General features: G+C 41.0%; 8 protein-coding genes and 2 long non-coding RNA genes across 16 annotated transcripts in view; 1 reads left to right on the top strand and 9 right to left on the bottom strand.

The window, feature by feature from the left end:
* The window catches only part of LOC119917986, a 24,791-nt gene extending 13,808 nt beyond the window's left edge, over positions 1–10,983 (bottom strand). Inside the window, exons 1-3 of the mRNA XM_038738469.1 lie at positions 10,844–10,983; positions 9,155–9,664; positions 627–944 (exon numbers count right to left, since the gene is read on the bottom strand). Of these exons, the coding sequence (XP_038594397.1) occupies positions 627–944; positions 9,155–9,648 (812 nt within the window). The 5' untranslated portion in view covers positions 9,649–9,664; positions 10,844–10,983. The remainder of the gene's footprint in view (positions 1–626; positions 945–9,154; positions 9,665–10,843) is intronic.
* LOC119895168 lies at positions 3,324–8,676 on the bottom strand. The gene is made up of 3 exons (XR_005443040.1): positions 8,288–8,676; positions 3,686–3,863; positions 3,324–3,371 (listed from the first exon to the last, which is right to left on the bottom strand). It is a non-coding gene; the product is annotated as an uncharacterized LOC119895168 (long non-coding RNA).
* A 10,110-nt stretch (positions 10,984–21,093) lies between the features above and the next one.
* On the bottom strand, positions 21,094–32,820 carry LOC119917978. The gene is made up of 7 exons (XM_038738457.1): positions 32,698–32,820; positions 31,690–31,747; positions 30,981–31,499; positions 29,467–29,976; positions 26,161–26,241; positions 23,841–24,242; positions 21,094–22,974 (listed from the first exon to the last, which is right to left on the bottom strand). The coding sequence occupies exons 3-7, from the start codon at positions 31,487–31,489 to the stop codon at positions 22,554–22,556; spliced, it is 1,923 nt and encodes a 640-aa protein (XP_038594385.1). The 5' UTR covers positions 31,490–31,499; positions 31,690–31,747; positions 32,698–32,820; the 3' UTR covers positions 21,094–22,553.
* A 16,664-nt stretch (positions 32,821–49,484) lies between these two features.
* On the bottom strand, positions 49,485–51,450 carry LOC119895142. Its single transcript, XM_038708032.1, has 2 exons — positions 51,057–51,450; positions 49,485–49,973 (listed from the first exon to the last, which is right to left on the bottom strand). The coding sequence occupies exons 1-2, from the start codon at positions 51,440–51,442 to the stop codon at positions 49,541–49,543; spliced, it is 819 nt and encodes a 272-aa protein (XP_038563960.1). The 5' UTR covers positions 51,443–51,450; the 3' UTR covers positions 49,485–49,540.
* Positions 51,451–55,665: 4,215 nt separating this feature from the next.
* LOC119895162 lies at positions 55,666–56,138 on the bottom strand. Its single transcript, XR_005443039.1, has 2 exons — positions 55,999–56,138; positions 55,666–55,905 (listed from the first exon to the last, which is right to left on the bottom strand). It is a non-coding gene; the product is annotated as an uncharacterized LOC119895162 (long non-coding RNA).
* Positions 56,139–60,686: 4,548 nt separating this feature from the next.
* On the bottom strand, positions 60,687–64,446 carry LOC119895133 (gastrula zinc finger protein XlCGF57.1-like). The gene is made up of 2 exons (XM_038708020.1): positions 64,117–64,446; positions 60,687–62,219 (listed from the first exon to the last, which is right to left on the bottom strand). Exons 1-2 carry the CDS (start codon positions 64,310–64,312, stop codon positions 60,736–60,738), a joined length of 1,680 nt encoding a protein of 559 aa, XP_038563948.1. The 5' UTR covers positions 64,313–64,446; the 3' UTR covers positions 60,687–60,735.
* Positions 64,447–66,769: 2,323 nt separating this feature from the next.
* LOC119895118 (ras-related protein Rab-40C) lies at positions 66,770–92,062 on the bottom strand. 3 transcript variants are annotated; one of them, XM_038707990.1, is made up of 8 exons: positions 91,760–92,061; positions 90,915–91,045; positions 90,645–90,798; positions 81,512–81,572; positions 79,259–79,319; positions 78,262–78,339; positions 73,201–73,423; positions 66,770–71,978 (listed from the first exon to the last, which is right to left on the bottom strand). In XM_038707990.1, exons 3-8 carry the CDS (start codon positions 90,796–90,798, stop codon positions 71,704–71,706), a joined length of 852 nt encoding a protein of 283 aa, XP_038563918.1. In that variant the 5' UTR covers positions 90,915–91,045; positions 91,760–92,061; the 3' UTR covers positions 66,770–71,703. The 3 variants fall into 3 exon arrangements, with proteins under 3 accessions (XP_038563918.1, XP_038563936.1, XP_038563927.1); XM_038708008.1 differs by lacking the exon at positions 90,915–91,045 and having other exon boundaries at positions 91,811–92,062; XM_038707999.1 differs by lacking the exon at positions 90,915–91,045.
* A 3,830-nt stretch (positions 92,063–95,892) lies between these two features.
* Positions 95,893–116,911, bottom strand: pigq (phosphatidylinositol glycan anchor biosynthesis, class Q). The gene is made up of 14 exons (XM_038707978.1): positions 116,793–116,911; positions 113,684–113,876; positions 113,235–113,421; positions 112,762–112,967; positions 112,090–112,286; positions 111,411–111,542; positions 109,765–109,885; positions 108,095–108,221; positions 107,802–107,955; positions 102,311–102,422; positions 102,143–102,223; positions 99,897–100,011; positions 99,552–99,613; positions 95,893–98,005 (listed from the first exon to the last, which is right to left on the bottom strand). Exons 2-14 carry the CDS (start codon positions 113,834–113,836, stop codon positions 97,853–97,855), a joined length of 1,800 nt encoding a protein of 599 aa, XP_038563906.1. The 5' UTR covers positions 113,837–113,876; positions 116,793–116,911; the 3' UTR covers positions 95,893–97,852.
* Positions 116,912–118,709: 1,798 nt separating this feature from the next.
* Positions 118,710–124,507, top strand: eef2kmt (eukaryotic elongation factor 2 lysine methyltransferase). Of its 4 annotated transcripts, none has more exons than XM_038707938.1 (8): positions 118,710–118,869; positions 119,535–119,597; positions 119,673–119,753; positions 120,383–120,484; positions 121,213–121,346; positions 121,568–121,812; positions 123,441–123,590; positions 124,368–124,507. In XM_038707938.1, the coding sequence occupies exons 1-8, from the start codon at positions 118,750–118,752 to the stop codon at positions 124,466–124,468; spliced, it is 996 nt and encodes a 331-aa protein (XP_038563866.1). In that variant the 5' UTR covers positions 118,710–118,749; the 3' UTR covers positions 124,469–124,507. The 4 variants fall into 4 exon arrangements, with proteins under 4 accessions (XP_038563866.1, XP_038563884.1, XP_038563876.1 ...); XM_038707956.1 differs by lacking the exon at positions 124,368–124,507 and adding an exon at positions 123,670–124,093; XM_038707948.1 differs by lacking the exon at positions 118,710–118,869 and adding an exon at positions 119,043–119,072.
* Positions 124,508–124,530: 23 nt separating this feature from the next.
* On the bottom strand, positions 124,531–132,315 carry alg1 (ALG1 chitobiosyldiphosphodolichol beta-mannosyltransferase). 2 transcript variants are annotated; one of them, XM_038707923.1, is made up of 13 exons: positions 132,002–132,315; positions 131,596–131,673; positions 131,399–131,502; positions 130,373–130,521; positions 130,029–130,118; positions 129,805–129,918; positions 129,461–129,576; positions 128,184–128,222; positions 128,045–128,104; positions 127,842–127,964; positions 126,322–126,424; positions 126,124–126,199; positions 124,531–125,029 (listed from the first exon to the last, which is right to left on the bottom strand). In XM_038707923.1, exons 1-13 carry the CDS (start codon positions 132,291–132,293, stop codon positions 124,898–124,900), a joined length of 1,476 nt encoding a protein of 491 aa, XP_038563851.1. In that variant the 5' UTR covers positions 132,294–132,315; the 3' UTR covers positions 124,531–124,897. The 2 variants fall into 2 exon arrangements, 1 of the variants encoding a protein (XP_038563851.1); XR_005443027.1 differs by lacking the exon at positions 124,531–125,029 and having other exon boundaries at positions 126,322–126,438; positions 127,854–127,964; positions 132,002–132,313.
* Between the last annotated feature and the right edge of the window lie 11,008 nt (positions 132,316–143,323).

The following is a 143,323-nucleotide window of genomic DNA, read 5'->3' as shown; positions in this document are numbered from 1 at the left end:
GCAAAAGTGGATTTCATTTCAATCAACCATTAACAACACGGGCGACTGAAATAAAATAACATTTATTTGCCCCATTTTCACATTATGTTGGTGTTGAAATGACAAGTAGGTACAAAAAGTTTTGAATCCGTGCAGTAGATGCTTCAACCGCTTCCACAACAAGTGGTTCTTTTTGCCAGCGACAGGCCCAGACTGTCTGACAACATCATGGAAAAGATCCCAACGAGGGATTTCTGGTGACCCCCTTTGTTTTCAACAGGAAGCTGAAGTCTCGGCCAAGGCAGTACTCACTGAAGTCTCATTAGAGGAGAGTTGTTGTAGGAAATGCCAGGGGAAATGAGGGAGGGGAGTTTCCTGTGTAAATAGAGGAGCTGATAGCAAGACTTTATTTTTCTCAAGTAGGCTACTGCACCAACTCTTCAGGCCTGCTGTTTCCTGATCACATCATGGTAACAATGTAAAACATTTCTGGTCTGAGCATGTGAGGCACATTAGCAGTGCGCAAAACACATTCTGCCTAAAGTAACAAACAGGGTGTTGGATCTACTTGTATGGTTTTAATGTACTCGATTCTTTTGGGATTCCAGACACAATCCTCCTCCAAACCGCTCGCCACCATTCCACACCCGGGTGGCACCCAGGCGGTGTTATAGCCGTGGTCATGCCAGGTCTTCTGAAGTGGATGGCCTTGATAATCGATCTTTTTCACTCTCCCCACGCTGACCTTAACCACAATGACGACCTTGTCAGACTCAGGGTGATTATGGGGATAGCAGCTGGCTTTCTCCACGTCTCTGCTGAGGTAGACGCCGCGGCCGAGCATCCCGTCTTTAGACTGCCGAAAACCATCAGACTCGATGGCTTCAGCATTCTTCCTGGTGGTGCCGTGGTACATGATATATTTTTTACCTCTGAACTCCTGGTTCATGCTGGTGTCAGAATCACTGCAGGAAAAAGGTTTATTAGTGTCAAGACTTCAGAAGGACTCCATGTGAAGAAACTAAACATCATTGAAAATAAAAACAATCCAAGTATGAGACCAGAAAATTAAGAAAATATACAACAGGACGCTCCAGTATTTAAGGTCCATTTAAATGTTTAGTCTAGTTTAGCACAAAGACTGGACCAATGTTCACATATCTGGTGAAATGTCTAATCAATTATTTGGATGGCTTGCCATTAAATGTATGGTATTTTACTCATAGCTTAGTTTCTGCTAAAATTGGCTGCAGCTTCTTAATTAAACACAGTTCCAAAGTGTGATCGTTCAGACAAACATCCTAAATCAGGAAGCTCACAATTATCAGCCTCCACATTTTCCACGGACGGGTTTACAGCACACTTCCTATAAGACAAACTAAATTTGTCTCCTCATACTGATTATACTTTATGTAAAAATGCAGACGTTCACGTACCTCTTTCCAGTTCCCTCCAAGGCTACTGGCTTTCACTATTCACCTCACTCTTTTTACAAGGACTTTTAGGAAGAAGTGCATCTGTCTTTCACTTTCTTTCTTTTCTCTGTGACTCCTCCCCTCCCGCAGAGCCTGAAGCAGCTTTCTGACACAATTTAATTTCCAAATTCATACAGTCAGTTTCAAAGCATATATGGATCGCATTCATTTGCAGAAGCTATAGAAACATCTAAATCCAGACTAGATAGCTATGAGTTCATTAACCAAATAATCTTTAACGTGACTGCTTTTATGCTCAATCTGTCATCGATGTAAAGACGCCATGGATTCAACCTCAGCTCAGAATAAAATCTTCAGGCTAACACTGTGACTATGTGGACATTAAGCCACCTGTCAGGTTGTCAACATTTACCGTAGGCTACTTTAGGCTACTGCAGAAGCTAATCACTGTTAAATCAGTGGTTTTCACCCCTTTACTGACACAGAATAGACCGCATTTGATAAGATTTTGTCCCAGGATCACCCATCAGATAACATTCCTGCTTTTAGATGTTTTATTACAGAAAGTGTATTACACATGACCAAAGTAGTCAAATGTTTTGTCATTGTGTTACATGGAATTATAATTGAGGGGATCACCTGGAAAACCCTCAAGGACCCCTGGAGGTCCAGTTCAAACTAATCTGTTTGAACAGGAAGCTGTCACTGATCAACGAACAATAATTTTTCATGTTGATGGAACATTCCTATAATAATTTCCATGTTGGAGAGGATGTGAATATTTCTGAGTGAGGATGATTGTGGTGCAGCTGAAACGACTAAAAGGAGCTTGTAGTTTTTGAATTTTAGTTGCATTTTCAACAGTACTATTTCATTAAAATTAAATTAAATAAAAATTAGAACTACACAACCCCCACATAGACTGCCCCAGAGAAAAAGAGAAAGACGAGGTTTTGAGGGCCCCAGGCTGTGACTGTAAGGAGGGCGCAGTGATATCGAAGGCACTGCAACAGACAGTTGTGCCCCAAGCTGCGCTGGCAGCTCCACCGATTGATGGCATTGGTTTTTCTGTGATACGTTTCAAGTGCATAGTTTGTGCTAACTCGTACGTAGTGGCATAATTTGTGAATTCAAGACGTACATTCATTGATTTCATTTATAGCATTTTCCCTCCCTTTCCACACAGTTCTCACAGGTTGGTCTGATATGCTGTAGAAATAAACCCATTTTTTAAATCACGACCTCGTGTTGACTACTGTAGGGAGCTACACAGGGTCCTCCTCACCACATGGACCGCGGCCGAGGGCCACTGTCTTGACGGCAAAAGCAAAAGCAAGTTCAGCACCAAGGACCGAGAGGAGATCCCCAGGTGATCTACAGTGCACCAGTGCTGGAGGTGTGGCAATAAACAGCACACCTGCTATTGTGCAACCTACAAGGGCGTTACATGTGTTGAAAAGTTGTGGGGACAAAGGGGCTCAGAAGACATGATGATACGCAAAATTTTAATCATTAAACATTTCATTTCCTGCATTCTGGGGAAAGTTTCTGCCCTAATTTATGGTGGAAATGTTTTTATTTATTTAACATAACGCAGTGCAGCTCTCTGATATAGTTTCCCTTCATGGCATCGCCCTGGCCTCCAGCACCACTGTGAGGAGTCCTGAAGTTATCTTTGATCAGGACAAGTCGTTTAAGTCTCACATTAAGCAAATGTCAAGGACCGCCGTTTTTCACCTACGTAATATTGTGAAAATCAGGAACGTTCTGTCTAAAAATGATGCAGAAAAACTAGTCCATGCATTTCTTACTTATAGGCTGGATTACTGTAACCAGGCTGCTCAAAAAGTTCCATTAAGACTCTTCAGCTGATCCAGAATGCTGCAGCACGTCTTCTGACAGGAACCAGGAAAAGAGATCACATTTCTCCTGTTTTAGCTTCTCTGCATTGGCTTCCTGTAAAATCCAGAATATAATTTAAAATCTTTGAATTTTTAGATTATGAAATGTTTTTGTCTCTTAGACAGCTGTGGAATGAAGCAATTTCATTCAAACTCTTTTTTCCTTTTTTGCAAATGCAATACAAAACTTTAATAAACAAGACAAATAAACCTCCAAAGCTTATTGTCATTTCAAGGATGACTGCTTGTTCAACCACACATACAGAGTTTGTCTGGCTGCTCAGGTCAAACAATCTCTTTTATCTTTACTACAATGTTCATCCTTTAAATAAAACATCACACCAGACAGGAGTCATGAATTATTAATACATTTAATGGAGGAGTGTTGGTCAGTAGTTTCCTGTTGGTCAGTGCTGTGTGTAGTTGTTGTTATGTCAGTAGAGTCTGAGTGCAGTGCAGTCTGTCTCCCGGCGTCTCGCTGGCCACAGCAGCTTGTCTCTGGACCGTCTGCTGGGCTTCCCTGGACCAGGTGTCGGCCTCTGCTCACCTGCAGACAGTTTTGTTTAGTTGTGACTGATTTCCAAACAAAATACAAATTCATACGATCAAACGGAAGCAACCAATATGCCTCACAGTATAACAGGTATGACTGAGATGCACAGTAACATGGAGGATTATCATTCATTATATTATAAGACACAAAACCAAACAGCTCCTACAAGATGTAATTCTACGAGTAGGTCATATATAATCCTCTAACAGTATATGCTAATTGTGATATTGCACTTATTCTAGAAAATATTTTGCTTAAGTGTTTATGGATCAAATGATCAGATGAGAGTGTGTTTACTTTATCACAAACTCTATCAACAGATATTCATTCATTATTCTGATACTCTGTTTAAATGAAAAGGTGCAGTTCCTCACTGTGACCACAGGAGGGCAGTAAACTATCATTATTGTGTTTTTTAATTTTCTTCCCACTTCCAAAAAGGAAATAAAAGTGGCTGAAACACTCACAACACAACACTCATTCTGTGCTGCTTTCAGATCTGTTTCTCCTGCAGATCAACTTTTCTCATGTAATATCATCCCAACACATATGTAGGCAGGATTTAGTCTTCCCTCCTCTTTTGTCATGTTCAAATGGAAACAGAAAACAAAAAGAAACTGTGTCAAGAAGTTGTTAAAGTTCACATTTTATAATCAGTAGCTTGTTTTAATCCGTGGTGGGGACATGTCCTCAGCATCCCCAGCACATATGGCGACCTGGAGTAGTAGTTGTCCGACTCCTGACAACATACTTTGATTATCCTTTAACAGAGACTCCAGTCTGAAGCGTCACTTCACTGATGAACCGCAGAGCTGCAAAGTTACATTAGGCTTCATGATCAAAGAAGGTTTTCATATAATTTCCACACTTGTGTTCATTTTTCTCTTTTTCTCTTTTCTCAGCTGTGAGTCTGCTGCGGGCGAAACACACATGAGACCGCCGATGTCAGTAACCTCCAATAAGGGGGTGTGTCAACCAGTAAAAGACTTCTGTGAAGGCTGCTCTCATGTATCCTTGCTCGTGGCTCCTGGCACGTCAGAGATCCCTCCTCGCTCCTCAGAGCACAAATCATGATGAAGCAGCCTAATAAAATATTGAATACAACTTTTCCAAAATCTCAAGCTGTCTCCAGGCCTGCTATTTCCTGATCAAATCATGGTAACAAGGCTTGGTAAAATCATACAGCTCCCGGTATTCAGCAGCTTCCACCAGTTGTCCTTCACTATTGTGATCCAATTGGAAAAAAACACAAAGGATTTCGGGCACTTCAGCATTCAGAGCGCTCCTGCAAAAATGCGAGGTGCTCCAAGCATCTACAGCGTGAAGCGTGTAGGGCACAAAACCACCTCCTGTCTAAATTAAAGAACAGGCTTTTTTGTGTTGTTTTACAGTTTTAATGTACTTGACTCGATCTGGATCCCAGACACCGGCCGAGCATCCCGTCTGCAGACTGCCGAAAACCTTTAGACTTGATGGTTTTAGCAGCCTTCCTGGTGGTGCCGTGGTACATTATATGTTTGACCTCTGTACCCCTGGTTCACGTTGGTGTCAGTATCACTGTAGGACAAGTAGACTTCAGAAGGACCCCATGTGAAGAAACTAGCCATGTGCAAATAAAACAATTCAGGAATGAGACCAGAAAAATAAGAAATTATACAACAAAACGCTCCAGTATTTAAGGTCCATTTAAAGTTCTTGATGTTTATCCTAGCTTAGCACCAGATTTGGGTTTTAGAGAACTGCGAGAGGAGAGTTTGGGCGATCTTAAGGCTAATTTATACTTCTGCGTCAAATCGACGGCATAGGTGACGGCGTAGGCTACGGGGCTACGCAGAGGCTACGCCGTTGCCTGACGTGCACCTTCTTCAAAATGTAACAACACGTCGAGTCGACGCGGACCGTAAGCTCTGTGATTGGTCGGCTGGGTAGCCTCGCAATGCCTCCAAGCCGACCGGAAGTACCCCGTGCTTTGAAGTAACATTTACTAGCGGAACTAGTCGCAACCCGAGCGAAATGACTCATTTCAGAATGTGATCCACTTGGTCGATAAAATTTGAAAAGGCTACACCAGCCGCACGTTTACAATTTTACCCCCATTTACGTTAGCAGAGCACTAAACCAGAAGTTAGCCTGCTCGGCCGGCAAACGTCAACACAGTGGACGCCATAGCGCTACTGCCGACTAGCGTTTGGGGGTGTAATTGCAGAATGACGGACACACCAACGCACAAGTATAAATGCATGGCTACGCAGACCCTACGCAGGTGTATAAATCGGCCTTTATATATGTGTTGGTGATTGGATTTGCAGGTGTGTGTGTAATGAGACGCAGGTGGTTAATCAGTGAGGGGAAAGAAGGAAGGAGTGGTCCTTTTCCTGAACCTCAGTTTACATAACACCATTAAAAAAGAAGCTGTGCGCGTTTACGCCCGAGGTACAGCAGCGTAACGTCTGATCATGAAAGTAATTCATTAAAGCACAAACACATATTGCCTATGGAAATCTGTTTACCCATGGTCCATCAGGGGAGCTACCGTCTTGTTAAGAGGAGCCGAGCTCCCCCGTAGTGTCCACCCTGCCCACAGTCTCAACCATCGGATTCCAGCAACAGGAAATAACGTTACTCTTTTAATCATGGATTTGTTTTTCTCGTGCTGAGATTGTAACAGGTACAATATTACCATTTATTGTTTAGTAATGTGTTACAGCAAAAAGCAATACATCACGGTAATTCCATTACTTTTGTAACACGTTACTCCAGAAATGGAGCGGCCACACGTGAGAGAAGACAACAAACGCCGGGAGCTGCTGTGCCATTCATCATAAACTTTGGCTTTAAAACTTCATTTTATGAGTTTTATGAGTCTGTGGTGGCCAGTGCTATCCTGTTTGCTGTTGCATGCTGGGGCAGCAGGCTGAGGGTAGCGGACGCTAACAGATTCAACAAACTGATCCGCAAGGCCAGTGACGTTGTGGAGGTGGAGCTGGAGTCTCTGTCGGTGGTGTCAGAGAGGAGGATTATGTCCAGACTACATGTCATCTTGGACATTGTCTCCCACACACTCCATGACGTGCTGCTCAAACACAGGAGGACTTTCAGTACAAAACTTATTCCCCCATAATTAGTTAGTTATTCAACTGGACATTATTATCTGTTTTTGTGCAATGGTATCTGTCAATAATTAATGTGCAATACTATGCTGCAGTTCTGCTTTATTCAACCTGCTGTTCTCCATTGCAATTCTTTCATAATGTAAATATTGTACATAACCATACCCCTTTATATTTTTCTTTACATTTTATTTTTATACCCTTGTATTTATGTATTTCTTTATCAACCTTCTTTCTATTATTACTGTTGCAACATTAACACAAGAATTTCCCCTCGGGGATCAATAAAGTATTTCTGATTCATACAAGGCCCAAGAAAAGAAGCGCAGAACGCAAAATAGGTTAGGAACCTGAGCATGTTCCATGGCCATCTAACGTTGGCTTGCTTCTTGCTTTAGCTACGACTCAGACTGTCGTTTGTTATGAAAAGATGAATGAGCGTTTGTTTACTTGCCAAACTTGTGGTTAACGTAATCACTTACGTCCCGCTGGCTGCCATCACGTTAATTATTACCGTTGGCTGCAAACAGGTTACAGGTTCATTGTTGATTTATTTAGTTATAATGTTACACTGGGTTTGAGAGTCTGGTGTGTGTGTTTTAAACTGTCATTAGTTGTAGAGGCATTGTACATTAGGCTACATGGTTGTGCTCTGTGAAAAACAGGTTACAGGTTTATTGTTGATCATGTAACACCACAGTTTTATTAACTTAACATTTCACTGGGTTTGAGAGTCAGCGGGTTGTGTTGACTTACAGTAGGCTAGTTGATAAGCTGTCATTAATTGCATTGCACATTACATGGTTGCGCTCTGTAAGTGAAAAACAGGTTACAGTTACAGAATCCCTTACAGCGAAGCAGTTTTATAAGCAGCCTGGATTGAACGCAGCAGGTGAAACATTCATCATAACCACGAGTGACTTGAGACTTAACTTGGACTCTTGCTCAGAGACTTGTGAGCATCTCTACGGTACTCCCAACACTGCTTAGCACTAAGATTGGACAAATGGTGAAATGACTAAACAATTATTTGGATGGATTGCCATTACGTGTATAGTAATGTTTTACTAACAGCTTAGTTTCTGAAAAAAATCGCAGCTTGACTGCAGTTTCTTAATGAGATTAAACACAGTTCCAAAGTGTGATCGTTCAGACAAACATCATAAATCAGGAAGCTCAAAGTTGAGTCGGCCTCAACATTTTCCACAGACGGGTTTACAGCACACTTCCTATCAGACAAACTACATTCGTCTCCTCATACTGATAATATTTTATGGGAAAATGCATACTGTGTGTGTGTTCACGTACCTCTTTCCAGCTCCTTCCAAGACAGCAGGCTGTCACTGTTCACCTCGCACCTCGGACTTTTGGGAAGAAATTCCAAAACAGTACATCTATCTTTCACTTTCTCTCTTTACCAGGATACCGGTTTGGCAACTGGGAATTCCCGTCTGCATCTCATCCTTAATTAGTGTTACCCAAAGTTTAGTAAGTGCATCGAATACCACCAAAAATATCTTCCACATGTTGAACAACCTGCTTATGTAATACGATGGATTTTGGATGTGCGGAGCCGGGGCAGAGGCCTGCAGTATCTCATGGATTTGGAGGGTTATGGCCCTGAGATTCCTCTGTCCGTCATCTTAGACCCAGAGGGAGTCAGAGTTTCATCTTACCCATCTGGATAAGCCTGGTGGCCAGCAGGCTGCCATGTGGTGGTTTACTGTCATGATTGGCTGCGCCGCCCTCAGACTGAAGTGTTTTGCCCTGTTTTCCCCTTCCTTGAAACACGCACATAGACACACACCAGTGGATGGACACTAACCAAATGTTTGCCCAAGGTCACCACAACATGAGGACAAGAAGAGATCAGCTGCACTGTGTAAAAACATTTTTTCAGAGGTTCCGATAAAATGTTATCTCTGTTACCTTGACATGTTAAAGTTGCAGTGAAGACTGTTCAAAGTGAGTCCTGTGAATCCAGAGTTAAGGGAGATAGAAAGGCGGATACATCCCATACTAAAAATATACTCATCAAACTTTCAACAAACCACTCAGCAGCTCAGGTTGAATGTGACCCATTATTTATTTTATTACAATGACACAGTAACAAAATGTCATTTACTTTTTATCCAAATATATAAAAATACATTTGAACATACAAAATAAATAGTTCAGCCCATGTATCCATAGGGACCACATCCATAGTAGGGTTGGACTGGGCGTGGGTTGATGGTATCAATGATCTGGATTTGACAGGGATCCCAGACGCAATCCTCCTCCAAACCGCTCTTCACCATGCCACACCCGGGTGGCACCCAGGCGGTGTCATAGCCATAGGCATGCCAGGTCTTCTGACGTGGATGGCCCTTAAAATTGATGGCGATCACTTGCCCCACGTTGACCAGAACCCTGATGACGACCTTGTCACACTCGGGGTGACCAATGGGATAGCGACGAGCTTTCTCTACGTCTCTGCTGAGGTAGACGCCGCGGCCGAGCATCCCGTCTTCAGACTGCTGAAAACCTGTAGCCAGGATGGACTGAGCGTTCTGCCTGGTGGTGCCGTGGTACATGATGTACTTATTACCACTAACTGGCTCAGAGAGGCCCAGTCGATTTACCCCATAGGGCAGACTAAAGTCATCTTCAGCCCACTGGTACTGCATGCTGGTGTCAGTCTCACTGTAGGAAAGAGGATTGTCAGTGTAAAGATTTCAGAGGGATTCCCTGTGAAGAAACTAAACAGCGTTGCACACAAGACAAAACACGCTAATGGCTCTGCGAGGCTTTACTTAGTGGGCATTCATAACGAAAACAGGATGTGTGTGGGGGCATGTTGCATCAAGTACTGGTGAGACATGAAATACTATCCAGAAAGTCCAGTTTAAGTTATAAATCAAGGCTCATCAGATGCAAAAATACTGCACAGAGGTTCAGATATTTTGTTGTGATAAAGTAAACACTAAAAATACTTGCTAATCTCCCCCAAATGGAGATTTTAGATGGTTGTACTTTACCACACATCCTCTGTTGCAGACTGAAAACTCATCTGTTCAGACTGCATCTTGCCCTGTCTCGATTTATTATAGTTTTGTTATTGTTTATATTATTAATGTGTTTCTATATGTAGCATTTAAAGCAGATCAGCTTATTGATTTGAGTTGATGCAGGATTATTGCCCAATTTCCGGGTTGCAGACGCATACTGTAGTTGAATGCTTATTATAAATCACTTTGGATAAAAGTGTCAGCTTAATAAATGCAATGACTGTAATGCAGTGATAACATATTGAGGTTAGCTTTAAACAAAAATGCAGGTGTTTCTTTCAATTGTTCAGAAAGTTACAATCAGGTGAAAGGGAGACTTTTATATATAAAACCCAACACCACTACTTTACCATCTGCACAGCACACTATATTCTTTGTCTTTAGACCCTGGATCCAGATAAGGAAAAACTCCCCCACATACTCCTTTAACCGCCTGTAGCTCTCAAAGACCTCGCAGAGGGTTTTTACTGAAACACTATCTAAACTTTGCTGTGCGTATTTTTGTAAAATGTTCTGTTAAATGGATCACTTCACATTTTTGCAACCCCGACCCCATCAAAATGATGTTTTTTATCATCCATGACAGTGTGTGGCACAATTTCTTTAGATTCTGAGAAAATCGCTGTGGTTTGAAAGTGTCCCACCATGACACATCTGCTTTTATCAGTCAGGGTCAGCATTTTCCACTGAAGGTTTAAGAGCACATTTTCCATCAAACTAACTAACTTCATCTCCTCGTACATGCAGTATTGACAATAATTATTGTAAAAATGGATACTTTTAAACGAAAAAAATCAAGTGTGTGTTCACCTACCTCTCCTCCTCTCTCTCGTCCTCCAAGAATGCAGGCTGTGAGTTCACTCTGCTTTTTATAAGGGAGGAAGTTTAAAAAATGTGCGGTCAAGCTTTAGTTTCGTTTCCCCGTTGGCACTGTTTTATGACTTTTTTCAAAAAGGATGTTTGTATTTGCTGTTTCTTGTCCTGCCAGCCAGCGTAGGGATCAGTGATGTCTTTGTCAGATGTAAGTGTGGAAGTTATGGGGCTTTACTCCCCTCTCTTACTATGCCACAGATATTTTTACCACAAGAAAGAAGAACAGATTTATTCAGAGTCTCATGTACAGTGGCAGATCGCTCCACACAGATCTCATGTTTTTCTCCATCGTTTCTTCAGAGGAAGCTTGAGGGACATTTAAGTCACAATGTCCATGTACATCATGATTTATTGGTTAAGTCTGTTTGCATTGCACTCAGCTGCATTTTGTCTTAAGAGATACCCCAAGTTTTCCACGACAACCGAGTGTAAAACATTCTTTGGTTGAAGTTTTGGCCGTCCCTGCAGGTGAGGTCATTCAGACAGCCAAAAACACTTTTGTCTCCTAATGCTTGATGCTTACGTTTGAATCCAGTTTACTTAAAAGTTAAAAGTGTCTCATACAAAATTCCTCCTTATTTTCAAATTGTGTGTGGACTCTTTGCCAGGACTGCACATTTTTCTGAGTGTAATGTCAGGGCTGTGACTCATCCCCAAACAAACACGCTCTGAGCTATGAGCATGAAACGAACAACTGATCTTTGGCGGTTTTCACTTTCGCGCCAAGATGTTCTGCTCTATAATCAGAGTGTGACTTTCTAAACAAAAATCAAGGGTCATGCTCTGATTTTGTTTCTTCAAGTTCCAGTGTGTAATATTTAGGAGGACCTATTGACAGAAATGGAATATAAATAATATATATATATTAATATAAATATGTTTTCAGTGATGTATAAAGACCTCACATGATGATGTTTTTATTACCTTAGAATGAGACATTTCTATCCGCATACACTGCGGGTCCTACATGGAAGAGCTGCCATGTTTCTACAGGAGCCCAAAGAGAGAAACCACCGTAGCTTCTCCTGAGTTCTTTACACATCTACTTTGTCATACCGAATAGCAATTCAAAATGTACATCAATTATTTAAAAAAAGAAAGGATAACATTTTCAGCAACTCAGAAAATGAAGTGACAACAACAACGACGTTGAAAATAAATTGTAACCCCAGAAAACACTGATTATTCACTCATTGCACAAAGGGTCTGAGGAAGTAGACAAGAAAACTGTTTGCAGGTCGACACAGCAAAGCTCCAGGCTGTGACTGTGAGGAGATCCAGGAGGGAGCAGTGATCTGAGAGCCCCGCCAAAACAAAATCCTGTCATCCTGCAAAAAAAAGGAGCTGGTCACCCAGCAAATGGAAAAGCAAATTCTGCCATCTGCTGGTTCCCTGGCGGATCATATCAGGCATATTGGAGAACACAAACCTCGTGCAAACCTGTTTTTACCATCTAAGAATGGATTACCGCAACAGCCTTTTTACTGGCTTTGCCCAAAAGACCCAATAAATATATCTGCCAGGCTTTTAACCAGAGCAAAGAAACGCAATCACATCAATCCTGTTTTAGCTTCATGAAACTGGCTCACAGTATGTTTTAAAATAGACTTTAAAATTTATTGATTATATATTGATTACTTTTAAGCCTTTTAGTCCCGTTGGCACATACCTTGAGATGCTGGGGCGGAGGTCTGTTGTCGGTTCCAGAGGCCCGACTTAAAGCTCACAGTGGTTTGCTGAATTTTAATCTACTGGCAGAATGTGTTTATATTATTCATTCGTAGTTTTAGCATTTGGATTTATTTATATTCTTCTTGGGAATTCATTAATTGGATAACCCAGAATATGATCATGGACGGAATTATCAGCCTCACGTGTAGCTGAATGGAAATGACCATAAATGATGTAAAAAGTAAAAATAACAGATTATGAAAACAAACTAAAGGAAAATTGAACTGTCCAATCAATAGCCAGCAGTGGCCTTATTACGCGTCTAGGAGCTCATTTCAAGACAAAACACAAAATAAAAAAAGAAGTAAGGATTTAATCTGGTTTGTGTTAATTATTTACAGCACAACATAGAAATAACCCAAACAGTTCATTTGATTAAAAACTGACATTTTTGATCAACAGAGAAAACATTTTTGTTTCTGTGACCTTTAAAAGGACGAGCACAAATTCACACCATGATGACCTAATTTTAGAAAACATCTGTGTACAATAAAACAAAAACAGTAATTTAATGCTGCGATCTATACCTTCATTTAATGCTGGTTAGAATATTATAACATAAATGATGACAGAGAATCACTGCAGAGAGTGAAAGCTGTGGTCTTCCTCACACAGGGACACAGAGAGGTCAGTCTATATACTGACTTTTTGTATTAATTTGAAGGGCCAGAATAACTTTTACAAGAGTTTTAAACATTTTACACCACAGCAGACAGCAAACACCAATATACTGCAGCAGCTACAGTGGTTCTTAAAATGTTTCTGTCACTCCCCCCGTTAGAAGCCGAAAAACGTTCAAGCCCCCCGACTCCAGTAAAAGTGGATTTAATTTTTATAAATCATTAACAATAAAGTAAAACATTCAATTTAGCAAAACAGCCTTGTTTTTGTTTATGCCACAACATGAATCACATTCATGCAGCTTAGTCAAGAACAGGAACTAAACTGAAGAAGATGAAGAGGCAGAGGCAGAGCGTGGAAGAGAGAGCGACGTGACCCAACGACAAGTTCATCATAGTCTCTAATAATGCAGCGCAGCGAGGATACAGACGTTTCAGAGCGGAGACGAGCGTCTCTCTGTCTCTGTTAGTATGAAGGACACTTTCAGTATTTTTAAACCTGGGCCCTATTTTCACAAGTGACAACATCCTTGTATTATCCTTTAACAGAGACTCCAGTCTGAACTCATAAACCACAGAGCTGCAGAGTAACATTAGGCTTCATGATCAGAAAGCAGGTGAAACACAGCTAAGGCCGCCAATGTTAGTAACTGATATCCAATACGGAGGTGTGTCCGCCAGTAAAAGACTTCCGTGAAGGCTCTCCTCACTCGTGGACAAATCATGATTAAATTATAAATATATAACTTTTCCAAAATCTCAATTAGGCCAGCTGTTTCCTGATCAAGTCATAGTAACAATGTAAAATCGTACACTATTGTCATCTGACTGGGAAAAAACACAAATGATGTCGGGCACCTAAAATGCCCAAAACACTTACAGCTAAATTAAACAACAGGCGTCTGGTTGTTGTTTTATGGTTTTAATGTACTTGATTCTTTTGGGATCCCAGACACAATCCTTGTCACCGCTCTTCCCCAATCCACACCTGGGTGGCACCCAGGCGGTGTCATAGCCTTCGTCATGCCAGGTCTTCTGAAGCGGATGGCCATGATAATCGATCCTTTTCACTTTCCCCACATGAACCTCAACCATGACGACGACCTTGTCAGACTCAGGGTGACCAATGGGATAGCGGCTAGCTTTCTTCAGGTCTCGGCTGAGATAGACGCCGCGGCCGAGCATCCCGTCTCCAGACTGTTGAAAACCTTTGGACTTGATAACTTCAGCGCCCGTTCTGGTGGTCCCATGGTACATGATATATTTTTGACCTCTGTACCCCTGGTTCATACTGGTGTCAGTAGCACTGCAGGAAAAAGCAGTATTAGTGTAAAGACGTCAGAAGGACTCCATGTGAAGAGACTAAACATCACTGCAAATAAAATAATCCAGGAATGAGACTACACAATTAAGAAACTATACAACAAGATGCTTCAGTATTTAAGGTCCATTTAAAGTTCTGGATGTTTAGCCGAGTTTAGCACAAAGACTGGACAAATGTATGTTTACTCATCTGGTGAAACGTCTATAGGGTAATCCTCTGACTTTCAGCACCACCATCAGGTCAGAAATGTAGTTTGTTCAATACTTTTGTTTCTGACTAATATTTTCAAAACTAATGACCATCCCATCAGCTTCTGCTGTACTTTATCTTTAATGCTAACCAGTGAATGTTAGCATGCTAACATGCTAATAAATACAACGAGAGCTTATACCTGCTAAACATCAGTATATTAACATTGTTCATTGTGTGATGTTAGAATTTCCCCAAAGCACAGCTGTGTCTAAGTACAGCCTCACAGCCTCACAGAGCTGCTTGCTGTGGGCTCTTCCTAATCTAAGGTAAAATATCCAAGTGAGGTGAAGTGGAAACTTTTAACTATCCAGTCAAGTCAAGTAAATGTACTTTATGCCGCCCATAATCACAAATCATTTGCCTCAGGGGCAGGGACGTGCACAGGGGGGTTGCTCTGGTTGCCCGGGCAACTGCCCGTTTGCCTTTCCTGACTCAAGTCGCCCTTCCGAGAAAAAAAATAAAATAAAAAAATAATCGCGATCGCAAAGCCTCATTCACTTCCATTCGGGCACCGAAAGTGAAAGTCAGTAGGGGAAGAGCAAACTCTGTTTAAGTGGCTGCACTGCTGCAGCGCTGCCTGCACGTCAGTCGATTCTGTTCCCTACCGGAATTCCTGTTTCCTTCCTTTATGCAATCATACTACAACAAATCATGCGTAGTTTTGCCCAGTTACCATACGTGATACGTACCAACAGAAGTGAATACGAGCTAGAAGCGCAACTGAATGTACGGGAAGCCAAAAGGTTAAAAAAGGATTGTATTTTTTTTCCGAAATCTAAGCGTTTTTTTATTTAATATTTTATTAGAAGCGAGTTTTCCCCATCTGTCAATTCAATCTAGATTATTTATTTTCAAATAAAAAAAAAAAGGAAAAAAATAAAAAATAATAATGTTTAAAAAAAACGATAAACAATAATATAAGGAACTCTTTTTTCATGACTCGAGTCATGTTTTTCTGTTTTGTTATTAATAGTAGTTTAGGTTATTGAGTGCTGTATTTAAGTGTTTTTACTTTTTGTATATTTTTTAATAAAAAAATGTTTTTTTCTCAGTCCTTCATATAGCCCATGTTTTTTTGTTTGTTTTTTTTTTGGGGGGGGGGGGGGGGTGCCTTTTTTCAGGTCAGAGCAACTGCCCTTCAAAATTCCTGTGCACGTCCCTGAGTCAGGGGGCTTTACAGACACTCTCTATCCTTAGAACCTCGATTCAGAAAAGAAAAATCTTCCAAAAAACTCCTTTAACTGGAAAATTAAATGAAACCGTCCATGTTTTTATTATAAAACTATCCCATGTCAGTAAATAAATTGTGTTTTTCTGCTGTGCATATATTTACAGAAGGTTCTGTTAAATGGATTGCTTCACAGTTTTCCAACAGTCACAGTTTGCTCTTTGTCCTTTTCTGACTCCCCAGACCTGCCTCTACCTCTCCAGCACCAGATGCCCTCGGGCTTTCCCTTCTTTCTCTATCACCTGACTACAACACCTGTTCTCAGTCCTAATCAGCCCCGTAGTTACCTGTGCCTACTCCAGTCACTTCTCTTTCCCATGGTTGGGTCACCCTGTTTGTTACGTTCCTGGTTGGTCACTGGCTTGCTGGCTTTCTATTATCTTGACTTATAACCACCTGTCTACCTGTTGCCTGTTTGTTGCCAGCGAGCCTTTATCTACATGTCTGGCAGAGGCTCATTAGTGCCATCAGACTCCACAACACAAAACCACCCACAATCTCCCACCTTTGCTGATAACTCCATTTTGATTTGGACATAATGTGTGTATTTTATGTTTTTCATCCTGATTCTACTTATTTTAACTGCACTACATTCCCCAGTGCTGCCGTGCCAATTTGAATTTCCCCATATGGGAACATCTTATCTTTTCTTATGTAACTGAAGATTATCTACCTGTTCTGTTTGCATTTGGGTCCAACCCAGTTGCCTCAGCAAACCCAACTCTTGGCAATTACCTCATCAAAATTGCTGCAGCTTCTCAGTGAGATTAAACACGGGTCCAAAGTGTGATTGTTGAAACACCATGAATCAGGAAGCTCACAGTTGAGTCGGCTTCAGCATTTTCCACAGACAGTTTAAGAGCACACTTCCTATCAGACAAACTGAATTAATCTCCTCATATTGATAATATTTTATGTAAAAATGCAGACTGTGTGTTCACGTACCTCTTTCCAGTTCTCTCCAAGACTGCTGGCTGTCAATGTTCACTTTGGACTTTTGGTAAGAAATTCCACAACAGTGCATCTATCTTTCACTTTCTGTCTTTCTTTACAAGGATACTGGTTTGGCAACTGGGAATTCCTGTCACTGCACTAAATTTAAACCTGCATCCTGTTTCCTCTAAATGTTGCCGGTGTGACTTTGAGTCGTGCTGACTTTGCACTCGCCTCCTCCATATGTTTTTGATTCTTACTAGATTTGTCTCTCTGTAGACAGTTTGCATCTTGTGGTACTTTTGCAACTCTTTGTGCCAGTGTGTGTCTTTTTGTGTTGGTCACATACACATTCATACACAGAACAATGTCTGGTGAAATTTGTTCTCTGCATTCCAAATAATAGGTAATAAACTATTAGAACAACAACACCACAACTTCAAAGGCTTTGTTAAAATCATTTTAGACTCCACAGAGAGCAAGATATAAAAGCAAATTGTAATTTATACAGAAAACGTGGACGACATTAAAATGGACACCAAAACAAGCTGAACGCTGCAACGCCATGCAGTCCAACATTTTTTTCTGGAGGGACAATCCAGGCATAATATTCTGGTTTTTGACAAGATACAGGAGTAACAAGGAGAGACCTGGGCCGAAATGGAGGAGACAGTAAAGAAAGTGCTGGCGGAAAAGTTACAACTGCAGCGGGAGGTTTGAAGCAGAGAGCCCACCCCACGGGCAAACCTGGAGGAGAACGAGGCCAACAGTGGTGAAAAGAGCCTGAAAGGATCCAAAATATTCAAAACAAGGATTTCACTGATGTTGTCAGAATAAAAAGGAAGAAACTGATGCTGGATCTGACAGCAGCGAAAGAAAGGGCGTATTTTGCCTGTCAATGTCATGAAAAACAGATCATCTGTCCCCAGTCCAGAACATCAAAACATGTCATCTCCAACTTGAATTGGTAACTTCATTGTGACACTAATCACAAATGAAACAATTACTGGAGCAAGTCAGTTACTGCAAAGGATTTTTCATCACAATAAATAATAAATCTGGAGCTGGACACCTTCCAATACACCGAACATCACTCACAGGAAAAGGAAAAATGATGCTGATCCTGAAAACAACTTCTTCCTCAACAGCAACTGTTGAACAGTTTAATAGCTCAATCAAGACTGAAAACCATTAATTAATTAAAACAGCAGAAGCTTGTATGCCAATTTACAAAAACAAGTCATGTCATGTTCGTCTGTGAGGACTTTGAGCATCAATTTGTTTAATCCGAATAAGCACAAAATGACTTTATCAATACAGTGTACAGTCTCGGCCTTTATCGAGTTGGATTACTTCCTGTTGTGCAAAATGAATCAATAAAATATGATCATGGTGTTGTCAGAGGAAAAAACCCCTAGACTGGGTCAGAGGATTCATGGGCCTCCACTCTCACACTCAATTCTCTTGGATGTAACTTAATTATAATACTTAACTTAAGTCTTAGATGAACAGTAGTCTTTCACTTGTAATGGTATCTTTCAATGAGACAATGACTCCAGTGAATTCAAATCAACTCAAGTTTAGTGATAATTTTAAACAAGTGAAAATAAAAATACACGTGTATCTGAGCTGGTCCCAGGGAGCAAACTCATCTAGCTCTGCATTACAGTGATTGATATGTCCTGTTTCGCTCCTCCTCTTGTGGGTCTTAGGGTCAGACCCACCTCCACCTTCATCTCCACACATGTGCAATATTAATAAAATAATAGTGTATACAACTCTACACCACTTCTAAAGAAATATGAACACCTCCTAAAGAAATACACTGAAATGCGGCATCAGAAATAAATATCATCATAATATTAGCAGAACTGTTTGTGCATGAAACCGTCACACAGTTGGTCAACATTAACACATCACATGCTGACCTTCAGAGTTGCAGCCTCCTCACAAGGGCCCCTGTGTGTTCTTCTTCCCTTATCTGTTCGTCCTTACCCGGGCCTTCTATGTTTATAAATCTTAGTTCACTCCTATGGAGTTTGACTCCAGGTGTTATCAACTTTATGTGAAAATTCAATAAGGCCTCATTGTCTCTCGTTTTGGATGTCTAATTAATTTTGAATCATGGTCGTCGGCCTAACTTCCCCTCCGGCCTTGCTGGCTGTGTGTGTGTGTGTTTGTGTGTGTGTGTTGAAGTCTGTGTCTGCCTACAAAATATGAAGGTGGCATCATGAGAGTGTAATAGGGCTGAGTGAGTGAACTGTACCTCAAAGGTCAGTGTATCTTTCAAAAAAGACTTTAAACATTATTCTCATAAACATGCTAATCATATCCTAATCAGGCTAGGCATATATCTTTAAAATAAAAATATTCAACAGTGTCATTTGAGTTATTACGCTAAATGATGTAACTCATATCAAAGCCGAAGCTCAGGAATGATCAGCCTCACATCTGACTAAATGGAAATGGTGATAAATTATGAACAAAGTGTTTCTTGATGACAGACTCTGCCGCTCTCTGACTTTAATTGTCTCCATAGTAAAAAGTTATTGGGGGAAAATAACAGATTCTTCACTAGATGGTGAATCAGAAAACAAATCAAATATAATCTACTATCTGTCTTAACTCTGCTATTAAACTCCAGTGAGGCCGTGATGTTTTAGGTCAGTCCGATCAGCTGCAGCATCCAATCAATAACCAGTGGGGGCCTTAAGAATTTAGGGGCCTGTTTCAAGAGCTAATGTGGGGCCCTATCCCCCCCCCCAAAAAAAATTGTGAGAATTTAAGTAGGTTTGCCTTAATATTGGTATTTATTTAGACTTCAACTTAAATGCATTATTTTCACTTTCAGAATCATTGACAGATCAACATATAATAACCCAAACAATTCCCTTAAAAAAATTAAACAATCATTAATTAAATAATAATTAAAAACATTTTTGCTTAACAAAGTAATCTTTTTGTAGTTGCATTTTTACTTCTGTGATCTTCCAAGGGGCATTGGGGAGTTTTCAGCAGCCACTAGCGGTGCGGTTCTAAAATTGCAACCAGGCGTGTTCTCGTACGCGTGCTCGCTTGAACTTGTGATAATCCGAAACACAACCGCTTTCATACGGAAATCCGGCAATAAACACGGAAACACCGGCATGCAGGCTGTGGCTTTTCTCCACACATGTTCAGGCTCTGTTACTTTCCCCACTCAGAGGCAGATCAACACCGGCTCCGTACTTTTCATTCAGCGCAGCGAGCCGCATATTGGCTCAGTACTGCCAGAAAAATAGTGACAGCGGCTATAGAGAGACAGGGAGACAGCTTCACACAACATGCTGGAAACTCAGGTAAACTCCTACTGCAACGTTACAGTAATATTTTTATCAGCTTGAGCAGGGACGTGCACAGGGGGGTTGCTCTGGTTGCCCGGGCAACTGCCCGTTTGCCTTTCCTGACTCAAGTTGCCCTTCCGAGAAAAAAAAATAAAATAACAAAAATAATCGCGATCGCAAAGCCTCATTCACTTCCATTCGGGCACCGAAAGTGAAAGTCAGTAGGGGAAGAGCAAACTCTGTTTAAGTGGCTGCACTGCTGCAGCGCTGCCTGCACGTCAGTCGATTCTGTTCCCTACCGGAATTCCTGTTTCCTTCCTTTATGCAATCATACTACAACAAATCATGCGTAGTTTTGCCCAGTTACCATACGTGATACGTACCAACAGAAGTGAATACGAGCTAGAAGCGCAACTGAATGTACGGGAAGCCAAAAGGTTAAAAAGGATTGTATTTTTTTCCGAAATCTAAGCGTTTTTTTATTTAATATTTTATTAGAAGCGAGTTTTCCCCATCTGTCAATTCAATCTAGATTATTTATTTTCAAATAAAAAAAAAAAGGAAAAAAAATAAAAAATAATAATGTTTAAAAAAAACGATAAACAATAATATAAGGAACTCTTTTTCATGACTCGAGTCATGTTTTCTGTTTTGTTATTAATAGTAGTTTAGGTTATTGAGTGCTGTATTTAAGTGTTTTTACTTTTTGTATATTTTTTAATAAAAAATGTTTTTTTCTCAGTCCTTCATATAGCCCATGTTTTTTTGTTTGTTTTTTTTTTGGGGGGGGGGGGGGTGCCTTTTTTCAGGTCAGAGCAACTGCCCTTCAAAATTCCTGTGCACGTCCCTGAGCTTGAGGTTGAACTGGATACATAACTTTACAATTACAGCATTTAGCCGACGTGCTACTTCGGCGTTAGCTCGCCTGTCTGCTTTTCAGTAACTAACTTTACTATCTGTATATCTTTCACCGGAGGCTCAGCAATGGGAGCACGGCCAAATGTACTGGATGATAACGAAACGGTTAGTGAGCTAGAATGATTATTATAATGAGATCGTTGTCACAGTTTATAACAGTTAGACCGCAGTAAGTAACTTCACTGTGTCGGTGGATGGGTCTTCCTCTGTTTTGTTGCAGTGGCAGTGTATTATGTAGGTCATATCAGTTACAGCGACTGAGACGGTGGAGAAGCAGTGTATGTATTCACTTTTTAACAAAATAAAAAACAAAGCAGTCTCCCCCGACTTTTTACCTAATAGCATATTCATAACAGAACATCGACTAACACCAGTCTCTCCTGCCGAGTGGATGCATCACTGCAGTGTCTTTCTACAAGTTTCACGTTGCTGTGCTGCTTTAGAAGATACTTCAATACATTAGATTGTCCGCGGTTGAAAGCTTTTTGCTGGTTGCACAAAGTTTACAGCTGATGACAATGTTCTTTGTTAAACTGTGACACAATAATGGCACTATAGGCCTACTTCCAGCTGTAGAAAGAACGCCTCTCTCTCTCGTTCCCCATTCTTCCTTTATCTTTTTAAAGGTGACTTGAACAACATAAGGTCCGGCTTCTTGACTTGAACTGCAGCTGACCTGCCTCGCAGTTGCATTCACGTCAAGGATGGTGCATTCTGGTGACGCAGCGTTACTTGGATTACTAACAACACCGTCGCTGTAACACGTTACTGCCCAACACTGTCTGTCACACCGCCAATGTCCATAACTGATATCCAATACGGAGACATCAGCAGGTAAAATACTTCAGTAAAGGCTGGCTCTCATGTATCCCCGCTTGTGGCTCCTGGCTCCTCAGAGATTCCTCCTCACTCCTCAGAGCACAAATAATGATGAAGTAATAAAATAATGAAAATTTCTGAAGTACCACACTAATTTTCCTCCAGGCCTGCTGTTTTCTTATCAAGTCATGGAAACAACTGATGGTTAAATCATACAGCTCCAGGTATCCAGCAAAAGCCACCACTAGTTTGTCCTCATCTATTGTGATCTGATTGGACAATGGGAAGAACACCAATGATGTAGAAGTAATAGAAAATCATAAAAAGGGTATTTGTATTGTTTGATGTGCAACAGAACGTAGAGAGATTCCAATAAAAGTGTCCCTTCAGTGGCAATAAAAGTATATCTTATCTTTCTTATCTATCAAAATGCAATGCAGCTTTTAGGCTCAGTGGCAATAGTTTTTTTCAATTTAGTGCTCACACTTTCATACCAACTGCTCTCATCTATATTCATCTTTGTGTAGTTGTATGGTTTTAATGTACTTGATGCGACTGGGATCCCAGACACAATCCTCCTCCAAACCACTCTTCACCATTCCACAGTCAGGTGGCACCCAGGCGCTGTCATAGCCGTTGCAGTACCAGGTATACTGAAGTGGATGGCCTTGATAATCGATCTTTTTCACTCTCCCCACGTTGACCTCAACCATAATGACGACCTTGTCATACTCAGGGTGATTATGGGGATAGCGGCTAGCTTTCTCCTGGTCTCGGCTGAAGTAGACGCCGCGGCAGAGCATCCCGCCTGCAGACTGACGAAAACCTTCGTACTTGATGGCTTTAGCAGCCTCCCTGGTGGTCCCATGGTACATGATGTATTTTTGACCTCTGTACCCCTGGTTCAAGTTGATGCCAATATCACTGTAAGAAAAAGGAGCAATATATAAATAACTGAGCAACATACTACAATGTTTAAGGTCCATGTAAAGTTCTGGATGTTTAGCCTAGCTTAGCACAAAGACCGGGAGAGGCAGAGGAAACCTGTCTGCGTAGCTCCGTCAAAAGTGAAAAAAAAGTCACATAGCGAGGTTCAACTTTTTTACCGGGCCACCAACACAAAATGCTTTTCCTCTAGTGTCACCATAAGTTTGTCCTTGATGATCCCCTGAAAATTGTTCTAGTGCCACGATCGGCTCCAAATGTTCACTGATCTGGTGAAATGGAAATGCTTTACGACCACTCAAAGTGCTTTTTACACTACATCTGCATTCACCATTCACACACATTCATCCACTGAGCCTAAGTGCTCAAACAGAAACTAACACTCAGACACATTCATACACTGGCTGAACAGCCACCAGGGGCAATTCGGGGTTCCGTATCTTGCCCAAGGACACTTCGACATGCAGCCCGGAGGAGCCGGGGATTTGACCGCCAATCTTTCGATCAACAGGCAACCCGGTTTACCTCCTGAGCCACAGCGCCGTCAAAAGTCTCAACAACTACTTATATGGATTTCCATTACAATTGATACACATATTTTTGCCTCCCTAGGGATGAATTTCAATAACTTTGTTGATCCTCTGACTTTCAGCACCATTATCAGGTCAAAAATGTAACTTGGCCAACACTTTGGTTTCTGACTAAATACCCTCAAAATGAATGACATTCACATCAGCATGTACTTTATCTTCAGTGCTAACTAGTGAATGTTAGTATGCTAACATGCTAAACAAGGATAGTACAGGGTGGGACCCTAATGGTTAACAGTAGGGCTTATACAGTACCTGCTATGTAATGTTTTAATGTACTTGATGCGATCGGGATCCCAGACACAATCTTCCTCTGAACCGTTCGCCACCATTCCACACCCGGGTGGCACCCAGGCGGTGTCGTAGCCATAGTCACGCCAGGTATACTGAAGTGGATGGCCTTCGTAATCAATCCTTTTCACTTTCCCCACTTTGACCTCAACCATAATGACGACCCTGTCAGACTCAGGGTGACCAATGGGATAGCGGCTAGCGTTCTCCTGGTCTCGGCTGAGGTAGACGCCGCGGCCGAGCATCCCGTCTGCAGACCGATTAAAACCTTTGGACTTGATGGCTTTAGCGGCCTCCCTGGTGGTCCCATGGTACATTATATATTTTTGACCTCTGTACTGCCGGCTCATGTTGGTGTCAGTATCACTGTAGGAAAGAGGATTGTAAGTGTAAAGATTTCAGAAGGACTCCGTGTGAAGAAACTAAACATCACTGCAAATAAAACAAATCACAAAGGAGACCAGAAAATTAAGAAACTATGCAACAACAGTACAGTATTTAACGTCCATTCAAAGTTCTGGATGTTTAGCCTATTAGCACAAAGACTGGACAATAGCCAGTATTCAATCACGGGAAATGTAAAGGGCTGCAGTGGCTCACTTCAAAGAAGCTCCGTCACAGAGCCGTAGCGCAAGCATGACTTTGACAGGCGGAAGGAAAAGTAGTTCCTATCAACCGAGTAGCAGCTGAATGAAAGCTGTTTGCACAGGCTTTTCAAGGACCTGCCCTTCTCTGTTTCTGATTGGCTAGTAGTCCTTAACTAGGAACTGCCCATGTGCAACTCCCAACAAAGATCATTTAGAGACAAGATGTATCACTCCATAGCTAAAACGAAGCCTTCAACACAGGGTGAAAAGAGGAGCTGCAGCAATGTGCAGTATGACAAAAAATATGGTGTTTTTTGAAAATAAACCACATAAACCTGTTCTGGTACAACCCCTAAATCAGATTTTGAACCTGAAAATGAGCATAATACCACCTCTTTAAGTGTTAACTAGTGAATGATAGCATGCTAACATGCTAAATTACTGAAGTATAGGGTGGGTCCCTAATGGTTAACATTAAGGCTTATATCTGCTAAACATCAGTATATTAACATTGTTCATTGTGAGCATGTTAGCATACCAATGTTAGCATTTACCCCAAAGCACAGGGGTGTCTAAGTACAGCCTCATAGAGCTGCTTGCTGTAGGCTCTTCTTAATCTAAGATAAAATTTATTTATACCGCCCATAATCACAAATCATTTGCCTCAGGGGGCTTTACAGACACTCTCTATTCTTAGAACCTCGATTCAGAGAAGAAAACACTCCTAAAAAACTCCTTTAACGGGTAAATTAAATGAAACCGACCATGTTTTTACTATAAAACTATTAAAATAAATAAAAAATAAAACAAAAAAATTGTGTTTTTCTGCTGTGCATATATTTACAGAAGGTTGTGTTAAATGGATTGCTTCACAGTTTTCCAACAGTTACAGTTACAGTTTGCTCTCTGTCACTTTCTGACTCCCCAGATCTGCCATCCTCTAGCTCTCTAACAGATGCCCTCTGACTTTCGTCATGGTCCTGGTTGGTCACTGGCTTGTTGGCTTTCTATGATCTAGACTTATATCCACCTGTCTACCTGTTGCCTGTTTGTTGCCAGCCAGCCAAATTACCTGCCTGCCTGTATCTGCGTGTATGGCAGAGGCTCATTAGTGTCATCTGCCATCAGACTCCAAAATCTCCTATTTCTGCCGATAAGACTCTATTTTGATGTGTACATGATATGTATTTTTATATATTTGATCCTGATTCTACTTGTTGTGTTGATTATGGATTCTAACTAATTGAATTTTATTATTTTTCTAACTTAGCTCTACATTCTCCCACTGCTGTCAATTTAAATAAAGGAACATCTTATTTTACGGAAGCTCAAATGATTGAACTGTACATTATCTCCCTATTCTGTCTGGGTTTGGGTCCAGCCCCTTTACCCTATTAAATTGTTTACTGCTCATAATTTATTTAAACATGTGCGGATAAATTTTTATAATAGCTTAGCTTCTGATAAAATAACAGTTTGGCTGCAGCTTCTTTCTGGGATCAAACACAGTTTCAAAGGGTGAAAAAAAACTATTACATTTAATCAGCTTTTATCTGTCAGGAAGCTCCTAGTGGAAACAGACTCAACATATTCCCCTGACGGTTTAAGCGCACACTTTTTATCAGACTAACTAAATTCATCTCTCTTTATACTGATAATATTTTATGTAAAAACACAGACTGTGTGTGTTCACCTACCTCTTTCCAGGTCCCACCAAGACTGCAGGCTGGGAGTTCACTTTCGTCTGTCTTTTACTTGACGGGGTGACGGGGAAAACCCTTCACTCCTCCCATATCTATTTTCATTATGCACCTGTTATCTTTTTCAGCACAAGCATGTTTCCTGTAAATGTGGCCACTTGGTAACTTTACAGTGTCCACCCCCATTTTAAATTTTTTAAAATTGTTTTGTATCTTTTTGGTTGTTTTTGTGTTACTGTAGAGAGTTTGCATCGTGCATCTCTTTGAGCCAGTGTGTGTCTCTTTGTGTTTGTCACAGCATGTCTAGTGAAATGAGTTCTCTTCATTTAACCCTTCATTTAAAAGCATTATTGGGCAGCGACTGTGCAGCCCAGATCCAGTTCCAATCCAGTGCCTTGGTCAAGGGCACTAACAGGAGAATTAAGCAAACATACTGTAGATGTTTGGACGGTAAACTTTAGCATGCTGTCTTGTTTTGCTTTCTCTTTTTAGCAAAAAGGGACTTTCTTAAACTCCCTTATTTGCCCAGAGGCTCACTTGGCAGATAAGCTGTATGACAGTGGAAAAAATTAATCAGGCATCAAGAGGAAACAGTTGTTGCGACTGATGTAATTATGGGAGTTATGGGACTTTCCTCTCCTCCCTCCTCATGTACATTGGTCAGCAAGGGTCTAAGAGTGTTGCAGACTACTCAATAGATTTCAAGGCCCCATTTTAGAAAGCAGGATAAATGTAAACTCTGAGGTTGTTAAGCCTGAGATGAGGGAAACTCTGGGTTATCTGTTTCACAGACTGAGATCAGATAAACCCCAGATGAGTAAGTCCAGCAACTTATGCTGTGATTCTAACCTGCATGGGAGGAGTTTTACTAATCCTCCCTTCCTGCAGAGCCTGAAGCACCTTTCTGCCACACAGTTTAATTTCCTCATTCGTACAGTTGATTTCAGAGCACATTCATTTGAAGACATTTTTGGAAACAGATATTAGTTCGTTACCCAAACATGATCTTTGACATGACTGCTTTTATGATCAATCTTCCATAAATGTAAGGACAGAGACATCAATTTCTACATGTCATGGACTCTTCCTCAGCTCAGAATAAAATATAAAGGTGCAAACTAATATGTACCACCATCATTTGTGTAAGTTACTGATGGATCGTTCCTATCATAGTTGTCATGTTGGAGATGATGTGAGTGAGGATGATGGTGCTGCAGCTGAAACGACTAAATTAAGCCTAGTTTAAAAGTGAGTTTTTAGTTACGATTTCATTTAATGCAAAATGAATAATATTTTTTAATGTTAGATAGACACCTAAAAATCTACAACCAGTTTGAACCCAGACACATTTTCAATGGCAAATCCCCTAAATATGCTATTGGGTTGGACTGTAACTTTGCATGTGTGACAACTGTCTTTTCTGTTTGATTCACATTTTCATCTTCAGTTACTGCCTCCAGAATTTTGTCCTTGTCAGGTTACAGCTGAATAAACATAGGCCTATTTAAAAAATCCCATGTAACATAGGCTAATGGTAGGCCTATATGATTCCAGTCCTTTATGGAAATGCAAGTCTGGTAAATGATGAATAATAAAAAGACAACACTCCTTCCTTCACTCCTCTACCTTACAACTTTACTTCAAGGATGATTGAACAGATTAGTAAAGTAAAACTAAAAACATGAAATGGTTAATCACACAGTTGAGCTTCCTTCAAGTGCTGTTTAAACTTTGGTGTCTGTGTCTCTTACAGTTAATCACAGCTTACTGAGTGCTAGTCAATAATGTGTGCTTTGATGTGGGAGAACTGAGAATAGATACTGGTTTCATTTTCCACCTGCAGCTGTCTGCAAAGTCCATGGCTGGACTGGTAATCTGCCATACCGTTTGCTACGTTTGCCATCAGCTGCAGTACCCTGCGTAGTGCAGGCACAGGCACCTGAAGGAGCAAAAGAGCTATGGTGGCCTAAATAATAAAGCTACTGATTACTGTATTATATTATATTATATTTTTATATTGTGAAGACATTCCCACCATAAATTGGTGCAGGAAATGTCTACAGAATGCAGGAAATTAAATTTAATGCTAAAAATCTTCTGTGGGAGGACCCCCGCCCCGCAGAATATTCAAGTAACACCTTTTTGGATGGCTTCACAATAAGCAGATTAAATATAAACAGATAAATTGTTATGATTGGATAGGAAATCCACCAAAGGCTCAGTCTTTGCAAGTAATGACGGGTCACGGCTCACCCCTTTGTGCCAAAACTCTTAGTCAGTTCAAAGGGAACATGTCTCAAAGCAAGATTGAGGAGAATTCAGGGGCCTGTATCCCGAAGCAGGTTTTGAGCTTATTGCAGTTACATATTCACACAGTCGCAGCTGTAAGAATAAATGGGTTTAATTTTGTTACATGAGGCTGAATATTATGAGCATATAGTTTGGTAGGCCTATTGAAATTAAGTTTGATATGAATGTGTTTATTTTAGGTTAGTAGCGATCTTACATTATAGGTCATTATTGGTACCATTATTTGAGCACATTTTATGGCGTGAATGGATTTTAGGAAAATGTCTGGAACACTTTTAAGTGTGTTAATTAACTTAATTAAAAGAGAATTTTTTAAAAGTGAGTTGGAACAACTACTTATTCATGCTGGAGGCTTTCAATGTGGAAACGCAGACACACAGCCGAGCTGAAGAATAACGCTAAATAAGGCGTGTGGGAAAACTGTTACCTTATTCTTTCAGCGTGTCTACGTTTCCATATTAAAAGCCTCCGGCACTGAATAAGTGGTTATTCCAACTCAAACCACACATTCCTATTATAGGCTCTGCCTGTTAGCTTAGATATCTTCTTCCTGCATGTGTTATCTTCTTCCTGCATGTGTCAGCTATAATATAAGCTGCTGCTAATATTACAGTTCACGCATTCTTTGTAAAATATGCCACTCTGCTGCCAGTAAAGTTGTGATTGGTCATCTGCTGCCTTTTATGTTAACGCAATCATGACTGGGTTGACTTACTGAGTTGATAACCAACTTCGTGTGACAGCTCATCCCGATCATGATTGTTAGGTTTAGTGAAGCCAGATCACAAAGAGAGATCCTGGATATGTTGAACTTGCTTCGTGGCGCCGGCAGCAGGTCTTTCAAAATCAACAGTACGTAATATTGTGAAAAGTTTAATTTGATGACATCTCTGTGCGTAAAGGGCAATATCAGTATGTCTTTTTATCAAAACATATAAAAAAAAAAACATTTGAACATACAAAATAAAATGGATAAAAGCGCTTGGAGCTCACATGTAGCCCTGTGCACTGTATCCATAGGAAGCTCGGACTGGACGTGGTTTGATGGTATTAATAATCTCGATTTGCTCTGGATCCCAGACACAGTTCTCCTCCAAACCGCTGTTCACCATTCCACACTCGGGTGGCACCCAGGCGGTGTCGAACACTGGGCCATATCTGGAGTCATGCCAAGTCTTCTGACGTGGATGGTTTTGATAATTAATAGTGATCACTTTTCCCACATTGACCACAACCTTAATGACGACCTTGTCATACTCAGGGTGACCAATGGGATAGCGGCGAGCTTTCTGCAGGTCTCTGCTGAGGTAGACGCCGCGGCCGAGCATCCCGTTTGCAGACTGCTTAAATCCTGTGGCCTGGATGGCCTGAGCGTTCTGCCTGGTGGTGCCGTGGTACATGATGTACTTTTTATCACTAACTGGCTCAGGGAGGTCCAGTCGATTTACCCCATAGGGCAAATCAAAGTCATCTTGAGGCCAGTGGTACTGCATGCTGGACGCACTGTAGGAGAGAGAAGTTTATTACTGTAGTTTCCATGTGAAGAAACTAAACATTACTGCAAATAAAACAATTCAGAGGAAAAATTGATACAACTACATGTAAAAATATCTAAGGTCCATTTTCCGTTCTGGATGTGTTCAGCCTAGCTTAGCACGCACTGTGTCCAACGCTTGCTTAGCGTTGTTTGTGAAACCAGCATAAGCCTGCCACCAGCCGAGTTTTTTCCTGTTTAATTTTGTGTGTCCTTCCTAGTGTGTGCTGTCAGCTTTGTTTCCTGTCTTTGTGTTCTCTAGTTGATTCTTCACACTTGCCCACTTGTATTCAATTATCCTGCCATTCTTTTGTTTTATAGTCTGCATGGTTCTGTTTGTCCTTGTCAGTTTGTTACCAGTTACCTGTAGTTTTGTTTTTTTGATCAAATAAACACTGTACATTTTATCTGCTCCATTCGAATGTCTGCATCTTGGGTCCAAATCCTAGTTTTCCTATGTCTGCCAGTATTGTCAGACATAACACTATCTGCATGCTACCGCTTTCACCGTCTCTGAAACTGTGATTGGTTTAAAGAAATACAAACAAGCCAGATCCCCCATTCAACCAGAATGATAATGGTTTCAGGTTCAAAAGGGTGATTGTTTACATCTGGAAAAAAAATAGGATCAATCTGCTTTTATCAGTCAGGAAGCTCACAGTTGAGTCAGACACCTAAACTTTCCATCAGACTAAGGCCTGTTCAGACTGCAGGCCTTAATGCTCATTTTAAATTGTTTCCGCATTTATCAGATCTGTATCGGATTTGGACCACATATGGACGTGGCCCAATTTCGAACTGGAAAAGATCAGATTCCACGTGACTTCACCTGTTCACACTGTCATAAAGATCTGAGTCACATATGGGCAAAAGAATCGGATTTGGGTCACATTGGCCTGCAGTCTGAACGTAGCCTAACTAACTCCATCTCCTCATTGATAGTATTGATGATATTATCTGTAAAAATACACACATAGCATGTGCGTAGCCCCATGCATCATATACATAGGAGGCTTGGACTAGTTGTGGTCCGATGATCCTTATGATCTTGATTCGATGGGGATCCCAGACACAATCCTCCTCCAAACCGCTCTCCACCATTCCACACTTGGGTGGCACCCAGGCGGTGTCGTACGCCGGGCCGTATGTAGAGTCATGCCAGGTCTTCTGACGTGGATGGTCTTGATAATTAATAGTGATCACTTTCCCCACGTTGACCACGACCTTAATGACGACCTTGTCAAACTCAGGGTGATTAAGGGGAAAGCGGCGAGCTTTCTGCAGGTCTCTGCTGAGGTAGACGCCGCGGCCGAGCAACCCGCCTGAAGACTGTCGAAAACCTGTGGCCTGGATAAGGTAAGCATTCTGCCTCGTGGTTCCATGGTACATGATGTACTTTTTATCATTTACTGGCTCAGGGAGGCCCACTTGACGTACCCCAGACACCAACTTAAAGTCATCTTCAACCCACTGGTACTGCATGCTGGTTGCACTGTACGAGAGAGAAGTTTGTTAGTGGAAGGTTTCCTTGCAAATAAACTAAACATCACTGCAAATAAAACAACACCAGAACTAGAAATTAATAAATGATACAACTACATAAACAACATTAAGTCTTTTATAGTCGAACATTAAGTTCTGGATATGTTTAGCTAAGCCTAGAATGCAGTCTGTCAGCCTACCTTTATCGAAAGTGAGTGTGAGTCTCCAGTCACGCTTGTGGCTCTGCCGTTGCTTTACCTAGTAAAAATGATCAGAAACAGGCTGTGTTTATAGGGGCATGTTTGAATACTATATCCAAGAGTTTGAAGGCTCGTCAGATGCAAAAATATTGCACAGAGGTTTTTTACAACATATAACACATCAACTATTCCACCAGCATATCATTCCATCCATTCTCATCCCAGGGCGTCAAATACCGGCACTTTCAGAAAGCCTGTCGGTATTTGATTCACCCTTCAGCGTCTGCATGAGACGCCCTGGGCTTTCAATGAACTCCAGTGTAACCCATCCGCCTTCTAAAACCAAAAGTCAAAGTTGTGTTGTAAGTTACAAAACAATACATACATGACTTATGTCACATAATGAACTTATTTCAACCCAAACCAAATATCACCATCTAGCCTACAAGTCCGCCATAGGGGGTTGTTGTTTTATGTGTGTAAACTCAGCCGCCATCCACAGAAAGTGGTTCATCAGCCAGTAAACCGCGGACATATTTTGACAATGTTGCTTTTTGCAGATGATATACAAATCTATTTGCCTGTAAAATCCAATGAAAGCCTCAATACAGTCCTTGTTTCACTGCCTGAGAGATCTTAAGATATGGCTGGATCAGAACTTTCTCTGTCTTCATGAAATTGGACTCACCCTGCAGCATCCACTGTACCTGTAAATTATATATATCATTGTTTAAATACACAATGGGTTTTGTTTGTTCTTTTAACATTAAGATATCATCACTGTCAAACACAAATTAATGTGTATACCGTCATATCTACCTACCGCATGGATATAAAGCAACATGTTAATCAGGTTTTTTTTCAGCACCCATTGCATTCTGGACCATTACACTGTTGTCTACTGTCTCAGAGTCAGATTCCTTGTATGTGTACACATACCTGGCCAATTAAGCTGATTATGATACATATACAGAGAGACATATGCATATAAAGTGTTAGTTCACTCACCTCTCCAGGTTCTTCCAAGACTGCAGGCTGCGAGTCACGCTTGATCAGGACCTTCAGGCTTTGGGAGGATATTCACTTCCTGCACCGTACTTTCGTTTAAAGTCAGAGGATGTATTTGTTTAGGTGTGGGAGGGATTTTGGGTTTCTGCCATCCAGCAGGACAGTGATCAATGAGTTCAGGCTCTTATGCAGATGTGAGCATTGCACTTGTAGGACTTTCCTTCCTTATTAGAGCACAAATTCATGTTTTTACTGTTGGGTGCCCGCAAGAAAGATGTTAAAATGATAATTTAGCACTCATCTGACGCAGCTAGCAGCAGTGGCAGATGAGCTGCATAACAGTGAAGACTATTAAAACACCGAAGAAGAAGAAACAGGTTTGGCAACTTGGAACTCTTCAGAGCTTCATTCCAACCATTTGTACTCAGGTTTCAATGGTGCCTGTGCAACTCTTTTCATTTTAATAAAGCAGCTTGTTATTTCCTGTAAATGTCGTCATTGTGACTCTACGGCTCATGCTAACTCGCCAAATTGATTGTAGAGATTTGAAAAACGAGAACATACAATTGTTTTTTATTTCATTATAGTAGTTTTTATTTCTCTCTAGAAATTGTGCATTTCTTTGTGTTCATTCTCACATACACAATCGTGCACATTTAGTGCAGGGTCTTTCAAAGTCTGAAACTGTGGACCTTCCCTGAGACAAAGCTTGGAAAAAGTCACCCCTCCATCCCGCTTTGGTTCACTTGCTTAGTTTCACTCAGTTTTTTAAGGGATCATGATTATGTTATTTGGTTCTGTAAAGACTCAACAATTGAGTTTGACATAACTTCAGAACACATAAAAATATCTGTCCTGACACATTTATTAGTTTCTGACTCTGGGAAAGTGGGAAAAACAGAAAACAGAAATTCCCCAAAACTACTGTATCTCTGTACTCTCTTTAACCAAGTCACACACTTAGGAGATTCTATGCGATCTCTTTCTGATAACTAATGTAATCATTATCACTGACCCTTCCTGAAACTGTGTGGAGCCCCCCTGGGGAAGATTTGAACTTCTCCAGGTACTGAAGGCAGAGACTGTCATGTTCTGGCACGTCTATCAGAGTCCCGGTGCATGCTGCCCCTGTCGCCCCAGTCTATATGGGGCTGGAACTAATCAGAGGTAATGGGAAGCCAGTGGGTGATTGGGTGAAGTTGGCCAGGTGAGAGGAAGGTGTAATAGGCGGGTAGTAGACTGAATGAATGAATACTGAGATGCATTGAGGTACAGGTGCATTTAAAAAAATCAGAATATAGTGAAACAGTTCATTTTTAAAAAAGAAACTTTCATATATTCTAGATTTATTACGCATAAAGTGAAATACATTTTTTTGTTTGTTTTAATCTTGATGATTACGACTTACAGCTCATGGAAATCAGAAATCCATATCTCAAAATATTAGAATATTAAACTAAAGAATGTAATACAGGAATGTTGAAATTAGAGGAGCCCTTAATCTCCTTTAGTCTGGTTCAGCACACACAAGCACAATCACAGGACAAGACACTCATTGACCCCCCCCCTCCACAAGGAGGGTAATCCACAGAAGGTTGTTGCTGAAAGGGCTGGCTGTTCACAGAGTGCTGAATCAAAGCATGTTCATGGAAAGTCGACTGGAAGGTTAAAGTGTGGTAGGAAAAGGTGCACAAACAGGGATGACCGCTGCCTTGAGGGGATTGTCAAGCAAAGCTGATTCAAGAGTTCGGGGGAGCTTCACAAGGAGAGGACTAAGGCTGGAGCCACCAGGAACCGAGTTGCAAGAGTCACATTCCTAGGGTACTCCTCAAGTCTCTTATTTATCGTTTCCTCGCTTGAACCGGAAGTTGTTCGGCTCCGCCATCTTGCAGACCGTCCCAAAGCTCTTATTCGTGCTCTGAGGATTGAAGAGCGATCTCTGAGGAGCCATGAGTGAAGATACACCAGTGCATCCTTCATGGAAGTCTTTTACTGACCAACATGCCCCTTAATGGGTTGCTGTTATATTGATTGGACGCTGCAGCTGATCGGACTGATCTGATGCATCACAGCAGATAACATTAACTTAACTTAAGTTTATCACTCTAAAGTCTTACATGTGAGTTGTTTTATGATTCACTGTCTAGTTAAAATCCGAGTTCATTGTAGGTCTGAACAACAAAAGCCCCACACACAACTTTCTTAATTTGTTAGAGAGATTTTTCTTTCTTTTATTTCTCCCATCAACTTTTATTATGGAGACAAAGTCAAGGAGAGTCTGTCTGCAAGAAACACGTTTTACATCATTTATTGTTGTTTCTATTCATCACATGTGAGGCTGGTCATTGCTGTGTTTAATCCAATAGATGACAATAAAAAAACACGTAGCATAAGGAGTGGGACAAGTCACTAAACTGCACTAAAGTCTCTAATGAAGCAAGCAAAGGATAATAAAGCCTGCAAATCCAGCAGATTATCACCTTCTGTATCTGATAAAAGCAGCCGGCAGCTCCGCGAGTAGCTGCTGCGCTAAAAATAATAATTGTTGGATTGAAAGGATTGAACGCAGTGATCAATCAGTGACGAGTGATGTGACTTGCAAATAAAATGTATGCAGTAGTGTTTAAGGATATCAGAAGAGGAAATAAACTGAAAGCCTAAAACTGAGCTACAGACTTTTTATATGAGTTAGATCATTTCAATTAGCATAATGAATCAAAGACACCATGATCATATTCTGGGTTATTCAACAACAAATTCACAATCAGAATCGATAAATATAAATGCAGATAATATCAGCATTGTGCCATTGCTCATACAGTAACTCCAACACTAGAGGCTCTATCTCTAAAATCAAACAGTGACCTCTTATTCTATGTTCAAATTCAAATTCAAATTCCTCTGAATCTGTATTGTGATTTGGAAAAGCAGCGTGTTGATTATATTACTAAGTCAGCTGACATATCTTTTGGCTTCATCTGTGTGGAGCTATTTTCAGTGTTCATTTAACAGTATTCCAAAGGAGGTGTGGTGAAAGTGTGTGAAATGCAGCCAATGGGCCCATGATGCTTGCACCTCAGTCCATGCAATTTATGTGTGCCAGAACTGAATACACGTCTGATTAGTCAGATACAGATGTACGTCGTACAAAAATGTGAGTGTGTTTAAACACCACATCTGTTTTATTAAGAAGCAGGGCTTGATTGGTAATCTGGCATACCGGGAAAATGCCAGGTGGGGCCGGGGTAACGTAAATTATGTATTTATATAACTAAACTAAACTAACTTATATAACTAAAAATGGGCCACCAATCGATCCATAAAGCATGGACAACAGTCCATTGGGTAATTTTCTATACTGACAATGGCCTGGCCCAATCACATCTCTTAATAGCCCCTTTATTTTTCAAATTCTCTAGGCTTGATTGTTTTCATTTTTAATTTGATTTGATTTTGAAATTTAAATCAATATTCACAATTAAGTGTTCTAATTTTTCTTGTTTGATAATCCAGTGTGACAACTTACCTGCCGATGGGTCAAATTGTGCACACTCTATTCAACAGTCTACACCTCCATAATGACATGAGATACGAAGATGTAATGAATACAAAATATGTGCCCAAGACTTCCTTCTTTCATTTGGTATGACATTTGTACCATTGTGATGTACGGTGACCAGTATATATTAGACCGTGTAGAAAGTGTGACAACATACCCTGCTCTCCCCTAATTATTCATATGCAGGTGTTCGTTAAACAGATAACAGCTACAGAGAGAATCGTGCTGCTCTGCACTGATAACTGAGACTTTATTAGTACCAACACAGCGCGCATGTGTGCAGACACTCAGTCTCAGCTGTTAGAGCCGACTGACAGCTGATCCAGCTGTAATCAGCTGCCGCCCTCATCAAAACCGGATGTCGCTTCACGTGACGCTTCGGAGGAAAGTACGTCTCATATCTCTAATGTCCAGTGGGAAGTCCACGCTATTCCTACAAAACAGGAAATGCTGAGGCCGGCCCCTCCCCAAACACTTGTCCTGCATGGTGGAACTGAACAAAGCAACAAACAATTTTAAGTATTAACACAGAAAAACAATTAAACCAACTGAAATTAACTTATGACTGTGTGTTTAGTGTGAGAAAACAGGCCACACGCCTCATTTCTTTATGAGGCTATAGCCTGTTGACAAATAGGCAGTAAAAAAGGGATTTATTGATTGAGTGATTTCATTGAAAAACTACATACAAACCCTTTAGCTCTAATACTAAATGTAATTATTTGAATGGCAAATGGCTGCATTTATATAGCTCTTTTTTCTTTAACGCTTTATAGATTTTGCAAGGTCAAGAAGATATCAGCTGCACCTCCTGAGCTGCATTCCACCGCTGTGTTAAAATCCACATGTTGTGGTTTTTCGGCAGTTCCAAGGGAAAGTTATCTCTGTTACCATGACATGTTAAACTGTTACTTAGACACAATAAATAGTTTGGATGATTTCTTTGGTAGAAAATGGTTGCAGTGAAGACTGTTCAAAAGTGAGTCCTGTGAATCCAGAGTTAAGGTGGTGGCGAGTGGCTTTTGAGTTTCAGAGGCAGATAGAAAAATAGAAAAATACACTCATCTTACTTTCAACACATCAGAAAGCAGCTCAGGTTTAACATGACCCATTTATTTTCCAAGTTACAATGACACAGTAACAAAATGTCATTTACTTTTTATCCAAATTAAAAAAATTGAACATTTTTGAAACATGATTTGAACATTCAAAATAAATTGTTAACAGCTCGTAGAGCTCACATGTAGCCTCGGGCACCCCATCCAAAGGAGGATTGGACTGGGCGTGGTTTGATGGTATTAATGATCTGGATTCTTTGGGGATCCCAGACACAATCCTCCTCCAAACCGCTCCTCACCATCCCACACCCGGGTGGCACCCAGGCGGTGTCATAGCCGTGGTCATGCCAGGTCTTCTGAAGTGGGTGGCCTTGACGATTGATGGCGATCACCTTCCCCACGTTGACCGCTACCTTAATAACCACCCTGTCAGACTCAGGGTGATCAATGGGATAGCGGCTAGCTTTCTCCAGGTCTCTGCTGAGGTAGACGCCGCGGCCGAGCATCCCACATGAAGACTGCTGAAAGCCTGTAGCCAGGATGGACTGAGCTTTCTGCCTGGTGGTGCCGTGGTACATGATGTACTTTCTACCACTAACTGGCTCAGAGAGGCCCAGTCGACCGACCCCATAGGGCAGATCAAAGTCGTCTTCAGCCCACTGGTACTGCATGCTGGTGTCAGTATTGCTGTAGGAAAGAGGATTGTTAGTGTAAAGACTTTAGAAGGATTCCATGTGAAGAAACACAACATCATCGCAAGTAAAACAATGCAGGAATTAAACTGCAAGCAGCGTTGGACGGGCCCTCGCTCTGCGACGCATGACGGAGCTTACGGCGGCCGCTGTGCAGTTGACGGAGGTCGTCAACGAAGATCTGAATTATCACATGCTTTGGCACCTCACAAAAGAATTAAACGTGATGATGGTGATTGTCACACAGAGTTTACTTCCTGTTACCAGTAGGTGGCACTCTGACATTGTGTCAATATTGGCATATAGATGTGTTCAGGGTGTGACTCTTATCAAATATGTGAAATTTGGTACAGATGTGAGCATGTACAGTGAAATTAGAACAACTTCCTTTTTCATGGCGAAGCATTGATTCTCGACGCCACGCCAATTACACAACCTTCAACAAAAACTCACAGATAGCACAACTTTTCATCGTCAATGCCTTTAGAAGGCACAGCAAAAATTTGAAGTCGATCCAATTAAATCCCTAGGAGGGGTTCGTTAAAGCACCCAAACTCTAAATTGCCAAAATTACATTTAACCCAAAATAATCGACTTCCTATTGGGTTCAGGGCATCACCCCAAGAGGCTTTTTTGTACTTCTAGACATGATATATCTGTCACAAAAGTTTCGTACAGTTTGGGGAAACGTGGCCCGGGGGCTGCTCTGTAGGGGGCGCTAGCGAGCCATTTTGCCACTCCCATGCACGAAAACCATATGACACGTAAATTTTTGCCACCCTTGAATTTTGTGCAAAATTTTGTAAGTTTTCAAGCATGTTTAGGCCACCAAAAGCAAAACCGACATTAAAATACTATCCAGAAGCTCCCGTTTGAGTAATAACTCCAACAGTTCAAAGGCTCATCAGATGCAAAAATACTACACAGAGGTTTAGAGGTTTTGTTTCGGTTTATAACGTGTCTCGATCTGTTATTGTTTCTAAATGTTGCAATTAAAGCAGATCAGCTTATTTATTTAAATTAATGCACTATTATTGCCCAATTTTTGGGTTGTAGCCACATAGTTGAATGCTTATTGTACATCACTTTGGATAAAAGGGTCAGCTAAATAAATGTAATGCAATGTTGGCATACTGAGGTTAGCATTTACACCACAACAAGTGCAGCCTCACAGAGCTGCTAGCCTGGCTGTAGACTCTTCTTATTCTAAGATTTAAACAAAAATACAGGTGAAAGACTTTAAATTGTATAGTCAAGAACATTGCATTGATATAACCCAATAGCACATATAACACATTTGTCTCAAGGAGCTTTACAATCTGCACAATATACAACATCATTTATTTCAAGAAAAACTCACTCACATACTACTTTTCCTGGCAAGTAAAAAATGTAGCTCTCAAAGACCTTGCAGATGGTTTCTACTGAAACACTGTCTCAATCCTGCTGTGCGTTTATTTATAAAATCTTCTGTTAAATGGATTACTTGCATTAAAATGTTGTTTTTCATCATTCATGACAGTGTATGGCACAATTTGTTTGGGTTCTGAGAAAAACGCTGTGGTTTGAAAGAGCGCCACCACGACACATCTGCTTTTATCAGTCAGGACGACATGCCAGCAAATTCCACTGAAGGTTTAAGAGCACGTTTCCCATCGGACTAACTAACTTCATCTCCTCGTACATGCAGTATTGATAATAATTATTGTAAAAATGGATATTTTTAGAGGATAAAAATCAAGTGTGTGTTCACCTACCTCTCCTCCTCTCTCTCTTCCTCCAAGAATGCAGGCTGTGAGTTCACTCTGCTTTTTATAAGGGAGGAAGTTTCATAAATGCGCGGTCAAGCTTTAGTTTCGTTTCCCTGTTGGTACTGTTTTATGACTTTAATTCAAAATCAGACAGGATGTTTTTATTTGGGTGGAGTCAACACACCAATGGTATTTTCTGTCCTGCCAGCCAGCACAGGGATCAGTCACATTATAGTCAGATGTACAGTAAGTGTGGGAGTTATAAGACTTTTACGTACTTATTAGGTCACAGATGTTTTTACCACAAGAAGAACAGATTTATACAGTGGCAAACGCTCCACACGGATCTCGTGTTTTTTTCTATTGTCTCTTCACAGGAGGCTTGAGTTTAATTTCAGTTAAATTTTTCTTGTACGTCAAGATTTATTGATTCTGTTTCTGTTGGAACTGGGTATCACTGGATAATCCGTAATTTGTTTGTAATTCAATTTGTTTCAAAACAAAAAACAAAATAACGAAAAAAAATTTAAAATGGTGCGTTTGTGGTTTTTGGCAATTGTTTTTATTTTTATTCCTTTTTGAAAGAGGGTCTTTGAACTTCAATCAATTCGTTTTTCATCATTAACGGAAGTCACGTGGTGATTAGCAAGGTGATTAGTGTTTACTAAAACTAAACTAAAATAACAGTCTTTAGTAAAACCAAACTAAAACTGGGTGTAGAAAAAACAGTTAACTGAAATTAAAAACACATATATAAAATAATAACATTTGTAAGACCTGTAATTTAAGATTAAGATAAGTGAACTAATGGTTATCTGTAGCCTAGGATAGCAGTTAGCCTTTGTATTGAAGTTATTATTTATTTAATTTATATTTTCATTTCATAAGATATTCAGACTTGCTATGTGGGAGCTCAACCAGCAGATGCCACTCTACACCCTTTTGCGCACCCCGAGGGAAACCAGTTCTGACTTGTGTTTATATCAAAGAGAAGGCCAGCACTGCTACCAAAGGAAGCTAAGTTTATTTATTTATTTCAAAAAGAGACCACTGGTCGCTGCCACACTGGTTGGTGTGGTCGCTGCCACTAGGGGCGCTAAAGACCGTGGTCGCTGCCACACTGGTTGGTGTGGTCGCTGCCACTAGGGGTGCTAAAGACGGCGGTCGCTGCCACACTGGTCAGTGTGGTCGCTGCCACTAGGGGCGCTAAAGACCGTGGTCGCTGCCACACTGGTCGGTGTGATGTCGCTGCCACTAGGGGCGCTAAAGACGGTGGTCGCTGCCACACTGGTCGGTGTGACGTCGCTGCCACTAGGGGCGCTAAAGACGGCGGTCGCTGCCACACTGGTCAGTGTGGTCGCTGCCACTAGGGGCGCTAAAGACGGTGGTCGCTGCCACACTGGTCGGTGTGATGTCGCTGCCACTAGGGGCGCTAAAGACGGTGGTCGCTGCCACACTGGTCGGTGTGACGTCGCTGCCACTAGGGGCGCTAAAGACGGTGGTCGCTGCCACACTGGTCGGTGTGACGTCGCTGCCACTAGGAGCGCTAAAGACGGTGGTCGCTGCCACACTGGTCGGTGTGATGTCGCTGCCACTAGGGGCGCTAAAGACGGTGGTCGCTGCCACACTGGTCGGTGTGATGTCGCTGCCACTAGGGGCGCTAAAGACGGCGGTCGCTGCCACACTGGTCGGTGTGACGTCGCTGCCACTAGGGGCGCTAAAGACGGTGGTCGCTGCCACACTGGTCGGTGTGATGTCGCTGCCACTAGGGGCGCTAAAGACGGTGGTCGCTGCCACACTGGTCGGTGTGATGTCGCTGCCACACTGGTCGGTGTGACGTCGCTGCCACTAGGGGCGCTAAAGACGGTGGTCGCTGCCACACTGGTCGGTGTGACGTCGCTGCCACTAGGGGCGCTAAAGACGGCGCTGCCACACTGGTCGCGCTGCCACACTGGTCGGTGTGACGTCGCTGCCACTAGGGGCGCTAAAGACGGTGGTCGCTGCCACACTGGTCGGTGTGATGTCGCTGCCACTAGGGGCGCTAAAGACGGCGGTCGCTGCCACACTGGTCGGTGTGACATCGCTGCCACTAGGGGCGCTAAAGACGGCGGTCGCTGCCACACTGGTCGTGTGATGTCGCTGCCACTAGGGGCGCTAAAGACGGTGGTCGCTGCCACACTGGTCGGTGTGATGTCGCTGCCACTGGTCGGTGTGACGTCGCTGCCACTAGGGGCGCTAAAGACGGTGGTCGCTGCCACACTGGTCGGTGTGACGTCGCTGCCACTAGGGGCGCTAAAGACGGCGGTCGCTGCCACACTGGTCGGTGTGACGTCGCTGCCACTAGGGGCGCTAAAGACGGTGGTCGCTGCCACACTGGTCGGTGTGACGTCGCTGCCACTAGGGGCGCTAAAGACGGCGGTCGCTGCCACACTGGTCGGTGTGGTCGCTGCCACTAGGGGCGCTAAAGACGGTGGTCGCTGCCACACTGGTCGGTGTGATGTCGCTGCCACTAGGGGCGCTAAAGACGGTGGTCGCTGCCACACTGGTCGGTGTGACGTCGCTGCCACTAGGGGCGCTAAAGACGGCGGTCGCTGCCACACTGGTCGGTGTGATGTCGCTGCCACTAGGGGCGCTAAAGACGGCGGTCGCTGCCACACTGGTCGGTGTGACATCGCTGCCACTAGGGGCGCTAAAGACGGCGGTCGCTGCCACACTGGTCGGTGTGACGTCGCTGCCACTAGGGGCGCTAAAGACGGTGGTCGCTGCCACACTGGTCGGTGTGATGTCGCTGCCACACTGGTCGGTGTGACGTCGCTGCCACTAGGGGCGCTAAAGACGGCGGTCGCTGCCACACTGGTCGGTGTGACGTCGCTGCCACTAGGGGCGCTAAAGACGGCGGTCGCTGCCACACTGGTCGGTGTGACGTCGCTGCCACTAGGGGCGCTAAAGACGGCGGTCGCTGCCACACTGGTCGGTGTGACATCGCTGCCACTAGGGGCGCTAAAGACGGCGGTCGCTGCCACACTGGTCGGTGTGATGTCGCTGCCACTAGGGGCGCTAAAGACGGCGGTCGCTGCCACACTGGTCGGTGTGACATCGCTGCCACTAGGGGCGCTAAAGACGGTGGTCGCTGCCACACTGGTCGGTGATGTCGCTGCCACACTGGTCGGTGTGACGTCGCTGCCACTAGGGGCGCTAAAGACGGCGGTCGCTGCCACACTGGTCGGTGTGATGTCGCTGCCACACTGGTCGGTGTGATGTCGCTGCCACTAGGGGCGCTAAAGACGGCGGTCGCTGCCACACTGGTCGGTGTGACATCGCTGCCACTAGGGGCGCTAAAGACGGCGGTCGCTGCCACACTGGTCGGTGTGATGTCGCTGCCACTAGGGGCGCTAAAGACGGTGGTCGCTGCCACACTGGTCGGAGTGATGTCGCTGCCACACTGGTCGGTGTGACATCGCTGCCACTAGGGGCGCTAAAGACGGTGGTCGCTGCCACACTGGTCGGTGTGATGTCGCTGCCACACTGGTCGGTGTGACGTCGCTGCCACTAGGGGCGCTAAAGACGGTGGTCGCTGCCACACTGGTCGGAGTGATGTCGCTGCCACACTGGTCGGTGTGACATCGCTGCCACTAGGGGCGCTAAAGACGGTGGTCGCTGCCACACTGGTCGGTGTGATGTCGCTGCCACACTGGTCGGTGTGACATCGCTGCCACTAGGGGCGCTAAAGACGGTGGTCGCTGCCACACTGGTCGGTGTGATGTCGCTGCCACACTGGTCGGTGTGACGTCGCTGCCACTAGGGGCGCTAAAGACGGTGGTCGCTTCTTATTGTTGCACTATATATTGCAGTTTGTGTGGTTATACCTACAGTAATACCCTACATCTCTCTATCTTTAGTCCTTGCCTATAACAAGGCCTGTGTTATCACCTGTAAATGAAAGTGTGTACATCTTTCAATTCAATTCAATTCAAATTAGCTTTATTGGCATGAATGTAATAACAACATTGCCAAAGCATCATATATACAACATAAGAACAATCAGCCCCATACATTTCATTTCATTCTTTCTATATCACAATACTTTGTAAAATATACTCTATTATATCTTATTGATGCACTGTAGGCGTACAGTATATTGCAGTTTGTGTGGTTGTAGCCAATCTACACTAGGCTACATCTATCTAGATCACAATACTTTGATAAATATAGCCTACAATATTATCGATTATGCCTATATTCTTATTGTTGCACTGTATATTGCAGTTTGTGTGGTTAACCTACAGTACTAAATCTCTCTATCTTTGGTTCTTGCCTACAAGAAGAAGGCTAGTGTTGTCACCTGTGAAGGAAAGTGTGGTGAGTCATGATGACCACTTGTTGGTTGAGTCCAAGCTAGACTGATTTTAACAATAAGAATATATTTCATCAAAAATTAGTTGGCTATATTTAACAAAGTATTATGATCTAGATATATTTGTTACTGTAGATAGGCTATAACCTATCTTCAGTGTGGCAGCGACCACCGTCTTTAGCGCCCCTAGTGTCAGCGACATTTTATATCTCAAGGAAAACAAACTCTCCTACTGTGTGTGTGCTAGGTGTCTGTTACTTAGTGGGGTGCATGGGTGTCTAAACTTATATGGGTGCACGAGGGTGTACGTGTGTGTGTGGTGTGTGTGTGTGTGTGTGTGTGTGTGTGTGTGTGTGTGTGTGCAGAAGTGTGAATATGTTAATATCTATGAGTGCGTATGTTTGGGAGTCTCCTATCCTCCGGTGCCCTCCAAGGGTGATAACACTTAAATACTGTCCCTGCAAAGATCAGGTTTAATCCTTTGCCACTCATTCTTTAAACAGTATTACCGTGTTATACTGTTTTACGTCTTCTCGACCTTCACTGGTCTTCACTGTGTTCAAATTCAAATTCAAATTAGCTTTATTGGCATGAATGTGTAACAACAATATTGCCAAAGCATCATACAAACTACATAAGAAAAATCAACCCCATACATTTCATTAAACAAGTCATTAAAGCGTAAAGTACTCAAAGCATATGTGTGTTTGTGTTATATAATATATAAATATATATATATATATATATTAAAAATTAAATAAAATAAATAATTAAAATGGTAAGCGTGTGTGTATGTGTTAAAAAACTAAATAAAATAAATAAATAAAACAATAAGCGTGTGTGTTTATGTTAAAAAAAAATTTATATATTAAAAATAATATAAATAAATAAAACAGTAAGCATGTGTGTGAGTGTGTGTTTAAAAAAATAAAAATATATTAAAAAAATTAAATAACATAAATAAATGAGGTGTGTGTGTGTGTGTGTGTGTGTGTGTGTGTATTAATAGACAAAAAAATCAATAAATAATTAACTGATTAAAAATAATAATACTAATAAATTTTAAAAAAAGAAATCAGTATCAAATGTAAAAACAAAACAATTACTAAAATATCAAATGATCAAAATAATAATAATTTGAAAATCTGTACAATTATTTATCAGTCTGAGGTTCCACTGGTTGTCCTCACATGTTCTCTGTCTAGTAGAGGCACCTGCATGCTGGATTTATGCTGTGTCCTGCTCAGAGGCACAGGATCATTTCTACGGGTAGAATGTGTTTATATTATTCATTCATTCTGATTGTTGAATTCATTATTGAATAACCCAGAATATGATCATGGTGTATTTTGAACATACATGATGTAACTGAATGACTGAATGGAAATGATTATAAATTATGTAAAAAGTGTTTTTTACTGTTAGACCGACTCTCCTGCTCTATCTGACTTTAATTGTCTCCATGATAAAAGGTAATGGGGAAAATAACAGATTATAAAAACAAATATCTTTCTAATAAAAGAAGAAAATTGTTTGTGGTTTTGTTGTTCGGACCTACAATGAAAACAGATTCTTAAATAGACAGTGAATCAGAAAACAAATCAAATATAAAACTTAGCTGTGATACACTTCTGTCCTTGGTCATCCAGTAATGTTGTGATGTGTCAGATCAGCCCCCTTCCCCGTAAAAGACATAACATAAAAGAGAAAAAAGTGAGGATTTAAGTTGCTTTGCATTAATAATGGTATACTTCAACTTAATGCATTATTTTCACTTTCAGAATCATTGACAGATCAACACAGAAATAACCCAAACAATTCCCTTGATTAAAAACTGACATTTTTGCTCAACAATTCGTTATAGCATTTTTATTTCTGTGACCTTTTAAAAGGATCAAAAAATAACTGTGTTCACAAATTCAAGACATGACTTTAATCACAAATCACAGAATTTTAGAAAACATTTGTTGACAGTAAAGCAAAAAAATTTAACTGCGATCTTAACCTTTTATTTGCTGTTTTTTCTTACATAAATAATGCCAGAGAACAACAGCCTCCTCTACAGAGGGACGCAGAGACGAGGACAGTCTATGTAAAGACGTCATACTAAATAGTGTGTAATATTAATGATTTTTGTATTCATTTGAATGGCCAGGTTGACTTATCTAATAGTTATTACCAACAATTTGCACCATTTCACACAACAGCAGACAGCCAAAGCAGCCACAGCAGCTAGACCAGCGGTTCTCAAGCCTTTTCTCTCGTGCCCCCCCTTTAGAAGTCGAAGTGTTTGTGTTGAAATGACTAGTAGGTACAAAAAGTTGGCTTTAGCTGTCGTCTTCCTGTAACAACTCGCCTCTCACAAGATTTCAGAGTGAGAACTGTCCTTGAGTGAGACTTCAGTTTCCTGTTAAAAACAAAGGGTGTCCCCGCGGTTCCCTCGTCGGGATCCTTCCCATGATGTTGTCAGACACCTGGTAACAGTCTGAGCCTGTCGTTGGCAAAAAGAATATGTTGCAGCCACTGCAGCTAGTTTAGCTGCCGGCTGAAGCATCTCCTGCACGGATTCAAAATCTTTAGTACCTACTAGTCATTTCAACACCAATATGCGTTAAAATAAGGCCCAGGTTATAAATACAGAAATGATCCTCTAACAGAGACTTTAGTCTGTCAGTGTAGGTCATACACTACATATCTGCAGAGTAATGTTAGGCTTTATGATGAAAGGCTTTTATATCATGTCAACACTTCTGTCCCAATATTCTCTTTCTCTCTCCGTCTCCGCTGAATGTCTGCTGCAGGTGAAACATAGTTAAGGCTGCAATAACTGATCTCCAATAAGGAAGCATCAGCTAGTAAAAGATTTCCGTGAAGGCTGCTCTCATGTATCCTCCCTCATGGCTCCTGGCTCATCAGAGATTCCTCCTCTCTCCTCAGAGACAAGTACCACACTAATTTGCCTCCAGGCCTGCTGTTTCCTGTTCAAATCATGGTAACAACTGTTGGTTGAATCATAACGCTCCGGGTATCCAGCAGCAGCCACCACCACTAGTTTGTCCCCCACTGTTATCATCTGATTGCACAATAGGAAAAACCCCAATGATATAGAAATAAAAGAATCATAAAATCAATAAATTTTCCAAAACAAATTTCCCTTCAGTGGCAATAAAAGTACATCTTATCTTTCTTATCTATCAAAATGCAATGCAGCAGCTTTTAGGCATAGTGGCAATGATTTTTTCAATTTGGTGCTCACACTCACACTTTTATACCATCTGTTTTCCCCCAAAAGGCAGGAACCTGACATTTGACTGCTCTCATCTATCTTCATCTTTGTGTAGTTTTATGGATTTAATGTACTTGATTCGGTCGGGATCCCAGACACAATCCTCCTCCAATCCGCTCATCACCATCCCACACCCGGGTGGCACCCAGGCGGTGTCGTAGCCATGGTCATGCCAGGTATTCTGAAGTGGATTTGCCATAATGATCGATCTTTATCACTCTCCCCACATTGACCTCAACCATAATGACGACCTTGTCAGACGCAGGGTGACCAATGGGATAGTGGCTAGCCTTCTGCAGGTCTCTGCTGAGGTAGACGCCGCAGCCGAGCATCCCGCCTGCAGACTGCTGAAAACCTTCGTGCTTGATGGCTTTAGCGGCCTTCCTGGAGGTGCCGTGGTACATTTTATATATTTGACCTCTGCACCCCTGGTGCGGTTGACGATGGATGGATGGATGGATTATTAGTTCTGGATGTTTAGCCTAGCTTAGCACAAAGATTGGAAGACGCAGAGAGAACCTGTCAGCCTGTATGTAGCTCTATCAAAAGTGAAACAAAACATCACATCGCAAAGTTTAACAAGATTCAGCTCTTTTTTTTCAGCCACCATAAGATTGACTTTGATGAGCCCCTGAAATTTGTTTTAGTTATACTATCGGCTCCAACCGTTGACTTATCTGGTAAAAAGTATGGACTGGTATTTGTGTCAGTAGAATCTGAATTTGAATTGCTCAACTTGAGCAACCTTTTAATCAGCATTGTATTGGCATTATATCACTTATACATACAATTTCTTCTTGTATATGTTTATACAAACTTAAGAAGGGTGCCTTTTGTCATGTCATGGCGTTTGGCTTGAATACCCCTGCTGGCTGTTGTGAACAATGTAAGCTTGATCTGCAATCAGTTGAAGGACCTTGAAGTGTCTTTGACCTTGAAACTGTATCTTGTGGACTAAAATTGAAATGGAAGGAGCAAATTTGAATTGAGAGAACTGAAGTGAAAGTACATAAAGTACTACATTTTTAGTGAGGTCCAAATACAGTTTCAGTTGCAACTGAATTCAGTTTCATAATATTATATTCAGTTTTAAGTTTCTTGGAATTCACTGTCAAACTGATAAATTAAATTTCAAATTATGCTATTCAGATTTGTTTTTTCAATACAAGTATTTCAAGTTGAGCAATTCAAATTCAGAATGATTCAAATTCAGATTCTACTGACACAAATATCAGCCCATAGACCATTCCATCAACTATTTGGATTTCCATTACGTTACATTTGATACACACATTTAAATTTCCTTTGGGATAAATTGTAAACACTTTGGTGATCCTCTGACATTGGGCACCACCATCAGGTCAAAAATGTAATTTGGCTAATGCTTTAGGCTAATGACACTCCCATCAGCTTGAGCTGTACTTTATCTTTAGTGCTAACTAGGGCTGCAGCTAACAATGATTTTAGCATTTTAAGCTTCTATAGATTATTTCAACGATTTACTGATGCGTCATTTAAGAAGTACTTTTGCTTGGCAGCAGGCCCAGGCGGAGAACAACAAACCCACGTGTGCACATTTTCAGCTGAGGTCTGCAGCTTACTTTGGCTTCGACTCAACAATCAGTCATGATTTCAGTTAAATGCTAAAGTTGCTGTTACTGTTACCTTGTCTGTGGTCCGCTGGCAGAACACCGGCTGCTTTCTGATAAGGCGCCGTCGTGCTGTTGCCGAGGCGACAAACATTTTGTTTTACGGTGGACGGACGGCAACATTACAGAGTTGTTGTTTTCTTTAGCTTGAAATAATCCCATAATTTGGACACTTTCTTTTTTGTCCCTCGCTGTTTTCTCTCTCTTCCCCCACTTTGCAAACAGGTGCATCATAATCACGTCGTGTTCACTGTGCTGTATAGTTAAATGGATAGTTAAACGGTTAAACGGAGTCTTCTGAAGTGGATGGCTATGATAATCGATCTTTATCACTCTCTTAAACGGAGCATCGATGCAAAGAATTTGTGTCGAAGCATTTTATGAATCGATTTTATCGATTTAAACGATGAATCGTTTCAGCCCTAATGCTATCTAGTGAATGTTTACACATTAGCACATTAACGTGCTAAACAATAATAGAATAGGGTGGGTCCCTAATGGTTAAAATTAGGGCTTATACAGTACCTGCTATGTATTGTTTTAATGTACTTGATGCGATCGGGATCCCAGACACAATCCCCTCCTGAACCGCTCATCACCATTCCACACCCGGGTGGCACCCAGGCGGTGTCGTAGCCATGGTCATGCCAGGTCCTCTGAAGTGGATGGCCATGATAATCGATCTTTATCACTCTCCCCACGTGGACCTCAACCATAATGACGACCTTGTCAAACTCTGGGTGACCGAGGGGATAGCGGCTAGCGTTCTCCGGGTCTGTGCTGAAGTAGACGCCACGGCCGAGCATCCCGCCTGCAGACTGACGAAAACCTTTGTGCTTGATGGCTTTAGCAGCCTTCCTGGTGGTCCCATGGTACATTATATATTTTTGACCTCTGTACTGCCAGCTCAGGTTGGTGTCAGTATCACTGTAGGAAAGAGGATTAGTACTGTTATTATTAGTTCTGGATGTTTAGCCTAGCTTAGCACAAAGACTGGAAGAAGCAGAGAGAACCCGTTAGCTTATATGTAGCTCCATCAAAAGTGAAACAAAACCTCATTGTTAAGTTTAGCTAGGTTCAGCTTTTTTTGACTTTAATGATCCCCTGAAATTTGTTCTAGTCCCACTATCTGCTCAAAATGTTCACTTATCTGGTGAAACGTGTGGGCTGATATTTGTATCAGTAGAATCTGAATTGTTTAACTTGAATAATTGCATTACGAAACTGAATTTGAACAGCATAAGTTTAAATTGTATTGTACTGGCATTCTTTCAATTACAGATAAATCTTTTTCTTGTATATGTTTATACAAACTTGAGAAGAGTGCCTATTGTCATGCTTCACCATGCTGAAAATTGATGGCGTTCAGCTTGAATACCCCTGCTGGTTGTTGTAAAGAATGCAGGCTTGATCTGCACGCAATTGCTCTTCTTGAAGACCTTGAAGTGTCTTTGACCTCAAAACTGTATCTTGTAGATTTAAATTGAAATGAAAGAAGCAAATTTGAATTGAGAGAACTAAAAGTGAAAGTACATAAAGTACTACATTTTTAGTGAGGCCCGAATACAGTTTCAGTTGCAACCGAATTCAGTTTCATAATATTATATTCAGTTTCAAGTTTCTTGGAATTCACTTTCAAACTGATAAATTCAATTTAAAATTATGCTATTCAGATTTAGTTTTTCAATACAATTATTCAAGTTGAGCAATTATTCAGATTCTACTGACACAAATATTATGGCTTGCCGTTACATTACATTTCACACATAAATTTAAATTTCCTTTGGGATGAATTGTAAACACTTTGGTGATCCTCTGACATTCAGCACCACCATCAGGTCAAAAATGTAATTTGGCTAATACTTTAGGCTGATGACACTCCTTTCAGCTTTAGCCGTACTTTATCTTTAGTGCTATCTAGTGAATGTTAGCACATTAGCACATTAACATGCTAAACAATAATAGAACAGGGTGGGTCCCTAATGGTTAACAGGAGGGCTTATACAGTACCTGCTATGTAATGTTTTAATGTACTTGATGCGATCGGGATCCCAGACACAATCCCCTCCTGAACCGCTCATCACCATTCCACACCCGGGTGGCACCCAGGCGGTGTCGTAGCCATGGTCATGCCAGGTCTTCTGAAGTGGATGGCCATGATAATCGATCTTTATCACTCTCCCCACGTGGACCTCAACCATAATGACGACCTTGTCAAACTCTGGGTGACCGAGGGGATAGCGGCTAGCGTTCTCCGGGTCTGTGCTGAAGTAGACGCCGCGGCCGAGCATCCCGCCTGCAGACTGACGAAAACCTTCGTGCTTGATGGCTTTAGCAGCCTCCCTGGTGGTCCCATGGTACATTATATATTTTTGACCTCTGTACTGCCAGCTCATGTTGGTGTCAGTATCACTGTAGGAAAGAGGATTGTTAGTGTAAAGAGTTCAGAAGGACTCTGTTTGAGAGTGAACTCATAAATGGCAACCTATCTGATGAAGATCACTGTGGAATGTTCATTCATCGTAGACATTGTCCACAAATACTGTACAGTGTGTAGCCTAAGAAATCCTTGTCTTATAGATGACTTAGACCACTGAACTGGTCAACTTAGCCATCATCGAAAAATAACCCCCCTGAGAGATTTGACAGGAGCCGCCACTGACCCATTCACATCTGCCTGTCTACCTGTTATCTGTTTGTTGCCAGCCAGCCGGTGTATCTGCCTGCCTGCCTGCCTGCCCGAGAAAATCAGGTCAGCCAAGTCAGTGAACTCTTTTAAGTCCCTTCTTAAAACATACTTTTATAGAAGAGCCTTTTCTGATTTTAGCTGATTTTATTTTATTTTATATATAATTTGTCTTTACTTTAAACATGCATTTTAGTCTCTTAAGTGTTTGCTTGCTTGTATTTGTTTTTATGTGTTTTAATGTGTTTGCACTTGTAAAGATATTATTATTATTATTATTATTATCATTATCTCCCTGTTCTGTCTGCGTTTGGGTCCAACTCCATTGACTTGGCAAGTCTACCTCTTGAAAGTTACCTTATTAAATTGTTTATTGCCCATAATTAATTTTTTTAAAATGTAAGCTAATATTTAACTAATAGCTTAGTTTCTGATAAAAATCAGTTTTGCTGCCGCTTCTTAATGGGATTAAAAACAGTTCCAAAGTGTGATTGTTTAGGCAAACACCATAATTCTGCTTTTATCAGTCAGGAAGATCACAGCTGGATTAGACTCAATACATTTCACAGTATAAGAGCACACTTTGTATCAGACTCACTAAATTCATCTCCTCATATTGATAATATTTTATGTATAAATGCAGACTGTGTATCTTCACCTACCTTTCTCCAGGTTCCTCCAAGACTGCAGGATGTGAGTTCACTCTGCTTTTAAGAAATTTGTGAGGAAGTTTCATAAAGCTCCATCCATCTTTCACTTTCTTTTTTTACTGATAACAATTTGCCAACTGGGAACACCTTTCACTCCTCCTATGTTTGTTCAGGTTTTCATTGTGCTCCTGCTTTTTCACCACATCAAACAACTTGTATGTGAATTATTTTAAACCTACATGTTTCCTGTAAATGTGGCCACTGTGACTCTATGGGTCGTGCTAACTTTGCAATCGCCACCTCCGTTGTAAAGATTTTAAATTATTAGGACACAAATGACAAATGTTTTGTTTTTATCTAGTTGTTTTCGTCTGTCTGTAGACATTTTGCATCTTGTGGTCATTTTGCATACCTTGTGCCAATGCGTCTCTTTGTGTTTGTCACATACACAAGTATACACAGTACAACGTCTAGTGAAATTTGTTCTCTGCATTTAACCCATCCTAAGCATTAGGAGCAGTGGGCAGCGACTGTGCAGCCCAGCTCCAGCTCTAAAGTGCCTCGGTCAAGGCCACTGACAGGAAGATAAACCGGAGGAAATCTATGCAAACACAGGGAGAACACGCCAACTCCACACAGAAAGGCCCTGCACCAGCCGAGATACCAGGAGATACATTTAAGGGGGATTTTTCGGGAGTTGGAAAAGACCTGGGAGAGGGAACTATTTGGGAATATATCTGGAACAATGCAAAAGAAATGATGACAAATTGTTACGCTCACAGACACAAAACAGAACTCACGAGCACAACTCGTAAAAAAATCAGGGGAAACTTGTTTATTCTATAAAGTTTATTCCAGCAACAAGCAAGGGTAATAAAACTGATGGAGGAAGAAAAAGGTATAAAATTAGAATGGTTGAATGGTTGATACAGTTTCCACTCTGTGAGCTTAACTGCTGACACATAAACGTCTTTTGTCTGTTTCTGCTCAGATTCTCTGCTGCATATTTACCAAAAAGGTAAAACAGGAAACGTCATGAGTGATCAGTGATGCAGTTTCTCTATTTTTTGCATCGCAGCTTCCTTCAAGTGCTGTTTAAACTTTATTTAGTGTCTGTGTCGTCTCGCTTTTTAACAGTTAATCACATCTTACTGAGTGCTAGTCATGAGAAACGAATGTGTGCTTCGATGTGGGAGAACTGAGAACTGAGATAGTGATATAATTTTTCACCTTGAGCTGTCTACATAACCAAGTCTTTGTGTTGGGACACTTTGTATTGGCTGAGCAGATCCCACCCGTTACATGACTGTGTTGTTTTCCTCTCGGTTTTTACTGCAAGGACGTGACATTCCTGAAGGACAGAGACAATCAAAAGCCTTCATTTTACTCTCTTCTGTGAGCACAGCTACAACATGTTGCCGAAAGATACAGTCTTGGTATAAAAACACCATAGATCATGACTTTTTGTTATTACTGCTTACTTTTTACTGTTAAATGTTTAATAGTGTTACTGTTAAAACCACTAGACCTATAGGGACTCTAGTGATTGTTGTCTGTGACATGCTATTACACATTTATTACATCAATAAATTAATTCATATTATATTTTTGTCTCCCAAACTTCCTCCTTGGTCTTTGGAGGTCACCCACCGTGTTGTGCTAAAGAGCTGCAAGTGCTGATTTTCTTTGCACACCTGTCAAATTATTTTTTTATTATTATAGTTTTCTGATACCTTTAACCTGCTGCTTGAAACTGAAAAATATGCCTTTCAAACGTTTTACTTATCTTTCACGGCAGCCTAGGCAGCTCCAGCAGAAGCTTGATGGCAACAAGACAAGTAACAAACATAGGAACTTGAATCATCTGGGAGGAAATGAATGAAACCGGTAAATTAACTGAAAGAGGACAGAGGGAATGAGGTGCAGGTGAGGAGGTGGACCGGCAAAAATAAATCAAAAGGTATTTCAAGATATCAAATACCCAAATTTTTGTTTTTCAAAAACTACTTTTCCAAGGTGCCAGGACATGACTTCATTTACCGTCTATCCATCGGCCTGTTTGATCTGTCCCTTCACCAGAACGCTGACTCAGCTGATTGTTGAGTCATGCGATAAATCTGACATGTGAAACCAGTTACCAGATCAAATATTGATCTCATATCCCTGTTATCAGCCAGATGAAGGTTAGTTATATTAACCAACATTTTAATATTTAACAGTTTGCTCAACTCTGAACTGCTTTATTATTTTCATCCAACAAACCATTCAGCATATGGCTACTGACAAACACCAGAATTTAACAGGACCTTTTAAGAATGGTAGCAATTTATGCAAAAAAAAAAAAAAAAAAAAATTGGACGGGCAGCGATGGAAACCTGCACGTTTCTCACCTTGGCCTTTTTCTTCTGGTCTGGATCAACTTTTCTGTTCTGATCTCAACAGGTCTGGGCAAGTTCCTGAGTAGGCAGCGTTTTTTTAATGATCAACACGTAGACTTCTCACAAAGTATTTTACAGTATTTTTAAACTATAAAATAAATGCGTTCCTACCCTCACCTGTGGTCATGAAGGCTGGGTAAAGACTAGAACTAGATCGCTGGTACAAGCCGCCAAAATGGGGTTTTCTCAGGTGGGTGGCTGGTGGCTCAGTCATCCGTGAGGAACTTGGCGTTGAAACGAGCCAGTTGAGGTGGTTCAGGCATCTGGTAAAGATGCTGCCAAGGTGAGGTGTTCCAGGCACGTCCATGAAGCCTCGAAGACGACCCCGGACTAGGTAGATATATTATATCCATCTCCACACTGGGGAACGTCTCAGGATCCCCTTGTCAGAGCTGGTTAATATGGCTCAGGAAAGGGAGGTTTAAGTGCCCCCGGCTGGAGCTGCTGCTGCCCACAATGTAAGTATAAGTAAAGTAAAAACAATGTAAGTATTTTGACATTTTCATCGACCCTATCAAATACAAAATCCTATTTTTTTTTCCAAATCTGTATTTTAAGTACATGGAACATAAATATGGTCAATCCCTGGGAAGTGTGGGGCAGTTTGGTGAAGGGAAAGTCCGAAGGTGCCTGGTGGATGAATAGAGAATGGTAATGAACAGGACTGTGATGATATCTAAAATAAAATTGCTTTGACACAAGAAGTCCCCCCCGGGGATCAATAAAGTATTTCTGATTGGTGTCTCAAAGCTTTGCAAAATTTGGGCGGACGAACGCAAGACCTCTGGCGTCATTATCTGAGATCACATAAGATCTAACTGCCATAAATGAGAAGATGACAAACAGCCAGTTTATATTTTATTTTTTTTACATCAGGCACGGAGACAGGAATACAGAAATTAGTAAAGGCAAAAAGGCTTAGAGCTAGATGTTAAGGCTTAACCGACGGTACACGGCTTAACAATCCAGCAAGGAACGGATGTCTGGTTTCTCCTTAAGTAGTGGTGGGGGTGGCTGATCAGGACCAGGTGTGTGATTACCAGCAGGTGCGGCTAGTTCCAACCCAGGAAGTCAGGACTCAAAAACTGAGGCGAGGGGGGAAAAATAGACCAAATGAAAACACACCAGAGCATGTCTCACTCACCCAAAGAGAAAAAAACTAATGAAAACACACTCACTCAGTCTCAAACTCAGGTGTCAGATGCAAGAGTCATGACAACAAATGTCATTTTTAAGTGAATTTCTTTCAGTAAACAGAAAGAACAAAACACACAGAAGGTCTTTAACATAGTAACATGAAGATAGCTACATTTTTAATACTAGAACATATATACTTAAAAAGTTACTAAGCTGCACATTCTGGAGCTCTGCCGGTGCGGCTGTGAATTTCCTACGCGGTTCCGACGCCTCATGAAGGTGCTATATGTCACTTCCTGTGTCCCCTATGTGGCGCTACATAGCACTTGCCACTATGAATATAAATCGGTATTGGTGTGTAGATGTCTGCGGGGTGGGAGAGTTAACAAGCACGTAAAGTTTGTTTCAGATGTGAGCATGTACACTGAACAATAATGTACCCAAACAATAAAATAAATCCTTTTATATTTCCCTGCCTTGTTGTTTATGTGTAGATACAGAGGAAGAATGTGAGAACAGCACACATTTCATCGTTACTGTGTGTTAGAGCATGGGAGAACAGTGGATACTTTTAATACAGCCCACACCCCTAATACTGTGTAACTATAACAAGTAGAGAACAGAAGAAAAAGATGTTCTTTCTTTACAACTGTCTGCATAGCTTATTCATATTGTGTAATGAATGAAAATAAATAGGCCTACTAGGCTCCTCTCTACTTTGACATTTAAGATTAGCTGTTTGATCCACCTTCATACACATGTGACATTACTGTACAACTTGAGAAAGGTGAGTTGTTTTCTGCTCCAGCCTGCCTAAAAGAAAAGCGTTTTTGGGATTAAATGGACTTTATTAGCTGCTGAAGTGCAGGAAGAACTCAGAATAGACCCATTTCTCACCTTATTATTCTAAATCATGCAACGAAGAAGAAGAAATGCATAATAAATCCTGGGACAAATCTGTCCACAAATACTGTACAGCATGTAGTCTGATGATCAAGACTTGTGTTATAGCTGACTTGGGCAGTGAAATGTTTAATTTTTTAATTCATGTGGTCATAGTTGTCCACAACTCAAATCAGAATATAAGAAGAAATGTTTTATACCACCTCAAGAAGGCTTCCTATCAGAAAGGTAGGAAGGTATTTCAAATGTACAACTGCAGTACTAAGTAAAGTAATTTCCCTGACATTTTTGTGTTACTTTACTTTTAATAGACGCATGTAAAGGTTTTATACTTCCTGTGAGTATAATCCAATCAATCTTATTTTCATACTGTATATCCGTGTGTAATTTGATAAATTGTGTTGTATGTCGTGCTCGCATCTCAGAGAAGACTCTGACTGCAACATGCGTCTTTGTAAAGAGAGAAACGGACAGAAAAAGTCTCTAACTCTGCCTGTCAGCTCGCTCTGCTCCGTTAAAACTGAATTTACCATACAGAATTGAATACGAGTGCACTCCAGATTTAGCTGCAGCCAGCTGACCGTGTGCTTCTCCCTATACCGCAGTTCTGTGTCCATGCATGCAGCAAACTGAAAGCACTGTCTGTCGGAGCGTCTACGTGAAAAGAGAAGGAAGACATGGCTGGTAGTATTGTCTTCAGAGTTGTTAAACACCTCAGCGCACTGAAGGAAGCCATCTGACTGTGTGAGGGGCAAGATCGTTGATGTCTGCAGGCAGAGTAGGAGCTCTCCTGTCTGACTGGTCCACCAATAGCAGAGAAGATGACCCCTTGAGTTATCAAGCACGTAAAGTTTGGTTCAGATGTGAGCATGTACACTGAAGTTACAACAACTTCCTGTGTCATGGCGAAGACTTGATCTCTGACGCCACGCCACGGACACGCCCACTGACGAAAACTCGCAAATAGCACAACTTTTCATCTTCAATGCCTTTAGAAGGCACAGCACAAATTTGAAGTCGGTCGGACTAAATCCCTAGGAGGAGTTCGTTAAAGTACGAAGTGTGTAAATCATCCAAAAATGGCCGTAAAATTCAAAATGGCCGACTTCCTGTTGACTTTAGGGTATGGGTTCTTGAGGCTTTTTTGTGCGTCTTGACATGAGTGAAAATCTAAGCGTATGCAGTGGATAACAAATTAGAAATGCTGCCCCACTTCTACAGTACTGATTAAAAAATGGCACTTTGTTTTACAGATAATGTGATCTGTGAGCTCTAAACTGTCTCCAGATCAGTTTTTGGGAACGAACAGTGTTTTACAAATGTCGGTGGGATGACTGATGAAAATGCAGTGGGTTACCATAAGAGACTGTGGTCAGACTGATCTGGAGATATTCTGCATTTTTCTATTTGTCGAAAAATACCTTGAAACAAAAAACTCAAAACCAGTGAACGTTTCTCCTAACAGGTCGTGTGTGTGTATCACACCCTGGTGTCTGTTTTTTGCTCAGTTGTTGTCCAGAAACTATTAAAACCCATCAGTGAGCCTCACTGCTGCACTGGGTCACGTGTTCCTTCATCACCATGAACACAAACACTGTAGTTTATTCTGACTCAGCCCCACACACGCCGTCCTGCTGCCCCTAACACTCTACATGTGGATTCATCCGCCGCTGAAAATAGTCCCCAACTATTTCCTCCTGTTTGTTTGATAGAAACTACTGCGAGCAGAATTACTGAGCCTTTTAAAACGGGAAACTATTTATCTTTGAGGTGTTTTTATAGATTTACGTCTTCAGGAAGGAGAGACGGACTAACATGCTTTTGGTTTTGGTCTTTTAATGGCATTTGGTGGCAGTCAAAACAATGCAGACCATTGCAGGCTGTGTACAAATTTTCAGTTAGTGTGAAGCACAGCCATGTCTGTAACAGCTTTAGATTCCCGCAAAAGGGATGGTGATAAATAAAACCCTGGGATTTACCAAGAGAGCAGCAAAATATGGCACCTTCGAAATCCTGTCTGCTTGGAGGAGATGCTGCTGCAACCTGCTACATCCAAACCCCTGAAGACAAGCAGACTCATTTAAAGCCGAACTGATCAATACGTTTATTTTTTAATAATGGATCAACAGAGAATTTTCACCAAACTCTGCAGTTCCTCTGAGCCATAAGGAGAGTTTCTGAGTCTTTAGGTCGTTGTTTTTTGTTGTACAGCACAGTTACTGTTTTGGTTCGCTATTATCACCGTTGTGACCGACCTGCCCGGCAGCAAACTACAGCCAGACACAGTTAGAGACTAGCTGGGGAGCATAGTGGAGCAGTTACTGCTTATTATTAGGGCTTGACCTGAAAATTCGACCGTTGGGTACAGATTCGATTTTCAATTTTGATATTCGATTATTGAGGTTTTTTTCCTCCGCCGACCGCACTGAACGTAACGCTCCAGTTCATATCAAAGGGAAAACAAAATAAAGCCCTCATCTGTGTGGGAGCACTTTAAACTGAGTGATGACAGCAGCAGTGCGGCAGTTATGGCGTTTATTCATTTCATTACAGATCAAAACAGTCAAATTTCCTACATTTTAAAATTAATCAGTAAACTGTAGGCTGGAAACAAACAATACAATTTAATACTTATATTAGGCCGATTGTAATAAGAGAATTTTGTCGCCATAATAAAATTTAAAAGTGAATTTTGCATTATAACGTGTTACCGCTACCACAACTACTGCTCATCCCGGCTAAACTATTCGATTATTCACTTGTAATAATAACATTCGGGCCAGCCCTACTTATAATTACATATTACTCCATACAGTATACTCCATCACGTCCTTGACTTTCTCTTCAGGCTGGTTATTTAACAGTTAGAGTTAGTAAGGGCCTTTGCTCATTGGGCTTCTCTATTTTGGAATAAACTCCCTCTGCAAATCTAGAAAGAAAGCTCTGTTAAGATTTTTAATCTAATTTTACAACCATGTTTTTATCTGTGCTGCGGTGCAGTTGTATTACTACAAAAACTTGTATTAAACTTCTCAGCTGTGTGTGTATATATTCTGTAAGTGAGGACAGTCGTGTGTCTGACAGTAGTTAAATGTAACTCAAGTACTTTAGTACAATTTGGAGATACTTGCATTTTACTTGAGTATTTTGATTATATGCTACTTTATACTTCTACTCCACTACAGCTCGGATGGAAATGTACTTTTCACTGCACTACATTTATTCGACAGCTTTAGTTACGTTAAATAAACTAATAAACGTTGTTTCCTTACAGTTTCCCAGCTCTAACATTAAAGTGTATAATTTGATGTTAATAATTATGAAATGCAGGGCTGTATTTATACACTGTGGTAAAATATCTGAATACTTCCTCCGCCGCTGATTTCTGATGATTCATATTTTTACCTGTGAGAGACTCTGCAGGCGAAGTGCAGTTTAAATAAACTAAAGATGAAGTGAGACAATGAATATTGGACTTAACGCTCATCGGAAGGACACGAACTTATGTCTGCTGATGTGTTAACAGGCAGCTAATTACTAATTACTCACTTAACAATGTGACAATATATTGGGGTAATTGTTTGCTCTGCTGCCCCCAAGTGGCCAAAAATCAATGATTACAGCTTTAAACCTGCATTATTTTTATTCTTCAACTTGGCAGCAGTGAACTGCAGAGTCAGGCGAGTGACGCCTCTCATATTAGACACAGAAATCCCATCTGTTAATACAAAAGAAATTATTACGGCGTATGTTTGCAGCCAATGATGCATTAAACGTCAGGATGAATTTGAAGCTCCGACAAGTGGAAAAAGGTGATATAAGCACATTAAACTTGAAAAACGTTTTATTTACACTCCGCTACATTTACACAACAGTCACTTCTCAGTCGTGTGGCTCTTCATATGAAGTCTCACGTACGTCTTTCGGTGGAAGCCTTTCCCGCAGACCTCACAGCGGTGTGGTTTCTCTCCCGTGTGCGTGCTGCTGTGCTGTTTCAGGGTGGAGTGGTCGCTGAAACACCTGCCGCAGATGTTGCACAGATAGGGTTTCTCCCCCGTGTGGGTCCTGATGTGCCGCATCATGTTGTGGCGGCAGTTGAAGGATTTCCCGCACTCGCTGCAGAGGAACGGCTTCTCCCCCGTGTGGATCCGCATGTGCATCTCCAGGTTCCCCTGACTGTCAAAACACTTTCCGCACACTTCGCACACCTTCCCGTTTTTGTGAGTTTTCAGGTGAAGTTTTAAGTTCTCCTGCGAGTCAAAATGCGTCCCGCAAACGCCGCAGAGGTCCGTGGCGTGGCTTTTGGCGTGATTCACCAGAGAAACCATGGAGTGAAACATTTTCCCGCAAACTTCACATATGGTCCGAGTCTGCTGCTTCTTTGGCGACGATGTCTTTGTCTTTTTCTCGTCGTCATCGCCATTTTCATTCTCGTTTGGGTCGAGGTTCTTCTTGTGCACGTGGACCAACAGGTGGCGTTTCAACGTGGAGTAGTCGTTGAAGCATTTGCCGCAGACGGTGCATGGGTACGGCTTTTCCCCCGTGTGTATCCTGATGTGTCGCATCATGTTGTGGCGACAGTTGAAGGATTTCCCGCACTCGCTGCAGTTAAACGGCTTCTCTCCCGTGTGGATCCTCATGTGCGTCTCCAAAGAGCTGGAGGCCCCGAAACATTTCCCGCAAACGCTGCAGATTTCAGCTTTCACGTGTGTTTTCAGGTGAACCCGGAAGCTCTCCTCGGTCTCGAAACGCTCGCCGCACACGCCGCACACGTCCTTTGGGTGAACCTCCATGTGGTTCACCAAAGAGACGTTGGCGTGAAAGGCTTTCCCGCAGACTTTACAGCAGATTCGCGATTTAGATTTTTTAGTCGGGTGCAGTTTTGGGGCCATGGGTAGACGGGGCCCCTTCACCTTCTTCCACTTGCGGTTGCTGTCGCTGTCGTCGGTCTGAGAGCCCTCGCTGCCCCTCCAGTCCTCGTCGGTGTCGTCGTGTTCGGCTGCAGAACAGCTGGAGGAAGCTCCGTCATCGTCCTCCTCCTTCGTCTGGTCCTGCTCAGCTGAAGTGCTCGGCAGAGGATCTCCTTCTCCTTTAGCGCTCCGATAGCCGGACTGAGGCTGGTCGTTCTCGTTCTTCACGTACGGAGGAGTGAAGATGAACCTGATGGTTGTATCCTCATCCAGCTCCTGAAGCGGCTCTGCCTCCTGGCTGGCGGGGAGGTCATCCCGGCTCTTTTCAGTTTGCAGCGGCTCCTGGTCGTCCTGGTCCAGACCGGAGCTCCACTCCTGATCACCGTGTTCCTGCTGCTGGTCGGAGGGGAGGTCATCGTCCCAGACGGACAGAGCCAGCTGTGGTGGGTCTGCAGGAAAAATAACCAGGAAGAAACTTAATAGATTATGAACCAGAATATTTAGAAATATGGTGCATTTAAGAGCCACGTTGTAAATGATTTATTTTATCTAGATGTATTGATCTCTTCCAGCTAACATTTCCTTTTATTGCTAATTTATCTGCCTATTACTAACCTTTTTAATTAATTAAATGTGACCATCATTATGACTCTCTAAAGCCTAGGGTGACACCTTAAATGTTTTATATATAAATTGATGATTTGATTTATTGATATATTTATTACCTTACAATTGTGACATAGGTTCCTCTCAGATATATTTTGTTTTCTTAAATTTCTATGCTTATTTCTCACACAACTTTTAGAGCACATCACTTTGTGTTTCACTACTCATATTGCTTGTGGACGTAACAAAGAAATAATCCTCCTTAAATTGTTTGTTTTGTCTGACCAACGGTCCGAAACCCAAAGATATTGAGTTTGTATTAACATAAAACAAAGAAAAGCAGCAAACAATTAAGAAACTCGAACAAGAAACATTTTGTATTATTGTTTCAAAAAATTAATATAAAAACACTTGCCTACAAATTTAATTGTTTTAGCTCTACTTCCAACACAAATCAGAAATAATGTTGCCCCTGAAGTAAAACAATAAACTGATTTTCACATGAAGAATTAAAGTGAATATTAAAGTTTGACCATGATGCTTTTTTTTTTTTAAACTGAGGCGTTCAGAGCTTCAGAAAGCTGAATTAAAGTTTTTTCATCTCTGCAGCGGATTAAATAAATGTAAGAGGTTACAGAGAAAACAATCTCCCTGCAATTTCTGTAACATGACAAAATCACCAGAAAAGATTTATGCCACACTTTGACCGAAGTCCAAGCAAATATCTAAATACCAGTCAGACTAAACTCACAATTTTAATGAAAATATGAACATTTATAGTGATGATAAAAGTAAATGGAAATGTCAAACCTCAGAATATGTTACTATATTATGTAAACAAAAGTCTGTTTTCATGTGTCCACAAACTATAAATGTTCATCTTCATTTCACCATTTCAGCTGAGAAATAAATTTTGTGCTCCATAATATTCCGTTATATTTCTATTAAACCTGTGAAGGCCACTAAATGAAGCTACGCCTCTTTGCCAAACAAGCTTTGAAAGTAAAAACGAGTTTTTCCTTCTAACTTATCTGGTTTAGAAAAGTCAACTATCAACGTGGGAATATATAACTGCCACGCGAAATGTCATTATTTTTTTTTATAAAAAGATATATTAACTTTATCATTCGGGATGCAATCAATAATGTCAATCGATCCACAGCGCTGGATATTTTTTGTTTATAAAATCTACTTCTCCACCGATCAGACAGTCGTGTGTCATCAAAATAAGTTGCGTGGTGGCTGCTGATGGTGATCACGCAGTATAAAAGTAAACTTTTATCTAAATGTAGAGCTGCTTGGAGAAACATTCATAAGCCGAACACAAAAGTAAACCATAACAATGATGAATATGTATTAAATCGTGGCCTATTACGTATATACATTTGCAGACACACAAGCTAAATTAGTTTTTGTTAATATGTCAACGGAGTTTGGCGACGTTCTTTCCATTAGGCAAGAATGCTCCTACCCCGGAAGGGCCTGGTGAATACGAGCCACGTTAACCTGGTGATGAACCTGCTCTAGCGTGACTCACATTGAGCCACCAGTTCATTATTGACTTATAACGGAATTTAAAGGTGAACATAATCCAGCTAAACTCACTAAACATGTAACTATCTCCAGTAAAGTGGGCGTTGACGAGGCTCATGATGGTAATAGCGTTTCAGTGCATAGTCGGCGCCAGACATCTGGAGTAGACGCGGTGAAAGAATGAACGCATGCCAATAACTCACAAACCTGAGAGTTTGTGTATCTTTATTTCAGGTTTTAAAACAGTCTGCAGCACCCTGCGCTGCCGGCGGATCTCCCGTTTGGACAGCAGGATCTCCTCCTCGTAGCCCGCGATGGTTTTCCTGACCGCCTCGAAGATCTCCTCCGCGGCCGCAGACAGCCGCTCGTTAACGAGCACTCTGAGCAGCTGGATGCTGGACATGATGCGCGCGGACACCCTGACAGATGTTCACCGTATCTACCCGCTGATTTCGTTGTGAAAACTGCAGCTCGACGTGCAGCGGCTGGCTCTTGTCAAGTTTGCGCTTTCGATCAGCTGCCGCGAAGTGTTTCCGGTTAGGTCGTATTATTTTCAAAATAAAAGAATGCAGGCGTTTAACTCTTGACTTTTCAACTTTTACATAAAACCAGTGCTGGTGGATGAAGTGTTCGGATCCTTTACTCAAGTAATAGCACCTCACTGTGAAAATACAGTGACAAAGTTCTGCATTTTACTTCATTTCTACTTAAGTAAAAGTTTGTAGTAGTATAATCAGGAAAATGAACTTAAAGTATTAAAAAATAAAAGTACTGAAAGCAGAAAGTCTTATGTGACTGCTTTACTAGTATATTGTATCATTAGATTATTATTACTCATGCATTCATGTAAAAGCAGGATTTTACGGTAGTGCCTTGTTAAGGTACAACTATTTTATATCAGACTGCAATGAATGAGTTTTTTCATGATGGATTAATCAGTGCCGATCAGTGTCTGCATTAATCGATTGTAACAATTCTGAACATAGGGAGAAATGTTACCCACAGTTACCCAGAGCTCAACGTGACACCTTGAATTATTAAAAATACATTAAAATAATCAAAAGGATAAAGCAGCAAATCTTCACGTTTGTGAACCATGAAATGTTTTTACATGATAAATGACTTAAAAGATTATCAACATAGTTGCCAATTGAATTTCTGTCAGTCAACTAATGTACCAGCTCAACTTTTATAAACTAGTTTAGTTTATAACAAAACATCATATTTTATAAACTCTTCATATGTTTTGCGTGTAAAAGTCTTATTTTGCAAAGTAACTGAAGCTGCCAGATAAATGTAGTGAAACGTTTCCCTCTGAGACGTGGTGGAGTAAGTAAAGTACCTCTAGTTTGTACACAAGTACAGGACTTGAGTAAATATACTTAGTTGTCGTCCACCACTGCATAAAAAAAATAAAGATTAATATTCAAATAACACATGGAAGATGTGGAGATGCTTTAAATAGATTTTAGATTGGATGGAAATACCATCTTAAATTGTATTAGCTGAGCTCAAATGTATGTAAATATCTTATATATGTATTTTTATTACTTCCTCTTTTTTTATTTTGATTCATTATGCCTGAGCCTTGATGTGGATTTTCTTATTTGCACCTTTTGATTTATTTGTATGTTAATTTATACATCTATTTGTTGAACTTTGAAAATCTACAATGTTTATGAGATTAGTTATAATTAAATTATTTGCACATATTATATTTTCCTCTGTAACTATAGTGTAGTTCGTTTGTTTTGTTCATCGGTGCCACTATTCCTATTGCGTTTCTTTTTTATATTACCTTGTTTTTTTTTTAATCTAATTTATTGTAAAAGTTACAATAAAGCTGAAGGCTGAACTTTGAAACGGTCCTTAGATCTATTCTTTTAACAGGACAAAATTAAGAATACAAAATTTAAATAAAACAAGACCCATCTGATAAGAAATGTGTGTGTTGCTTCTTTTCTTCAATGCAAAGTACAGCACAAATTATTAAGATTAAATAAAATATTACGAATGTATTTAGAATGATAAAGAAATGTTTATCATTTCATATTATAATACATAGTTATATATTTGTTTTTGGCTTCATTTATACCAATTGTACTTGCTGGTTTGAAGTACTGGCTGTACTAGTTACCTGTTAGGGGCTGGAGACATCATGTGAAGTCAAAAGTCAAATAAATCAGTTTTATGATAATTTAACAGTCTTTAGTACGTATAAATATAATTTTTTTGTGATTGGCCTCCTTTTTGGGATTTTTAATTTTCCTATTCACAATTTCCACATTTAATTCATGCGTGTTTAAATTTCAAAGATGGACGAATGTATTGATAAATCATTTGCTTTGTTGTGTGCAATTACGGTCTGTGAACATCCAGTTAAGATTCGGTGACATTCTGATCATTATTTACAGGGATACATGTGATGAGAAGCTAAATTTCTTCATTTGAACAAATTTTTCACTATATTTGGTTTCGGGGAGAATCTAAACATCAACCATATAAACTAATTTTGCAGTAAAACATTTTATACAACCTTAGATTTCAATAACTAGACATATTGAAGTTATGAAAACACATGGATGTGCTTTGTTTTTCTTCAGGTATCCAGGAAGCTGAAGCCTTTGTTGGGGGATTTGTTCCTCCAATAAAACTAGTTGTTGGCTCTAATGTGGACAAACAAAAAGGAGTTAACTGTCTTGATGTTGACGAGAAACGTGTTATAGCTTTCTGTGAGGCGTGATGTGGTGTTTCCAGTAGATGGCGGCAACTTCCCAAAAAGAAACACCACATAAACTCCTTTTTTTTTTTTTTTTTTTTAAAGCGGCAGTCCAACTAAAAATCACCAAGCAGCGACATCTTGACTCCAACATTCAACATTTTTATTGTGAAAAAGTCTCTCTTCATACCCTCGCCTTGAAACTGTACAATCAATAATTTAAAAAAAAAAGAAAGATAAAATGTTCAGCTTGATGTTTGAAGAACAATCACACACACACACACACACACACACACACAATCTCACACACACACACACACACACACCAGATTAATCAGCAGCTTTTAACCAAAAAACCCAGAATAGTGTTTTACAGGTGTTTTTCTTCTTTTTCTTTTTGCGTCTTAAGTCGTCGTCATCATCACAACAGTCTGCTCTTTTATACAAACACTTCCACAAACAGGCAATATCAGAGGGCATCCCTGAATCTCCCAACATGTCTTTGAAAATCCAAACTCAATTCAGGAGGAACACAATCATTGCAAAGGGGTTCACAAACACTGAGGGGCCCCATACAAAAAAAACAAACAAAGAGGAGACACGTAGAACCAAAAATCATATGAGGAAAACATCTGTAATCACGTAACACAAAGAGGATGGATGTACAATATCAAACAAAACGATATCATTGCACCCAGTGAGGGTTTTTATGCTCTGTGAGTCAGCAGCAACAACAATAATAAAGGCCTTTTCCTGTTCAGCACAGAGAGGGAAACCTCTTTTTATAAAATCTTGGCAACAAGCTCGAGCTAAATTCCTTTTTCGGGCTCATTTTACAGACTTTTAAAAACACGGGTGGTGAGGAATCTAACGCTAACACAAAATACAAGGTGTGCGGCCTGTGTCAGCTGTTTCTAAACCTGTATCTCGCCCTTAAACCAGGGGACACGACCGCAGCCATGAACCAAATGCTCAGACACCAGTTCATTTTTAACCCTCCTTTTACGACCAAACCGTGCGTTTCTACAGATTTTAACCCATTTACTACAAAATCACATGCATCTCTATTTATAAACGTGTTCTTCTTCCGAGTCTTCTCACAGCTCAATGTATCATGGACATTACGAAGAGTCCACGGCAATGCTAACGTGCTGATGTTTAGCAGGTATAATGTTTAAAATGTTCATCTTTGCTAATTGCCACTAACCAAAAAAGAACAGCTGAGGCTGATGGGAATGTTGTTGCAGGTATTTGTTCATAAAATAAAGTGTCTGACAAATGAAAATGTTGAACCTGATGATGGCGCTACATGAAACGTCAGAGGATCACTAAACTTATTACAGTTCATCCCGAGGTGAACAAAAACGTCTGAATCGTCACAATCCATCCAAACACAATCCAGATTTTCAGTTTGGACCAAAGTGGAGGAGAAACATCGCAGACATCAACATCCTCAAAACAAACACCGTGAAAAAAATAAAAAATAAATCTCAACTCTGAACATGTGCAACCAGCGAGTGAGCTTTAGGGCCACAAGCAGAACCGGGCCCACTGATCATGTGTAGTAAACGGGCTAAAGCAACTTAATAGATTGGTCTTGGCTACACTGCTTTAATCTGACTCTGGATCAGTGGAAGTCTCTTTCTAAAGCGTTTTCACCGCACGAGTCTGGAGGCAAAGACAGCTCCCTGAGATTAGACAGAGGAGTGGGCTGAATGGACTGGACCGGGTTTAGGGGGACAACCCCACTTAACACCTGAGGAGAAAATGTGGCGTGAAAGCCAGCAGGCGAATTCTACAGAGAAAGGAAACAAGACAGAAAGCAGGACCACTGGTGAAGACGAAGAAATAAACCAGTGTAGAAGACAGGAGGAGGAAAGAGCGGCGAGGTGGAGACGGAGCAGGGGCGTGCTGATGATGAAGCCCTCCAGAGATTTACAAAAAGAGCATCTATTATTCAGCAGCTATGAATCATGGGACAGCATGCGGAGGCGGCAGCGGCGGCGCAGAACAGAGGGAGAGAGAGAGAGAAGGAGACGACGAGATGCATTAATCCCTGCGGGAGATCCAGTCAGAGTCGTTTAAAAAGCAGCGAATCGGAAGAGTTCACGTGTTCGACCTTGGTTCAGTCAGATCACCTTTTCACACACGAACCACCAGCCACAGGCGTCATGTTGTTGACTAATATTACCAACTCGCCCACCTGTTTCTGTCTTTCCCACTGGACTTGAATGCAGCACAGAGTGAGAACAGGTGACGGCTGATATTTTAAACATTGTTAATCACAGCTTATATTTATCTTGAGGTGACAAATCTCACGGAAAGTCCTAAATTACTACAACTGTCTCTCCAAAGCCTGATATATGCCAGTTTTGTCTGATCAACAAACCAAGCTGCAAATCTTTACAATTTATAATAATAAAACAGCCGATGTTTAGTATTTTTGCTTGAAAACTCACTTGAACAAATCACTGAAAGTTAAAATACTTCTGTCGATCCATTAGAAACAGTTTCAGCTCCAAAAAACAAAATGGATAAAATATCACTATCATGCTTCACTTATTGACGTGCAAAACCCGCCAGTTTGATCCCTCAAGGGTAGAGTGCGACATTCAGAGAAAGACACTGCTCACTGTTTACCGTCAACACGTGAAATGTTCCACTTTACCTGACAGCTCCTGCCTCCGCGTTACCTGATCCCGTCCAGCTACTCTGACCGGTTTTCTGTTCACGCCCGTCAAGACCTTTCCACTGACGCTTTCACCATCATCGCCAGGAGCTACGCTTTTCATGACAGCCTCAAATATTTGCTCTTCCCTTCACCTCACGCTCCACATCCAGCGCTGAAACGAACGTATGGAGGACACATTAGTGCATACCACGGATGGGAGGGATGGACTCTACATAGTACAGAGAAACTGAGGCTTGGGTAATGCAACAGGTGTGGCAACTGCGTGTTTACTTGGTTTAAAATGTGGCACAGGACAGTTAAAGTGATATTCCACCCAAAATTGTTTTCAGTATCAAACACTCTGTAGGCTTAAAAGGTTTGTGGTTTTGTTCTTCATGGACAATAACAGCTGTGGCTGCTATTTCCCTTTTCCAGATTCCGGAAACTTCTCTACGGACTGTATTTTAAATATTTGGGGCTACATTATTAATTAGCTTTATTATAAAATAATCTGTCAATTTTTTGTTATTTTATTAACCACTTAGTCTAAAAAATATGTCAGAAAAGAGGGTAAAATAACATCGTCTTGTTTTTTTGTTCCAACAAACTGTCTGAAACTCAAAAGATATTTAGTTTAAAATACTATAAAAATAGAAAAGCAGCAAATCCTCAAACTGGAGAAGCTAGAAACAGCAAGTCTTCAGCATTTCGCTTTGAAATAATGACTTAAACGATTAGAAAAACTATTACTTTTCTTTGAACTGACCGATTAGTCCAGTTCAGTATGTTCAAAACACTCTTTCAGCAAAAACACTCCTACTACGGAGTTATTATTTATACATATTTCGGTGAATCAGGGATTATTCGGATCAGTAGTAGAAACTTAAAACAGAATTTGAGTGGAGTATCACTGTGCGGGAGCAGACAGAGTTGAGTGAACTGTGTGTGTTGTATTAAAGTAGCCAGGACTGGCGGTGGCGTGTGCGTGTTCCTGCTGCATGTAGCAGGTGTGACATGACACGTGAGGCGTGAAATCTGAGAACGTGAAGAGAAGAGTCCCTAAACAGGAGGGTGTGACGAAAACCTGCGTGACGCAAAGGTGAAGCTTTCCTTCTCATCTCCAGACTCCCAGAAGCTCTTAAAGCTGATGATACACGTGGCAACTTTTTGAGCAATGTTGCTGGGCAATCTTGCTGGTGGCAAGTCCGATTATGTTTTGAACGGATAGCTGCGGTGCGGGGAGGGTTGCGGAGTGGCGGGAGAAGGGGATTACGGTAGTAATCTTTACTCATTACCATTGACAGCAACATTGCTCTAAAAGTTGCTCCGTGTATCTTCAGCTTTATAGGTAAAAAAAACCAAAACATCAATATGAAAACTACAGAATATCTCCAGCCTTATCCACTGCTCACTCTGTTTTATGTCTTCTGTTCGTTTCGCCTTGTTGAAAAATGTCTGGACTTTGCATCAAGTTAAAAGCTTCTTATAGAGCGTCCCTCGTCATTGAGGAGGCAGCGTAAACCACAGAATTATAATATCTAAATTTTTCGTGCTTTTAGCCAGTTTGTTGCAGGTGAACATTAAAAATGCAGCATGTGTATTTTTGTTGCTTACGCTTCGTTTATACTAAACCAAGAAACGGAAAACTTAGAACGGACTTGGACTCAAGGCACACTAGCAAGTCTAGACCTGAGATCTGGTTCAGGTCGCGTCTTTCTGGATTTTAGGGCGCGGTCAGACCTCCACTGCAACACCAGATGGGAACCTTCATTCATCAAGTGTTGCCTGTGGATGAACTAAAACATCTGAACTTCCAATGAGTGTTGAAACACATCCAGCTGAGGATAAACAACGATCAATAAAAGGACTGACTGGTTACTAGTGTCTTGATCATTAGCTTATTGGTCATTTCAAATATCAAATAAGCCGAGATGTGGACAGAAAAAGGTGTCAGACAGAAGAAAGACATACAAGCGAAGAATTGATCGTGAGGTGATTTTTGTGATGCACATTGAGTGGCGTGCGTTTTGTAGAGTAACTAAATATGGTTGTTTGAGTTGGTGAGGGACTTCTGTACATGTAGTTACACTCCAGCAGAGTGAATCTGGAGTCTCGTTCTCTCTTTCTAGCAGTTGGGAGTAGTGAGAATCAGGTCTGTGGAGACCAAAATGTCTGTCGCCGTTCTCCGACGACTTGTCGAGGCACCATTCGAGCTCATATTCTCTAACATGACCTCATGTAGAAGCACTCGCTCATCCCTTTATCCGTCATTCCTGCTCTTCGGCTCTTCAGGTTCAGGGATGTGCAATTTTCCTCCAACTAACAACATCCTGTACATGCGTCTCCTGATCCCATGCTGTCGATCATTCGTCGTCTCCTACGGACCCCTCGGGGACGCCGTTTATTAGGAGATTTTACAGTTGTTGCGGGTGCAGTTCTGCGGCGGGCTCTGCGGCGGACGGATGGACTTTGAGCGCTTCAAGCTGTTGCCTTTGGAGCCGCCGCCCGGGTTGGCCAGCGAGTAAGAGCGTCCGTGCATCATGACGGCGTTCATGCCATTGGCCATGGAGAAGGACTTGAGGTGGGACTTGATGGCGACGGGCAGCGGGAGCTTGTCGATGAGGTGGACCGGCGTGCACGACACGATGGCTCTGCAGCAGAGGTCCTGGAGAGTGAACACTGCAGAGAGAGAGGGAGGAGGTGAAAAGGCTGAACTCCACAGCGCAGCGTCTGTGAACTGTGATGAAACTTTAAAACAAAAGTCTGATAATTATTGAGGATTTAAAACATTTGTGAGGTGTTTTTTTTATTTTTTGAAGGAACCAATGGGCTTAGAGAGCCACAGACAGGGTAAGGAGGTAACTGACTTCAGTCTCAACAGGTGAAGCACTTCAGACACAAATAAAGTCCAGGCTGAGTTTCAATACAACAAGCCTGAGGCTACATCCACACTAACACGACCACACCAGCGTTTTAGCTGCGTGTCAGAATTGATCTCCGTCCATATAACGACTGAAAACGCAAGAAGTGGCTGTTCGTACGTACACTCGGCATTAGGGGTGGGAGAAATAATCGATTCTTAGATGCATCGCAGTGCAGATGTGAAAGATTATGAATCGATTAACAAATGTCTAAAAATCAATTATTTAAATGTTAATCGATAACGTAATGTTGACAAAAGGCGGAACTTGGGGAAGTGCAGCGCCCGGACCGTCTGTGGTGCGCAAACTAGTCCTTTAAAGCTAATTAGGAGATGTTTCTTTTGGATTTTAATGCTCAAATTAAATGCTTAGTAATTATCCAGGGATCCTGTATAGAAAAAATGATGCATCAATAATCGTTTTATAATCGAATTGCAGCCCTCTGAATCGTAATCGAATCGTGACTTGCCCAGAGATTCCCACTCCTACTGGGCACTGGTGTTTTTGCTTTGCTTTGATTGAAGAGACAGACACAATTGTGAGCGTCTGTGTCATCGTTTTTCATCCGCCCTATAACGCTACCCCGGAGTTTTAAAATGAAAACAGGGTCAGCAGCGTTTTCAAACTTCTCTGTTAGGTGTTGGAACAAAATTTTGTAGTAGTGTGGATGTAGATGTCAGTTCATAATTAATTCTCTTGAGGGTTAGCAGGACATCACTTCCACCTGCTTCCTTGTTCAATTACAAATGAGGCAGACGAAATAAAGACGGGAATGAGGGAGACCTCATTAGCATAACGAGGGAGTGTGTCCTCCATCTGGCGACTATCTTGGTACAGAGTGTCTTGAATTCTGTCTAAAAGCCACTCAGCACGCCTCTGTAATCACAGCAGATGCTTGAGAAGTTGCGGTGTTGTGCTCATTCCACTGTTTTGGTTAATTTCTTTGGTGTACCCGCTTGTTCCCCCACCCGTCCACTCACCTCTGTTGGGCTTCCAGAACTTCTCCATGCCGTGCCTCATCAGGACGATGCGCGACAGCTCGGTGAAGGACTCGATGACGTTGAAGTTGCACAGAGGGCTCACCTCGAAGAAGGTCATGCCGTTCTTCTCTGCGTACGCCCTCGCCTGTTCAGTGGGAACTTGCCGTTTGAAGGCCAGATGCAGGCGGTTACCGACGAGTATTCGAGGTACGCCTGGAGCATGCTGGGAAGGAAAAAAATCAAACGGATGACAGAATAAATGCCTGTTGATAGCTGCATTTCTATTATCTAATATTTGTGACATTCAAACCTGTTTTATATCAACAAACCTTTTTCCTCTGTGTAATAATATAATTTAGGAACATTCTCAATAACCGCTCTGCCTGTCTGTGCTTGCTTTCACCTTAGTATTTGCTTGCTTTCTGATTATTAATTTCACTCTGTCTTTCTCTTCTGTTCTACTGAGCTGTAGAAGAGTTGTAGAGCTGTAGAGCATATATGCTCAGCCAACCTACCGTCCATAAATAAAAGGTTAAATATAAATAAATAAAATATTTACTTTGGTCGCATGCTCGAGTTAGGGCTAAGGGACGGTCAACATTTTGATCCAGAGCGAGACATCTTAACAGTTACTGAAATTGTGCACAAGTGTGGAACCTGATTAAAATTTCATTAAGCTGGATTTGTAGTCGAAGTGTATTTATTTTTTTACAGTAGAGTGATTGCCTTGCAGTCAGCATGTTCATGTTGTTTCATTCATAGAGCACAGCGATTGTGGTGAGCAGCGTGCAGGGCCGAGACGTCTTTGCTAGATGTGTGTTAATGTGAGAATCTTTCACCCCATGAAACTTGTAGGAGAAAACAAAACCACTGCAAGCGGACCAATCACTGCTCTTGTGAAATAAATATGGTGGACATACAGATACTTGGTTGTTTTTACATTAGAAAAATCTCAGCTATAAAGTATCTGCAGTTGATTCATTCAACATGACCAGCGCAGGCTTGTTATTAATTCAACAAGCTCTCAAAAGGAGGCAGCGTGCATCTTGTCCTGCCACTTGGGTTCAGGGCTCTCCAATTTATCTCCATCTGTTCTGACAAACTGAATGAAACATGATGGCAGCGAGAGGCCGGCGCCTTTCCTCCTGACTGTCACCGCTCATCAGCCTCTCTTCAGAGCTTCCTCCCTGTTGGATTTTCGTTCTCAGAGTCTGTCCACTGAGGTCAGTCTTGTTCCAGCAGCAGTCACAGACGAAACAGTAACAGCTGTAGCGGCAGCAGTGACAGTGGTGGAAAAAGCAGGAGAAGCAAATACTGAGGGTTTCTACAGACGGTTTGTATTTTGCCATTGGCAAGTAAGACCAGTGGCGTCGAACTGCCCGATCTGTCTCACATTTTCCACAAGAGCGCAAATTCAAAGGCCTCTCATGTCAACTGTAAGGAGAGTTTGAGCTCCTACCCTCGGGATGAATGTTGGGTTAGGTCCAGACATTTCTCTAAGTATTTTATTTAAAATAAGTGGGTGATTATGTTGTTTTAACTATTAATTATTAGACTGATAATGATGGTCAAATGTACTGCAAGTTTCATGTTATGCTGCTATACGGATGTGTTGTTACACGTGTGGAAGTTTTAAGTATTTGTGGTCATGTTTGACATAGTTTAATGATGATGTTTTATGTATTTTATTGTTTATTTTATTCTGTGTTTCTGGCTGCTAGATAAATTTCCCAGTGGGGACGATAAAAGCTTTTTGCTGATGTGGGTGGGTATGTTTTTTTGTCACTGTGAGAAATATCAATGAATCACAGTCAACTCTGTTTTCTCTTCAGGGCCAACACAAATCAGCTGTACACTTCTCTAAGGCTACGTTCAGACTGCAGGCCTTAATGCCATTTTTTCCCCCAGATCAGTTTTTTTTGTTTGACAGTTCACACTGGGTTTTTTTAAATGTGGCCCGGATCAGACTTGAGTGTGAACTGTCCGCGGCCTGAAAGTGACCCGCATGCGCAGAAGAACAACACGACGTCACACGCAGCCCGCTGTTGCAGGCTAAAGAAGTAAACAGAGGTCATCTCCTGTTAGCTGACGGGAGACTGATGTTTTTTTATTGTCCTCTCACGGATCACATTTCCCCCAAATTATGACAAGTGTTCACAACTTTCTGTTCTCTTCTTTACGGTTTCTGGCGCTGTACAACGCAACTGCCCCACAACACACTCCCTCCGTCTCTCTCTCCCTCTCCCCACTGTGTCCGCTCGGACAGGTAGCATCAAAGTCGCATTTAAAAAGATCTGTATCGGATTTGGACCGAACTGGAAAAGATAATTTTCCACGTGGCTTGGCCTGTTCACACTGTCATAAAAAAATCAGATTTGTGTCACTTTGGCCTGCAGTCTGAACGTGGCATAAGAGTTCTTCATGTGTACATGCAAGGGGATTTTCCCTAGTGTTGTGAAATAAAATGAACCAAGACTCTGTGTGAAAGTAAGAACTATGTACAGTACAAATATATGCGTTGAAAAATATTCAACAGTAATATAATCTGTAATGTTTAGCACACATTAAAAGACCAATTTTATAAAACAATAATCCCAAATATTTTCAGTTCAATTTTCAGATGTGAAGATTTGTCCCTTTCCACATATAAGACATAACCAGTGATTAAACCTAAAGAAACTACATCTGTTTTCGTTCTTCTCTACACGCCGTTTAACTTTCATCATCCACAGATTATTTTTTTTTTAAATCCCTCCATCTCTACTTTAGTTCTGTCCTTAAAAGTGTCCGACCACACCGCATCTGTGGGGGTGGAGCAGGAAAGGCCAAACTGAAACACACATTCCACAGGCCAAAAATATCTCACACACACACAGAGACGGACATCCTCTTTGTTCCTAAATCAGCAGGAAGGACATGATGAGAGTAGCCCAAACACCCAGGTTGTCTTAAGTGATTCACTTAACTCGTTGCACTGACCCTTTGTCCTATCAAACGGGAACACTGTTCTAATCGCTGGAGTCTAAAAGAAAAAAACATCACACTTCCACCATCGCAGCAGAATCATAAGAAGATCCAGCTGGACTATTACAGCAATAAAATACGAGCACAAGAAGTCCTGAACATGGTTCATTCTTGAGGAGCACGCTGATTTCTGGATAAGATATTGTTTTACTGCCAACAGTCCTGCCCTCTCGTGAACCTTTCCCAGAGAAAAACAAAGAGTTACTTGAATGAAAAGTTAACTGGCTCAGTTAACTTTAGGGTTGGGTATGGTTTTAATTTCTCCAAATCTGGTTCTTATCAAATCTCGGCAATGATTCCAAACCCTTCACTACAGATCTTGTCAACGCTCGGTCACCTTCATCTTCCCCTTCATGGCTAAAGTGAAATGAGTCTCTGCACAAGAGTGGCGTCTCTAAGAAAAATATGTGTTGAGTCATTTGTAGACATCATTCGTTTCCCTTCAGTATAAAAGGTGATCGTCAGCTCACCTGTGTTTTGTTCCTGAGATGTTGCTACTGTTATATCTGGGGCGTCATTGTAGCTGGGGGAGCGCGACACCTTGAACACGGTGCGTTCCTTCAGATTCACGCTGTGTTGAAAGGAAACGCTTCGTCATGTCGGAGCTGCTTCCTCCCTCGCACCAAACCTCCTTACTGCAGCTGTTGCGTTTTGCTGTATAGTTCTCTTTTTTAGTGATGCTAAGCCAAACTTTGGAGAGTTCGCTGCGGTCCGCCACGGTCCAGGAATTGAAACGACAATCTCTCTTCTCACGTGGCAGATAAGTGACTCTTTTATGGAATGTAAAATGCTCACTGCAGTTCAATCGCTAGGCAATGAAATATGAAAAAAGTTAAAGTAAACCGACAAGTAGATCTGAAGATGCACGTCTCTTTTCGAATCCACGTTTTTAAAAAAAATTGATAATAGTTCTTGATACCCAACCCAAGTTAACTATGGGTAAAAGCTATCTATACACTGCCAGGAAACCTGTCAGGAATGAAAGAAAAACAGCTATAGTCACCATTATTATGGCGGTTGGTGCAGGAAATTATCTCTGTCTGTTAGAAGCATCGTTTTAAACCAAGAGTGGACAAAAAAAAAAAAAGTCCTTTCTTCCATCTCTTGACATAATTGACCCTTCACTAAGCCACGCTTCCCTGGACAAACTTTCCAAAGGGGAGCGTCAGACTTTTATCACGGCGCTGCCACTGTCTATTACTGCACTCCCTGGAGAAATATTACATAATTTTTGGAAAAAGTGAAATAAGCAGACAGCTTTGCAGTTGCATTGTGCATTTGAAGGTTGTCAAACTGACAATAAATAAAGACAGAAGCTAAAGCCTACCGATCACAGAGTAAAACTGAAGCACCGTATTATGACTGACTACTGAGAAAGAGGTACAATGATACTAAGGATCAGCATTGTTCCTGTACAGCTGGGTAGGTCCTTATTCGCTTTTGCAATCATTAAAAAGCAGAACAGTAGGGCTACATAACATTACATTCAGCAGTATGTTAGCAAGTGTTTTAAGAATAAATCGCACTTCTCCTTTCAACCTCTCTGGGTAGCAACTGTAACTATTACAAGTGCCTCAGGAACAGCGTTTGACCATATCTTGGATAGCTTGCATTAGAGTCAATAGAGCGCAGCCATGACAGTGTCGGACCTCAGGTAGAGAGAGTCCTATACTACGCTGTGATTGGCCAGCTCCATATTCAGGGCGTGGCTTGGAGAGGGGTTAATTACCATGTCGAAGAAAGTGATCTATAAGAAGGTCTCTTTTGCTCTTAATTACTTTTCCCATCGCAGTGACCTGATTGGTCATTAGGCAAGGCTGTTTTAATCTGATCCTCTAAAGTTATCCTGCTTTGGAGCACTACCTAAACCTGAGATTTGTGATCCAGAATCTAAACTTCATCTCTAAATGTTTTCACCTACCTCGCAAGTATGATACCTGTTTGGGCTCTAAGCTGGATATGGCCAAATAACAATCCTGCCAACATCCATCACACCTCATCAAACCAATCATGCATTCATCCATCGATAAAACTCACCTCATCAATCTCTCTGATCCACCTGTCGATTCCATCAAATGACCACCGGTTAGTGATGTCATACACCAGCAGGATCCCCTGAGAACAGACACACACAGAACAGCTGGTGTGTAAACGTGGAATCTGTGCAGCCAGCACAGAGTCATGTTGTCCTTAACCCCTTAGGCCAAAACCTGGACCTTTAGATCAAGTCACGCAGGTTTACTTCATGCAGCAGTTTCCAAATGAGTCTATTTTAGTGATAAATCGATTAATCGGCTGATACCTGCATTCAAAAGGCCTTAAATGACAGCAGATCTAATCTAACACCATTACTGGCTAGGGTTAAATATATAGTTGTACTGTAGAGTATAATGCAGCCGAATGATGTAACCCACTCTCCCTTAAACACCAGTCACGCTCTGAAAATCGGCAGCAGAACCCAATGTATGTTTCTATTTCATTCATTAATAGAGCTTCCATCTACAACAACATGTTACTGGCTGAGATAACATGTATTTTAGATTGTACTCTGCAGGAATAATGGATTAAAACATGACATGTCTTTGCTTTGATATCAGCCACCGTCCGCACGGTTCTCTAAATATCAATTCATCGATTACTAAAATGCATTGACGCAAATTCTTTGCATTGACGCTTCATTTAATTAATATAACTATACATCACACTGTTTCACACAGACATTTATTACTGGCACACATCGCGCTTACGCTGTGAACACGACGTGATTATGATGCCGCTGTGTTTGCAAAGTGGAGGAAGAGAAAGAAAATAGCGAGTGACAAAGAAGAAAGTGTCCAAAGTATGGGATGGGATTATTTCAAGCTAATGAAAACAACAACTCTGTCACAAGCAAAAGTACGACACATTGATGAATCGTTGAAATAATCTATAGAAGCTTTGAATACTAAAATCAGCGTTAGCTGCAGCCCTACATTGGCCATTGAAAAAGCCATATCGGTCGACCGCTTGTCTATTTTGGTTGTTTGTTCCTCACCTGAGCCCCACGGGAATATGAGCGAAAGATGGTGCAGAACCTCCCCTGTCCTGATGTGTCCCTGAAGAAGAAAGAGAAAAGAAAGAAAGAAAGGAAGATTAATAGTCAGCTGCCAGGAAGTAAAACTAGAAACTAACTAGACTAGAAAAGTGGTAGTTATGAGCATCAAGGACGAAACACGGGCCTGACATGAGACACAAAACAAACACAGACGGCGACAGAGATAGAAGTGGGAGGGAAGCAGAGGATGAGGTAAAGAGTTTGATAATAAAAGAAAGCATCGAGACAGTAAAACAACAGTGAGGAGAGTGTGACAGACTGCGGCTGCAGAAATAAAGAAGTGTCTGCATCATACGGCTGCCTTTAAACTTCTCTCTCCGCAGGGAAGACAAGGCGTTGCTTCTCCCCTGTGTTGCTGAATTCCTTGGCCTACTTCCAAACAGGCCTCGCCTTGCACTGCCGTGTGTCTTGACAACTACACTCATCTGCTGCATCTCCACTGATTATTAGTGAGGCATGTATTAGTACGCACAGGGTAAGGACAGGATTCCTTCTAATGTCTTATCCATTATATAACCTTCTTACTTAGTGTTTTGTTTTGCTCTATTGCCTCTTTTAAAATGTAACGTGCATTATGTAAATGAAACCCATTTTCCCTGAAGTAGCTTTCAAGGTCTGACTGTATCAGATACAGATATATTCTGTGTCAAGTTGTTCCAACTCTTCATTGAAGCTCTGTGGTGTTTATACCGAGTGAAATATTCAGACCCATGTTTTTATGGATGCACCATTCCATCAAACAGAAATATTCAAGATGCACTGGGCATCATTTTATACACAGTTCCCCAAATTTCAGCCTGACATATTCTTCTTCTTTGGGAACTTTACCACCTCCACAAGATTTTCTAATAACGTTTTGTGTGTTTGAACAATGTTTGGTGACATAACAGGAGTTTTATAATGGCTGGCCCACCTGCAGGTCAGTGTCAGTTAGGAGGTTAAAGGGTAAGTTCAATTTAGAGAAGGTGTGGTTCAGATGGAAGCGAAATTTTGACGCAGGAAGACTATATAAAGTCAGATGCGCGTGGGCACACTTCACGTAATTTTTGCCCACTGCGGTGTGATGTTAGGTGAAGCCACGGCGGTGTGAGTTTGAGTAAAATATTTGTGCTTATCCTGGAGTTCTCCTGAATCCACTTCATGAACGTACAGAGAGAAAAGACTGGAGGGTTCCAGTCATTGTCTGAGCCGTCACACAAACACAGACGCACAAAGTCAGCTCTAACAGTTAATGTCTGAACAGTCGGTGCACACCAGCTATTTGGGGCGAATTAACACAAGCTGTCAAATAAAACAAACCGAAAATCCGACTTCTTCACGGTTCTTTGTGAAAAGACTTACCTTTAGTGGTAAAAAAAAGTTTTTGATATATGTGCCTCTGTGATTTCTGCCTCCACCCCAATACAAGGCAGGTGAATGTGAATTTGTTTCCAAAATGTTCCAAGTTACTGTTTAAAGACCGTTAAGATAAATGTCAAGAGTTTTAAATTGATTGTTTGTTTTTTTTTAAAACCAGCTACATTATTTCTTTAAATACCAGTAGCGTTATTGATTAAAAAAAAATAAAACAAATCACACAAGAGGGTATTCCTGAGCTGAGAAGTTCACGTGAGGTGAAAATTCATGGAGTTGCTTTCGTTGCATTTCTAGAGTTACATCAACCTATTAAACTCCAACAAAATTAACATTTAAGATTCCCAACTGTTGGATGAGGACACTTACATAAATTCATAGAGAAAAGATTTTAAGGAGTTGAGTTGTCAAGTGTCATCTTGCACCTCCTAAGCCTTGAGTTGAAGGCGGTCACTGAAGCCAAACCCCATATAACTCGACACAGATCATTTTTCATCGGAGCTACGTTCTACAGAAGACATTACTCATGAAAACAGTTGAGGATTATGTCTGTGGGTTATCCAGTAACTGCTGCTGGATAAACATGTTGTTTGTTTTGTTCATGCGTCATTTGTCAATGCAATGAGCACCGCACGAGACAGATACTCAACACCACCAGATATTCAACACCAGGGCAGATAAAAGCAAAAAACACTACATATTTTTTTTCCAATTTGGCTGAACAAACCCGTAAAGGTCTAGAACACCACTATACTGAGGGATTTCAAGCCAGAAAAAGAGCAGCAGTCACTCTCCATTGTACAGACAACAACAGGTTGGTTGTTCAGTAGTGATGCTTACCAAAGCTCCAGCTTTACTCTCCTCCCGTCCAGAAGGATGGTGGTGGTTTTATAGTCGATACCTGGACAGAGAGACAAAGGGCAGACAGAGAGCAGCATTAAGCAAATGGACGCATCAGGAAGGCAGGCATCGATCAAGATTTCAATACCGAGATCATCATCTATTCGAGCCACTGAAATTAAATCAAAGTGTAAACTCTGGTTAGCTTCGGAAAAATATGACAGCTGCGTTTTTACGGGTGACAACACAAAAGACATCGCATTGGAGATGTTTCAGCTCTGACTCGCTGACTTGTTTTCATCAAGGTTAACAATCAGGCACCCGAGTCTGCTCCCGTTCCTGCTTTTCACCGACATCACTGAGCTCCAGTGTAGAATAACTGATTAACGGTTTGAGTTAATCAACCTCACAGTCATGATGACGGCCATCGTTTGAATTTGTTTGTGGAGATCACCCTTTCACATTTTCTTGATTGCTATTAACGGCCATATATGTATGTAGATTTTATATTTAAGTAAAATTTTATAGAAATACAAAATAAGACTGTGGACATGTTTTTTATTTATTTTTATTCTTTTTTTATTTTAAAGCTGAAATATGAGAATCTGGTCATAACTGTGGTGCTTTGAGCGAAATGCAAACCTCATGCGAGTAATTTTATAATGTTTACCATGTTCACCGTCTTAAGGCCAATTTATACTTCTGCCTCGAGTCTAGATGTAGCCACGTCGTTGTGTTTTATACTTGGTGTAAGCATTGCTCTGCAATTACACCGCCAAAAGGCTAGTTGGCTTTGGGGTTTTATGTTCTACTGCGTTGACTTCTGGTTTAGCCCTCTGCTAACTTGAATGAGTGTAAAATGATTTACATGTAGCTCTTCTAGACTTTCCAAATGTTATTGGAGCAAATAAAATCAAGTTCTGATAGTGAAACGATGCTCAAAAAAACGTACCCACCATTTAGCTCATTTTAATAATGCAAGTCTATGGGTATATGTCTGGTTTGGCCTCTAGTAAAATTGGCTTCAAAGCACGGGGCACTTCCTGGGGGCTTGGAGGAAATGCAATGTCATTAGTTCTGCAGGTATTTGGTCATGAAAGTATTGGACAAATAAAAATGTTGCTTGTTGATGCGCTAGATAAAGTCTGAAGATCACTTAAGTTATTACAGTAATTCATCCCGAGGGGGACATGAATGTCTGAGCCAAATGTCACATCAATCCATCCAACAGCTGTTGAGATATTTCAGTCTGGACCAAAGTGGTGGACCGACAAACCAACACTGCCATCCGTAGAGTAACGCCGCTACCATGCTGAAATTAAAAACTAAACTAATTCTAATGTGTGTTACAAAAAACATGTTTGCAGTTTAACGGTCAGGACGGAGGCAGCTGTGTACAGCCTGCTAACAAATCTCTCTGGCTCATTACTTCGCTCATTTCTGACAAACCTGTCCGACTGCTACACCTGTCACCCTGCCGGCCCATGTCTCCACATGTTCACCTGAGTGTGCTCGCCAGGTTAGTTTTCACTAAGCCTTATACCACCTGCGGGCAAGCAGGTGAACCACTGGATAATCGGTGTTTTCCACACTTCACCATGAGATGCGATTGTGAAAAAAAGAAAACTTGTTACAAAATGCGTCTCCACCCTGCCCCGACACGCTCACCAGCTAAATGCTATTTCAGTTAACTTTCCACCAAGACAAGAGACAAACTGACCAACGTTTTGTGTTTACTGGCTGCTTTAAGAATAAGTCCAATCATTTTCTGTAGTTCTCTAATTGTCAGTCAAACAAACAATTGATGGAACATTTTTATTGACTGTAAATATAAATTGGCGCCTCTAGCAAAAGATGCCCCAACTATAAAAAAATCAAAAGGATAAAAACACAATAAAGCCAAACAGCTTATTTCCATTGTTGTCCTTTTTGGGAAGGCAAAGGGTAGGAGTATCATGAAAAGGCAACTATGTTACTAGCAGTTTCTAAGTATACATGGTTTCTCTTTAGAAATAAAATTCAGTGACAATACTATATACAATATTAATCCATAAAAGTTCACCTATTTTAATCACAAGAATTACTGTCTCTACTATTACTGTGTGTGTTGTTCTAAAAACCAGTGACCAGTTTAAGAAACATTAAACTCTATTTGTGAGACATTTTTAAAGATTTAGGAATCACTGTGCTTGTAACTGACAGCCACAGACAGGGTAAATAAGTGACTATAACACTGTTTTTTTGGGGGCTTTTCAAAATGTTTAACCTTTCAAAATATTAAAGGTTTAATGATCAATTATTTTGCAATAAAGACAAAAGCCGAGTGCCCTTACCCAAAGGCTATTCTAATAATGCTGAGCTGTGAAATAGAGAACAGTACATTGCATTTGCAGCAGATCTGAGAAAAAAAAAATATGATTGTACATTTTCTAGATAATTCCCTAATATGATTTTAAGAAGTGACATTGATTAATTTTCTGCAAACAAACCCATCATTCAGCAGCATATTAATTCTACCTCATAACTTTCCTCGCACATTCACAAAATGGATGTATGTTTCAATGCATGGCTCTTTTAGCTGTAAACTGTCAGCTTTAACATTAAACAGTAAGAATAAAAAACACATTAACACAACATTAATGTCTGAGGGAGCGAGCCTTCCCAGTTCCCAGAGTCTCACACATGACTGAATCCGCCTCTGGCAGGTAGCAGCTGCCGGCTAACGACATTAGCAATATCTTCCAATTTTCCAGGCAACATAAAGCTGCTGCTGAGCTAAAGTGCTGAGCTCAGACTAGCCTAATTGAATTGCAGTGAGTGCAGGGCTTTGTACCAAGTGCTTCCTCTCCTCCCATTTCTCAGATATCCCAGATGATCAATAGCTTCTCTGATGTCTTAGCTGGATACTGCTGCTTCTATTCTGGGAGTCGGCAGAATTTATTTTCTTCTTTGAACGTGCTCAAATCTGTGAAGCTTATAATGTTCATCTTTTGTTGACACTGTACAAAACACTGCAGTAATAAGCCTAAGAGTGGGCCCCTCTCGCAGTATATGTACTCAAATTACCTAATTATTTGTACATTTTCCAGAAAATCAATTGAGAAACTGTTCACGGAAGCACTGACCAGACGAGTATGGCTGCTAACAGCCACATCAATATGAATGATCTTTGTATATTGCCTCCTAGTATATATCGTATATTGTTAAACACTAAGTAAGTCATAAGAGAAAGCAATCCGCTCTTCCATTAACATTTATTAATTTAGCAGAAGCTTTTATCCAAAGCTACTTACAATTGCTATACATATCAGAGGTTGCTCGCCTCTGGAGCAACTAGGGGTTTAAGTGTCTTACTCAGGGACACATTGGTGGATGGGTTACAGAGGGAATTGAACCTGGGTCTCTCACACCACAGGCATGGATCTTATCCACTGCCCCATCTTCCAAAGTACAGCCTTACTATAAACTGTGTAGCTGTATCATATAGCAACATGCCTAAATCCCAGAACAGTAAAGACTAATGTAAACGTATGTTGTAACCATGAAGTTCAGTGTTTCACATTAATTGGCGAGACTTTGGCAGCCCGACAGTCTAATTTGTCCCACCATAGTTTCAGAATGAACCGGAAATATTTTGAAACCTCTCACAAGACCTCTAACGTTGTGTTTTGCGTCGTCGCTGTAAGCTCGCGCGCTCAAACGCTTTTTGCACACACGAACATTTAACTCGAGACGACCATTTTTCCTTTGCGGTCAGTACGGTAACATTAAAGGCTTGAACAGCTCTGAGAGTTTTCTGTGTCACTCGTTTGTGAGAATACCTAAATTTTGAGTGCACACTTTATGGGAAATGAGCAAGCTGGCAGGCAGGTTAGAGACTTTATTCTGTCATTTTTCTTATTTTACAAAGACAAGTTTTGCAATCTGACAGTCTGAAGAGAGGCTGTTAAGTCTGAACTGTACGCAATACGAACACCAGATAATACAAGATAATCTATCAAACTGCGTCAGACTTGGTGAATTTAGCGCGAGGATACGCATGTTACAACATCCGTATATCTCGTCTGCAAAGTTCTTAGCCTATTAATTTTGCTGTCAAAGTGCACCAAATTATTGCATTTTCAATTCAAGTTTAAAGGCTGATTTCTGCTCCTGAGTGAAAGTTGAAGAAACCAGACGGTTAATTGTGGTTTTAAACTTCTTCTTCTTTATGGTCAGAATAAACAGAAGAGGCAGAACATGCAAAACTATTTTGATAATAATATTTTTTTCAACAAATATGCACAAGTCAAATTAATCTTTTTTTCAGTCCCTTTTCCTCAACAAAATAATCTTGATAGAAAAATGAAGTGCTATTTCATTCGCAAGGACAGGGGAAGCGTAGCTGCAGACACTGATGTGATGTGACACTGTGATTAAATTAAGTATATTAAATAAATTGTGTAACAAATCATGATTTACATGAGTTACATCCTCACAGTCATTGTGTTTTTTGCTAATGACAGACAGGTGACTTCATGAACTAAAATAATTAATATTAATGTTGGGTTTTGATTTTTACATGTTATGGTGTTGAAGCTGAAAGTCGTGTATTATTTGTATTCTTATCGGTCACACTACACACACACCGTAGTCTCAAAAAATCCTGTGGGAAGCACAGGCGTCCTGTGTGAAATACATTACGTCCGCAGGTGTAAACAACATGTAGAGGCTGTGAAGGAAGAAATGAAATAGGGAAATCAGAAAGCAAAGTGCAGAAAATCTGATTTAACAGCAGCGAGACTGCGTTTACAGCTAAGCTCTGTTGAAATACTGAACAGTCGGTGTGGATCTTTCAAGAGGATTAGACTGGGTTCAGCTTTTTTTGTTACCTACCAACACTGTAAACCCCTCTCTCTCCTTCAGGCGGGCAGTAGGGGGGGGGTTTATCTATCTCTGAACTGGCCTGCATCCAGCGATAACGGTCTATGGTTATGCCACTCGTTAAACAAACAATGGGCCGCCGTGCCTGCATGACCCTCTGGGGAATATTCCATTGTTAATGTGCTGAATGAAAAAAAGATTCTCGCAGCTCCCTTCAAGCTGCTTTTGCATTTTAATTGGCTGCACCCCTCCACGGCTGGTGTTATCTGATGGCTAGCATCAACTGACTATGAAATTCAAAACAACAACGACAAAAGGAGGACAAAGGTGTGATAAAACAAAGGAATTTAGTCGGAATGAATTAATTATTTTAAACATCAGTGAAAATGAAGACGGGCTGGTTCTTCTTATAATGATACGTAGTGCGAGACAATAGAGATTTGTCAGCCAGCCGTCATTACTGAGACAGCTATCCCTTTAATATCTCTAAACTTATTGTGTGAGAAGAAGTACCTTGATATTTAATTCCTTGGATCTAACAAAAGACTTTTTCTTGTGCTAATTTCATCAACAGTTTTGTAATGTTAAGTCTAGAAAATATGCTATATTATGCGAGCTACAACCATAGCTGGAATGATTAGTCGATTAATCGATCAGAATTAACTTCTTCCAGCCTCCTTTGATTGTAAAATGAATCATTTGGTTTTTGGACTGTTAGTCGGAGAAAACATTTGTGCTCTTTGTAATTAAATGATTAATTATTTTGTCCATTTAAGTTGTGAAAAATGCTCTTTACAATTTTACCAGGACCCAAGGTGACATTTTGTTAAGTCCAAAACTCAAAGATATTCCGATTACTATCCTAAACAATGACGAAAAGCAGCAAATTTTAACATTTGAGAACGTGGAACCTGGTGTTTACAGATTACTACTGTTATATACGATTGTCCATACAGTTGCAAATTCATTTTCTATTAAACAAGGAAAAATTAAGGCGACATCTTCAAATTTATTATTTTTTCTAAAGCTAAGTTGAAAATCCAAAAATGTTCAATTTACAATCTTACATGACAAAGAAACGCAGCAAATCTTCATTTTTCAGAAGCTGGAACCAGCTAATGTTTGACATATTTGCTTTAACAAATTACTAAAGTGATTAACTGACTACTAAACTAGTTGTTTTCTCAGCCGTCAACGCCCCAAAACTACATGCTACACTGAAAAATCTTTCCAAGATTTTTGAGTCGAATACAAGGGACAATGTATGACATGTTTGTCACTATGCCTAGTCACTATTCTGATTACTAGTCTGTTCAATAAAGCACCCAATCACTGATCACCAAGGAGGAAATGCGACAGACGGGTCTACCCAGCTGGCTGCCCCAAATCAGAAAGGGAACCAATCACAGCCTGAGGACAACGTCATCCAATTAAAATCTGCTCTTTTGTCCTGATTTTTCTCCTCCTAAAATATTTAGGTTCCTCTCGAGCATCCCCCTTCCCTCCACGCTAACCTCTCACCGCCACAGGGATGAAAATCAATAGCAAAACATCCCATCTGTAGTGTGTTCAGCTGATATCCACTCTGCCCTCCATATTTAATGAAGCCGTTTGAAGGCTTTTTGATCTTCCTCACATCAATTAGGACATCTTCCATCTTACGTTTTGGGCTTTAGAAGAACGACAGGTTCTCCGTGGGCTCGGTGTACAGAAACCTCAAGGTCACAACCACTCTAATGCAGATGCATTTTAAAATGCTGTTTACTTGTCAAGTTTCATCTAGGACTGGGCAATAAAGTGGCGCTATAATCTGTAGATTCATTCATCATTATTATTTGGTTTATAAAAATATCAGAATATTTTGAAAAATCCCTTGTTTTGTATAACCAACAACGATTTTTACTTAACAATGTTTTAAAAGCAGCAAATCCTCCCATTCTTGAGTTGCAAGCAGTGAATAGTTGGTCTTTTTTCTTGAGAAATGATTTAAACCATTAATCTTGACTGATTGAATGATCTTTTTGCCTCCAAAATGGATATCTGAAAACATTTAACTGTCTAAAACCTACTGTGCATACAGTAAGTGCAATTAGAGCCACAAACAATCAGAATAGGGTAATACTTTAACCACAATGTGGACATATTGCTTATTTGTAATAATAAGCTCCTTCTCTAAATCACCATCACCCGCTGAAATGAAACACTTTGGGTGTCTGAAAACACATGACCTGGGAAGGTCTTCACACTGCTGCCAAATGCCAACAAGCAGCATCACCCTTTGGCAGAATTAGAAAAGCTGACTCATGTATTTTTCATGAACAGCTGCTTTCAACCTAAGGGGAGGAAAAGGAAGTCTTCATCTGATATTTAGGGATTCATCTATGGGGCTAAACTGTTAATCAAAATATTCTTGAAATTGAATTATGGCCAAGTGCAACATCCAAATCTGAGGAGCTGCAACTTTTTGATAACGGGAAAATGTGTCATAACATACAATAAACGAAGCATATCGGTCAGCCCTAACCTACAACAGCATCTCGAGTGAGGACTGTTATTATCTTTGACAAAAAACGCAGTGCACATGCAGGATTTGTCTTTTAAGAAATAAATAACTGAGCACCGTATATTCTTAGATCAGTGGTTTAAAGTGGAGGAGAGAGTCTAATTAGGCTGCACGCATATGATGGACGTGTTCACGTTTCCTTTCTGCCCTGATGTGCACCTCATTACTATTCCTTAAAAAAACTCAAAGAAGCTATTTTAGCATAATCTGAGTGACTCCATCACAGGATTTATTCACTACATATCAGAGTAAGGAGTAACCACTGTGCTCTTTAATGAACATGCCTGAGTTTTTGCAATTTAAGCCAATTTACAAAAGTATTTAAATGACTGCTGAATATTTTCCAAAGCATTCTGCAGCATTTTAGTGCTTTAAATGTGACTTTGTTCCTGCTTTCCATGCAAAATGAATAAGCAGACATTTAAAAAGCTGCCTGTGTGGAGGTAACCCATCACAGTGAAAAACAGTGTCTGTTTTTATTATGCGTGCTCTAATGCAGCTTTCAGTGCTTTCCACTACAAAAAAAACAACAATAACAGGATGTGTGTTAAGTAAGTATTTTCCATATGTAGAATTAATTAGAGCAACCTGCCCAAATGGATTACTCCCACGCCCAAGGTTTTTTTATTTTTACATTTATTATTTGTTCCTTTACTTTGGGGAAATGCATTATTTGAGAAAACACGGGAAAAGAGTATAGTATAGATTAGCACTCCTAATTTCGCTGTATATATGTAAAATGACAATAAAAGGTACTATTTTTTTCTAAAAATCTATAACACCATGGTAATTCCTACTTAGCACTTAGGAAATGGTTAACGGTAATGTGTTTGATTTGTATTAAATGGGCTAAAAAACACGGGTATGGTCCTTTATTCTTTCATTTTTACTCAGCTGTGTTTTACCCGCTCTTCTTCTAGGGCTTCACTTTGATGGGTGTGTGAGTATGCATGTACAGCAGCTACAGACCACCAGCTACAGACCACCAGCTGACTACACAGCAGCAGCAGGCAGTGATCAGATAGTGGCTGTCAGCCCCGGAGCACAAGCACTGAGAGAGCCAGGTGATCTGAGCTCCTACACCCAGGGAGAGATCATCTGATAGGGCACAGCTCCATCAGCCTATCCCTCCACAGCATGGCGGATGGAGCTAAATGTAGATTAGCTACACAAACCAATACAATGGCATAATACAAATGATAACCTAATTCAATCAGCTCCAATAATGTTTAAATCAGACCTAGAGAGGATTTATTTTTGCTTAAATACATGTATATACAAATACCAAAGCATTTTGCTGTAGTTGGTTTAGCAGCTTCCTTTATTTTTTTTGGACACCACTGAAGCTGTTAAGAGAGAAACAAGGAACCATCATTCTGGGGAGGACGTTGACTGGAAAATATTCAGTGTTTAATGTTTAGGTCTAAAACCTATTGTTTTGTTATTAGACTACGAGGAAATTATCCACTAACTGAACAACAATGCACGTACAGTCATGACTGTCAGACTTACTTCCATGCGAATCCTCTGTGTTATAAGCGTCAGAGAGCTCATTGTGTGTTCTCCACAGTCCACACAGCAAAATGCGCAGCTAGTATGTTCAGGGCTTTTGTGATAAACAAGTATGACACAACACAAGGAGCTCATCATCTAAGAGGGCAAAACTGAGCCAACAGGTCCCAGTCAGCTGAGATTAGAGTGACTCACCACTACTGTAAGCGTATGGGGACTCGGCTGATCCATCCTGCAGGCTGTCCAGGATCTCTCCTTTGCCCACATCGCTGTCTCCGACCAGGAGGAACTTGAGCAAGTAGTCGTAGCTTTTCACTGGGCTGCCCTGGCTGCCCATCGTCTCTCCCATCTGAGTCCAGGGGCAGCAAATGGTAAAGATGAGTGACTGTAAGCTTCCCCAGTCAACACAAGGATGGGTAAACCAACCAACCAACCCCCCCCCCCTCTGTGTGTTATTCTACTCACTTGACCAAAACAAAGGCAATGTTTGTTATCCCATCAACTTGCTGAATGGCGGTGCACCAGCACAAAGTCCTTGTTTTGCAGGGTAACTTTAATGGTCTTCCAAAAGTGTGTGCAAACAGGTAATTTTCAGACTAAAATAGGCCCAACAAAACACAGTCTCACATGAATGTCCTACAAAGTGGATGCCAAAAATTTTGAAAGAGATTTTGAAAAGCAAAACACCCTTGTTGCCAAAGTGAAAAGATAATAATAATAGTTGGTCAGAGTTCCTTTCCTCCGTGGGGGGAAAACAAATCTTCACCCAATGTAAACAACTGGCACTGTTCTTCAAACTGATGACTGCCAAGTTATAAATAAGTGTAACCCAAAAAAACTGAGACTAGAGTTCCTTTTTGACCCTAAAAACCTGTTATGGTAGTGACAGATTAACATCTATTAAAGAGTAAGAGCACAGAGATCCAAAGGGTAACTAAAGCTTGATCTGGACGGGATGACTCTTAAAGGATTGCAAAAATCTATTTAACAGTTAGGGAAGAAAAACATGTTTATTGTCTGGAATGGCGATTATAATAAGCTTTATCAGCGAATTTATGTGCTGGGATATATTTTCTAGAGGCACTGCAAAGTTGGAGGGTGTAACTCTAGTCTTTTGTTCACAATTAAGAGAAGCTTGCTGGGGGAACAACAAGCTAGCCCTAACAGAGAGCTAGCCAGCTAGCTTAGCTGTTAACACTGGTGCGAACGTTAACGTGCAAAAGCACTCAGACGAGATAGTTGTTTAAAGACACTGTCAACAGTTTTACGTTATGCCACGCTACACATATCCACAAATAACCCTGTTTTACCCTTTAAAAGTCGATTCCCACTGGAGAAAAAAAAAGGCTTTTCGTATTTACAGCTAGCGCAACTTCAACGTCCGTGTGATTTCGGGCCCCCTTGTCTTTCTTCAGTCCGGGATGACAAAGATTCCGGTAACTCTCTAGAAAACACTGTGATTAAAAGGCTGCGGCGTCTTTACGTCCAGTCCAAATCTCCGTACGTGTACTCAGTGATCTCAGTCCGTGTTCTTCCCATGTTTCTCCATTATAGTCAATCATAATCCCGTCTGTGGTTTCTCTCAGCGCCGCACAACAACACTGAATACGCCGCTGCCAGAGCGGCTGCAATCCCCCCCTCTGTTCCCGCCCTCTCGCTTCAAGCCCCGCCCACCTCGCCTCATGATTGGACGCTGCCTTTAACGGTGACATACGCAGCGGCATGTACGTTGGCTAAAGACAAACGTCCATCAAAGTTTGCAGTCAACAACACGCAGATGGTGAAGCGAATGTGGACAACAAAGATGATTCAGTTCATACAGTGCAGAGGCACAGGACGATGGCAAAACATCATATGAAAGGATTAAATTAAAGACCTGAAATGTCAGTGTTTTCTCAAAGTGAAATTTGGGAGATATAATTACCCTAAAACATCAATTAATAGCCCGGACTTTTGTTTGCTTAAATCACTGAACTCGCCCTGCCTATACAGGTGCTGGTCATATAATTAGAATATCATCAAAAAGTTGATTTATTTCAGTAATTCCATTCAAAAAGTGAAACTTGTATAATGTATATGATTAATTCCACACAGACTGATATATTTCAAGTGTTCATTCCTTTTAATTTTGATGATTATAACTGACAACTAATGAAAACCCCAAAATCAGTATGCAGCTGGAGTCAGTGCTTCAAGAACCACCACGCACAGACGTATGCAAGACATGGGTTTCAGCTGTTGCATTCCTTGTGTCAAGCCACTCTTGAACAAGACACAGCGTCAGAAGCGTCTCGCTTGGGCTAAAGACAAAAAGGACTGGACTGCTGCTGAGTGGTCCAAAGTTATGTTCTCTGATGAAAGTAAATTTTGCATTTCCTTTGGAAATCAAGGTCCCAGAGTCTGGAGGAAGAGAGGAGAGGCACAGAATCCACGTTGCTTGAAGTCCAGTGTAAAGTTTCCACAGTCAGTGATGGTTTGGGTGTCATGTCATCTGCTGGTGTTGGTCCACTGTGTTTTCTGAGGTCCAAGGTCAACGCAGCCGTCTACCAGGAAGTTTTAGAGCACTTCATGCTTCCTGCTGCTGACCAACTTTATGGAGATGCAGATTTCATTTTCCAACGGGTCTTGGCACCTGCACACAGTGCCAAAGCTATCAGTACCTGGTCCATGGGATCCCTGTTTGGCCAGCAAACTCGCCTGACTTCAACCCAATAGAAAATCTATGGGGTATTGTGAAGAGGAAGATGCGATACGCCAGACCCAACAATGCAGAAGAGCTGAAGGCCACTATCAGAGCAACCTGGGCTCTCATAACACCTGAGCAGTGCCACAGACTGATGGACTCCATGCCACGCCGCATTGCTGCAGTAATTCAGGCAAAAGGAGCCCCAACTAAGTACTGAGTGCTGTACATGCTCATACTTTTCATGTTCATACTTTTCAGTTGGCCAACATTTCTAAAAATCCTTTTTTTTGTATTGGTGTTCAGTAATATTCTAATTTTCAGAGATACTGAATTTGGGATTTTCATTAGTTGTCAGTTTTAATCATCACAATTAAATGAAATAAACATTTGAAATATATCAGTCTGTGTGTAATGAATGAATATCCAAGTTTCACTTTTTGAATGTAATTACTGAAATAAATCAACTTTTTGATGATATTCTAATTATATGAACAGCACCTGTATATGGGACAGACCTTTAGTGTCATTCCTTTACCAAGCTGGTAAATGTGAATAATTAATACTTTGGTGCTCAATGTTTCCGTAAAATGAACTAATCAATTGAATTGTGGAGAATCTAACCGATCTTATGATGTAAACTATGTCCATATTGACAAAAGTATAAACATTGGTGTGCACGATCTAAGCAGCTTAGTAGCCTAACAGCTAAAGCGGGTGACCCGGTGGATTTCAAAAGGTTTTATACATCCAATTTGGGGTGATTTATAAAAAATTTTGTTTGCTTTCTTCAAGTCAATAAAATAATGTAATATTAGTTTCATCTCAAAGTAATGTAAAAGAAAATTATAAATTATATGAGCCCTTCCATGTGACTCACCAAACAGTATATCCTGAAATGTTATCAGAATCAAAACCAGAAGGAGCTTTATTACCAACTAGCATTTAACACGTAGGAGTAGGATTAGGTGCAAGACATGAACATACAGCTGACATAAATAAATGCTAAAATATATAAATATGGAATAAACAGATGCAAGTTATGAAAGAATAATAGCACTATGTGTAAAGAAAAAACAAAACAATGTGACATTACTCCAGATTTGTGTATCATGGTGTACTGATATGTTGTACAGCCTAAAATACCCAATAATGTTATATTCAGTGAGATTTTCTTCTGTAAAGCCCTGTAATAAAGCAGCTTTAAAGTGGAGTGAGAAAAAAAACATTTATTAGCCATTTCTCTAGTAATTTGACTGCAAGGGAACATGACTAACATTATGAAATGTGATATAATGCAGTGGGTTGAGTGTGTGTTTGATGCTATCTGTGTCAAATCTGTTTATGTAACATCATGACTCACCTCTCTTTAGATTTTGCCAGAACAACCTCCTGAGGATGAACACCTACACGCATAATCAGTGACGCATACTGACTTGTATTGGCAGAAACAGCTTGAATGAGACCATTAAAGATGAAGATGAGTAAAGCACATTTACAGTAGTAGCGGGTTTGGCATATTATTTCTACAAAATAGTTTAATCCCTTTGGAGCTCGTGACTCCACATGCTCTTGAAAATAAGCATTGATTTTATTGAATTAATCTATTAGAGGTCTTCAGAGTTAGTTATTTCAATACAGTGTTAATATCAGTAGCAGATCTACTTTTAAGCTGCTACATTTTGAACTATATATGTCTTTTGTCAGGTAAAAGAGTTAAACTTTTTAAGCAAGCAAATTACATAATGAATTAATTTATGCAATGAAAGAAACACAAATTCTAAAAAGTCAGCGTCCCTTTGTCCTATTAACTATTTAAAGTTACAATTCTTAGAGATTTGTGTTTTAAAGGAAAGGAGGTGATGCACTCTCTGTTGACTAAAATTAAAACCTTAAAGTAGTTGAGCGAAAACTAAAAAAATCCTGATTCTGAACTAAATCTATACACAACATTTTCAGTAAACATGAGTGCACTGCACCTTGAATGTACCTCTTTTTATAAAAATTGCCTAAACATGATACAGCACAGGCTGTGCAAATTATGGCTTATACTGGCTTTTATATATTACATGCTTTTATTCTGAAATTCCCCTTAATTGGTTTCTGGGCCATTATGAGAATATATAGCCTTTTAAAATATAGACATATTTGTACCATATAACCTGCACACACACTGTGCAAGTGGAGGAATACACCTAAAAGTATTAAAATCCAATACAAAAACAAAGTCGTGACAAGCCGTACTTGTATTTCCTGTTACACAACCAATGAAAAAAAAAAAGAAAAAAAAAGCATTATAAATTTCAACATAATTGTTAGGATCTGGTCATCTTTAGACAAGATTTGGCTACAGTTATAAATAAAAATGTGTAAAAACTGCCTCCACCGTAAACATTATAACACAGTTTAGCAGGAATAACTTTCTTTTATTTGTGTGAAACCTGAAAGTACTCTTATGATCTACTGATCAGTTTAGAATTATATAATACTGTGAATATATAATGACCAATCACAGGATTACTGTAAAGACATATGGATATGTGGATGCTGCAGCTGTACCCAAGTTTATTGTTCAGCGCTATTAAAATAAATCCCATTAAATCTAAGCACATACAGCGCATTCTGTTTGGAATTAATTATTGACTGAGCAGCTCTGGGTTGTGTCTCTTGTTGACATTACAGATTAGATTAAATCATGCTAACATGTTAGCCGTTTATGAACAGATTAAGATCAGATCTTCTGAAAAGAAGAGGCATCAGTATGTTAAATACGTTTGAATTTTATTAAATGGAACATTTAGAACAGATTAACAGGGGATGATAAAATAAGATATTAACAAAATAAATTGGTAAATTTTCATTCTTAAGTATTAGAAATGACAAATCAGTGCTCAGGATGCTAAGGAACAAAGTCTACAGATTTAGGTCAAATAAAACAATAATTCACATTAATGAAACATTTTGGGAAATCATCTTTCTTGCTGCCTAAAGTTTATAAAAGTTTCATCTTTGCCAGCAGAGTTTGGCCACAATGTGTTTAGCATCGCTTAGCACTGAAAGGTGAAAACTGGTCCAGGTTGATTGTTGCAAGGAATTCTGGGACAACATTTAATTAACATCAATAGGCACATTAATAAAAAGGGCATGCTGACAAACTGACCCCGACTTGTAAGGATTTGCTTTACACGACAACAGTAACACATGACTGTTCATCTCCCTCTGACTGACTCTCAAGAGATAAATATATCTACTTTAGGGAGAAAATATGGCAACAGAGTAACCTGGAAAACCCCCCACAAATTATTACATTTTTACCTTAAACTCATAATTAAAAAAATGATTAAGAAATAATTAATTAACTTAAGAAATAAAAACATTTAGTTTGTCCAGTTAATATTTTAAGTAGATGCTTACTAATACTTAAATAATATAAATTCTACAAAACTATCTACATGGTCAGTGCAGTTAATACACAATCACCTGATTTTAAAAAAAGGCTATGTAGTGGAGCTTGAGTTAAGATCGTTCTTTAAACTACTGTCTCCAAGGTCAAATTTAATTTTCACGCTAAATACGGGGAGCATAAAGGTGTCAACATAATGTTACGGGAAAGCTTATGGAGTGTCCAAAATAGGAAGAGTTTATTTTACGGGGAGCATGAATGAAAAGATGCTGGCATTATGTTGACTATGTACATGTCATTACTGCCACCAACATAGACCATGTGGGGAGTGATATATGCTGTTTTCATGCGGCATATATGAGAGCACATGAGCACATATATAAGAACAGTAATGTGTCTCAGGTCAAAGTGGTGTCTGTTGGTGAATAAGGAATGATCTATAGGACAGTGGGAATTGGGATGTGCTGTTTAAGAGTCACATGAGCCAGTGGAGCAGCAGCATCATACCCAACAACAACAACAACAACAACATACAATCCACACGTTTGTTGTTGTGTTTCACGGCTGATGAAACGAAGCGGATATTTCCAGTGTCTGAACTACAGTACATGAACTAACACGTGTATGTTTGCTAGTCATACAAAACAGTGAAGATTTCATTGATTTATAGGGAAAAACAAGGTCAGGAGGCTAAAAAAATAAATGTCAAAGTGTGGTGTCATTTTCAAATCTCAAATTCCACATTAAGCATGGTTTTGGTCCTTTAGCGTTGTTTCTGTATGGGCAACACAGCGGGATTAAGTACATTACTGTTCACCTCACCTTTCAGCTGCTTGTGTGTAAAGATGGAGTCCAAGTTCTCTTATTTGAATAAATTTTTGACCTCAACAACAAAAAGAAAAAACACCTGTTGTCAGCACAAGGGAAGGATATTCACCTTGATAAAGTTATTAAAATAAAGGATTTTCATTATGTACTGAAAGTAATGTTATGATCACAGTTCCTATAGCAGCTGGTTCTTAGTTTTGTGGCAGACATCGCCATGTTTGTTGCTGCTCTAAGACGCGTTCTTACTTTTGTTGTTCATCAGAAAACAACTGACTTGGCAGCTTCAGTTTTGTTACAACGTACTTTCTGCGACGTTCTTCGTTCATCCAACATGAAAGCAGCGTGACTCAAAGGGCTTCGTACCAAACTCACCCTTGTTTCCCTCCCATTTCCCCTCTTTCCCTCCCATCTGTCTGTTTCCATCTCGTTACCTATTCAGTCCCTTCCCATCTTTTTCTTTCCCTCTCACATTTCTGGCTGATGTCGCTCTCAGTCAGTCTTGGTGGTTTTGTGTCTCCAGGGGTAAATCAGCTCCCCGACAAACAGCTTCTTGACCAGGGCCGCCCACGAGTCTTTGGGGTAGCAGCTGTAAGTCGGGGTGCGGTAGGTCTGAACCACAGCGCTGCACTTAAGAGGGTTAATCTGAGGAAAAAAAAAAACACATAACAACCTGATAATGTGAACAAATAATAACAAAAAGAGACAAAAATAATAAATGCTTACATAATTTATTACGTGTGGTAAAACTGCCAGAACTGCAGTGGAGGAGTACTTCATTATACCGAGCCTCAGAACAGACATGGAGGAAAGAAATCTACTCCTCCATTCTCAGTAAATCTTTTGTTTTTCCTCACACAGCCTCTTTCACACAGAGATCCTCCAATAAACGCATCAAATAGCGTTCTGGCTTTCCGGGTTACCTCCACTGAGTCCACCTACGCCGCAGCTGCCTGAGCTCTTCCAGTTAATTTTCAAAATAAAACACCCTGTGCAGACTCCCGATCGTAAAACAACAATAAACACTGTTAAAACAGACAAAAAACGAAAGCATTTAACTACATAGCCTACTTTATCATAGAAGAAGCACTAAAACAAGCACTGATGCCCAAATCAATAAAATCTAAACATGTCAGAAAAATTGGGCAGGCAAAATGCTCTGATTCTGAAATGCTCCCTGTGGATATGCAGCCTGAAGTTGATGGAACGAAACAGACTCATTGAAAGGTGTGAAGAAGGTAGCAGAAGCACAGAAAATGACAAATTAACAATAAGTCAATGCTGAGACACTTCTAGTAGGCTGGGGACCTAACAAAACCGTGGCGCAGCCAGAGTCAGTGGACTTTCAGAGTTAGATAGCTGAAAAAAAGACAGCAACTTGTGGCACAACAGTGTTGAAACGTCACTCTTGTTCCGGTATGGCGGCTGTGGCTTTTCACACAGACATCGTTCCGCCTCTGTTACTACCAACATTCCCGCTCAGAGGTGGATCAAATCTGACCCCCCTTTCCGGCTCGGTACCTTTCATACAGCGAGCCGGCATATTAGCGTAATAATCCCAGAAAACTGGGCAGTGTGACTTTAAGACTTTCAAATCAAATCCTTTAACTGACCAGATGTATTTTAAGACATAAAAATTCTGTGCTTTGTCTAATAATTTGAAAATGTCCTTGAAAAAGTTTCACTGGATGTCTCCTACTATACTGAGAAGTCATATCTCAAGTTTCCATATCTTGTGTAAATTGCATACTGGACCCTGACTGGCTCCAAAACTAGTTGAGATGTCACAAAATCATCTTGTACGCCCAGATGTTAAACTATGTCCTCTGTATACTTCCCTTTTTGACTGGATTCAAATGCACAAAGCCTACACTACGTATGTCAAAATTACATAAACACTTCACTTCCTGTCCTGAGACAAAATGAAACCTAAACCTGATCATGGAGGAGGGGCCTTTTTTTTTTTTTCCCCTTTTTTTCTTGCACCCCAGAGAGTCTACTACCAACTTCTAGGAGGATACAGTGGCCACAGGATTAAAAAACAGAATAATTGTCTTCAGATTATGAGCTGAGTGGAAGTGCTTGGTTTTGGAAATATCCCTCAGCTGGAGGAAAGAAGACCGACTTCACCAGACAAACTTCAAATTCTACATTTAAGATCAATAAACAGAAACAAAATGTGACTTCTCACCTCCATCAGCAGGTGAAGGGCCGTCCCAGGCTCCTCACACAGCACCCTGAACTTCACACCCTCTTTAAAGAACACGAGACACACGTCAATGAGAGGATTTTGAATCATGTCATTCATCTGTTCATCCATAAAATTAGCACTTTTATTTCAAGACTGTTTCCGCGACCCTGTACGCAGGATAAGCAGTTGACGATGGCTGGATTTCAAGACTGTTCAAGACATTTAAATGACCAGCAGATACACTGAATCGGTTTTGCAACTTTAATTAACATCAACATCTTTCATCCAACTTTTTTGCAGCAGTATTTCACAAATCAAGTGGGGAGCTGATAAAGGCGACGTTACCTGCCAGTCTGTAGGACCGAAAGATGCGGAGGCCCATGGCGAACAACGGGAAGGAGTTAATGAAGTCCACGCTGAGGTGGAGGACGCCCTGGAACAGCACCACCACCAGCCGCAACTGCACAAGACAGGGACATACGAGGGTTAAAAACAAACAAACAAACAAACAACAAAAAATTCAATCCAAACAATAATACCAAATACAAGCTGTTTCTCACCATTCAGATTATTAGTGAAAGAATGATCTAATTCTTCCCTGAAAGGTCTGAGGGAATTATTCTTAATACATATGTATGGAACGAAGGCATGTTTACAACAAACACTTTATAGACGGCAGGAATGTTCTAGCCAAACCTTGGCAACTGGGAAGTTAGTAAACTGAGCTAATTACTATTTGTTACTAATTTAGCTAACGTTACATAACAGCCAAAAAAGGTGCTGTACGATTGATTTTTCCTAACCACCCCTAGAAAGGAGAGCCCCTAAAGAAAGTCTGGCGTAGGGCTCCCAATTTTCTAGATCCGGACCCGTCTGTGTTGTTTATAATACAGACACATACGGTCCCCCCCAAAAGTATTGGAACGGTAAGGCAAATTCATTTGTTTTTGTTGTTCACTGTATGAGACAAGAGGTCAGAATTTCAGCTTTCATTTCGTGGTATTCACATCTAGATGTGCTAAACAACTCAGGACATATCACCCTTTGTTTGAACCCACCCATTTTTCAAGTGAACAAAACTACTGGAACATGTGTTGCCTTTTAGGCTGATTGTCCAAACATTAAATAGCTCTGCATGACTAGTTTTCATCAAACCTATAAAGACTGCATTTCCTGTTAAATGAAATTTGCAAAGAAGTACAGAGATGAGCCACAAAAGTTCTGCAACACAATCTGATGGACTGATGAGACCAAGATTAATCTCTAGCAAAGTGACGGAAAGGCCAACGTGTGGAGAAAGAAAGGAACTGCTTATGATCCGAAGCTCATCTGTGAAGCATGGTGCGGGTAATGTCATGGCTCGGGCCTGCATGGCTGCTCCTGGATCAGGCTCATTAATATTTATTGATGTAACTGATGATGGTCGCAGCAGAATGAATTCAGAAGAAACATTTTGTCTGCCAATTTACAGAGAAATGATTGAAACTAATGGGGAGGAAGTTTATCATGCAGCAGGACAATGAGCCAAAGCACACTGCCAACAAAACAAAGGACTTCATCAGGGGGAAAAAGGTTTTAGACTGGCCAAGTCAATCAGCTGACCTTAACCCAATAGAGCTGCATTTCACCTCCTTAAGAGGAGACTGAAGGGAGAAACACCCCGAAACAAACAAATGAAAGAAGCTGCGGTAAAAGCCTGGAATAGCTTCACAAATTAAGAATGCAACAGTTTGGTGATGTCGATGGGTCGCAGGCTTGAGGCAGTTATTGCAAGCAAAGGTTATGCCACCAAATATTAAATGTTATTTACTTTAAGATTATTTGTTCCATTACTTTTGCTCACCTAAGAATGCTGTGGTCTAATACAAACGGTGATATGTCCTGAGTTTTTTAACACATCTAGATGAGAATACCAGGAAATAAAAGCTGAATTTCTAAACTCTTGTCTCATACAGTGAACAACCTTACCGTTCCAATAGTTTTGGAGGGGACTGTTTATGTATATTTTACGTGCTGCACAGAGCCATCAAATTCAGTGGGCATACGTGGCATGTGCCACTTTGTGTGCTGAATAGAAATGAAGTGGAAACCATGACCAACCGCCTCAGGGCCCTTGGTATTTTGGAAATTTGGAAGGCTTAGCAACCATCCTACAGCTGAAAACTTAGACATGGTGGGTATTGTTTAGGCTGGTTCCAGTATTTTAAGACTCAGTATGTTCAAATGACTAATTTTAGGCCACTAAATAAATGATGCAGAATATCTCGACCACAGTTTCATTCCTGGTCAGTGTGAAGACAGCTTTAAAAAAAAAAAGGAAAAGAAAAGCTCTAACGGGTCTGTAATTTCCCGATTATTTCCAAGAAGGTTGAATGGCAAGAACATCTGGTGCTTATTAAAGGGAAAACGGGAACAAAGTAGATGTGTCCTAAGGAAATTTTCCTTGGAACAACTTTGTTACGTAAACAAAACTTAAAGAAATATAAAATCGACCAACCAACTCAATTTATAAAATGTGAAAATTGGTGATAAATTTGTGTCTAGGTCTTCAGTATATCCAGAATCCAGTCTTTGCTTGAGACTCGTCTTACCAGAGTAAAGACCAGGTAGTAGAGCGCCGTGGTAGGGAGCAGGAATAGCAGGATGGTGAACAGCAGTGTTCCAATGAAGAGCTGAAGCACCACAAACACAAAACACACTCACAGTTAACATCTAGACTTCTGTGTTGGTGACTGTGTGTTGGTGACTATGTGTGTTACCTGGTCCACGTCATAGGAGCAGGAGTCAACCCTCTGCCGCAGGACGTTCCACTTCTTCCCTCTGAAGAGCCTCCAGAGAGATGAGAGGCCGTAGATCTTCAGACAGTAGAGCCTGACGGAGACACAGACCGCTGATCAACAGCTAAATAAATGTTACCCAGTTCCTCCACAGTGAGAGGCTTAAGAAAGGGGCAGTGTTGGGAAGTAACTAGCTGCATGTAATTTAATTACAAAATAAATGTATATGTAATCGGTTAATATACAGTATATGTTGATAAATATGTTGAATAATATTAATTTTGTTGCTTTGCATGTTTTTCGTTGCCGTAGTTAGATACTGTTCTGATTAGGGCTGAACGATTAACTGTGGTTGATTCAATCTGTCCTTCAGATTCTTCCTGCTCATTTTTTTTAAAAGTAAAATATCATATTACACGTGTAATGGTAAGTCTGTGATCAATGACATCTGAGATTGGCGTGGGTTCGACATTTCGTCCGGGGTGGAAAAGTCCTTTTTGGGACCATTGCCCGGTTTGGACACACTGCCAGCAGAAGGTAAGATAAATTTTACTTTTTAACATGTTTAAATTTAAATAACTTTATATAAATAATAGCCGTGATGTGCACAAATATGTGAAGAAGCATATTTGATTGAGTAAAGACACTTTTTACCTTTATTTACTGTATATAGTAAAAAATAAATAAATAATTCGTTGCCTGGACGGCAAGATTGTGCAGTTAGACCACTTTTGTTTGAACAATAACATTCTTGTGGATGGATATGTGCAGGGATGCATAGTTATCACCATAATCTTTTGTTTTTGCTTTACTATCTACTAGTACTTAAAGGAAATGGATGCACAAAGGAACGCATTCAGACACACACACACACACACACACACGCGCCCATTTTCTTACCCACCGATTGATAAACCGAGGCAAGTTTCTCCTTGCCTCTGTCGCCTAGTGCTGCTCTTGGTGGGAATTGTTGGGTTTCTGTAAATAATATCACAGAGTACGGTCTAGACCTGCTCTTTATGAAATTTAATCCCAATTAAAAGCCTAGTCCCATTTAGACGCTTGTCCTTTACTGGCCTGCGGTCTCATTTATAAAACTCCCAAACGCCCAAAAGACAAATTATTCAGAAGAAAGAAAATATTCAGACTTATAAAACTGTTCGTACGCACACTTGTAAGCAAGTTCCCTTTATAAAATCACAATCGACTTGAAATGTGGCGCATGCGAGGGAGCTCCATGTCCGACCCTTCAAACGCCCATAGTTGCCTATAAATGGTCGGTGAAACGTCCCTCATTAATATTAATACGCACTGACTGCAGGAAGAAAAGGAGGCAAAATCTGATGAAAAAAAAATAAATTAAGTTTAACTCAGTGACACGGACGTTCCTTTTGGTGAAAATGAAATTGTTTGGTGGGTAAAAAAATGCATTTTCACGCAACGCTTGTGCACCGGAGGGAAGGGGACACCCGAGCTCCGCCCCTTTATAACCAATCTGCAGGAAAGGGCATCCCTCCCGAGTAGCGACGTCACTGGCCGGAGGGGGACACACACACAATGTCCCAGGTACTAAATTGGATTCCCCCGTTGGAAAAGAGATTAAACCAAATGCATTCCACTTGTGTTTGAACATTTATTTAGGCTACACAAACAGTCCACTCACTTAATGAGGCTGCCGATGAGTTAAAATAAATATGACTTGTTGTAAATGTTATATTTCCATAATGTGTTTTTACAAGCAGCGCATCACATCCACAAACTGCCGCACAGCGTTTGGCTCAATAAGGCAACGATGATAATGATAATACATGAAACTATGCTCTCGTATTTCCTCAACTGACGCACTGAAAACGACATCAATTTAAAAGTAATTAGTCCTCCTGTTCACCTTATTTATTATTATTATTTATTGAGAATAAACTGCACTGCATGCAAGTATTAATTAATATGATTCCTGATTAAACTTATTATCCTAAATCTGGATGTTTTTGCTGCAAGTGATCTTAAATTGTGTGTTTTTTGCGCACCTTAGGGAAAGTCAATCAAACGAGTGTTTGTTTATTCAGAAAGGCTTTAAGCCTTTAATACTCAGAGCTAATACTTCGATTTATTTTACACAATAGTAGGCCTATTCATTTCAAACCATTTCACCCTTCTGAGTCGCCGTTTCTCATTTCTTCTCTTTATGTGCGTACGCATGGTTCAGAGTTTACTTACAGGACCGCACATTTTCCGGTCAAGATTTTTTTTTTTTTTTTTTTTTTTTTAAACAGATCACAACCTTTGCTTGGGAAGGGGCGTACGCACGTTTCCAGCCCTGTTTTGTACGTACGCACCGTTTATAACGGAGACCCCTGGTGTGGCTACAGGTTTTGACAATAAACGCAGGTCTCAATGGGACCTGGTCTGGTTTTCATAGAAGTTTGCTAGATGTATAAAACCTCTTAAAGCCCACTTGAGCTACTTCTAAGCTGCTTAGAGCGTGCATACAAATATAAATGTTGAAACTTTTTTTCAAAATGGACATGCTACACATCTCAATCGCTCAGTTCATTTTACAGAACCAATGAGCACCAAAGTATAATTTATTCACATTTACCGGCACGGTAAAGGAATTAAAGGCCTTTCTCAAATGTAGGGCAGGATGAGTTCAGTGATTTAAGCAAATACAAAACTTAAGTTTTACGATAAACCTGGAAGGGCTATAGTTACTTACTTTGATTTCACGTACAGTCTTGTCTTTGGATTGTAATGTACTCAATCTACATTTCATTTTGTTTTGACGAGTAAGAATGAGAGACTTTAACCCTTCTATAACTTCATTAACCTGGTCACCAAACCAACATACAACAAACTGTATGTGTAGAAAGGTACTTGGCAATAAAGCTGCTTCTGATTAGAAAGAGAGATAATACACATTTAAAACAGAAACAGTTAGTATTCATGTTCACATTCTGGGTGTAACATCCTACATTACACTCCCTAAAGACAGACAGAGAAGCTTTCTAAAGCTACTTCTAAAGCACAAGTAGAGCTTTTATTCATCCTCTCCAAAGTAGATTGTGCTCACAACAGGAGATATTTTTAGGTCCAGGCATACAGATTTAATAAGCAACTCTGACAAAGGTTCTCAAACTGAATTTAAAGACACACACACACACGAAAAGGGCTGTTGGAGCATAAATATGTAACAAGGAAAGTGGGTAATATTTCATTATGCACCTCGGGCGAGGGAGCAAAGCTATCTTTAGAGCAAATGCATAATTTAGTCAATCCTCTCTCCTCCAACATCTAAGACTATTATCAAAGTGTTCAGCCGTCCATCACACCACGCACCAGGTTTAAAATAAATCTGAATGGAAATCAAAGGACGTCCACTTACCACACATGATTTATGAATATTAAGAATTTGACTATCAACACACTCCTCCTTTAATCCTCAAACAGGACTTACCAGTGGTGACATGTTACAGCATGTCTGTACATGCCCCCGACATGTTATCAAGTTTGACAGTGCGTTTCTGTTCACTCCAAATCTTAAACTCATGAACCACTGAGCTGAAACCATGAAGACTCAAAAGGTTAAACTATGTTTAGATCTTTGAGTGCAATGATGCAGCAAAAGCCAGTTTTTAAGCAATTCCACCAAACTCTACAGCACATCTTCCACAAAAAAAATAAATAATTAACACGGCTACAGCCATGAAGAATGTTTCACAATTACATAATTTTAAATTCTTGGCGCTCACGGCTGCAACAGTTTCTTTTGACTAAATGTTTGCCATCTCTTATCGTCAGTGTTTGTATTGTCCCAAAAAAAACACCAAATGCACAGGAACAGCAAACATCTCGACTATGAGAAGAGCAGTTTACCAACTGAGGCTGACTGAAGGGAAACAACTCTAAGCACTAAATTATTTCATACAAACCATCTGACCCAGTTCACGTGAATTTGAATCTAGTGTGTGCTGATGCAGAAGTAGGCTTTTTCTGCTGCAGTTTGATCTTTGAATCATTTCCGATTAAGAGTGCACAGAATCACTGCATATTAATACATCTCATTAACAGCGGGGCCCAAACATGGCAATAACGTCGGTCCTTCCATCGCTGTCGTCCAGAGCAACAACTACTCGTCAAATAACATGAGTCATGACATTTGGGATGGACAGTCATAATCCCCAGAAAGTGGTTCCTAATGCTAGCCCTACAGGAAGAAATACACAAATCTTTGATTTCCATTTTGGACAGTAGCTCTCCTGGTGCAATAATCATTTTGTGCTCTTACCTCCACTCAACCCCTGCAGGGACATTCACAAAAGGTTATACCAAGACTCTGTAATTAAACTGTCAATACGAGAGCAACAGAGAAGGAAATAGGCTTGAAAAATACGCCCCCTGCAGGAAAAGAAAATGAACAACTAACACAAATACATATCATAAAATATAAAGTTTGATTAATAATCAGCAACGATCCTTTTGCTTTCAGCCATGCTTGTTCACGGTTCGCAGTCTTTTTTACAGATAATTTGACTCCCCCCCCCCCTTTCATTTTCCAGGTGTTTTCCCTGACTGGAAAACTGTTTTCCAGGTGTTTTCCCTGACATGTGGGAACCCTGTTGTTCGTAAGTGTATGACGTCATTACATCAACATGTTGAAATACTTGCCATTATCACAAAATACATTTTTAAAAATCATATTAAAAATGATAACGATATATTGTGAATGAAATAATCTGGCACACCCTTATTCCCCACTACGAGCAGGTGAAACAGATGTGTGAAGGATTTCATCAAAATGTATAACAAACAAACTGCAATTCTAATAAAACATATGAGACAAGAGAGGGACACGGAGGGCGTGTTATAGTCTGAAATATGACCTACGCACAAGTAAGACCTCCCCAGTTCATCAGGGGCCAGTTTGACAAAATTTACAACATGTAAGCCACAATTAGAAAAATCAGATAATTTCCTCTTAAATTATTTTCACTCATTAAAACAAAAGACCCCACTAGTGACCCATGCGTGCGAGAGCCCTGCTGAACTTTATCATTTTGTGAGCGAGGATCATTTGTGAAACGTGATGCTGCAATCTGTGTGTAAGCAGCGCTCGCAAATCACCTTTCCCCCCCATGCTGAGTAAATTAACAACCCCAGACTGCTTCTGTTAGCTCATCAGGTAGACACAAACTAGCACTACTCATCAAAATACTGATTTTGAAGGGACACACACACAAAAGCTCTCTGGGTAATTAAACCTCTCAAATGTTTGACCCAGTAATGAGTTAGCAGCAGTTTGTGATTCAGTCTTCAGAGAGGCTAAATCTACACGGACAGTACTCCCTAAATCCGTTTGTCGTAACTTTAAATTTAAGTCCCAAAACATGCTACTCATTTCTTTTCCACACAGCACCTGGTTCTCTGATTCGTAGCAGTAAAAAGGGAACATAAAACTTGGAGTATCAGGTCTCACCTGGCGCCGTAGACGTAGAAGCAGTAGATGTGGAAGGTGAGCAGGGCGACCATGTCAGAGAGCAGCGAGAGGGCGAAGGTCAGGCCCAGGCAGGCTGACAGGCCTCCGTACCACAGGATCCCCTCCATGAAGGGAGACATCAGGTGGATGTAGCCTGGATGGAAAGAGGATCCACACAGTATGACCAGTGAAATGACCTTTGAAGCCTTTAGAGGCCACAAGCGGAGCTCTTACCCCTGTTTAACATGAAAAAAGGTAAAAATACATAGACAATGTTTTGTGCTGTGACTCACTGATCCAGAGGTGAATGTGGTAGAGGAAGAAGCGGCCCAGAACCTGGTCCAGGGCCCGGTTCATCTTCAGCCCCGCAGGAGCTCCCATCAGCCACTGCAGCAGCTCCTCCAGCTCTTTAGCCACATGCTGAGGAAGAATAACAGGAGTTTAACCGTAGGACAAAGAAACCTGACTACAACATTTCAATCATCAGCGAGTAGAGTTTTCTCAGATGTCAGACTGTCTGCTAAGATTTTTTTCTTTTTTTAAAATCAAACCATTTCCAAAGTCAATAATGAAGCATCAGGTTCAATATTTACTCGACTTGATTAGCGTTTCCAAATAATAAAAAAATAAAACCTAACCTGCTTGCAGCAACTTTCCTTTCCTTCCTTTCATAGCACAGCATTTTTTAATTTGTGTGGCGTCTTTTGAAAGGAAGCCAAAAAGTGGCAACGGTTATATGCAAGATAGCAATATTCAATATCTTGTGGTCTTGAGATAATATCATTTCATCATCATCATTTCCGTTTTTTTGTTGCATTGGGTAATAATTTGAAAAACAGGGTAGAAGGTGTCATAACATTACACGTTACATTAAGTCGTTTAGCTGACGCTTTTATCCAAAGCGACTTACAATTGCTATTTTTTATGTCAGAGGTCGCTCGCCTCTGGAGCAACTAGGGGTTAAGTGTCTTGCTCAGGGACACATTGGTGGATGGGTTATAATGGGGAATTGAACCAAAGGCATGCGTCCTACCCACTGCGTCATCACCACCCCAAATTAGTAGTATATTTCCTTTATTTAATAGTCAAGCGTGTAGTAACTGACAGGAAAAGTAAGGGGGAAAGAGAGCGGGCCATGATAAGAATCAGAGGTTCTCAGCTGGAATTGAACTGGTGCCATAAAGAGTCCTTTTTATTTTTCCACATATGTTGGTGTTGAAATGAACAGTAGGTACAAAATGTTTTGGAAATCAGTGCAGTAGCTGCTTCAGCTGGTAGCTGAAGCAGCTACGTAGCAAGCAACGTATTCCTTCAGGGTCATTACGGCCGTCAAAAAGCGCTTCTTTTTGCTTTTTCTCAGACTGTTTTACCAGGTGTCTGACAACATCATGGAAAGGATCCAACGAGGGGACCCAGTAACCTCCTTTGTTTTTAACAAGAAACTAAAAAAAAAAAAATAAATAAAACTTACTCAGGGACAGTTCTCACTCTGAAATCTCGTGAGAGGCGAGTTGTTGCAGGAAGATGACGGTTGAAACACGTCACTCCAACACAACAAACTCCTCTCCCCAACTGTGACTCACATTTCCAACGACGTCTTGCTGCAGCTGCCCACTAGTCATTTTAACACCAAATTATGTCAAAACAGGGCCCAGGTTTAAAAACACCGACATTATCCTTAGAGCATGAGGCTACAAGTGTGTCCCCACAACAGTGTAATTATTTGTCCCACACAAACCTGTCGCCTAATTCGGACGACAATATCAGCCGGACAAAACTAAAATGAAAGTTAAGTCCAATAGATGCTCGTTTTAACCCATGAAGTGTGTCTTGGAGGAAGATAATCAACAACTGTGATATTAAGACACTGTGACACTACAATCACCTAATCTGACGTCTAGAAAGAAAAATATATATCGTGTGGTCTGACCTCAGCTGATGTAACTCACACACACACACTTACATCAGCGGCAGGCACCAGTGTGTTGGCCAACATGCTGATGTGGTCGTCTCTGTAGAGCCACGAGATGAGCAACATGCCGAGAGCTACGTCCACCAGGAACGAGACCACGATGTTGGCTTTCCTACAGACAGACATGACGGTAACAACAGGAGAGGAGAGTCACTTTCAGCAGCGGTTCATCTCTCCCTGGCAATTGAAGTTAATGAAAGGTAAGTCAATTAAAATATATCATCATTAAAATAAGATGAAATTAAAAATAGATAATACTATATCAGAAATGCAGTTATTCTCTGGTTCCAGTAGAGTAAAGGGTTCAAAATCTTATTTAGGGGTTGTACCAGAACAAGTTTACATGGTTAACAAGGCTTCGTTTTAGCTATGGAGTGATGCTTCTTGTCTGTAAATGATCTTTGTTGGGAGTTGCACATGTGCAGTTCCTAGTTAAGGACTACTAGCGAGAAGCCCGTAAACAGCTTCGATTCAGCTGCACATGTTGCCGACCAGCTTGGCAACACAGACTGGATCAAGAGTTTCAGAGTGTATCTGTAACAAAAGTATCTTATATCCATAAAGTTTTAACTGAGCTCTGTCTCTACATCACAGTAAGAACTTTATGTCCACTGACTGCTGGAGGGTAGCTAGTGTTTGGAAAGGAGAGGAGAGCTGTGCTGCAGCTCACTGTTTTTCAACCAGTGTTTTTGAGGGCGTGTCAGACTAGCCGCTTGGCGAGCGTTATGAGACGCATTTAGCTTTCATCCCTGTGACATCACAGCTAAATGAGCACCATAATACCACCTCTTTAATACATTAAGAACTTGATGTCAGAGACTGAGGATTGTGGGTCAGTTTGGCCAGAAAAGCACGCTTGCTTTCACACTTCAAAATTCAACCTGAAGTAGTAGGACATCCTGGTACTTCTGGCATACTACATTTGACATACTATGTATTGGGACATGCTAAATCTTTTTCTGGCACACTGAATAGTTTTGGGTATTCAGTGTTTCCCGCAGAATGACAGACAACTCGCAGAAAAGACACAGAACTCGTCTTCTGGATTTTTCCCAACTGCGATTCGGTTTTCAGACGCAGGTGCGCCCCTTGTGGAGGCTCGTTCACGACGTAAATTTGACAACATAATCAATGTGTAAGCTAACGAATCTGCTCTTCGGGTAGGCTTACTGCCCCTTTATCTGGTCTGTGCTTGTAACATATCCACCATGTCTGCGACAACTCTTTTGGCTTTTTCTGTGTTCTCATGTTCTTCAGCGGATGATTACTAATACTTTTTTGGTGTCCTCTAACTCCAGCTTTAGGACAAAAGTTCCACTTGTACAAATAAAAAAAAAAAGTGCCTGCATCTGTGCTCTGAATTTTCTGCATTTAGTGACTCCCCTTCTTCTTCTTCTTCTTCTGTGATCACCAAGTCTTTGGGAATTCTTTCTGTTTCAGGAACTCCACGGGCTTTACTTCAGTACAAACTATGTGTAAACCCCCCCAGCCCCCCACATATCTGCTTTGACAGGCACGTGTTCTGAGGTGACTGACTGGAGCTGTTCACCTTATAAAAAGCTTGAAACAGAAGAAGAAAAGCAAATGCATTGAAAAGTCCATAACATCAGGGAGTTTACAGGTTGACAAACAATCACCTCATGAACTGCGTGTGTCCGGCGGCTGGTTTTGGCGAGCTTAGCGCCCTCATGTGTTCGGTTCTGTAGCTGAGCTGGACACAGGTGGACAGCTTACTGGACAGGAAGCGCAGCGGGTAAAGACTGAAGATCCTAAAAATAAAATGTAAATAAAGAAAATATTGTTTTCTCCCTCGACATTTGTGTACGTCAGCGTTCCTGTGCAGGTTTTAGTGTCCTGTGGTCGTAATCATGGATTTATTTATCTCAGCACCAACAGAGTTTTGAACCTGACAACAGTTAAATTCCCAAAGTAAAAGTTTGAACTTATAATACTGAACACTTGCATTACATATATGAAATTGGACACCTCAACATTGATGTTGTTTTGCTTTTGGCCATCAAATACAACTTCCAGTCCAAATGTCCCCTACTGTGTCGCCATGGACAAGTCCAATGATATTCTATATCCTCCAAAAAGGTTTCTCTGATAAAAAGAATAGTGAGCAGCTGTTTTGAACAACAAAGATTTAAAGATTGTTTTCCAGCAGGCACCACTTGGCTCGGTGCTGAGAGGCACAGACACGTTAGAGGAAGTTGGAAAATACTGACAGGAAGACAAACACATTTAGCATTTGTTGAAAATAAGAGAAATACAGAATATGAGCAGCCTTATGCATTAAGTTTTCTTCCTTCTTACCGCATGTTACAGATCCAGGTCCATATGGAGAGCAGCCAGCCGATGAGCAGGCAGAGCGGTACGGAGGCCTGTTTGAGCAGCTCCACGATGATGCTGGCCTCTCGACCTTCAGACTGCCAGTGTGTCGACTTCAGCGGCCCGTCGTCGTACTTGTCAAGGAAGAACAGAGGCTGGCTGTGGGCCACAGTGTGGAACATCTGGACCAGAGGAGAGGAGGGGCGTGTTAGAGATACACATGACTAGCCGCTCACATCGCCCTGTAACCTGCGCCGTTCACACTAACACACATGCACTTTACTCTGTACATCTTCTGGCAACACATTGTTTAGGAAATTCATTCAGTAGACAAAAATAAATAAATAAATCACTTATCTTTGGAGAGTTAAGAGAAATATTTTTGATCATTCACATAAAAAAAAAAAAGGTGCAAAACAGTCAACTTAAAAGGTTTTAAATATCAAATGACTGGACATGAGAACATATGTACAATAGAAATATAATAATGTGAGTAAAATGATACTTTTCTTTCACTCAAGGGTTTTTGCTGCAGCATGGCAGAAAGACATTCTGTTATATCAGCCTGAACTTCATGTTACTTACATGATGAAAAAAAAAGATAAACTGGAATTAATTAAATGAGAAGCGGCACTGATTTTCACCTCTGTCTCGTACCTGTCTGAGCTCAGATGGTGGATCAGTTTTGGGGTCGGGAACTCCGTTCTCAATGGGGTGAAGCTGCGACAACATCACCTTCCTCTGCTCATAGTGGACGAAGATCACCTCCTGCTCCTCTTCTTCATCACCTGCAGCCTCTCCATCAGCTTCCTCAACCTTCTCCTTCTTTGTCTTCTTAGCGTCCTGCTGAGCTGCTCCTCCATCTAGCAACGACAAAAGACACATTCATAATCAGCTCCTGAAAGCTTTCTTTTTTCAAAACCGTGAACAGAAAGTCCTCCTGAGGATTATTACATATTCACCACAGATAATAAACTGAGAATTACTAAATGAAATAAAGGACATGGATGGAAACTGGGCTTTTGTCTCATTGGCTATAATTTTAAAATCCAACCAAAAAAAACGATCCATATGCAGAAACATCCAGTCCTACTGTACAACCCCAGTGAATATCAGTCTGAGGGTCTTACTCTGATCCCGGTTGAGGACCTGGCAGGTGAAGCCTGTCTTGCCAATCTCACGGTTGATCTGCAGCCAGTGTTTCTGGGGGAAGATGGTGCTGAGGTCTCTGAGGAAGCTCTCCATGCCCTCCTGACCGTCTTTGGGTAAACTCCACGATCCCAGCACTGACAGCTCCACCCCACTGTGGGCCTGCATCTGGGAGAAAAAGATGGAGGAAGGCAGTGAGGGGGCGGAGAGACTGATCAAGACCTTCAGCTTTGTTTGGATTAGCGGAAAGGGTTAAAAATCAGGTTTTATTGTGATATTTAAATATTATGTTGTGTAATCCACCTTCTGGGGTTTTCAGATATCACCAGTTATTATCTACTGGAAAATCAGATGCTCGGTTCAAGAACATGAGAGGCACAACTGGGGATAAATTAAATTCAGACCTGAGGGGACACAGCGCTGCACTGACCTGCTGGACATACTGTTTGACTTGTCCGGGGATAAACGGGTAGTGGATGACCGCCAACACCACGGCAGAGTCGTGGCCGGAGATCCAGCGGCCCACCAGCAGCCCGCTGTCCGCCCGGTTACAGCACTGCGGGAAGAAGATCTTCAGCACCATGACTGCAGCTCCGTGTTCAGCCTCCAGCAGCTCTGACGACCTGAGAAAGAGAGAAAACAACCAGGTCAGGTCTCAGTGTAGTTTTTAACAAACAAACAGGAGGAAATTGCTCATTTGTTGGGGACTATTTTCAGCGGAGGATGAATCCACATGCGGGGCTCTAATGAGTGTTTGGGGCAGCAGGACGGTGTTTGTGGGACTGAGTCAGAATAAACTACAGTGTGTGTGTTCATGCCGATAAAGGAACATGTGACCCAGTGCAACAGTGAGGAGCTCTGATGCGTTTTAATAGTTTCTGGACAACAATGGAGCTCCATGGCTCAGAGGAAGAAGAGATATCAGGCTGTGAGACACACAGGACTTGTTAGGAGATACATTCAGTGTTGCTTTGGGACCTTTTATGAGATTTCTTGACAATAAAACAATATAGAATATCACCAGACTTGTGCAATGGAACATAAGACAACTGCCTTTAGAAGATAAACTGCATGACATGGTGGTTTAACTTTGTGCAGAACAACAAATAGTGGAAAAAAAAAGAAAAAGATTTAGGTTGAAATATTTTATGTAAAGTGAAGGTTATTAGAATTAAAAGCTGTAACAAGAAACTGGTGTGACGCTGAGCCTCCAGGAAAAGAGCAATGGCTTCATATTGTTCAGTAAATGCACTCAATGTAAAGAAAACCCCCCCTATCTTTACAGAGTTAAAGGATTATTCACATGAGACAAGAAGAAGTTAAGAAAACTGAAGATTCTCAGTCGTCCAGGTCATAGTTATCCAACGAAGGTCAAAATGAAGGGCAACTGGACTTGGTTGAAGATACTAGAGACGTTTCGTCCCTCATCAAAAGGACTTCTTCAGTTCTGACGGACTGGCAGGGAAACTTTAACTTAAACCTCAGTGGGCTCGTTTGCCAGGATCGTCGATACTTCGTTCGTTAGTGTTCCTGGTTGCTGTGACGACAGTCGTTACAGTCGTTGAGACTACCTGTGGCCAAGACTGAACGACCATCGTTGGTATCTTCACCTGAGGCCAAGACTGAACGACCATCGTTGGTATCTTCACCTGAGGCCAATAGGTTACGTTTGTTGAGTTTCCTGGGAAGTGATGAAAGGACAGCATTGTAAGTGGGGGATAAGTGGTGGCGTAGACCCCCTCCCCTGTTCAATGACGGCTTCTCAACCCTGGTGTAGATGCTTCCTTGACACCTCTTTCAAACCATCCATCTTCTCTGTCTAAAATGTGCACCTGGTGGTCCTCAAACGAGTGTCCTCTGTCCTGCAGATGTAAGTAGACTGCAGAGTCTTGACCTGAGGAGTTGGCCCTTCAGTGTTGAGCCATGCGTTTGTACATACGCACGCCTCTGGAGCAACTGGGGGTTAAGTGTCTTGCCCGGGGACACATTGGTGTCTCACAGTGGATTCAAACCCAGGTCTCTCACACCAAAGGCGTGTATGTTATCCTGATTGTTTTCACTGTTAAATAATGATTGTCTAGTGGGCGGCTGCGGCTCAGCAGGTAGAGCGGGTTGCTCGTTAATCGTAAGGTCGGTAGTTCAATCCTCCGGGCTGCATGTCAAAGTGTCCTTGAGCGAGATACTGAAGCCTGAATTGCCCCTGTCGGCTGTTCCGCCAGTGTATGAATGTGTATGAATGTGTGTGAATGGTGAATGCAGATGTAGTGTAAAAGCACTTTGAGTGGTCAAAAAGACTAGAAAGGCGCTCTACAAATACGGAGCATTTACATTAATCTGTCTATTATTTTCTTGATCAATTAATTAGTTGTCTGGACGATAACATGTCAGATGACATCCGCACATCGCACCTTTTTGCAGTAGCTTTTAACCTTCGTTAAACCAGGTTTCTGATGTTTAAAAGTGTTGTTGTTTTGTTTCCCTGTGAGTGACTTTGGTTGTAGTAATTTTTACACTTGTTATTTATGTATTTGACATCGACCCTGTTCAGCACTTTGATCAACTGTTGTTGTTTTTAAATGTGCTATAGAAATAAAATTGACATCTTCAAATGTCTTGTTTTGTGCACATCCCAAAAGGTATTCAGTTTACAGTCATAGAGGAGGAAAGAAACCAGGAAAAATTCCCATCTAAGAAGCTGAAATCAGAGAATTTTGACTTCTTTTCTTTAAAGAAATGACTCAAATTGAAAAATGGTTGGCAATTAATCTAATATGTTGACCACTAATCGCCAAAAACGTCACATTTTATGTCCTTATTTCTTTCAGATTTAAAGGCTGCTTTTTGCTCCTGAGTGAAAGTGGAAGAAACCAGACGGTTAATTGTGGTTTCAAACTTTTCTTTACAAACATTCAAAACGATTATGATAAAATACATTTTTATTCCCTTTTCCTCGGAGTCAAATGAATTAGATCAAACATTTATGGAACATTTATTGAACACCAGCCCTAGTTGCAGCTCTAACAGATTATACCCGATATATTCGGGAATCAAATATCTTTATTATTAATGAGAAATAATTCTGTTAGTATTTTGACAGATGAGCGCGACGGCAGGAAAAACATTAAACTAGCTGATTTCTGAATGGAGTTTGGTGGAGGGGGGGGACAGAACACGTATCGGAACTGGACGGTTGGCCTCGTTTCATGTCCTTCACATATTGAGTTTGGAGCCTGTTATTCAGCCCGAAGCAAGATTTACATTGATTTCAGGGACAAATAGCAAGCAAGAAAGAGCAGGAAATTAGGCTAGCTGTAGTGTTAGCAGCCGAAAAACAAATGTGAGGAATCACCGAGAGAATAAGACATATTTACTTAATATATATAATTTCTGCTCCAAGTTCGCCACAGATCTTCAACTACAACAAGTGTTTAAAATCAAACTTAATTATCTGATTAATTCAACTTCAAACGGCTGAGAGGTTTAACTGTATAACTGCAGTATAAATACAGGATGTCTGCGTAGACAAATACAATATTTACCTTCTTTAAAACCGACGCAAGGTTTCACCTTTCATTTGTAACGTCGAGTGGAGTTTAGCTAAGTTGAGACCGGCGCCATCTTCTTTGTTGACAGCCCATCGCGGTTAATGCTCCGGTGAGAAACACACGTTCCTGTCTGTGTTCCTTTTATCAGCGGTCGAGTTGTATTTACATTTTTACGATTCAACATGGGAACATTCAGTTGGAAAACCGATTGTAACAAGACGAAAAGTGTTCAATTGAATGTAATATTTTTGTCGACTCCATCAAATGTGTTTCTGGTTTCTTCAGTTTGGTCACTTTATGAGGATTTACCGGAAGTTTTATTCGTATGTTTTCAAGTGTGGCTTGACAGAGGTCTGACCATATTTAACAGCTTAGTGATCTCTAGCTATTAAAACTGTCGCATTAACGATATTATTCTGCGATATTATCTATATCACATTAATAATGAGTAAGAAAAATGATGCTAGTGATAATAACACTGTGTCAATCCCACCGGTATCAAGACAGAAACAATAAGGCACGAAGACGTCCGGTGGAATCTTTCAAAATAAAACGTTCAAGCCCTTCAAGATAAAGATAGTTATATTAAGTCCGGTAAAAAGGTCTAGTAAATAAAAATAAATAAATAAAGGCAAAGTTAACTAGCAACGCAAGTGTGTAAATGGAAATGAACAAAACTTCCAAATAGGATTTTGGAAAAATGCTTTTTTTAAAAATGTGAACTAAAAATGTACCTTTGCGAAGTTTTTTTTGTTAAAGGAAGATTTCATATGGTGGTGTTGTACTGGACTGTGTTTAGAGTTACTGTTTGTGGACCACACTTTCTGGCCTTCATTAATGTATTTCTTTCCCTCGTCATTATAGTAATTTCATCTTCATTGTAAAGTATGCATATTATTTATTTAATGTTTATGTTTGACAACACTGTAGAAAACAGATCTGAATGCCTGGTGAGCACAACTCTAAAAATGATCACTTTTGTTCTTTTCTTGTTTTTCTAATGAAAGTCAACAACATAAAACTGATTTAACAGTTTTTATTTAGTCTTTATTGTAATTAATATCATTACTAAGCCCATTCTGGGTTCCTAGTTCATAACGTTTCAACTGTTATTGGTGCAATAAGAAGAACTCTACTCATCAAAAATATTATATACAGATGTAGTTCCTACCAGTAAATGCCTCGTGTGTGTGCTGCTGCTGTCAGAGTTGTTGGTGAATGAGGAGTTGGCCAACTGTAAAGAGATTTATCTCCTCCTGCAGTGACACAGCAAGAAAAGAGCGGGACGAAAACCTCCAACAGACTTTAAAAAGGATCAGCATAAAACGCTTTAAGGTTAAAATGTCTTGGCACAAATAGTGCTGGGTGATAAAAAGGGGGTTTGTATCTTTTTGTGTTAAAATAAAACATGATTAAAAGATTGTAATTTTCCCTCCTTCCACATGAAAAGTTACTCTCCTTTTAAAGTCTTCACAGTGGCTGCCGGTGTATCTTAAAATTAATTTTAAAATCAAAATCACACTCATTAGTTCAAGTGAAATGCTTTTTAAATGCCTTTAGTGAACAGAAAGCAGCCACACCTCCGTGTTAAATGTGTTTCTTACTAATATTTACTACCTTATGTAGCTATATATATTTCTTATTTCTGTATTTTCTATTTGTATATTCTATACAATTTGTCCGTCTATATTTTATTTTACATAATTTACTTTATTTATTATAAGAAATAAAGTAAATTATTTTTTTTGTTTTATTATTTTTTTTATGGGTTTCAGTTCTGCTTGGACTATTTCCTGCATTTTTTAAACAGAGCAGATTTTTTTAAAACAGTCTATGATGGTATTAAACAATAAACTGAACTAAAAAAAGAACTACATTACCCAGTAGATCTAGCTGGAGACGATCGCGATGCCTTGTGGGTAATCGGGAAGTAAACAAAGGCACGTTGAAGATGGAGCTTTCGGAGCAGAACCGAACTTCAGCCGTGAAAAGATTAAATAAGACGGATATTTTACGGGACTTTCAGGTGTCTTTTTTCGCTATGAGACGTCTGGTTTCATTTCCCTGGACTGTGAGTATGACCGAGTGTTTCTTTTATCCCGTCTCCATTCATCACACAGAGCGAACCTCACGCCAAAGTCCATTCAAATATTTGTGTATCCGTGTTTCCTTTGCTCAGCGGAAAATGTGCTCGGTGTCGGAATGAGACACACAAATTTTCACAAATCAGAGGACTATTCTGCACAATCCGGCACACATATGATCCACCTGCAGGTCGGGATTAAAACAAGTAATCTAAGTAGTTTGGCTTCAGACAGGACTTTCTTCAGTTTGTAAAGAGACTGGAAATAACAGGAGCCACGAAGTTTGCCTTTTAAAAAGTGAAATAAAAGCGGCTTGAATGTGCGATGAAAAAGGTAGAATTGAGTTGATTTTAAAGGTTTTATATGTCACACACATACAATTTTAAATAAAATAGTAAAATGGTACAGTAAATAAATGTTTGAAGGCAGTCAGGAATATTTGTACATCTGCACAAGGTTTTTTTTTTTAAAGTAAAAATGCAGATGGGAAAGGTGGAAGTCCAAAAAGTGAGATTAAATTCATAATTCTGAGGGAACAAAAGTTACATTTCTGATTTTAAAGTACTGAATTCTAAAAACAAATTGTAATAATAATCCATTATATTAGCAAATACATCTCATTATTTCTAACTGACTGTTTCTGCTTTTTCAGTTTTTAGAAAAAGACCTTGAAAGCAACAAATCCTCAGACTTGATTTCAGACATCCTGAAACAGGTAAGCAGGTCTGCACACAAACCTTTCACGGTCTTATAATTGTAAACAATAATGTGCCTTTTCTGTTTTTGGCAGACGTGTCTTCACCCTCTGTGCCGGAAGTTTCCACCATCAGTCAGGTTCAGGAGGCTGTTCCTCTCTGAGCTCATCCGACGGGTTGGTGGTCTGTCACTTAACAACATTCATACAAACGTTATTTCCTAATTATGTCTTTAATGTTAAGTGAAAATGCACATTATATAGCTAAAAGGGAAACTCAAAGATCATTTACTTTTCAGTCTAATCAGAGAAAATCAGCAAATTCCTGATTTCAAGGAAACTTTCTGGGGAATTATGAAGAATTTACTGACCTTTATGTGCTTGTAGCCTAAGTTTTGCAGAGATCACTCAGGACTGGCCCAAGACTTCAATGTTTGTTACACTAAAAGGTTCTGGGAGACGCTGAGCTTATCGTTAACATAAAATAAAGTTTAATATTTGGCCTGACTCCAGCTCCCTACTTATCTCATCCTCTTCTCAGTCTCTTCCGTCTCTGCAGGAACGCAAATAAGCTTATTTCCATTTGCATATTGGGAATTAAGCTTATTTAAACACTAACGCTAGCATTAGAAAAAGTCTGGAAATCAGCAGAGTTAGTTGGATTCATCCTCGGGGGAACCGTGAACGTCTGTAAAAAAAAAACTTTATGGCAGTCCATCTGATAGTTGTTGGGACATTTCCATGTGGACTGAAGTGTTGGACCGACATCACAACAGAAAGAAACCTCTCGTGTTGTCTCTCCCCAGCTAGAGGCTGTAGACGGTGACCCTCTGGACGAGCTGTACGATGCTCTGGCTGAGGTGGTGGGAGCGGAAGAGACGGCCGAGTGCTACAAGAGCTACATACTGGTACCTGCAGACACTCACCCTTCACTGAGTGACAGCTCGGGCCCTCATGACGATGATGTATTTCTTCCATTGAGGATGACCTTCATCTGCGGTTCTTAAAGCTGTAACACAATACTGAGCTTTTCTGTTCATATTCTAACATAAATCATTATGAAATTACATCGTGTAAAATTGTATATAACAAATGTTGGTAGAATTCATTCAGCTCTCCAGCCATCTTTCTCCTCTTCCCCCGCGCTCATCATCGACCTTGAAGATGAAAAAGGATCATTTCTTCAGGGCGTCCACAAAAAGTTTTTCATTTTGCCAGCGATAGGCTCAGACTGTTACACCAGGTGACTGACAACATCATGGAAAGGATCCCAACGAGGGACTCCTGATGACACCCTGTTTAAAAAAAAGTCTCGCTCAAGGACAGTTCTCGCTCTGAAATCTTGTGAGTGGCGAGTTGCTGCAGGAAGACGCCGGTGGAAACGAGGGAGAGGAGTTTGTTGTGTACATAGAGGAGCTGCTAGCAAAACTTTAACATTACTCTGACACAACAAACTCAACATGTCCACCATCGTCTCCCTGCAACGACTCACCTTGACTTAATAAACTGTTTGTATCCTGGATCTGGTCAGGGATCCAAAGTGTCAGAGAGATCATTTAAAAACAAAAGAAGCACACGAGAGCTGACTGCCATTCCGCCTGACGTTAACATTTTGGTGTTGGTTTTTGTCCTGCAGCCCAGTGGTGATGCTGTCAGTCTGCTGGAGAACGTAGCTCTGATCTCAGAGGGGACCACCGGCCTGGTGACCTGGGAGGCCGCTCTCTACCTGGCAGAGTGGGCCCTGGATCACCGGCAGGCCTTCGCTGGCAGGTATCCAACCCCTAAAATGTCCACAAGTACATCATCACCTATTTGTTGTGACTGCAGCCTGTAACTGTAACCCTTTTGCTACATAAATCATATCCATTCCACTGACTACCACTCCGTATTTTTCCGCTGGTCAACCACGACTCCCAGTTTGAGAACCGCTGCTCTAATGGGACCTCCCATACTTCCATCTCTGAGGTCCTTTTCACTCCTCCTGTCTGCAGGACGGTTCTGGAGCTGGGCAGCGGCGTGGGGTTGACCGGTATCACCATCTGTCGCTCCTGCAGCCCGCGCCGATTCGTCTTCAGCGACTGCCACTTCAGCGTCCTGCAGAAACTGAGGAACAACGTCCAGCTGCACGGTCTGACCGAGCAGACGTCTCCTGCAGTCAGCGTGGAGGAGATGGACTGGACGGCGGCGACAGAGGAACAGTTAAAACAGATCGGAGCTGACGCTGTCATCGCTGCAGGTCAGACTTCGGTCTTATCATCACCAGCCCTTCTAAATGATCAGCTCGTTTGATCATCGTGCTTGTCCGTGTTCAGAACGAGAGGTGCTGCTGGCCTGATTGTTATGCATATTAAAATATCACCTTTTACTATAATTACTCATGATTTTTAAAGACCTAAACTCCGGGTCTGATAAGTGAAGCCAGTGCTGAAGAGCCTTAAACCTGCATTCTCTCTAACGGCCAGCAGGGGGCGACTCCGCTGATTGCAAAAAGAAGTGATTGTATAGAAGTCTATGAGAAAATGTTTCTACTTCTCAGCTGATTTATTACCTCAGTAAACACTTTCCTAATTAGTTTATGGTCCCAGTCGCTAGTTTCATGTCTTCTTCAACACAGCAGGATGTTCATTTAGTGAATTATGGTCCCATTTAGAGGAAAGTAGACGAGAAAGCAGGGTTGAGATTGACGAGTCACTCCCATGGCGACCTGTCAATCAGGATAGAGGTGACTCGTATCCGCTGCTTAAATTAAATTTAACCAGAGCCGCTGAAAAAGCTCATTAGGGGTCGGCTGTTCATTTTTCCGGTACGTAAAGTCTTTTTTTCGCTAGCCAAAATTAGCATCCCTGTTAAAATCACAATTAACTTGAATTACGGATGCACCTTGCTAACCAAGCTGGCTAGTGCCACCCTTTTTGTCCGGTTCTGGGTTGCAGATTTATAAAATTGTAAAATGCCAAACTCGAGGCTCCAAAACAGCAACCAAAAAACAGCGTGTGACGTCACGGTGCCTAGGTCCACTTCTTTTATACAGTAGTTGGTTCAATACAACAATCGACAAGCAACTAGATAGATTTTTCTGACCACTTGGGGGCAGCAGAAACAACACTGACATATTAGGTGCGTTTGACTTCATGCGGCGCTGCACAGCGCTGACTTAACGTGATGCCTGCTGGATTTAAAATAAGGCATGCTGGTTAGAAATTGTGTCCGACTTTCGCCGGCGCTGCAAAACGTCACCATGTCACATGACATTGAAACATCGCGGGAGCAAGGCGGCTGCAGTTGATTTTCTTCGGCTGCACCAAGTTGGAACCACACTATTGCCTGATCTCGCGGGACTTTTCTTTGCAAATGCCGCGAGATCACTCATTGATCTCAGCTCACAGTAAACTGATGCAGGTAAAATGTGTCTGACTTGACGGCGCCGTTTTTATTTCCCGCCCCTGCAGTCACCTGCAGCTCACGTTAGACTATCAAGTCAGCGAAAGTGTGTCTGCTGTGTGGTGCTGGGCAGGTCGTGAAAAAGTGGGTTTATCAGCGAAAAGAACATGTAGGACTCATTATCGATTAATCTTCTTATTCTTTACATGAAGAAAATCCCACATTTTCAGTCAAAGGACTACATAAAAAAAACGTCCAGCAGCAAATTTGATAAACTTTAACTAGTAGATGTTTGACATTCTCTCTTAAAAACAACCTTTTAAAGAATATTAATGACCAAAATATAAATCTAATACTATTAATTGACTTATTAATTAATCAACAGATTGTTTCAGCTCAAATAAAACCCGCTGAGAGTTGAATTTAAAGTCAGGTGACCTCCACAGATCTTTACACACTGTGTGTCCCTTCACTGTGTTGCAGATGTGGTTTATGACCCCGACGTTGTAGGAAGTCTGGTGAGTCTGCTGTCCAAGATCCTGAGGTGTCCGTCCTCTGGAGTCCCCCCTGAGGTCTTCATCTGCTCCACCATAAGAAACCAGGAGACTTACGGTGGCTTTAAGCAGCAGCTTGGTAAGAGACCACTGAGTTTTGTTCTCTCTGCACAAAGAAGCGAGTGTCGGTCTTGACTTTTATTCACGTCTCCTCCCAGACCCGTTAAATTGACTCCCATCCTGTGAGAATACCGAGGAAATGTCAGCCTCTAGGGTCACAGCTGGATACTGAAGCGGTGGGAATTTGAGGTGTTTAACAACTAAAATAAAAACGTTATTATGGTGGGTATTTTAAAGGCTGAATCAAAGACTTTTTAGGCCAAAGAAATAATTAAAGATTCAATAATTCTCCACCAGTGGCAGAGAAATTATGCTCATGTTGGACTTTTCTGCAGGTCACGATTGAGCCCAATGCAAGAGTTTGCGTCCAGGTCACATATCCGCAATGAACTGCCAACCCCAGCCATAACCACCATCTTTCCCTGATTTTAACCATGCCGTCCGTGGTACTCAAAGTATTTTTAAAAACGTTAGCATTGGACGTAAAACCACCAGTTCAGTAGAACAAAAACACGTGAATGAGTTACATTTAGGGTGAGATCTTCCTCATTGTGAGGAGGATATGATGCATTCATACGTCTTACTACGGTGTGAATGCAAAATCTTTTATAATTGTGTTTTACTGAACTGCCAGGTTGGCCAAATACAAGCTTCGACGTTCTCTTCAATTCTAATCTAAATATAATAAATCCAGCTTGACATATATTGCGAATATGCATGTTAATTATTGAAACATGTTTCTGTTTAATTGTTTTCTTGCGTCACTGAATTGATTGTAAATGTTTTGTTTTGACAGAAAAGGCAGGAATCAGCCATCATGTGATCCCAGGACCCGTCAGCCACGTGCTTCCTTACAACAGAGTCTCTGACATAGAAATGATTAAACTGTACAGGTGACACAGCTGTAGCACAATAAAGATTTTATTTACAAATGTACATCATGTCAAAGTCTGTTTTTCTTTTTATACATTCAAGTTCTCTGAAGTAGGAATGAAGAGTTCTTTTCAGCGGGTGGAGAGTTTAGACAAGCCTGCATTTTATTTTCTTAAAGTTTAACGGGCTCAGATGAGATGCGACGCTTCATGTTTCACTCTCATCATCCCGTCTGCGCTGATCCTCTATTTTCATGCTACATGACATTAAAACAAAAGACTTTCCTTCATCCCAAACTATTCTTGCATGACTTCTCTGCCATTCATCCCCATCTGTGTCGTTTGTTTTCAACACCGCACTGAAAATCATCCAGGCAAAAGTTGGCGTAAAACTTTAGATGCATTGTGGTCTGAAAATATTGGTATAGGCCATTAAAAAGCCCACTCTGGTCTCTCAGGGAGCAGTGAGCAGAGGCAGCACGTTCTGGTTCCAGTTATCGTCCCAGCGCTGCCCTCTGCTGGTGCGGAGGTTCCTCCTGAACACTGCCAGTCTGCCCTCCGAGCTGGGAAACCCTGACAGGAGAGACTGAAAACACAAACCAACATCAGTCATTTAAAAAGAAGCTTAAAACAGTGGAGGAACATGTGGTGTATGACCCTGACTCGGCAACACGTAGCACAACATTTATTTATGGAGCGGAAAGGGTTGGGCCTTGAACAGTTACTGCCTTTTTTATACGGCTGATAATTGGGCAACGGCTCTGACGCACCCACCAAACGAGAGAAAACATACCTCAAAGCCTGTTGAGCACCCTTGCAAACGGTTTCAAGGAAAACGGCGCAAAATGTTTTGAAATTGAACCTGCTCGAGATCTCTGAAAATTTTAAGGCTTAAAATTAGGAGTAGAGCATTTTACAGCAGGAGCGAACTGAAACCTAAAAAAAACGAGCCAAAGCGAGGCCCGCTGAACGTCTTGTTTTAGCTGACTTCCTGGGACCGTATTCATAAAAAATCTTAATGCATAGAGTAGCTCCTAGTGAAAAAATTCTAAGAAATGTGGGTGTTTACCCATAAAATTAAAGAAAAAAGTAATTCAGAAAGCATCTTAACCCTTTAAAGAGGTTTTAAGCCAATCAAATACCTTGTAGGAAATTAACAGCATGGTAAAAACAGGATTTATATACACCTATATAATGTGTGTGTGTGTGTGTGAACGGTCAAATAGGGAAATATTACGCATGTAATTTCCAAAGTGAAGGACAACCTTCTTGGACAACCAATCACAGTCTTCAAAAGATTGTGTCATACAAAGCAACGGGGTCAAACTCGCCTCCTGACTAAGATGAAAGTTTTTGTCTTTTCCTTGCTCAGAGTTGCCCTCAGATCAGTCCCTGGTCGCTCTTAAGCTAAGACTCTTACGTAAAAGAGTTTAAGCCAAATTAAGAGTTTTCTGAGAGGATGCTTAGAATCTTTATGAATACGGGCCCAGGATTTTAACTGCGTTGAGTTAAATTCTGTGCAGTCTGAGGCGCTGAATCTTTGTTTCTTGGTGTTCAGAGTTAAAATATAATAAATGCATTATATCGTCCCTCAACTTGAGCCATCGGCAGCGTTTTCATGCGCAGACGCACGTGCTCATGCATCTGCACTTTGGATACATGCACAGGTTTTCCTCTCACCTTGAGCTGCTCGGCGAGCTCCTGCGAGTCTCTGAAGATCAGCCCGTTCTCCTCGTGCTTCACCAGCTCGCTCAAGCTGGGGGAAAAAGGCGGTCGCGTTAAGAGAGTCTGAGTCTCAAGTGGGAGTAATTTAACAGCCATTCTGAGTTCCTTTGACGAAATGTACAATCTTAATCAAACAGATGGTGTTCAGCTCACCAGTTGAAGTGGATGGCGCAGACGGGCAGGCAGCAGCCGAACATGTCCACCACCTTCATGGGCAGGTCCAGACCGCTGGACGACTTGTGGAGACAAACGCCAAAAGGTCCGCTGAGCCTGAAACACACACCGAGGTGTACGGCGGGCTGAGTCCTCTTTTTAATGACACTTTGAGGTGAAAATAAAACCTATTTTTAAATCAGTACATGTAAACAACTTGTAGCTCCCTCCGCCCCCCCCCACCAGCTTTAAAATACATTTTAATAATTATGCGTTTTATTTTGCATAATTCAGTACATTTAGGTTATCAAAACTTTAAGCACTTATTTTTTCTATTTATGGTATTTTAATGTTTTACTCGTATGCTTTTCTGTCCGTCCTGCACTCTGAGATCCTCAAGGCAAGTTCCTACAGTAACAACAGTTGGTTATGCAGATGAAGATAACTCCACAAAGTGTTTTCTCTAACTTTAATATTTGTTAATTGTCAAATCAGGAGGTCTGCAGCGAGTCTTTTCTGTTCTCTCACAGACCGCTGATGGATTTTAAAACCTGTTTTGCTGATCTCTGTGGCTGCAACTTACAGAAAAAAAAAAAAGTTTAAAATTCGCTAAAAGTGACATATCCAGAGTTCTTTTATTGTCCAAAAGCTTGAACCAGAGAATGAAAAAAAAACAACAATTAATTAATTGTCAAGTATTTTTCATTTTCTGTCGATTGACTAATCAATTACTCAACTGATTGCTTCAGCTCTAGAATCATTTACATTTATTCATGTAGCTGACGCTTTTATCCAAAGCAACTTACAATTGCTATACATGTCAGAGGTCGCACGCCTCTGGAGCAACGAGGGTTAAGTGTCTTGCTCAGGGACACAATGGTGGATTGAACCCGGGTCTCTCACACCAAAAGGCATGCGTCTTACCCACTGCGCCATCGCCACAATCAGTGTCATTATTTTTTGTAGAGACTCACTGCCTGTTTCATAATGTTCGATTGTGCACTTTCTCATTGAATGAGACCATTTAATTCCAGTTTGCTGTATCTGAAGCGTTTTGCAGCATATTCATAATTGAAAATTGAAAATATAGGAGACTGTTGATCTGATGTTGATTGTGATTCTACGACCTTCCACCGAGGGAATAAACATTTCTATTTAACAATCTGACGAGAAGAATCTTCTGACTCATTCGTTGTGTTTTATTTTATTTGTGCATAAGAGAGGTGAGTGATACGTGTATTTATTTAACTCCATATCACAAATCTCAGTTTGCCTCAAGGGGCTTAATAACGTCAACTAGACGTGCATTTAATCTCTGTGTATTCAGCCTTTTACGTTAATCTGACGGCTTTCAGTTCAGACTTGAGTTGTGTTTTACACAAATGTCAGACTCGGGCTCTTATTCGATCATGAGACCAACCTGTTAGAAAGTAAATCGCATTTATGTAAAAAGGAGTTCCAGGTCTGACAGAGGCTGAACCCAACCACACACACACACGGTGAGTTCGGTACGTAATGTTTATCAGTCTTACCCAGTAAGACGGGATAGTCTTCTGCCTCCAACCAGGGAGTGCAGATGGTCACGTGGTCTAAGTGCAGGGAGTCGATCAGCTTCCTGTAGTGTTCCTTCTGAGGACCTTTACCTGCGCAGACACACACAATCGAATGAAAACCTGCTTGAAATCAGACATTCTGACAGAACAGTGAGGCAGCAGGGGATTACCTGTGATCACACAGACTAAAGACGGCAGGGAGGCTCCTCCTTTAACGAAACCTTCGTACTCTGTTTGAACAAACAGGCGTGAGGTGAGAACACGGCATCATGTTTTATTCTCTGTGTGTAAGTTTAAACCCTCTCCTACCTTCAAGAGCCCTCAGTAAGATGGAGAAATCTTCATCCTCTGGGGAGAGAAAGAAGGTTAATGAGTGCTGGACTATGTGAAGGAGACACTGAGCTGATTCAGTGTCTGAGGGTTGGGTTGGATCGTTTTTCTACAAATAAAAACCATAACTTAAAATACTCAATAATCACATGCAAATTATACCCAAGGAGGCTGTATTATAGTCAGAGAATGTGCACAACAAACACTGGTCCAAATGATTTAAGATAAGAATTAAAATAACCAAAAATATTAATTGTATTTTTCCAGAGGGTACTGGAAGACTGACTGGAAGTGACATCATCGTGGCTCATCGCAGATTTCTAATGATTAGCTCGCTCATTAGCAATAACCGTGTAAATAAGCAACCAACGATTTTCACCAACAATTTCTGTGACTTTGTGCAAAGCAGCACTTTTGTTTTTTTAATCGCGGAAGATTAAGGCTGCAACCAACAGTTACTTTTTATCAATGAATGAGAAAAATGTAATAGAAAATAGAGAAGAATTGCAGTTAAAAGTTTCACAGGTCATCTATTTCAGTAGCTCGTTTTGGTCACCCACAGTGCAAAACCCAAAAATGTTCAGCTCATCAACCTATAACGCCTCAAATCCTGAAGAAATAAAAAAAATAAAATCAATAAAGTAACGTTGACGATCAAAATAGTTGTAATATAATTTTTTGTAGATGTAATCAATTAATTTTTTCAGTTCTAGTAAAGACTAAACTCTCCGACCCACCACAGCATCACTTTTCGGCAAATCATTGCGAAGCCAGGAGACAAATGTCCCTCATTTGCATAGAGGTCATGTTGACGCCTCCCTTTTTTTTTTTCGTATTTCTCGACTCGTTGTCTGGAAATCCCACAATGCCTTGTAAATCTATTAATTTGTGCCCCCTAGAAAATGAATAGGAGTGAACTTCGCTTTGCGCCTTAGTTTTTTTAAATTTATTTTTTAATACTTATTCACAAAATTCCTCCTGCGTACGTTGCTATTTATCTATTTTTCAAAGCTCTTTATAAACCTCTGTTGTCTTTACCGAACATCTACGCCACATGTCTCCGGTTAAAGTTAATTAGTAAAGTAAAAGTTAATCCACACACGTATCAGTGGCCGTGGTATAATTTATTATAATCTACAGTTAAAATAAATAAAATAATCTTATATTATAGAAGGAAAAACAAATACCAAACTGAAAATGTGTGTCCACTTCATCTGAATGAAAACACATAATGTCACCGTTTCTCTTCCCCTCACCTGTCCAGCTGGTGCTGCTCAGCAGCAGCGCCGGTCGCTCCGCCCTCAAGGTCACTGTGTCATCAGTGAGGTCACAAACCGAGAAGACGGTCCTCTCCACGTTCACGTCCTCAGACCTGCGAAACGCACAACCGCTCAGTTAAAGAAGTGTGCGTGTTCTTCAGGGTAAGCCAGTGTTGTGTTACAGCTAACCTCTGCACGCATGTTCCTGTTTTTACAATTGTTCTGTGGCTTTAAACAACACAGCTGAAGATACACAACGACAGAACATGTCTACGTATTCTTCTCTGCTCAAAACTGAGGTTTGGTAACCGATGTGAAAAAGGTTCTGCAGGGTTCCTCACCCTTTGCTCTGGAACTGAGGATGCGTGTTGGCCAGTCTCATGAACAGCTGGTGCTGCAGCTTCAGTGGCGTTTCTCTGAAGATGGAGGCTGGTCTGTCGTACAGAGTCGTCGCCCTGCAAACGTCAAACAGTCAGAAAGTGTTATTGTTTTTTTTTTTTGTTTTTTTTTTTTACTTCCACTCCTGACGTTCTCTCTAACATGATGAGGGCAAAACAGATCGTACCTGATGCCCCAGTTTTTCTGCAAGTCGTCCTTCATTGCGTTGGTAACACAAAGGTTGTGAGTGGCCAGCGGCCCGAAGAAGTGTTCATACCTGGAAGAAGACGGGAACCAAAAAATATACATTTCAATTAAAGTCTTTTGTGATCCTTTCTGCCCCAATTATAAACCCAGAAATTATACAGCTTTTAAAGTTCAAGAAGTTTCCGATCCAACATTTACCCCAAGAAAATCAGATTTGTCATATCAACGAAATATTTTATAAAACAGCCACACAGATGAAGTTGGCTTCGGTGCTCGTCAGTGTTTCATCGATTATTAATCTGTCTACAAAAGGTAAGTACTGACCACTTTGCCAGTTGGACCACCGGGTGCCTCGGGCCGTGGCTCAGGGCCATGACGGTGTAGCCGTAGTTGTGCCAGTCGATGACGAATCTGCTGCCTCGCAGGACGCACACGAGCCAAGCTACCGCGATGCTGGGCAAGCCCGGGGGATTCTGGGATACAAACACAATCATTTACATCAGCCTGGAGGGTAGGACAGAGAAAGTGTTTTATTCACTTTATAAAAACTATTTTGAAGCCTCGAGTTTGGCGGTCGGTGACTATATTTGGACGAGAAAAGTCGCCACGGTAGAGACTTTTCAAATCACAAGTTAGCCCCGCCCCTGCTTTATGGTCTATTTTCCTCTAAATAGGACCAAGACCAACATTTACTAAATGAACATCATGCTGTGTTGAAGAACGACTGGGACCGTGAACTCATTAGCGTCCAATGCAATCAGACTTGTTTTTGCAACCAGAGGAGTCGCCCCCTGCTGGCTGCCGAGCATTTCACTTCTCAGACCTGAAGTTTCTGGATTGGTTAAGGGCCCTTTAACACCTAGCTCGTTTGGTCTGGGCTTTTGAACTAGCCTCAAGTACAGTTGTTGCTGTTGGAAGTAATACCATAATAACAATTTATGCATCTGTTCATTCATTCTTGTCAAGGCCAAAGAGTAATGCGGAAGCTACCCGCCAAGTTGACAACACGTGTTTACAAACCAATCAGTGTGGAGTACAGGGAGACGCAACCCACATAGATGTCCTTTAGTGCGCTCACAGAAACTAAACCAAAAGTAACCGAATGTGTCAAAGACTCAACTTTGGTTTGGACCTAAAACTCATTACAGTAGATTCACTATTATTAAACTTAAGTTGATTTATAGTAAATGGGACAAACAACTAATACAGCATTATCCAAACTTAAAGCTGTGACCCTTTAAATTTGGATAATTTAATTTCTTATGTCACACATTAATCAACATGTCTGTAAAGGAGCCAGTGACGGGCGGGTCCATCCACCTGTAGATACAGACCTTTAATCTTGAATACCTGCATTAGAATATGAGACTGAGTCTCCGTCTTCAGCAGCACATGGAGAAGCTGCAGACACTGAAGGATCACCTTCGTCACATAAGTGAGGATCTTTGGTCCCACTGAAAAATAAACAAAGACTTTATGTAAATGACATCATCACTTTTCTGTGATTTTTAAATCAAAAAGGCATAAAACTCAGTGGTTCCAGTTACCTCGAACACCTCTCACTTCTGTGATGGGGACGATCATTATTTTCTCCTCTCTCAGCACGTCTTGATGAGGTTTGGTATCTAACATGAGAAAATATCAGAGAGATAACTTTCCTCAATAACAAATGTTCGATAAAGTACTAAATAATAGATGCAAATAAACATTTGTCAAGGCATTTCTCTTTCTTGTTGCAAGCTATTCGGAACATTTTTTAACAAATCCTGCTTTTAAAAAACGATGGGGACAAAATTAGCCAGTTCAGTAAGTGTGTGTCCCCAGTGTAAAGACACCTAATCGATAAAGTTTATCTCGACCCCGCTGACAGCAGCATCAGGTCTTGGTTTGTGGAGCAGACGGACACCCTGACACGACGGTGTGAAACTGTGCGTGTTTGTGCGGCAGTCTCACCCAAAAACCCGACAAAAGTGACGCTGAATCCGTGTTTGCTGAGGGACAAGGCGTGATACTGCATCCGAGGGCTGCGACCGATGTCCCCCAACACCAGCACACACACCCGGCGGTCAGTCCCGGCGTCCCGCCGCCGCAGCCTCCGCAGCCACAGCGACGCCAGCACGGTTACAACAGCCAGAGACACCGTCCGCCAGGTCACAGGCGAGCCCGCTGCGTAAAACACAACCAAAAGAGCCGCGATCGGCGCAAAGACGGCCAGAAACGCGGAGCCGGTGCAGCGCGGCGCCATGTTTGTTTGTTTGTGATGACGTGGCTCAGAGAGGGAGGAGGAGCTTCAGATTTAAAGGGACAGCAGACTGGGTGACGCGTTCAGGTGTGTGCAACAAGTACAACAGGTATAAAAGGGTTTCACTCACTTCTATTTGTGTTTTTCTTTATGAAGGCTGTTTTCTGCCGTCCCTCTCTGGAAACATTTATCGGGGAACAAGTTAGTTAGATCGATTTTACAGTTTATAACATTCATCATTAACAGTCAAGATTGGCCATCGGAAGTACTGGGACTTTTCCTGGTGGCCCGCTGAGTAATTAGGCCTCTTAAAACAAGACAAAATACGGCATTTGTTAGTTTTAAGTTGTATATTGGACAGACATTCACCCAGGATCCGGTGACTGCTTCTTACTCAGTTCACCCAGTGTCTGCAGTATAAGTGCGGTAAGTTCACCTCCTCACCGCTTTTAACCACCACCAGTTTAGGATACATCAGTAAATTACTGTTGTTAAAACAGTGTTGTGGGGAAATCATCATTTATTTCAATAGCTTCCATGTCATGTGATCCAAAGACATCAAACCAATGCCGAAACTGTAGAGCTACACTGTGCAAATCAGACACACCTCTTCATATTATATTTGAGTGCATATTCAAAGTTATATTAATATTTATTAATAATTTCTGGAAAATAATGCATTTTTAAAAATAGATTCCAGTTCTTGTGATTCACAGACTCCAAACCAATTGTTGTACTACATTAGGCAAATCAGACACACCTCTTCATTTTAGATTTGAGTATTTGTTTTATTTTATATTAATATTTATTAATAATTTATGGAAAATAATGCTTTTTCCCCCATAGATTCCATGTGTTTGTTGCCTGAGCTGCTAAGAAGCTGACAGCAGAACCAGGTTAGAACAGAAGGGGCTGCAGGTTTAACGCTGGGCTGTGGGTGAATGAAGATGGTAACTAGGTTACAAATAAATCCTTAATAATAAAAACAAATGAAATGCAGAACAATAAATACATCTGTATCAGTAACCTGGATTTAAAACAGTTAACAAAGACAAAAACCGGACATTCATTTAAATACTGTCACCTGCTGCTAGAAAGGCGAAACAGATATGAAAACCACATTAAATATGAATTTAATATTAAAAATATAGTGCTAACAGTAACAACTCTGCACACACAATTACCTAGGTTAAACTACCAGCTGTATTGCACCAAACAATGCGTACATTAAACGTGACTCTTGCTGTTTACATGAAGAAATGTACAATATTATACAGTGGGTATGGAAAGTATTCAGACCCCTTTAAATTTTTCACTCTTTGTTTCATTGCAGCCATTTTCCAAAAATCAAAAAGTTCATTTTATTTCTCAGTAATGTACACTCAGCACCCCATCTTGACAGAAAAAAACAGAAATGTAGAAATTTTTGCAAATTTATTAAAAAAGAAAAACTGAAATATCACATGGTCATAAGTATTCAGACCCTTTGCCGTGACACTCATATTTAACTCAGGTGCTGTCTATTTCTTCTGATCATCCTTGAGATGGTTCTACACCTTCATTTGAGTCCAGCTGTGTTTGATTATACTGATTGGACTTGATTAGGAAAGCCACACACCTGTCTATATAAGACCTTACAGCTCACAGTGCATGTCAGAGCAAATGAGAATCATGAGGTCAAAGGAACTGCCTGAAGAGCTCAGAGACAGAATTGTGGCAAGGCACAGATCTGGCCAAGGTTACAAAAAAATTTCTGCTGCACTTAAGGTTCCTAAGAGCACAGTGGCCTCCATAATCCTCAAATGGAAGACGTTTGGGACGACCAGAACCCTTCCTAGAGCTGGCCATCCGGCCAAACTGAGCTATCGGGGGAGAAGAGCCTTGGTGAGAGAGGTAAAGAAGAACCCAAAGGTCACTGTGGCTGAGCTCCAGAGATGCAGTCGGGAGATGGGAGAAAGTTGTAGTAAGTCAACCATCACTGCAGCAATCCACCAGTCGGGGCTTTATGGCAGAGTGGCCCGACGGAAGCCTCTCCTCAGTGCAAGACACATGAAAGCCCGCATGGAGTTTGCTAAAAAACACCTGAAGGACTCCAAGATGGTGATAAATAAGATCCTCTGGTCTGATGAGACCAAGATAGAACTTTTTGGCCTTAATTCTAAGCGGTATGTGTGGAGAAAACCAGGCACTGCTCATCACCTGTCCAACACAGTCTCAACAGTGAAGCATGGTGGTGGCAGCATCATGCTGTGGGGGTGTTTTTCAGCTGCAGGGACAGGACGACTGGCTGCAATCGAGGGAAAGATGAATGCGGGCAAGTACAGGGATATCCTGGACGAAAACCTCTTCCAGAGTGCTCTGGACCTCAGACTGGGCCGAAGGTTTACCTTCCAACAAGACAATGACCCTAAGCGCACCGCTAAAATAACGAAGGAGTGGCTTCACAACAACTCCGTGGCTGTTCTTGAATGGCCCAGCCAGAGCCCTGACTTAAACCCAATTGAGCATCTCTGGAGAGACCTGAAAATGGCTGTCCACCAACGTTTACCATCCAACCTGACAGAACTGGAGAGGATCTGCAAGGAGGAATGGCAGAGGATACCCAAATCCAGATGTGAAAAACTTGTTGCATCTTTCCCAAAACGACTCATGGCTGTATTAGATCAAAAGGGTGCTTCTACTAAATACTGAGCAAAGGGTCTGAATACTTATGACCATGTGATATTTCAGTTTTTCTTTTTTAATAAATTTGCAAAAATTTCTACATTTCTGTTTTTTTCTGTCAAGATGGGGTGCTGAGTGTACATTACTGAGAAATAAAATGAACTTTTTTGATTTTTGGAAAATGGCTGCAATGAAACAAAGAGTGAAAAATTTAAAGGGGTCTGAATACTTTCCATACCCACTGTATATTGCATAATAAACTAATGTTGCTAACATGTTTCTCTCGGTCCAGGTTTATTTATTGATTGATTGAATCAGCGGCAGATGCCCTGGCATCTCACGGTAGATCAGTGGTGACCTAACGTACACAAACAGCGACAGATGCCCTGGCATCGTATTTGTTAGATTGCAACCAGAAATCCCGCACAAACAACGGCAGGTGCCTGGGTGAATCTGTGGCATGTTGGTTTCACCGGAAATATCACATAAACGGCGAAAGGTGCCGTACGTGGCACCTCAGGGAAAACCTGTGGCATTTTTAGATTACCACTGGAAATCCCACATAAAACAGCGGCAGGTGGCGCCTGCCACCGGAAATACACATAAACGGCGAAAAGTGCGGCGGCATATCAGGAAAAAACTCAAGCTCTCACCGGAAATACCACTGGTAGCTGCTGATGCCACTATTTGAGCCAGCTGTCTCTCTGTTACTGAATCAAAGTCAGTCTTTTTAAACCTATACAATATTAACATGCTAGCTTGATAGTGAGTACTAACAACCGGGTTAGTTGTTAATTTCATAATGATAAAGTTAAATGTTTTCTTACCTGTGCTCGTCCTCCAGCAGAGTCGGCAAGGCGCGTTCACGTGTTTTGGGGGCGTGGCTTTGAAAGGAGCCCAGAAGGGAGGGGGGTGGGGGTGTTTCTCTGTTGGATACTTTCAAAAATACAGCAGTTTCTTTCTAGTTCCTCAAACTTACCTACCCTGCCTTTAAATCTACCTTTCTCTTGCTGTCTTTCTCCTTAATCGTCTCTCCCTGTCTCGTCTCGGAAAGATTTAGAGGTGCTGTCAAACTAAAAAGCCTTTGCAGAGTCCTGTAATTGCAACTTCATAACTTTTAATCAAATCATAGAGGAAACCCTGGTATTTATTTGTGTTCTTAATGTTTTTACTTAAATGATTCTCCTTGGCTCTGTGTGATGGAAATTTGATATTTTACTGTGTTTACTGTTTCACCCTGCATGCTTCATCAGAATAGACCAGTGTTTCACTGTGTGGTATTTTATTATTTTATTATGTTAAAGAGAAGGCAAAGGAAGTATGCCAAATAAATGCCTCACAATGAGGGTGAAGGAAAACATAGAGAGACATACATTAGAGATGAAAGGTTATGTGTTGGAGTAAAAACTGGTAAACTGAGTGGGAAACAGCTCCTAAATCCTTCTGCCAGTTGTAAGATTTATGACTGAAACATCTATGGGACAATTTGATAAGTGGGTTCAAATGTGTTAAATGTAAGTTTTAGTTCAAAAATATATATATTTGGAGCAGCTAAAGACATGTTTGAAGAGAAAGGAAAGGAGAGATGCAGAAGAGCATGCAGCCTTGTCCAGAGGAAAACAAAAAACAAAAGAACAAAAAAAAAAAACAAGCTGAAATCTACCATTTAAGGCAGATTGCTATGTAAATTAAAATTAAGGGAAAGTGTAAAGACTTAAAACAGAACATTTGACTAGATAAAATAAGGATAAAAGGAAACTATCTAAAAGACACCATTAGAACAAACAAATTATCTCTTCTTTCACTGAGGTACACAAGTCATGGAATCCGTTCCGGCTGATCCAGTCCTGGACTCTGCTCCTCCTCCTCCGATATGCTCCAGTCCCAGATCCATCCAAGGATGAAGACTATGCTGATGTTAAAACTGCTGCAGAAACATGACACCATAAGCCAGAGAGAGAAGATGAACTAATCCAACATTAAAGACCTATAGAAGCAGTGTTCTGGTCCAGTAAAAGTAATGCAACACATTGTATTGTCCAGTCATGGAAATGCCATTTATAAAAGGAATATTTGGTATTTGGAATATTGTTGAAGCAATGGGTCACGTGACAGCCTCACATGCAATTGGAGCAGTTTGGACCGTTTATCAAAGGATGCCATAATGACTTAAGAAAGACAGCTGAGCAGCAAACCAGCTCAAACAACAACTCCACTTTGGACACCTGCAAGATTTCTACAATCTCAACAAAATACTTCACTCTAGCTTCACAAGAAAGTAGGCTGGAGCACAGAATGTACAGCGATGTCATCACTGGATAATTGCCACCTGTGGGATGAAGGCCAATCACAACAACATGTTTGCATTCAAGAACAGATCACGTAGAGCTCTCCAAGTTCACATGATCATCACCTTATGGTCACAGCGGTCTGAAATAAAGTTCATCGGAAAAGAACATGTTCTGAGCCAGAAAAGGCCAGAAACTGCTGTTGGAGTAAAGATGCCGAATTTCACAGCATCTTACTGACAGACGAGAGAACCTGCAAGCTGAAGATTTACACAAAGAGGACAAAAGTGAGAAAATAGCCATCAAAAACTCTGTTCTAAGCCATCACAGTACGAGAAAACGGACAGTACAGTGGACAAAGGTGGACATTGGTACACAGAGATTGTCTGGACAGATCCAAATGGACTGAGCTGGAGGGGGCGGGACGGACGCCAGTGACAGGAAACAGCTGGGACACACACACACCGGGTGAGTCACAATTTCTCACAGAAAAATAAAATCTTAAACACATTGAAGCAAAAAAAACAAAATATTATATTAATTTATTAGTAAATGCTGATGAGCCTGAACAGCCTACATTGGAGATGAATGAACCACAAAGAGTTTTAGAAACTGTAATTTAAACCTAGCAGGGACAATATTGCTACATGATATGTTGAAAACAGCCCCAGAGAAGGGCAGGTTGCATATATGGTATCATGTTGATGAATTCTGATGACATAGTTGTTAAACACTTATTTCAGTTATCAGAGCACTAATGAGTGACCCCCACTGCACACACAAACATAGACACACACACACGCCGCTGTGAGCGAGGATGGACACACACACACACACACACACACACACACACACACACACACACACAGACACACAGACACAGACACAGACACAGACCTTTAGGTACATGCAGACTCATTACTCTGCACAATACACAATTCTGATGGACAGGATGCAACAAGTTTTAATTATTTATGGAATAGGGACAGTGGAAGAAAAAAAATAAAGAGAGAGAACTATTGCAACATATTATCTGGACAAGGAGCGCTGCGCTGTTGTTTTGTTTCTTTTTCTCCTTCTCTGATATTAGCTGTACCGAGGGGGAAGTACACACATGGCGAAGCAAAGCCAAGTGATTTGCAAACGGATGGATTTGGGGATAAAGTCCATCCGGAGTTGGCTGACTGACAACAGGCCAGTAAGTTGGAATCTGAGAACACAGTAAAGAGCAAAAAGTAGTGCTCAGGTTAAAAGAACCATTGAACTAGTTCCTGTAACATCTTTTTACACACCGTGGTTAAAACAATAAACTGTGACCTCATGTCTGAGGTGCAAACTGTATATAGTTAACACAAAGTTTGAGTTGATTGATTTGTGATGATTTGATGTGTGAAATAATATTTACTAAAAATAAAAAAAGAAGAAATATTAAACATGTTTTCTTTTTGTTCCCTGCTACAGGCTGCAGTGACCTGTACGCACCCACATTTTCAAAAAAGATTATGATGAAGGCCGACCAACAGAGCGACAGAGTGGTGGTAAATGCATTAGTGCACCAGTGAGCACTACAGGTTTAAAGATTTCACATTATTGTTTACATCACAGACCACACATTTCTCTGTTGGTGACAAAAGACAAAGGTCTGTTTTTAAAATTTTACATTTCCCGCGCGGCGGGTCGGTTTCCGTTCTGCAGTCCATCACACGAAGCGTGCTGAGTTGACCATTGTGTTGCTAAAGCGATTCGCCCACAATGGCCACACACAAGGTTAGTCTGTCTGTCTCTAACTGCAATTCGAATAGACAGAATAATTTCTCTGGGAATGTGATCACGATGAGAGTAAAGCTCTCTCTCCCAATGCATTCAAGCCTTTTCATCTATTCCAAAACCAATCCCCATAAAGAAGGTGATGATGATTTTATGGACAAGGGATCCCATTACTGACAAAGAATGAACAGAGAGAGAAACCTTTCTCCCATGATTCATGGTAAACTAACAGTGCACTTGACTGACTTGAACTGACAAAGCTGAGATGACTGAAACGGCTCTCTATAGTCTGCCTGTACTCAGATACTACAAACACATGACCTACGTTTTTACTTAGGCTGCTGACCAAAGGACGATCACATGACCTGTTTTGACACTACATCTTGGAAGCAGACTAGATGCCCGGTGCTTATTGTCATGTTGCTTGCTGTGTCTGTTGCTTTTATGTAATGCTGGATGTTTCTTTTTGTGCTGCTGCCATGTTGATGATAAAATGTGATGCACGTTAACAGATTGACGCCATTTCTACAGGAAAAGAATGCTGCCTGCTCGTTCCTTGTTGTTTGATGTTATTGTTTAAATTCCTTTTTTTTTTTTTTAAAACATGGTCCAGAGTTTTGCCCATGAACTCTCCTCCACAGAGAAAAGGGGGAACTGAATGCAAAACTGTGAAATGTGATGAGAACAAGTCTGTGTGTGAGATGTGTTATCAGACAAGCTCAAGGTTGAAACTCATTCAGAGAGGCTGTTTTACACACACAGAGCAGAGGTTCACCCAGAATAATATGCCATAATTTGTTTTTATTTACAGTGAAATGAGTGACGTCATCATATAATGGACTGAACTAACATCATGTGAATGAATTACTGTCTTGTTGTTGTTGACCGTTTTTAGCCTTCCTAGAAAACTACAGATTGCTGGTGTTGTAAAACTGTAATAAAAACTTCTAATGAAATATTGTGATGAAGGAAGAGACAGGTTTATAAAAGGTTTCCCAACACACCCTCACAACTTCTGTCAAACATGCTCAATCTGCCGAAGACACAACACAGGGAGAGGATTACAGGTTCCATCTGCGGCACATCCACCACCAGAAGAACCATGTGACCACCTGATGAGGGAGGTTTTTAGCTAAACCCAAGCAAAGGCAATACGTAACTGTTATATATGTTTCCAAAATGGATAGAAGTTTTTCCAACTTGCAACTGGAGCAAAAGCCCTGGTTTGTGAAATCTTGCCATGCTGGGGTGTGCCTTCCAAAATCGACAGTGACGACAGAACACCTTTTGGAAGTGAAGCCATGAAAACAACTTGGCTCTTATATGGACATTGATTGAGACAACATTTTTCCTACCGCAGTAGGGAAACAGAATAGAATGCTAAAGGTTAAGCTGGCTAAGGATTGTAAAGACACAGGTCTTCCATGAACAGAGGTGTTGCCGGTGGTGTTGATGAGAACCAGGATAAGAACCAGGTCAAGGTCTGAACCCATTTATGATTCCTTTAGGCCGCCCTCCACTAACAGGGACAGAGGCAGCGAGCAGAGTACTGCCTGACACACATCACTGTGAGAATGATTGAATGTTAAAGTATTGCCAGACTTTGTCCTCTGCTCTTGCCCGTCTACACCGGCAGGTTAAAGAGGCCCTACCCTCTCCAGCGACAGAACCACTGCACAGTCTCCTGCCAGGAGATTTTGTGGTGGTTAAGGACTTCAGAAGAAAAGCACTGGAAGGCGCAGAGGTGGAAAGGTGCTCCTGACAACATACACAGCGGTAAAAGTGGCTGAAAGAGCTACGTGGATTCACGCCAGCCACTGCAGGAAGGTGCCTGCACCAGTACAACAACGGATCAACAAGCGTGCACAATCAGCAACTGAACCACTGTCCACTGTGTGTTTCACTGTGGTATTTTATTATTTTATTATGTTACAGCTGGGTGAAGTTTTCCATGGGAAAGATGCTCGTTAGAGAGTTTTCTTATCAGACCGTCCTTGATAGGCCTTCATCTCAGGACAGCTGGTCCCTACTCCCTTCCTCCCTTGGATAGCTGCGTAATACCCTTACAGTATAAAGTCACCTGCTTCTTCACTGGCTCTTTGTCTTACACTCTGCAGACTGTTTTGCACTCTGTATGTTTGTCTGACCCTTTGCAAAGAATAAAACCCTTAAAAGACGTCTGGATTGGACTCTTTATTTCAGAAGACTCACTAAAGGGCAAATTTCCATTACATCTGATGTTGGTTTATCTAGGTTATATTTTATATAGCCTATGTCTAAATATTGGAGGACAGCGAAGTGAGCAGAGCTGTTACGGCCGCCGCTGGCTGCCTTAGAGTAGTTGTGTTTTGGAGTTCTCTGAGCTGTATGCAAATCCCATGGCAAGCACCTGTCGAGGATTGGTTCCCCTGGACCTGGAACCACCCACTTCCTGGTTGCTGTTTGCTGGCGTCTGATTGGTGTGGCCGAGGATCCTACCGAACCTGCCAACCAGAACTCACCAATCAACACCAGCTGGCCTACAAATAGTTTGTGTTCCTGCAGTTCGAGGCAACTGTGAGCCAGTGATCAGTTCGCCTTGTTGTTGGTTGTGTACCCCTGTGAATGTCTTGAGTGTTTAAATCTGATCTGTTTGTTGGTTGCCGGCTTAAGTGACTCTTGTCAGTAAAAACCTTTGTAAACTAGATTGTGAGTGGCACCCTTTAAGGGGGAAAATTGTTTGTTTGGTTACACTACATTCCTGTACAGCATGTAGGTACTGACCTCCTTTTGTTGTGTTTTTTTTGGAGACAACTCATTTAATTAAACTTCGACTCAACCTGATTTCAGTTGTCCTTACCACCTTAATTTCACCCAAATACCTTGTTACTGCCCTACCCTAACGAGCTGGGTTGTAACAAGAGCAAACACTCTTTTTGAAAAGAGGTGGATGCAAATCTCGGCAGGTAGCCTACAACATTGGATGTGCCGAATTATGCATCCACCTCTTTAGGTCCTGACCCAGACAAGTTGCTGTGCTCATTGATCAAACGCAGTTATCACAACATATATTTACTGAATGTCAAGGAATGGTACTTCTACTAAGTGTATTAATATATTAAAGACTTTAAACGTTCATAAAATATATACTTTGAATCATTTATCACCATTGATGAAGCCAACAAAGAATATTATAGCGTTTAAAAGCATTATTTGGAGGTGGATGCAATTCTCGGCAAGCAGGCAAAACTAAGCATGACAAATGTTTTTTTCTTCCCTATGTGGTTTGTTTCGTGTTGATGACCTGGCGCTTAATTTTGAAGGAATTGAACTTACGTTTTTGCTGGCTGGACTGAAATGAATTTACGTTGTTACTTTGGATGAACTGCTTTTGAAGTGCTTATGAACTAATTAGTTTTTAGACTAAGTGAACTATTAAGTGAATATTGAACTGATTCCCAGAGAGAGGACAGTTTCAGTTGTTTGCACAGTGTTATTTTGTGGTTTGTTTTTGTTGTTTGCATTGTTGAAATAGTTGTGCTTAAAACTTTTGCGTTGTGGTTTTCATTATACTGATATTTCCATTCAACGTGAGGGTCCATTATGTGACACCCCAGATGAAAAACATGATCCTAGGAGTCAAACTGTCACAACACTACTGCTTTCTAAGGGTTCTTATTTAATCTTTGTCTTAGTCTACGTCCTGGCTTTACTTTTGTAGTTATTTTAACTTTTTAGGCTGTGTTATATTTGTCTATATTATTTTGAATCTGTTGGTGTGGTCTTAATTTTATATTAGCCTATACATTGTATATGTACACGTCATTGTTCATGACCTGTAAATGAAAAAAAAATAAAAAATAGAGTTTGAAAAAAGGTCCAACGAGTGAAAAGGGATAAACCAGTTTTCAGTTCAAGTTAGATGCATCACAGAAAAAGGCGTATCAGGCCTCTGCCACCAGAGGATGCAACAAACAGAGACCTGAAGTACGGCCGTGACCCCACTAAGAGGTCACAACATTAATATCTAAAGGGTCAGAAAGACAATTATTTGGATTTGATAGAAGAAGGAACAAAATGCTTGGCTATATATTTTTTTCCTAACATGTTTTCTTTTTTGTTGTTTGTGAAGTAAAAGACATAGGCCTGTTTCTGAAATCCATTAATTAGCCTATTCAAATAAAATAAAGGCAAAGGGAGAAATATCTCTTTGGGTGAATTGCTCACAAACTGCAGGGTAGACATATAACTTTAACCTGTTTTGAGTTTCTACTTGCAGGCTCATGGGGACAGCATCCAAAGACAGATTCGGAATTAAACACATTTTATTTCACA

Source organism: Micropterus salmoides, unplaced genomic scaffold, assembly GCF_014851395.1.
Source record: "Micropterus salmoides isolate LMB-PRFRI ecotype aquatic unplaced genomic scaffold, ASM1485139v1 Ms_hic_scaffold_10, whole genome shotgun sequence".
NCBI classification, from domain to species: Eukaryota; Metazoa; Chordata; class Actinopteri; order Centrarchiformes; family Centrarchidae; genus Micropterus; species Micropterus salmoides.
The sequence above is the reverse complement of the archived record's forward strand: the minus strand, read 5'-3'. Positions and strand labels throughout refer to the sequence as shown.

Bases quoted from the DNA above. Each gene is read 5' to 3' on its own strand.
- eef2kmt (XM_038707938.1), top strand. From the start codon at position 118,750: ATGGAGCTTTCGGAGCAGAACCGAACTTCAGCCGTGAAAAGATTAAAT. The intron at 119,598-119,672 runs GTAAGCAGGTCT...TGTTTTTGGCAG, and splicing joins TTTCAGACATCCTGAAACAG to ACGTGTCTTCACCCTCTGTG. The intron at 120,485-121,212 runs GTACCTGCAGAC...TTTGTCCTGCAG, and splicing joins GCTACAAGAGCTACATACTG to CCCAGTGGTGATGCTGTCAG.
- LOC119895142 (XM_038708032.1), bottom strand. From the start codon at position 51,442: ATGAGCTGGCAGTACAGAGGTCAAAAATATATAATGTACCATGGGACC. The intron at 49,974-51,056 runs GTACTGTATAAG...TCTTTCCTACAG, and splicing joins ATTAAAACATTACATAGCAG to TGATACTGACACCAACCTGA.
- alg1 (XM_038707923.1), bottom strand. From the start codon at position 132,293: ATGGCGCCGCGCTGCACCGGCTCCGCGTTTCTGGCCGTCTTTGCGCCG. The intron at 130,119-130,372 runs GTCAGTACTTAC...GTCTTCTTCCAG, and splicing joins GTGGTCCAACTGGCAAAGTG to GTATGAACACTTCTTCGGGC. The intron at 129,577-129,804 runs GTGAGGAACCCT...TGCGTTTCGCAG, and splicing joins CCTCAGTTCCAGAGCAAAGG to GTCTGAGGACGTGAACGTGG.
- pigq (XM_038707978.1), bottom strand. From the start codon at position 113,836: ATGGTGCTGAAGATCTTCTTCCCGCAGTGCTGTAACCGGGCGGACAGC. The intron at 111,543-112,089 runs GTAAGAAGGAAG...TTTTATTTTTAG, and splicing joins ACCTGGATCTGTAACATGCG to GATCTTCAGTCTTTACCCGC. The intron at 102,423-107,801 runs GTGAGACCTGAT...TGTCTCCGTCAG, and splicing joins TTCTACGTCTACGGCGCCAG to GCTCTACTGTCTGAAGATCT.
- LOC119917978 (XM_038738457.1), bottom strand. From the start codon at position 31,489: ATGCAGTACCAGTGGGTTGAAGATGACTTTAAGTTGGTGTCTGGGGTA. The intron at 29,977-30,980 runs GTGTGTATTTTT...TCTCTCCTACAG, and splicing joins TGGGGCTACGCACATGCTAT to TGCGTCCAGCATGCAGTACC. The intron at 22,975-23,840 runs GTACTGTATAAG...TTTTTCTTACAG, and splicing joins ATTAAAACATTACATAGCAG to TGATATTGGCATCAACTTGA.
- LOC119895133 (XM_038708020.1), bottom strand. From the start codon at position 64,312: ATGTCCAGCATCCAGCTGCTCAGAGTGCTCGTTAACGAGCGGCTGTCT. The intron at 62,220-64,116 runs GTTTGTGAGTTA...TTTTTCCTGCAG, and splicing joins AAAGATACACAAACTCTCAG to ACCCACCACAGCTGGCTCTG.
- LOC119895118 (XM_038708008.1), bottom strand. From the start codon at position 90,798: ATGGGAGAGACGATGGGCAGCCAGGGCAGCCCAGTGAAAAGCTACGAC. The intron at 79,320-81,511 runs GTAAGCATCACT...TTTCTTCTTCAG, and splicing joins AGAGTAAAGCTGGAGCTTTG to GGACACATCAGGACAGGGGA. The intron at 73,424-78,261 runs GTGAGTTTTATC...TTTCCTTCCCAG, and splicing joins GGATCAGAGAGATTGATGAG to CATGCTCCAGGCGTACCTCG.